Source organism: Sinohyriopsis cumingii, chromosome 1, assembly GCF_028554795.1.
Source record: "Sinohyriopsis cumingii isolate HCF-2022 chromosome 1, ASM2855479v2, whole genome shotgun sequence".
NCBI lineage: Eukaryota > Metazoa > Mollusca > Bivalvia > Unionida > Unionidae > Sinohyriopsis > Sinohyriopsis cumingii.
Window position 1 is genome coordinate 152767944 of NC_142961.1, and position 144179 is coordinate 152912122.

General features: G+C 34.3%; 1 protein-coding gene across 1 annotated transcript; it reads left to right on the forward strand.

The window, feature by feature from the left end:
- The first annotated feature begins 59130 nt into the window (after window positions 1-59130).
- Window positions 59131-60773, forward strand: LOC149808174 (uncharacterized). The gene has a single exon (XM_089974145.1). It carries the CDS (start codon window positions 59222-59224, stop codon window positions 60431-60433), a length of 1212 nt encoding a protein of 403 aa, XP_089830271.1. The 5' UTR covers window positions 59131-59221; the 3' UTR covers window positions 60434-60773.
- The last annotated feature ends 83406 nt before the right edge of the window (window positions 60774-144179 follow it).

Sequence of the window (144179 nt, forward strand, 5' to 3'; positions counted from 1 at the left end):
TCTATTATTACGTATTTATGAAAAGAGTCAGGTCAAACTGAATTATCGGAAGAAAAAAATGCCAAATCAAGTAAACAAGATTAATTACTTTCACATGTAATAATATTTTTAAAAATGTCAAACTTACAAACAGACAATTAAATTAAATCAAATATAAACTAAATCAAATATACATAACAATCTATCTATCTATTTACCTATTAATCTATCTATCTATCTATTTACCTATTAATCTATCTATCTATGTAAATATCTATCTATATATCTATTTATCTGTCTGTCTGTCTTTCTGTCTATCAATCTCTCTATCAAAAACAATATTTTAATTGTTTTATTATTTTTGGACTCGTGCTCTCCCCCACCCCCACCTCTCTCTCTCTCTCTCTCTCTCTCTCTCTCAGTCGATCGATCGATCAAGACAGTTCTAATGCTCTTCAACTTTGAAAACAAAGGAAAAGAAAATCATTCAATTGTCGAAAAATACTTTATTGTTAAATGGTTACATGGTTTGAGAAATTATCCGTTTTATTTGGATCGTTATTGTTGTTTAATCTACCTTACATCAACAACCTGACCCTTGATAATAATGTCAAATTCTATCGTAATGATAGTGTTTATAATATTGTCACTTTGAAAATAATGAATCGTTACATAATTGGTAAAGATGTGCAGTTTGTTGCTAGTAATCCCGCATATGTGCTGAGTACCGCACATGTGGTCGGTCCTCTGAAAATAACGTCACAAAACTACTGTCTAAAAAATATAACAAGTTCATTGGTATGATTTCCATAGGACATGTGGAAGGAATTCAACAATTTCATCCTTTGTCTCCAATTACGTAACAGAAAGAAGGCACATAAAATAGATAAAATAAATGCCAAACGACAGCATGGGACATAATAGAACACGTGTGACTCTGAGCATCAATAGGGGATCTAGTCAGCAAACAGTCACCATATAGAAGATAAGGAAAGTCACGCATTAACTAAAGTAAATGCGACTTAGTTTTTACAAAAACTATCAATATTATGTTTTGATGGCTTTTAAGAATAATTTTAGTGACTGAAATAAGAGCAAGATACCACCGACTTAAATATAATTCAGACTCAACATAACATTTAAAATTGTACAATATATGTTCGTTCAAATATTCATTAAGCAATATATTGCATCATTTTATCAGACGATGTTCTTTTCCGAATATTGACTAATAAATAAATAAAGAAACAAAAAAAGAAAGAAACGAAAAGAAAAGAAAAAGAAACAGAAATTAAAGAATAATTTAAAAAATAAAACAAAAATTCGGTGTAACTTATAATAACAGCTTAATGCTAGCTGTCCACGTGAATCGTACGAATTTGTATGAGGAGATTATTGATTCGGAATTTGAACAGACCAACATGGTATTTATTTTAGGCAAGGCACTTTAGTGCAATGCGTCGACCCAATATAACCTTTAATGTACTGATGCGCTGTTGCAATCAACCAGTCAAGTAAACAAATAACATTGAAGTCGTTCGTTTATTTTAGCAAAAGAAAATTGTCTTTGAAGGCCACAGCTATTTGATACAACAGCCTTTTCGATTACACCAATGAATACATCAAATAATTTCTTAATTAATTACAAATATAAATAAATAGATAACGTTTAGAAAAGTAAAATATATTACTAACATGATTTTGTTTTTTTGTTTTTTCATTTAAAGCTCTTAAATCAGCCTACCAGGTTTCTAAGATCTCACTGTGTAAATTAAGCAAACAAAACAACAACAAAACATATAGGAATGAACACATTCGATATTAAATATGGTGAATTATCTGTCAATATAATTTATACTTGAAAAATAACACAGTGTTTGTCCGTTTACGTCGAATCTCTGCATAAGATACATATTTAGAATTTATCAAACATTTTCTAGAATGGGTGGTTCGTTTAGAATCTCTTATAATACAATATTTTATATATTGAAAGGCCGAGGACATGGGAACTAAGTTCCTTTCACAATGACACGCTGAAGCAGCCAACACTTACTGACCTAAACAGGGACTGAACCGGCGACCCTTGAATTACGAATTACACTTTAAGGCGACAAAGTGAAAAGAGAAAGAAGATGAGACGGAGCAGGAGAAGAAGACATGAAGTACTTATTCGTAGTATGACAAGTGTTTACAAATGAATAGTTTCATTATGAATAAACTTTTTATCGAGTTACTATCCAAATCATTTGTAAAATTTAATATTTTTTCAAACAGTATATCGCTTACACTTGCCCAGCTTGGGTATCCTTGCTTTTCAACAGGTACACAACCATTAAAACAACTATAATTAGATACAATATAACGCAAAAAATATGTAAATTTTCATATCTATTTTTTCTGTTTGTTATTTTAATACACATTTTAAACGCGACTAATTAGGTTCCAATTTAATTTTTTCCTATCAGTTATTACAATGCATATAATACATATTATGCAGTCTCCAAAATTAGATGGAAGGAAGGATGGGTGGATTGATTGATTGATTGATTGATTGATTGATTGATTTATTGATCAACACATCAGCGCATAATGTAGGATTAATGCCATGATAAAATATTATTTAAGTGGAATACTAATCATATACATCTCGGGAGGAGTAAGAAAAAGTATAACTAGATTAAGATTAAAGATTAAATTTGTATAATGTTAAATTGTCAAGGTGTAGAAGTGCAAGAGGCATGGGGGTGTACAACATTATATACTAAGAATAAACATAAATGTATTAAGTACAAGATCAACATTTATAACTTTATATATAAACTTTTAAGTAAATCAGAAATCTACGGGTCGAATTGTTTATCTACCCAATGGCCTTTTAGGTATTTCTGTCTCATGGGTTGAAAATCAACACAATAAATAAGGATGTGGCTTATTGTGATTGGACAGTGACAGGTATCAAACTTTGGTAGGTGTTCATCCTTCAATAGGTAAAAATGAGTCAGGTGAGTGATTAACATATCACCGTATGTCATTCAAATCCTTACACGTGCCAATACCTATGGACCACGTGCCAATGCAATGACAGACATCATGTGATTTACTGACAGCTTGTCGGGCATTTGGGCTTAATGAACAGCAATAAAACATACAATATTAAATAAAAAACATACAAATTTAAATAAAAAACTTATTCAAATGTAAATCAAAAGCATATACAAATTTAAATCAAAAACATATACAAATTTAAATAAAAAACACAGAAAAATTTAAATAAAAGCATACACATTTAAACCAAAATCATACAAATTTAAATAAAAAACAAATACAAATTTAAATAAAATATACATACAAATTTAAATAAAAAAACACATTTAAATATAAAAAACACAAATTTAAATCAAAACATACAAATTCAAATAAAAAACAAATACAAATTTAAATAAAATATACATACAAATTTAAATAAAAAACATTTAAATATAAAAAACACAAATTTAAATCAAAACATACAAATTCAAATAAAAAAACAAATACAAATTTAAATAAAATATATATACAAATTTAAATTAAAAAATGCAAATTTAAATAAAAAAACATGCAAATTTAAATCATCACTACCTAAATATATTTAAATAATTATTCATACCATTTTTATTTTAAAAAATGATACTAATGAAAATGACATGGTTATCTTTTTCTCTGGCGAGGGGTCATTTGGACTGTGTCAGGCAACATATTATGGTTATTAGTTACCTTTAAAAAAGAAAGTCAAGTGGGTGTATTCTGTGCATGGCGGATACGGTACAGGACACACGATATTAGTTATATGGAAAAATGGGAACCAGACTGGAAATGGGTAAGCATAAAATAGCGTATATATGGGTTTGGCTGGCCAGGATTGGTTAATAATGTATGGTTTTTTTTCTTCTTCGGAATAAAGGATCTGTTGAGATCTTATCCTAGTTGTAAATGAAAAAAAATAGGGACATTGTTTTATTGGTGGAATTTCAGTCCTTTAACAGTTTTGAGTTTGGAAAACTCGTTACTGAAATTAGCACATAACCCTTTGATGTGGAATTGAAAGCACATGTTTCAAATACATTATGTCCAGAAAATGACGCGGCTCATATCCTTTTCTTACACAGAAGCTGTCATCGAGGATACATCTATACCGATAAATTTAGGTTTGATTATGAGCACTCAGAAATTATAAGTTATTGAATTTTTAATATCATGGTGTTTACATAGGTTTACTATGGGAACTGCCAATCACCCAGCATTGGTTAAATGTCCCGAATCTTATTAGCATTTGTTCGTTCCAGTCGGTTTGCCAGGCTTTGGTGATATGTTTATTTATGTAGAATTTAAAGTCGGAGTATGGCATTTTCCAATTAGAAATGGATAAGCAAACTAACGTAACAATCGTTTGTCTGTATTTACACTAACGTTCACGGTATGCTCAATCAAGGCATGAGTATGAGTTCAACTCCAAGACTATTTTCACTTCGTTGGTGAGGAAACATATATAGGTGCCAAATTTCTAATTAGATAATTTACATAAATATTTCCATTTCAGTTAAAATGGTCCAGTTAGTTTGACCGGTATCAGTGTCAGTATATTTGTTTATTTAGACGTCAGTATGAGAGGAGACCCCAACACGACCGGTTACATTAACAACACTGTGTAAACACCTGTTTTTGCACAGTTAAGAGACCCTGTAACCTCAGACCCAACTAGCAATCACTGGCTAATAAGAACATAAACTGTTCGTAACAGTGGCGAGCTCTGATGAATTCTTCAAATGAATTTAAAGTTGTGTAGAAATATGACAAAAGCAATCCAGAGCCGATTAAAGTTACATTTTAATAAATCTTACTTGAGGAGTAAATTAGTCTGAACATTTTAAAAATATTTTTTCTACACTAAACTGTAAGCAAATATTTCTTCTCGTCTAAAAATACATGTTCATTATTTAAATTGTATGGTATTCCTAATAATATTGTTTGCATTAGGCAATTAAACGGTTCCCTAATAATCTTGCTTGCATTATGCATTTGTACGGTACCACTAACACTATTGTTGGCTATGCGTAATTTGCATGGTATCACTAAAGATATTGCCGAATTACGTAATTACAATGTACAAATACTGTAATAAATATAAGGTTTGTGCTATTTCTATCTGCGTCTGCGTTTACAGGTTTGTTAGATTTGAGTGTTTATTTGTTGATTATTGGGTTGGTGTTGGGAAGGTGTTTCCCAATCCGATCAATTAACCAGTTTATAGGAGCAGACGTCATAATGTAGAAAATTATTTTAGTTGACAACAAATGTTGTTCTGAGGTCCTTTGAAATAAGAGATAAAATGGACTTCAAATCATAACCACCCAGAAGTTGTTTTATTCGCTCGGTAGCTAGACGTCTTGCGTATAACAATACTATTGTCTGCATTAGGTTTTGGTTCTAAAACAGAAAAACGTTTGCCTGATAACTTTGATTTTAAGTATACAGCAGAATCGACGGAAACTCATATACTAATTGGGTAAATGTTACGCCATAAATGGATAGATCAAAACTTCATATACAAGTCAGTAGGAAGTAAGTTGAACAAACAATGGCTACTGCATGACACCCACAGATGCTTTGAGAAGAAACGGGGTATACATTATATTGAAGGAAATCAAATTTTTTTCCATTTTTTTCCCCTCACATTTTGCTTAATCTTCACAATTGTGGAAAAAGTATTCTTCAAGTAGCAGGATAGAGCTGAGTGTGGTGTCTCAAGAAGTACGAATTTTTTTCTTCTATTTTTTTTGTCCCCAATGTCCTAATGCATTCGAAACGGTAGAGCTCGACAGCAAGACACAACACAACACAAATTGTCCATGTAGATCCGCTTATTGAAGTGACTCGCGCTTGAAAAAAAAAATTCACCTAGCGACTGTATAATAAATATTTTGTAGTATTAACCAATCGGTCTACAATGCTGCGTACAAAAACGAGTTGGAAGCTTGGGAAAAAAGATAATTTATATCAACGATTCTGATCATGCCAATAAAAACATAAAGGATATTTTTGGCTTTTTAAAAAGATATAAAGGAAATATTACTCGAGTGAAGTGGAGACATTGTATCGTCACAAATAGCAAAGTCAATCGTGACAATACAAAATGGTCCTACTTCACTATTAAAAAAGTATGTTTACTTAAATAAAACGTGGTCTTTGGTTTCAGAATATGTTCTTAAAGGCAACCAAAAAAAGACGTTTACTTGCACGTACATTTTTTGGCAGTAGAAAATAATTTGCTTTGCTACAATGAAACAAATTTGCACATGTTGCAAAAATGTATCGCAATGATAAATTTCTCTCATACATATAACGTTTCAAACTGGTTCTTTTTTGTGTGTGGCCAAATTAAGTTTTCATACAGAAGGTGAAACGATTTGTTTTAGTTAACTTATTTCTCCCGCAGGATGATAGAGCGAGTAATTTTGAGGGGGTGGAGATATCATCATCAGAAGTGTCAGATTTAATAGTCTCCAAAGCGTTAATTTCTACATGTAAACGTGTATTATATGGCTTTTCAAGATTGCAGCCAAGTAATGGAAGCTGCACCCATATATTGATTTTAACTTAATATCGCGATGCAATCAACACTCACCTAACCCCGTACTTACGCATTGCAATTAACTCAACTACCCTTGTTTTCTGCATCGTTTTCAGGCATGCATGATTGTGAGTGTGATTAGAGTTAATATCGTGACCTTTACTGTATAATATCTGATCCAGAGTTGGCATGAAAACGTTAACTATTTATCGTAGAATGTAACATGTATTAATGCTACTGTATCAATATTATAAGTTTAGTCTATGCCAACTTGCGTGATTCATGTATAAAACTGTTTTAAGTAATCTCCAAACTTACTTCGCTTTTTGGGGGTGGGGTGGCGTTGTGTTGTACATGCAGTGTGTTTTCAAATTATTTTTATGGTCTGGTTTGTGTGTGGAAGCGTCAACATAGCTATGGTGCAGACGAATTTTGTGATTTTATTTTATCTCAGACTCGTATTAAACATGATAATATACTTTTTAAGTAATTTAAAGAGATTTTTATTTAAGTTGGCATATTTACACCACCCCTAAAGGTCTGCAATTTTTGGTTTCTTAACAAACGGATCATAAATAAAGTTTGCTTAGTCTTAGTCTAGCATGGCTCAGTTCCCTTTTCCAAAAAGTTTTCTTTTTACCTGATTTCTCCTATGAATTCTCCCATTGTTATTTATTTGTCTTAAATGAATTCTCCCTTTGTCACGTGTCTAAATGGAGTCGAATCTGGTATTAAGAAGAAAGGGCAATAGCATTCCATCAATCGTTTGAATAAGTATTTCCTTAAAACACGATCATCGTGTCCTTGGCAGGGAAGATTAAGACCGAGCTCTTGGACGATGCAATCCTTTTGCCCTGCATCCGTACCATGATGCGTCATGGATGCCTCCCATGATTGTTTTCCAGCTGTAAGGTCTCCGGCTTAATAAAAGTGTGCTGTTTATATAAAACAATGAAAAATGACTTTGAAATTTACCCCTTTTGCCCTTGTCTTTCTTTGTGTGCGTTTTTAAATACATCATCGAAATGTATTTTTATTAACAAAGAATAAACAAATGAACTTTAGTACATTTATTGTGAAAGTTAAGCTTATATAAAACAATGAATATATATACATATATATATATATATATATATATATATATATATATATATATATATATATATATATATATATATATATATATATATATATATATATATATATATATATATATATATATATATATATATATATATATATATATATATATATATATATATATATATATATATATATATATATATGGTCCAATTAGTACGGGCTTCATACCAAGCTCCATGCCATGGTCCAATTAGTACGGGCTTCATACCAAGCTCCATGTCATGGCCCAATAAAAAGTGTTGCAGGATAATATTACACTTAAAATTACCAAGATATAAGCAATAATAAAATATTTTTTGGCTTAGTCAGACAGTAAGTGATCTGATATACAACACTCTCTAAGTGTCGAAAGGAATGCAATCACGTGACAACTCGATATCAGTTTCCTGGCAGACTAAGTCATGTTCATTTCAATGCGATACACTCGAATTATTAGCGAAAAACAAGCAAACATTTGTTCTCAGTCTTCTCATCTCTACTAATTTTCCAGCAATTTGTGTAGCCTGTAATTTCAGACTGGGTCTTCTTAATTTGCCTCGATGAGACTGACAAAGCAGGCCATAACCGATAGTTTTTTTTTCAGGATGGCATGCAAGTGAGCTCCAAGTAAATCAAAACCTTTAATATCGACAAAATGGGTATGGTAGCTATGTTACTTCATTACAACTAAGGGACACGCTTTTTGGGGGTGACATTTGTAATCACTGGAAAAGCATACTCCGATGGAAAACATGGAAACATCTGCCGTGCTTGTGCCCGTAGTATTTCGTCTAAAATGGTAAATTTCTCTCCTTTGCTCATTTGTAGACATACTTACGTATCTTGAAACTTCGATTTACACTTATGTTTGTGTCCATCCGTCCGTCCGTTCGTCCGTCCGTCCATTCGTCCGTCCATCCATCCGTCTGTCCATCCATCCATCCATCCCTCTATCTATCTATCTATCTCTCACTTTGTCTGTCTGTCTCTTTGTCTGTCTGTCTATGTCAGGAAAGAATTCAGGAATAAATTTAATATAGAAAAATGAAAGGAGAAAGGATAAATATATTTTGTAAAACTGGCCAGCTTAAATTCTTAATTCAAAATGCACGGTCATTTGCTTGCAAATTCCAATCAGTGGTAAGCGTGCAGGACTCACGACCAAAAGGGTGCCGGTTCGAATCCTACCATTTCACCAGTCAGGGTCAGCCACAGTTAAAAGTACCATGGGAAGGCACTCTACTCCAATTACCTCGGTTGTAAATAACCTACATATGTTGTTGTGCCGTAAAGCCCCAAATGAAATAAATATAGAACCTAATTTCTCCTCCCGAATCCAGGTACCGTATTGTTAACAGAGGACATGAGATAATAGTCCTATTGAATAAAATCGTTTCATAATTCAATAATTTGAAGACTCTCTTTTTTAAGTGTGGTGAATATTTTTTACTGTAGTTACGTGCAATGGATTGACACCAAGGAACATATTTGGCTTGAGTGTTATGTATATTTATGTTGTATTTTTTATTGGCTTTTCTTAATGAGTATATGTTATATATATTTGTATTTTGTACTTGACCTTGACTAAGATCAAGTTTATTGTGTATCTGACCAGGAACATTTATTTTGTAAACAGCAGAATACAAAGCTACAATTTGCTATATGAGTGTGGATTAAATATTTAGATCATTATTAATGTAAATATGTTTATAGTCTGGAGTTTTACCTTTGAAACTACTAGAACGGAAATTTCCATTAAGGGACAGAGTATTTTCAGAAAATATTAACTGCTACCTAGATCAAGTACAAGGGTTTATAATGTTGTTTACTTGAGAAATTACTCATTCTTGCCTTAATATTTTGAAGTAGAACCAGTTATATTGTTATGCTCAGTTTTGTTATCGAATGGAATTATTTTTTCAACGTATTTTTTTTACAGGAAATGCAAAGTGCTCATCAATAATATTCTTTCGACTGGAAAATTAATTTAGAATTATACAAAATTCAGTCAAGAACATTTCTGGATAATATTATTGTGATATATAAAAACACTCTTAGCACCTCATCACACTCCAGGCCATTGGCACATTATCACGCTCAAGACTACAGGTACATCAACATATTCGATATTGGAACATATTTAGAATACCACAAGAATTCAGTTGAAACTTTATACATTTGGACTTGTGATAGAACTGTTAGGACTATTTGGGATTTAATTCACAATATACTCATACGGTTTATTATCGCGGCAAACGGGATTTTCCGATTAATTTTGGATACGCGCTGTCTGTTGGTTGTTTACAGATGTAAAGTTGTAGCTAGTAAGGACGCAAGTATTTTATTGCGCAATTTTCTCTAAAATGTCAACTTTTTTATAAGTTTACAATGAAAAATAATAAAGTGTATGCAATTACGTTGATCATCATATACAAAACTCCGGTCGAACTTGCTATACCTACATTGGCTTTGATTACGAAATATATTCAGTGTATCGTCTGATGTTTGATGATTATAAGTCATATACTGATAGTGACATACATGTCCTTACAAGGTTACACTTGGAATTTCATTCCATGTTTAGCCAATATGTACCAAAATTGACAAAACGTTGCTTTTGATCCTACTTATTCTACACCAATAGGAAGGCAATAGTAGTTAAACTATTTTTAAAATCGGTAATATTCAGCATTAATAATAACATTAATAATAGATTTATTTGTACATATAGATTTCTCTGCCCACATTGCACTTAAAATTCAGACTAAGTGATATATATTTTTTCATTTTTTATGTCTGTTGTTGTTATCGTGGATTTCAACTTAACTGACTTTAATGCATTCAGTCGAGTCATTGCAGCCTTCATTTTGGCGGAAATATTCAGCCAGTGCAGGCGGGGATATTCCATCTTATCACAAAGCTGAAATTTATTTTTATTATAATATGTCCGTGTTACCATACGTTAAGTTAGGTAATACAGCGATAATATAGAGTTATTCCCCCATGGTACTGTAATCTGGGTCAGCCGCCATATTTACATTTACATGATTGGATTGACCAAGGTTTTTTTTTTTATAGGAATAGTAGAAGGAAAGTCACTGAAACTTTACAATTTGTAACAATGCAGCAATAATTAATATGCGCCGATAACAACATTAAGTACCGCGATAATACAGCGTTCCAGGCTACTGTAAGTTCTTATTAGTGTTTCACTTTTTATATTCTCGGGGAATTAATTATTTTTTTAATTTTAATAACTTATTGGTTTTCGCTCTTTTCTGTTACTTAGTTTAAGACCATAGGGTAGTAACAGTTAATGAAAACATTCCTTTTAAAAGTAAATGTTTTGGCTTATGGAATAACGAATCAACTGTTGAAAATAAATAAACACCAGCCAAATCAACAGACAAAACACCACCCTCCCACATATCCCATAATCCCCCATATATATTTATTTATTAAGTTTGGAGTTTTAAAAGTTGTGTGATTGTTGTGGCAATAATTCTTTTTCAGCAGGACTGTTTGCTTATAATATCATTATAAATTCCTGAATATCAGCAATTTTTCTCTTCTGTGCAAATTCATTATTGACGAAATGCAAATAGTTTCCTGTTATTACAAATTAACAATTACAAGTTATTTTGACTAGACAAGCACTTTTATGTGTGGTTTTCTTACTAGTTGTCTGGTTCTTACTTATATTTTATTTGGGTCCATTTTGTCAAACTCAAGTATGTAATGAGCCACTACTAACGGTACAGTCTATAATGAATAGGATAACATTATCATTATGAAACAAAGTAATTTGAATAACGAAGAGATCCACGATAAATTGCCATATGAATACACGCACATTACGTTCGTTCGATCAGTAATGTATCCTGGAAAAAGAGAAATTGTTATGGGGGGGGGGGGCGGCGTTTCAGGATACTCTAAATGCTATAAATTATCCCAATATATTGTGCTTCTAATGACTACATTTGGGTATAGAACTTTGAATGAAAATACACAGATCAAATCTAAATGAAACATACAGATGATATCAAATGTGAATGAAAAAAACACAGATCAAATTTGAATGAAAATACATCGATCAAATTAGAATGAAACAGACACGCATATATTTAGAGAGGAAAAGGGACTTGAGAGAAAACACTTTCAGGAAAAGACGGGAAAAATAAATTATTTGTCTGCAACAGAAGACCTTATTATTTTGCAGTTAATACGAAAACCATTTAGGAACGATCTAAAAAGCCCTTGTTTTTCTTTCAAAGGATATCTTATTTACGAAACTGCTGTTTTCTTTCAATTAAAGAGGCTGTTTATAAGAAGGTAAATTACGAGGCAAATCTAATTAAATTACATAAATAGTGTGTGTGTGTGTGTGTGTGTGTGTGTGCGTGCGTGTGATTTGGATTTTTAACGTAGCTTTAACAATTTTTGAGTCATAACGTTGCATATCGCAACGATGTCCGCAGTGTGGCGGTTTATAGAGATGTCTAGCACTAAGGCATCATGCCTCATACATGTGGCATCATGTCCCACCCAGTCACATTATCCTGACACCAGGCCATCAAGTCATAAAGCTAACCTCTTTTTGCTGAGCGCCAAGCGAGGCAGCTGCTAGTACTATTTTTCACACCTCTTCGGTATGACTCGACCTGGGTTCGAACCCTCGACCTCCCGCATCCGAGGCGGACGCTCTAACCACTTAGGCCAATGGAGCGGTCAATTACATAAATAAAAGGTCTTATATTGGACTATTTTTTCCCACGGTAGCGACACAAGGCATGACACAAAATATGATATGAAGTCGTCATAAGACCGCCCCGTCAATATAAATCATGTCATTTTATGAAACGAGGGACGCCTCTTTAAAATATATTTGCCTGAAACCATTCACAGCTCGAGTGCTTAGATAACTTCGATGCTGTTAGTTATTGTGTTTCGGTTGATGATAACATGTCTACTTTATCATTGACTGTAATGGTAAACAGTACACGTCATAACAAACTCATCTTATTTGCGTCAGCGATCGCTTAAACACGTCATGTAGATAGACATGAATACATTATTCAGTAAACAATTATTCACTAAACAAAAGCTAAATCAGCATAATAAGTGCATTTCTTTGGATGTTTAACGGGAACCCGAAGAAAAGAACAACACTGACAAACACGCGCGAATGAAAAGAGTGGAAATATAGGTCATACCATAACGTTAGTATATAATACGGAGAATAATAACGGAGGTACATTTTCTCCATGCCTTACACCTTTTCAATAAGGGAAAAATTGGTAAGATAATAATTTACACAGACGCGTGATTTGATATCATTATAAATACTTAATATAACATTAAAACAGTTTTCTCTGATTCCTACCAAATACAATTTATGACATTCAACTCTCTAAGCATAATAAATGGCATATTTAAAATCAACAAATGTCCCTTTTGCTTGTCAGCAGTATTATTTCTTTAAAAACAGCAAAATTCTCAATATTCCTGAGGTACCATAACCTGGGTATGTTTTTTATAATAGTCTTTCACTAGTCATCTCTCTCGTTCTGTGACAGCATGTCTGCATTGAAAAGAGTTGTAAATGTGACATTGATATACCGTTTGATGATAGACTAAGTCTTCATGTTTGAAAACACTGTACGAAACGTGTTTTGAAGATAGCCTCAAGAAGAAACAAAATATAATAGTTGAACCATTTCTCTATGTGTGAAGTTCATTAAACAATCTAGTTTTCTACAGCTGTTTCGTGTCAGCTGCATGTTGTTGAATAATAACTGAAATACTGAAAATAACGGAAATGGTCAAAATCTCTCTTCTTTGTGCAAAATTTGATTACGAGACTGAGTCTTAGTAAGGATACTCTCCATTGATTACATCTATACGGTTTTAAACTAAGTGACAGAAAACAGCGAGACAAACAAGTTTTGTACAATTCAACAAATAATTTTTTTCCCCAGAATACAAAAGTGAAGATCTAAAAGAACTTACATTATTGTGAATCAGATCCCAATTTTTCCTAAAAGTCATACCACAATTCCAAATATATAGTTCAAATTAAATTCCAGCGATATTCCAAATGCGTTTTCAATACTGAATGTGTTGATGTTCATGTAGTCTCGAACGTGCTAATGTGCCAGTGACATGGATTGTGGTGATGTACTAAGACTGTTTTTGATGTCACAATAATATAATCCCAAAATTGTATTGTCTCAATTCACTATAATTCCAAATTAATGTTCCAGTCGAAGAATAATATTGATGATCCTTTTGTATTTCCATTGAATAATACTTTGTATAAATAAATACACCCAAATGAAAAACTGAACACAACAAAAAGACTGATTTTGCGTCAGATCATAAGGAAAGAATGAATAATGTTTAGATAAACACGATTGCATAACCATCTACTTGACCTAGGTTGCAATTACAATTTTCTGGAAATACTTTCACTTAATGAAATTTTCTCTTCAATGAGGTTCGCAGGTCAGAATCAAGATTATATGTTTTAACTCAAATTCATGTAAACATGTTTACTTTAATAATGATCTGTATATTTAATCCACAATCATATATACAATTTTATCTATGTATTCTGCTTTTTACAAAATAAATGTCCCTGGTCAGGTACACAGTGAACTCGATTTTAGACAAGGTCAAGTACAAAATACAAATTTATATAATATATAATCATTAAGAAAAGCAAACAAATAATACAAATTAAATATATTTAGCGCCATGTTAAAAATGCTCTCTTGTATTATGTATTAGAATAACTTTTAAATATTACACGTTCTAAATTTCAAAATACAAAATCAGTGTGGGTCTGTTCTCAATCCAATTTTCTCATGAACTCTCAATATAAAGTGACTGTGGAATAAAACATAGCAATTATTTTTGACATTTGTGAGCGGAGCATGTAAATATTTTCTCTTAATAATAACCGTAACTTTACAACAATTTCCCAGTAGCTCAGCCTATTAATATAGAAGTTTAGGACAACATCTGCCTAATTTATAACCACATGATTGCTGGCGCAATCATTGTAATTGTGAGTAAATGCGTCATGACCAGGATATTTTGAAATTATCATATCAGTTGTCAAGAGGACCATGATTATATCGAATAACAACATTTGAATCGGGATCGGTAATGAAACGCTTTCTCTTTGAGGCTGATTACAGTTCTTAAGCATACAAGCACTATCAGGGTGATTGACATGCTTATAAAGAGATAAAATTGTAAATATCTTCGTATAAGCCTAAAATGTATCACCTAAATCATTATCAAAAACAATAAATCCCAATAACAGGAAACAGTTTGTCTTCTTTTCTGTCATCTCATAACGCTATCTGTATATATATATATATATATATATATATATATATATATATATATATATATATATATATATATATATATATATATATATATATATATATATATATATATATATATATATATATATATATATATATATATATATATATATATATATATATATATATATATATATATCCAAAACACTTTGCAAAAGCCTTTTTATGCATTACTTCACTCTTACTTTCTGGTGCTTTTATGTATCTGACTGTTTTGACAAGTACTACCATTTCTGCTGATATTTGTTAGCTATCGGAGTAACGAATGAACGAAAAAAAAAACACGGTAGTTATGAATGATTCGTTTACGAATGAACGAAAAAAAAACACGGTAATTATGAATGATTCGTTTACGAATGAACGAAAAAAAAACACGGTAATTATGAATGATTCGTTTACGAATGAACGAAAAAAAAACACGGTAATTATGAATGATTCGTTTACGAATGAACGAAAAAAAACACGGTAATTATGAATGATTCGTTTACGAATGAATTGATCTTCTTCGAATCAAACAATTTTTAAAATGAAGATAGATATTATGTATGAATCCTACTTTTTATTCAAAGATTACAATCTAATTTCTAGATAAATTTGGTAGAAATATTTCAAACATTTCTGTTTAGCGCAAAACATTCGTCAGATTATTAAATAAAAAAATAAACGAATACTGAAATGCCAACAATAATACCTATTTTTCCATTTTAAGGACCATTTTGAACACATTTTTTAAACTGACGTAACTAAACAGTGTATTCCGCAATCAATCAGCAACTTCTAGAAGTGATAAAACATAACAAAACTGTACAGAGAGGTGCGCGTTATAATTATGCAATACGGCCTTGTTTACACAATGTTTCACGTATGTAATTTTATAGCATAGGTTAGAGAAATGGTGCCGCTAGACATGAGATCTGAAACGTTCCACCTGCTAATTTTCTACAGATGTCCCAGCTGATTATGTGGGAAAATAAGACGGTTGAATAAGCCTTTAAAATTGGATTCGATTACGATAGCAATGTTTGGATCAGGAAATAAAAATATGAATCAAAACAAGGTATGTTTTGTGACAAGAACATCCAAATGTTACCGTAAGGAATACTGTACGCTGACAAAGGCTGGTTCAAAGTATTCCGCCCAAACTCTAAAACGTTTCAAACGGTAATAATGATAAAGAACTAAAAATGAAATTTCATTCCCATGCCAATTATACCGAAAACACTTTAATTGATTGAAACAAATGTTGGTTCAAATTAATGCTTTTAAGATTTTATGATATTTACCATTTTGTGGTATATGAGCCGAATAAGAGAGAATGAGACTTATACGGTTTTATTTTCAAATGATCGTTTAACAGTTTTGACTTTTTAGATTTAGTATGTCTATCTAAAATAGAACTAATATGATTATTTAAATCATTTCCTGACAGGTATGTATGTGTTATACAAATTTGGTCTCAATATTTTAATTACAGCTAGATATATAATATTTTTGTTTTCCTTTCGCCATTACGAACCATTTATTTTATTCTATTTCAATATAATGTTGGAGAAATAAAAAGAAACAATATTTTAAGGCATTTCAATCACACGTGTTTTCAACTTTACAAAATCTGATATATGTTTATGGTGTATTGGTTGTGTATTTTAACGGATTATAATGTGGCCCTAGTTTAACAGATGTTTTCGGTATTTTAGCAATTGTGGCCAATCCTTAACACCATTTGTTGCTCAATCAACATTCTATTTTGCAAGATATTGTTTACCATCACATCATCTTTCCGTATCCATTCTCTTCTTAGTGTGCATCCATTTCGCTGTTAGTCTGTACCATTTTGTTACTATACACATCGTACATATGTGTCGAGATCAGAAATCATTGAAAGATGATGAGGAACTCAGTCACTACGAATCTGATGATTACCAAACTATGCTAGATATTTCTGAATATTTCCTAAAGAATATTACTGATGAATTCAGTTCATGTCACATCATCATCGTGTTCTGCTGGTGTCTTTTGTTCATGTTAGCCCACTGCAGCAAGCGTTCTGAAATAATTATTTGTTAGCACATCAGGTGAAAGTTAAGTGTTTCTAATTCAATATCCAGCATTCATTATAGGCACACAGGTTTCATAAAAGCAAAGAGTAGGTTTTCAATTTAGCTAGGACATTAACACTTGATGATTGCCTTTAGATTTTCATTGCATAGAATGTCAACTAAGATGGCAATTATATTTTCTATGTGTGGGTGGTACGATATATTAAATTATTTGATTTTATGTTAACCCGTGAAAAAGTGAAATTGCCAATAGAAATAATTTCGATAATAATAAGTGACTCTAGTGAAATACGAAACACATTTTTCACTTCACTCAACGGACTTCGATAACAATTAGATCAAGATATTTGAACCTCCATTTTGTCACGTGCTTGCTTTAGAGGTAACAATGGATTACTATAATGCAGAAGTGCTCTATAAAGATCCCACAACATGTTTTTGTTATTATTTTTGGTTTATGGTGATTTTGGTTTGGTCTACAATTAGGAAAGAGACTTACATTGCTACATAAAATATTTTTCAGCATCAGCATCACGTTGAAGCCAGCTAGTTGAAACATCAAAACTTTCAAGCTTTTATTCTTGTAGAAATAGTCATGTAAATTTGATTGACCTCAAGGCTTTTGGTTTTCTGTTGGTCTTGCCTGTGTTTTGTATTTGCCTTTGAAAAATACTAATATATAGTCGAAAGGGCTTTGACTAGCTAAGTAGAAACTACTTTTGCACTGTTCGTTGTCAGTGTATGTATGTATGTATGTATGTATGTAGCTCTCTCTCTCTCTCTCTCTCTCTCTCTCTCTCTCTCTCTCTCTCTATATATATATATATATATATATATATATATATATATATATATATATATATATATATATATATATATATATATATATATATATATATATATATATATATATATATATATATATATATATATATATATATATATATATATATATATATATATATATATATATATATATATATTCATATAGTGTTATGTATATTTGATTTAATTTAATTCTTTGTTTGTTAGTTTTACATTTTTTCTTCCATTATATGATATTGTAATATTAATGTAACTTAATTTACTGGATTTGATATTCCAAAACAGAGTCCAGGTCTGACTGATTTTCTTTATTATTGGCGTAAACAACTTTATATAAACGTTGTATCTAATTCTGACCTAGTTCCGGACCTTCATTCAGAACCAGTGATATTTCGTAATAAAAAAAACTTTATTTTAGTTTTGTTTATTCTTTCTCAGAGTAAGATTCATAAAGTAGATTCAAGGCCATACATGGACTACGTGTTAAATAACATGTATCAGTTAGGTTTTTCCAGAGGAGTGACCCACATCCGGGCATATGTTTTGCGCTGTAGCTAGATTTATTGTTGATGTTTTGAGAAATAATAGTCATTCTTGCCTTAGTACTGGAGACTGTCATGTGTTTTATGTTGTGACCAGTTCTTGGGGCTAATTATTTCATTTTATTTTAAAGAATAGTGATTCTTTTCCTTGGTCTAAATTAATTCTTGGACAAGAACATTTATCGAAATTTATACAGAATTCAAATTGGAATATTATTTTCTGTTCTTCAACAAAGAACTATTGACACATCAGTACGATGCTGACCACATCATACGTCATCGCCTTCCATGTTGGATATCATCGGAATTCGAACTCAGTTTCATTAAGACTTTTGTTTCTAGGATTCCTATTTTTTAAATCTTGATTTATTTTTGTATATGATTCATAAAACCGTATGTTCTTTTTCCCCATTTTAACTTGTTTTTCTAGGGAAATAAGTTATTTGTTAAATCTTATAAAGCTTGTTGTCTTCACTATTTTTTTGTTACGTTTTGTAAGAACCTAAAAGGTAAGAAAGAAAATTTGGTTGCTTGTATTTGGGATATATGAATTTTCGCTCAAATATTTCAGAAAACTTTGCTTTTTTGAAATTTAAACTCCCCATATTTTTGAAAAGTTTTAAATCCCAAGCATTATGTTTCATTTTTGAAATCTTTAGCGAAATCAACAAGATTTTTTACAATGTAATCAAAAGTGGAAATCTTTCTTTCAATTCCTACCCAGGAACAGTTGGACTGTTTGAAAAAAGATGAATTGATTCAACTTGCCAGAATATATGTTCTTTCGGCTGCAAAAGCTTTCTTAACGAAGCAAGAAAAAAAATATATGGTCCAGTATTTGGTAGAGAAGAGTGCTTTGGATAAACGCACTTTGGTTTCGATCAGTAAGTCAGTATCAAAGGATTTAATATTAAAATACAATATGGAATTAGAGTTATGGAAGCGGGAACTTCAGAAAGATAAACAAGAAAAACAAATGCAGTTGCAATTGGAGAAAGAGAAAGAACAACTTTTATTAAAGAAAGAAGAAAAACAAATGCATTATAATAGGGAAGAAAGAAGAGAGAGAGAGACAAATGCAGTTACAAAAAGAAGAAATGCAGTTACAGAAAGAAGAGAAACAAATGCAGTTGCAATTGGAGAAAGAGGAGAGAGAGAGACAGATGCAAATGCAAAGAGAAAGGAAGATACGGACTATCAATTTAGAATAAAAGAAATGAAGCTGGCAAGTGAAAAGCACATTCCCACTTTGGATACAAATTCAAGTTTTGATGTTACTAAGAATATTAGGTTAGTGCCCCCTTTCAGAGAAAAAGAAATAGACAAATGTTTCCCTCGTTTGGAACAATTGTGGAAAAATTGAAATGTCCAAGGGAGCATTGGACTTTATTATTACGATGTGTACTTACTGGTAAAGCTAGTGATATTTACCATTCACTGTTACTACAGCAAAGTGGTGACTATGATCTGGTTACGGAATGCATCTTAAAGGGCAATGAGATAGTCAATGAGGCTTAACAGCAAAAATTCAGAAACTATAAAAATGAAGCTGGACAAACTCATGTCGAATTTGCAAGAGAAAAAGAACAGTTATTTGATAGGTGGTGCTTAGCCAAGAAAGTTGATATGGTTCTGAAAGTCTCAAATTGTACTTCTAGAAAAGTTTAAGAACTTGGTCCATTGTGACATTAAGACTTATCTTGATGAGGATAAGGTCGAAACCTTGGAAGATGCTGCTCGAGCTGCTGAAGAGTATCCCTTAGCTCATAAGTTTCTTTTGTAGGCAAGTCTGCCACTCAGCAGTCTTTTAGTAGATTAGTATTTCAGCCTAATATAAGCCCTTCTAAATTTCAAACTGGCACAACTTCTAGAAATCAAGATTCTGATAAACTTGATAAAACATCATTGTCTCTTCATACGCGTAACCACTGCAAGAAGAAATTAAAAGCTATTTCTGATTGCTACAAATTATTAAAAAAAACGCATCGGAATAAAGACAGACTTATTCCAAATGCTCTGATTTCTAAGAGGCCAATTCCAAATGCTCTGATTTCTAAGAGGCCAAGGGTACAGTCATGTATTGAAAGCAATACATTTGTTGGGCCTATAAAACCAGTCTGAGTTTATTATGGACATTTATGAACCATTCATGTCGAAGGGTTCTTTATCACTCATTTGTGATTCTGCCAATCCTATCACCATTAAAATCTTAAGGGACACTGGAGCTTCTGAGAGTCTTTTTATGTCAGGTACTTTGCCTTTTTCTGAGAAATCTTCTTCTAATGAGAGTGTTCTTATTCAGGGAGTAGAGTGCGGCTTTGTTAATGTTCCTTTCCATTATGTAAAGTTGTCATCAGACTTAGTCTCAGGACCCGTGAAAGTCGGAACAGTGTTTCTTTACTCGTTGAGGGCAGTCATTTATTACTAGACATCAACTTAGCTGGAGAGGAGGTTGTGGTTAATCCACTTGTAACTGACAAGCCTTGTTTGGATCAGAAAGTCATGTTGAGAAAGGATTCCCTGATTTATACCCAGCTTGTGCAGTTACCAGAACTATGGCAAAGAAAGCTCTTGAGAATGATGTTGATAAGGAAAGTATTCCTTTAGCTGACACATGTATTGGTCAGGCTTTTGATGAGGTCAATGCCACTCCTTGTTTGGAGCAATAAGAAGGTATTGGTCACAGTGGTCCTCTTTTAACTATTCATTCTCTTTATTCTAATCAGGGTGACAAACGACAATTACATGTCGTCGAACAGGAAAAAGATCATGAGATCTCATTTTTGTTTCAAAGGGCCATTAGTGAAACTGAAGCCACTGAAGTACTTGTCTGTTATTCCATTAAAAAATGGAATTCGTATAAGAAAATTAAGACCTCCCAATGTATCTGCTGGTGACGAGTTGTATGTGAACTATCAAATTGTAGTTCCAAAATCGTTCAGACAGGAAATTCTTAGTCTGGCCCATGAAACGCCTTTGGCTGGTCATTTAGGGATTAATAAGACTTACCACAAGATATTGAGAGCTTATCCTAGTTGTAAGTGAAAACAAATAGAGACATTGTTTTATTGATGGAATTTCAGTCCTTTAACAGTCTTGAGTTTGGAACACTCATTACTAAAATTAGCAGCTGACTCTTTGGTGCGGAATTGAAAGCACATGTTTCAAACACATGCAGGTCCAGAAAATGCCGCCGTTCATATCCTTTCCTCTACATAGAAGCTGACATCCAGGTTTCATCTATACTGATAAATATAGGTTTGATCATGAGCTCTCAAAAATTTTAAATTATTGAATTTTTAATATCATGATGTTTGCATAGGTTTACTGTGGGAACTGAATTAGTACCGTGAGTCCTCCATTGCATCCCAACATGAACGTTCGGACCATCTCAGCTATTTCTGCGAAACAAAAACATGCTTTTCATTAAAAAGAATCCACAATATATTTGAACCACGTCGGATATTTCTGTTATGTGATCTGGCAACTTCTCGGTCAATTCCACGCCGAAGTGGTCCGAATGCAAGAATAGATCTCTGTTTTGTCGGAATGCTTTGGGCGGAAGCTATCGGCACACACTTGAGGTAACATGAGCCAATCAAAATGTCTTTTCCAAACAAGATCACTTACCAATCGACAAGATCACTTACCAGTCGACAAAAAACGTGAACTATCACTGAAATGTAAAAGATTGTTACATTGTGTTGTTCGTTATGTATTTATGTTGATGAGCACTCGTGAAAAACGAGGACGTATTAGCACAGGCAGCGAAGGTAGATAAAGTAGACTCGCCGATGCCCCCCCCCCCCCCGCGGGCTATTTCTTGTTGCTTTTAATTCCAGTAGCAAGATATACAGCTAAAGTTTATTAATTTTGTCCAAACCAGTTCTGTAATATCTCTTTTTCCATTATGTTCTTTTATGAAGAACATTTAAACGTAACGATATCTTCACCGTTAGCAGATGACCTATAATTGAATTATTATCTATATTGATTATGTATCAGCTAGTTATATATATATATATATATATATATATATATATATATATATATATATATATATATATATATATATATATATATATATATATATATATATATATATATATATATATATATATATATATATATATATATATATATGGGTGCGCACATGTTTCTTTGCTTAAAATATAATATCAAAGGGAACAGTAATACCAAAGCAATTTCTCTTTCCACTGTGCAGATTTTTGACTGGTGAAGAATGCATTGTTATAGTCTCTATTTCCTGTTTTGTTAACTGCCCAGGTGCAACAGCGACGGGAACGTGCTCTGACAACAGCATTATATCTTTGCTATTTCAGTTCGCCAAGCATGTACTTTTCCCCTTTAGATCCTCTTTTGCCCCAATTAAATATTCGTTTTTCAAAAAAGTAAGTATCCGCTCTATTGTCCATAAAAACAGAAGGCATAATGTTATTATTAGACTGCCTCTTCCACAGTTCACCTTTACAGTATCGGAATCTACTGCTTGTAGGAAATTTTGTCTAAAACATGGTCAGCCGAACGATGTAGAGTCCAAGCGTGGAACGTGTTATTGCTACGCAAATCAGATCCCAAATCCAGATTAGATTTCCAGTATATCAAATCCCCAAACTATCTGACCCAAACCATTTTAGAAATAGACAATTATTTGTATGTTTAGTAATTTATCAGCCTTTCACCTACAAATGGTTATTAGTCATTAATAACTTGTTAAGTAGTCTATATGCTCGATTACATGACAAGACCAACTGCAAACTACACAGACCCAGATCTGCCATTGCATAATGTGCCGGCAGATCTGGGTCTTTGCAGTTTGATAGGACTAATCAGTAGAACAAACAGCATGCAATGATCCTCAGATTTTGACCTTTGCAGCAGAGATCTTCTTTCATTCTTCTATCATTGATTAGTCTCAAACACACGCCTAAAGTCGGCTTTATAAAAATGTTTCATGTTCAATTCTTCCTTAGCATTTGTATAAAATCCGTTCTTAATATAACCTTTTCTCGTTTTCCATCCTTGCCCTCCTATCTGGTTCTTTTGTCTCTTTTTATGTTGCGGTTTTTGTTTATATACGTTTAATTACATGTTTTTGATAGTTGTTTTGAAAAGCGACTGAAATATAAACAATGATGCTCTCGTTTCAGTTACATCGCCTTCCAAAGCATGCCATCCTGTCGGCTTCCCTCGGCAGTGTTCTGAATTATCTTGATATAAAAGCATGCCATCCTGTCGGCTTTCCTCGGCAATGTTCTGAATTATCTTGATATAAAATTTTGTTAGTCTTCTCAAAATAGGCACACTTATAATTTGTAGGTCACTGATTTATCGAACACATATCCATTGTTATTTTATTTACTGGACTTCATTTGCCTCAGCTTGACTTTGAATTTATATAATCGGAGTAGCATATAGCTAGATCCAAATGGATCGCTTTTATTCTGCCCGTTGTCTTGTGTCTGTATCATTGATTTGATGATGGGTAGGAACAGGAAACATGCTGCAGTCCTCGTAGCTGACTGCTCATTAGCGAGACAAACTTAAAAGAAGAAGACATGAACGCCCTTCAATAACTCAAGCAGCTCTTGTCAGAGCTGTGGCGAAGTGGTCAATTAATGAATCCGTGTTTTTAAATTAGCATGCACTCTCAATTAGAGGCGTCAATTAATTCACACATGAATGATACACAAGTTTGGATTGTTGCTACCAAATATTTTCCATCAACACAGATGACAGTAATGGCGGCCATCCAATTATCAGGGAAGTACACGTCAATTTGGATTGTCAGCTGATACTTGTTTGATTTTACTATGTTGATTTGCAATCATATAAATAAAAATATTGCTTCCTGGGCGTATCTTCTTACCTCCTTAGATACCCACTAGCTGACATTAATAATAACGTTTGATAAACATATCTGCCTCTATACGTACTGTCCCCAAGAAAGACTTATTTAATTAATATGTTCGTAAGTGTCTTGCATATTTTTTTTATAGTTCTGTGATGGTGGATGGAAATTTAATGTGCACTTTCCTTGAATTAATTCTTTAATATACTATGTAGCTAGTTTCAGACTTAGTTACACTGAAATTCAAATTTACCCCCCACCCTTTCTTTTCTACATGAAGTGTTTACTTGAGTTCTGTGGAATCGGGTCACAGTTAGTACTTCCAGTTCAGTACCAATGTAGTTCTAGTCTATTTTTAGAACATTTTTTCCTCTCTCATTTTGATGGTGATAGAACAGTTATATTTATGAATGTTTGGTAGGGATTTAAAGGTAATTGTTCATTCTTGAGAATAGGAGCTCACGGTGTGGTGTTCCATATGTATTTCGGCGACAGTGCACAGTGAGTAATAAGGCCTTGGTGATGATCCGGAAGTGAAAGCTGTATTTTGTTTATATGCTGCTCTGTTGACAGTCCAGCCTCTCAAATAAATGCAGGTCAACCTTTGACAAGAACTTCACCGTGAAGTCATCTTTGAAGGTATTTTATATTAACATATGATTTTTATTAAAAATGCTTGTCCTTAAAGTTCCATTTTCTAGATCGAGATTTTAGATTGTATCTGTTGAAATAAACATATATAACACGTGAAATTGGAATTCTGAACATATGACGTTAAGATTTCAACGGCAACGTTCTGATTTGACCAGCTTTTTGTCCGCTACGGCGCCTCATAGCTGAGTACAGTCACCATTGTTTGGCGTTAGACCAGACTTGTGTGTCTACAGAGTTACTATATCTAGACGACACAATTGTCTGGTTTGTTTTTGGCGTATAAGATGGTAAGAAATTCAGCTTGGCCCCATGTATTACATCATTTATCAGATTATTTTATACTTTCCTTATTTCCTTCCCAAGGGTAGCCTCCATCCACCTAAAACATATCCTTCATTTGTAACTGCGTATTTAACTAATTATTTACTTTAAATAAACCTTATAATTTTCATTCGAATTTTATCTTTGCTTCTTGACTGTAGTAAGTAATAATTTCACTCTAATGAAATGAGCTATCTTTCTTTTTGGTCTCTGTAGTTCTACTTTCGGAACTTTCTGTCTTACTTTTCTCTCTCTGTCTCTCTCTGTCTCTCTCTCTCTCTCTCTCCAACAACTAAATTATATCACCAAATGCCACTGTATTAGAAACGAACCTGGGTTAGAATAAATGAAATACGCGGGGACTATTTGAAGGCTTCACTCCGTCCGTTCGTTCACTAACGCATCAGCGCCCCCCCCCCCCCCCGTCCCATCAAGCGGAGAAAGCCCTATTTAGGTTTTGTAAAGAATTGCCCCAGTTACAGTTCTTTTGGTTTTTTTCTGAATGGAAATTAATACATAACCTATGGTTAACAGATAAGTAATTTGCCTATAAAATTCAATGCACTGTGTGAACTTTTGATCGCCAGGGCGTCAATATCTGAACAACGTTCTCTTTGCCAACGTAGTGTTTGGTATTAGACGAATGCATTTTCGATCTTATGAAAATTCTATCTTGCTTAATGAATTTAGTTTAACTAAGTATATTTCAGATTTAATTCAAGCTTATGAAAGAAGAACTAACAAAATTTTACTCCTTTTGGAAATTATCTCTGAAATTGGTATTATATACATTGCCTAGGTAAATAAAACACAGTATTATCCTACTACTGTACTATAACTTTGCAAATAACACATGTCCTAGCGTTCCTCGTTCACATATTTCGACTCAGACAAAGAGTGTGTCCTTGTAAATTATTTTCTTTTTGTGTATCCAGTATATGCTAACTAACGCGTAAACTTAATTATAAAGTACATTTAGCTGTTACCTTCTAGTAATAAGAAAGTAATATATTCACAATTAAATATCTTTTTGAAGCTTTAAAATAAACGATAGATGATTTACAGTTGAAAGAAATTTATTATAAAGATTGTTTGTATTTACCCATCCTCTTTTTCCCTCTTTACTGGTTTCTCTTTTAAGTTTTGCGTCTATCATTCACTAACCAACCCATATTTACAGGATGTACTTTATGAGCAACGTACATAACGATGAGAATAAACAATAGAATTAAACTGAATATACCATTTTTGTTTACTTCTGAAATTAACACTTGTGTTATGTCATGGCTTTTGTATGTATTCCTACTTGTATGATTTTAATGGTTATGCGTATTTTCCAGTTCATCACGTGATTGTATATTTTCAATGATTATAAAATGTGTGTGTGTGTGTGTGTGTGTGTGTGTGTGTGTGTGTGTGATTTGGATTTGCAACGTAACCTTAACAATTTTTCTGTCATATCGCTAAGATGTTTGCAGTGTGACAGTTTATAGTGATGTCTAGCACTGGGGCATCATGCCGCAGACATGTAGCATGATGTCCCACACAGTCACATTATCCTGACACCAGGCCGACCAGTCCTAACACTAACCTCTTAATGCTGAGCGCCAAGCGAGGCAGCTGTCAGTACCATTTTTGGAAGTCTTTGGTATGACTCAGCCGGGGATTGAACCCACGACCTCCCGTATCCGAGGCGGACGCTCTAACCACTAGGCTGCCGGAGTGGTCGATTATGAAATATAGCTATGTATGTATGTATGTATGTATGTATGTATGTATGTATGTATGTATGTATGTATGTATGTATGCATACATGTATGTATGTGTGTGTGTATGTCTGTCTATCTATCTATCTATCTATCTATCTATCTATATATATATATATATATATATATATATATATATATATATATATATATATATATATATATATATATATATATATATATATATATATATATATATATATATATATATATATATATATATATATATATATATATATATATATATATATATATATATATATATATATATTCGGTCATAACATACTATTATCTCGTATGTAATGACACATCCGATCTAGATTTCCAATGTCATTGTGACATTTATCGACGATGACTTTGCATAGGTGTAGTACTATGCATCTACTCCCCCAAGAGGCCCGACGATTTTCCAATACATTAACATGACAGAGCAGTTGTTTTTCGAAAAAGGTTAACATCTTAATGACAGCTCTAAACACAAGCACAGCACGTGATACCCACAGTAATTAAATTATAGTTGGGGAGTCAACAATCACGCTCTAATATCATCTTTGTTTTAGATTTTATTCTGTGTACTGCCATTCCGTGCGTACTCAGTACTTGCTCATTAAGAAAACATCCTGCAAACGTATTGCACGTGCCGTCGTGTTGCAACAAGCATTTCCTAACAGTAGGGAATTCCTGAATCATAATGACTCTATAATTAGATTCAGTTTTGCAATATAAGCTAATGCAGGTGTCTGATGAAAGATATTGACTGATATTTCGAAGAAATGTCGCAACAATCAAAAGCTCTTTCCAAAGTTAAATTTGTATTAAAAGTTCTATTTTCTGATTGATCCAAGTTTACATAACTAGATGTTTATTTTAACATTCTACGTTCGTAGTAGTGAATTTTATATCTCTTGTCGATGTGCTTTTTGGATGATAAATAATTGATGTTCTACCAAAATGAAAATCGCTACCCCATCTACCTACAATACGACTAATTTGAATCCAAATAGGATTTATTTGCATGAATCTGCAACTCCAAAAATAAACATATATATTAAAGGTCTGTGAGCTGTAGAGTACACTTCCAATTCCCAATTTCTTTTTAAATCGTCACTTTGTATTAGAGGGAAATTTTTTTATATTATTTGTTGAATTTTACAAAACTTCTTGGTTTTCGCTCTTTTCTGTTACCGAGCTTAAGACCATAAAGTCGTGACAATAAAACGTACAGTAGACGTCGTATATTGAAACATTAATGCGCTTGTAACGCACGTGATGCTCATATATTTAGAAGCGATAGTATCGGTCGGCGATCCATAGGTCTCCTTCAATATCGTTACGTATTAGGCTTTGAGCGACACACTGCGATACGATAATTGACTCACGCAGTAAGACAGTGATGGTTGTAGCGCTTGATCGTGGCTATTAAGGGGCTGTATCAATAATTCACATGGTCCTATCAGCTGTGCCTGGGAAACTTTATATTTGTACGAGGACCTTTAAAGCGGATTGGATATATTCCAAACTCCGGAGCTCAACTTTGGCTTATTCTCGTCAGTAAACCATCATGATAGCACTGTTTGGTAAAACTAGTATTTACTCTGATAAAAGCCTGTCACCAAACTTTAAAATGAGAACACTTTTGAGCCACTTCTACCGCGAAACAATTACCTTAAATTTTTGCCGGCACAAGGAGACATTTGATGTCTTGTCGGACTGAGACTAGTCAGAAAAATACACAGCATTTTCAGAAATAATTGACAATGAAAGATTCAATGGTATTGCTTAAGCATTTTCAATTTGTATTTTTCGTCGATTAAAGTTCCATTAATGGAAAACTGAGGGATAATGTACTAACTAATCGATTTATCTCCTTTTTATATGTTTAAATGATACTTCTTTCTCGTCATTGGCTGATCAGTAGGTGGCTTTTCAATAGTAATATTATTTTCCTTCTTTTTATTATTTCCCATTCTGATTATTTGTTTATCAAACGTTCCAAAGACCAAGATCGGGACTCTGAATTGCAATTCATGTAATTGGGGAAGGTGTATGTGTGTACGACTCTGTGCGTGCGTGAGTATGTATCTGTTGACGATAGGTAATGTCTGATTTTTATTTCCTCTTTTGATTTGTATTGTTTCTCTTTTTGTTGAATTTTTAAAACAAAAATGTGTTAGAAACGGGCAATGCCAGATATCTATATATATTGGCTACCAGAAAAGCACCTTGTGGGGGAAACAAATGCTATGATAAAGTAGAGTTTCCGCTATGTTTATCTAGCATCATAGACAATTTATTATATAAATCTCAAATTCGGATCCTTCAAGTCTTGCTACATTTTCGATATTAATACAGAAGGGTTTGGATTAGATAGGTATTCCTCACTAATTATACATCTTTTCATAAAGTTCGTCTTAACAAGAATAAAATAAGACACATGCCTTGCATAGTGCTAAAACATACTATTCCAAATAGAACATAGTTTAATATACAAAGCTGCAATCCCAAATACTTTGCCCTTTAGGGCTTTTAATTAAATATTTAGAAAGTTACTCTGCCATTGTATCGGTTCTTAAAGCTGTTATCGTTGCATTTCCCGGATTTGAGTAAACTAAACCAATATTTCACGTCAGACCCACACGCAGCTAAACAGACAATAAATGATATCTCTCAAAGCTTCTAAAACTAATTTGACGATACAACTGTTCAGCGAGATTATACACATCGCCTGGCATTTCAAACCTGTTCTGTGGTCAATATTATATTTACATTAGAACCTATTTCCTATTTAGCCTCGCCTGTTCACATACATACACATTATTTTCCCATAATATAAGAGATGTTTAGAAATGTGCGCAGAAACGGGTGGTAACAGGCACATGTCTGTTGCGAAGTAAATATCAGCGAAGAAGAGTTATTATCCAGAATGGTTTCTAAATATTTACTCAATCGCTGTATCGAGAAAGTATTGTCGGAATTGTTACATCTGGCTAACTTGATGACTCTACCAAAGCAAACACTATGGGAAACGGTATTCTCTGCCTGTTGAAGAATGCCATTCTACCATTCGTTACTGGTCTTGAAGATGTCAGCATTAAATATATAGTCTTGGGGGAGAAAAAAGAACAAATTCAGAAAATAGTTGTTCCTTCCATGCAAATACAAACTACACGTGTCCAAGACTAACTGGTTTGGCATTTTAGCACCGGAATACTTTTAAGGTTATATCGTGCCGAAGGAAATAGAGTACATTGTGTCAAGATATGTAAAGTACTGGTTTTTTTCTAGAACAGGTTTGTCGACAAAAGTTTTAATCCTAAAAATGAAAAATGAAATAAAGGCTTACCAAAAGGGCTATTTATTCAAACAAAGAAAACAACTTCTATCGTGTCACAGGATTCATTACAGTGCACTGCTGCCTGGCAGCGGCAAGAGAGACAACTCTTACATGCGATCTTATACAACTACGATAATGAAATAATGGTAAACATTCTTGCGATACAAGGATAACATCGTCCACCGTGAACATCACAACGTTCAAATTCAGCTCGCCTATTTCACGTTGATGTTAAATCTTGAATATAGATACTGTATAACATATTTTGCCTGAAATGTTCGCCTCTTTATGTTATCTATCTTTCCCTACGAATGGACATCCGAGTCCAGGTGTTAACAATTATAGACCCCCCCCCCCGCAAAAAAACCCCTACTTTAATTTCATTTGTCAAGTGAAGTAATTGTAATGAAAAGGACATTGAATACCCAATGACATTATTGTTTTTAACTAATCTCTAGCTATGAAACACGAATCTTGTTTTCCTCGTTATAGAAATATATTATTGCAAAACATATATGGCGTCATCGTTTGGCCATGTAAAACACAACATTGCAGGAGGAGGACAATTATGAAGTTTATATGGCTAAGATTTTTTTCTCCGTATAATATAATGTATACGACTTTAAACAGATATTAACAGCACAATTTATTGATACTACTCGAAATGTGGGTATAAGCAGCTAATATTTTCTTACTGAGTTTTGTATTTATCGTACAATGCCCCCAAAGTGTGTACCATTTTTTTGTATTCATCGTACAATGCCCCCAAAGTGCGTACCATTTTTTTGCATTCATCGTACAATGCCCCCACAGTGTGTAACATTTCCTTTTTATGAAAGTGGAAAACTCTTCTTTTTTGTCTTTGTTTAAATTATTTGGCTAGAAAGGCAAGACCCAAAAATCACATATATTTCGTTCCAGTTATTACGTTTGAGAATCTTTTTTGGGTATTGATAATCCCACTGAGATAAAATCAATAACAACATATTGGGACGTTCAGAGGTACATTCTAGATATCAAAACGTTTGAACAGTGATCTCCTACATATATTCTCTCTCTCTCTCTCTCTCTCTCTCTCTCTCTCTCTCTCTCTCTCTCTTTTGAAACGAATTTCAACCAAATGTGTTCTCGATAGAATGATAAATTCCCCTAAAACATCTAAAAATTATTGGTAAATGTTCACGAGTCGTTTACTTTGGATTTCTGTGCCTCATCTAGTCGAACTCACTTTTTCAACTTGCGACAGCTTCAGAAGTGACACTTACCCATAAAAGACGTATTTATTTGAATAAAACTAAAAAATTATAATTTTGTTAATATGATCTCTTGGAGCGTATTACGGATGGGCAGGATGTATCAAGTTAACTGCAGGGTGAAGATGCATATGAACGTTGCGTGGTTTGAACGTTTAGCAAGATTATATAGTATTCGCGTATCCTCTCCCACCAACTCACCACCGGCAGTTTATACCCCGCCCCAACCCCACCTATTTTAAAAGCTAAAAGTATCTGTGCTATAATAAAGCACGAAACTTAGTAATTTCGTTTATCAATTATAATTTCTAACATGATTGTCACCAGGGGTCTCTAACAAAGTCATCTTGTTCGATATTTTTCAGATGACAGGAGTGACCTAATTTATCATCTTCGATAAGCTTCCAATATTTCCGTAAATTTCCGTCATTTTTGGCATTTCACCTGTTTGAATCCATGTCTTTAAAGTTACGCCGCTTCTCTCTTTATTGTGTTCATCTTTTTACGTATTTTTTCGTAAATAGTAAAACTAGCCATTGCAACTAATGATGCATCCGACACCCTTTTACCTTCAATGTGTCAAAGAAAATGGAGATTTCCGAAAACAGCAAACAAATCAATAACAGGCTCGTTGTTTACCATCAAAACTTCTGTTTGGTCTGAAACTCGAACAAGATGACAGTGCTAGGGACCCCATGGTGACATGGAGATTAAAAATTATTCATTAATAAACAAAAATGACTCAGTCTTGTGTATTTATTATATCCTTGATGTATTCGTTGTAAAATCATAATGGGGTCGAATTGCCGAGAGCAGTGGGCTAATGTTACAGCTTGTCCTTCATTCGTGTTATCTAACTATGGCCAATCACGTCAACTTTGGCGATACACAACGTAGATTTTCTTAATATTTGTGTACTAGAATCATTTACCCGGGCAATTAATTAAAAAAAAAAAGACACAGCTTAGATTGGCTCTTAAATTTTTGCCATTACTCAGCCAGAGTCATACGTTCTTGGTAAATCGGATTTTTTTCTTCTTCGTGGAGCCTGGCAAGAGTAGTTACATTCGATGTAGCTGTCAATTAATACACTGCGGTATACTACATTGCACGTTTACAATTTGCTTTGAGACAAAATTTAGTTACAAGCATTCTTCCTAAAGTTGAAATGATACTATTTCTCCAACTAAACAAACTTAATTGACATAACCCATCATCGAGTTCTCTTCCTATCTATTCTTTCACAAGAGGTAGATTATCATTTTTCTTCTAGAAATGTCGATTTAATTTACATTTTCCTTTGTACATTTGAATTCAAATTTATTAACACATCTGAGGACGTCCTTTGTTCTTGTACATAGAAGCAAACAGACAGGCTGAGAATGGAAATGGTTAGGAGATTAAAGATAAACGCAGCTCAGATTATATAAAGTTATCAAGGACTGTTGTAGATCATAGTCTATCCAGTTTTAACAACAATGCGTACATTGATGTTGCTTAGAAACATTATAAAATTAAATACTCCATATATTTGTTCGGTTGCGGAGCTGTGGTCTCGGCCATCTCATAATGTGCAGTGCTCCGACATATCCATTTTTCTTTTGCTTTAGATTCGATATGAATTTACACATGCACTTGACTGCAGATTGATAACTGACCTGATGTTTTCTGTTTCTGACGAGCACAATTATATGTAAAGTAACGATGTAACCCACGATGGCCAAATTTACCAACACATTCTTGAATCGGATATACTTTGGCAAACAACGGAACCCCTATAGAACCAAACCATTTTGACGTGTTTAGTCTTTACTCACTTGACATAAATCTCCTGAAAGTAAAACTGTGAGAAAATCAGCGACTCGTGAGATGGATTTGGCCATCTATAACATTTCTCTTCCTACGCACACCTGTTTCAGTGAGTAATCATTGAGCAAAAACGTGGCAGCTCGCTGATGTGTACAAGATTTCTGTTTTTATTTCTTTATATTTTAAACAGCTTTTAATTAAATGTAACATATGCGGACGTGATCGTATTATCACATTTTAATTTGCCATGTTGTGCGACTATTATACTGTTGAACAGAAATGATATGTTCGACAGCATATCAGCATATCTCACAATATTACTTTTTGTAATTTGCAATCTCAAAACAAGTGTCAAGGCATATCGACCCTCTACGATTCAGTATCATCTATAAAGCGAATTCAATCCACTGGAAGGCAACGACATAATAAGTCAACCATACGTGTTTCGTTGCCTTTTTATGTTCTCTGTCCATGAGCAAATGATTCTCTGATAGTTTTGTTGGTCTCTTTAAACTTGAATTATAGTGGTTGAAATATATAAAGTCAACTACTAAGCAACCCAACTGACCCCTGAGTTTTCAATGGCCGATTGCGACTCTTATGAATATCCTTTCCCGTTATATTCGTGGGGGGTGGGGGCTTGTCCAGTTTTTTGGCAATGGTAACGCTGCAAGCGATGAGACCCTGTGAGAATCTGCATGATATATAACACCACTTACTTGACAGTATGGCTGGGCTGGACCATTTACTATAGTGATGGTTTCGCCCAACTGCAGGATTCGAACTAAGTTCGATTCCAGAAGATGGCAAATGTTAGCAACAGTAAACATACTTGCAGAAAATCTCTGATAGTAATAATAACTTTGGAGCATATCATTTCTGATTATTCTCTTATATTTTCATTTGCTTGTACCGTCTTTACAGATGTCTTTTAATATGAAGTGTTCAGCTAATAAAGACATGATTTTGAGAAATAGATAGAGTCAATGACATTCATGATCTAGGACAAGGACAATTATTTTGGTATAGTAAGTAATTTTTAGACCTAATTTAAAATATGACTCTTCAATTTTTAATGTTTCAGAGTTAAAATAAACAACATTTTAGGGGTTTGCCTTTCACAAGTTTGACCGAAATAAAACTTTCATCGTATGAGAAAAATGTAGATGATTTCTCACATCACTTTGAAAGGCGTGGAAGAAATTATTTTTCCAGTTTAAGAAGAAGAACAAAAAGGGGTAAGAGATGTTATTTGTTGAAATCAGGAATGGTCGAGGTTTTTCTTAATGAACACAGATGTGCCATCGACGTGTTGGCTTTTCAAATCAAGTATCCAGTCTTCATATAAAGAACACACTTTCTGAAGATGATACAAAAACTGATGTTATTAGTTACAGAGGACATGCGATACCTTACGTCGTGCTCTTGCCGTACCATATCGATAACTTAAGAGATGTTTTGCAACCATGTTCATCCAGTCTTGAGAGAAATTTACATTTAAACGCATCGGCGCTTTGGCCAATCCGGTTGAAACTTTCTGAAGTGGGATGATTCAAGAAAGTGAAGTAAAAACTTAATTTGCTAACAAGGTGCAATTCGCGTTTGAAATATTGTAGGCGAAATTCACTTATTCACGGAAAATTAGCAAACATCTCTCTCATAAAAACTTGTTATAGCTACTTCTAACCCAGCAATTTCTATCCCCTGTAGTTTGAGATGGACTCCTATTAATTAATTTCGACTAGGCTTGATATGTCTGACACGGTAAAGCGAGCTAGCCATTATTCCACAGGGCAGCTTTAAATGAAACATTCAACACTGTCGTAAAAAGACCGCAATAACTTTTTACTGAGTTCGATGGTAAATCACAACCAAAAGTTGCTATTACATTGTTTTTCACCAATGTATGTATGTATGTATGTGTGTGTGTGTGTGTGTGTGTGTGTGTGTGTGTGTGTGTGTGTGTGTGTGTGTGCATACAGCTTGAAGAATAAAGATGAAACGAGGGAAAAAGAACATAAGAAAAAAGTAGGAGGAAAGAAATAGATTAATAGATCCAATGAGAAATTTCTTGTCAGTTACCTGCATTTATCAACACTTCAAGGGTTATTGTTTTTATATGCAACTTGAGTATTGCCATTTGCATTCCATGTCATTTCTTAGTTTGTATACAGTTGTTAAAATACCAGCAGTAGACATCAGATAGAAGATCAAAATGTGTGACAGAATCCTTTAAAGTATATGCCGTGTTAACGTACAAGAGACCAACATTGTGGCATACCTCAGTTGTCTTGACCAAGCAACACACAACCCAATTTCAGACAATGACCTGGGTGCTGTTTTTGTTTCTATTGCTGCCAGTACTGAAAATGTTGCCATTCCTTTTGTTGAAGTTGATGTTGCTGTTGCTGAATTTGTCCAGCTACTGTTTCTCCTATTCCATCTTCTTCATTTTCGTTCCCTCTTCTTGAAAATATTTCACAATGCATTTGGCCTTTTGAAGTATATACAACGTAGCATATCAATTCTTATTTTTGGAAGCAATTTTATTTCACTACAGGGTATGGGGTGCCCCTAAGTGGACCAACGTCACGGTTAGTTCGCCACTGATGCTTCAACTCGTTGCTGTCTTATAAGAGAGTTCAGTGTTATCCCTTACACTTTACATTTCGTGTTCAGTCAGGTTTTATCATTCGGCAAGTCACTCCGAAAACTGAAAAAGGTACCGTCGGAATGTACGCAGGTCCACACTCACAAGCATTCGTTATCGATTTGTGGGTGATAGCATTCATGTCGAATAAGATCGAGATACATAGAGCTGTCTTGGATGTCACGTAAACAGCAATATTCATGTGGAAAACTCGTTAGGTTGGACAAACGACTGTCTCTTCATGACTGAGCATGATAAAGTCTTCTCTTATAATTCAGTGTTTTTGATGTTTTCCAGCTGAAAATATCGACTTCGATCTGTAAAGTGTTCGATCTTAGGTATCATCCGATGTTCTGCTTTTTTACACACAATAACTCAGCACGAATTTCTTCCTTGACTTTAATGTGTTCAAATTTGATTCCCTCCAATGAGGCTACCATAACATTAATCTCTCGTTCTGATCTTTTCTGTGACACCACGTCTGACATCCACTAGCTTTTGCTTCAATCTGAGGAACTCTTTAACGTATCCTGAAAGTAAATGCAACTGAGCTCAGTCTGACCTGTTGGTATTGTTTCGTGGTAGGGAAACGCCTGATTTCGTACACTTTTAGCAAATGGTATCTATTATCGGGAACTTGTAATAATTCCACAACTGTCACATTACTGAAACTTACTATCTTTCCAAAAACAAAGTATTCATGCGCTTTGATAATAATAATAATAGTGTTATGTGCCTATTCTGTTTCTCCTCATTCCCATTGGTGTTGTCTCTGAAGGAGATGTTTACCTTTGGTACATAGTTTATTTAATGCCAATTTTTTTGCCGATATTCGTAATTTATTTGTCTATTATGAGCAGGTGTGTGGAAACCAAACATTAAAGTCATTATACTTTGTAGATTGCATGCTATTTTAATTACAAGCAAATTAGCTATTCTTGCTCTCTATTACATCAAGTACCGATGTCTTAATTCTCTTAGAGAGATAATGTGCAATTGTTATTAAATTAACTAGCAACGTTTCAACACATATGAAAAGTACAAATATTTTAGCAAGAAGAAAAATTATTGTATGCTCATTTTTGTTTCCGTTAACTTTAGATTGTCAGAATTGGGATAAATGTATCCCAACAAAGAGCATGCAAGTGGCATGGCAGAAAACAGAGCCTTCTTTAGCTGGTAATAAGAATGGCAACACATATACTTACGTTTTGGTATCTTGAATTTCCTCAAAATGTGCTTACTTACTACATTTACAAAATATATCACATCAACTCAAAACGAAATGAATGTGATATTTCATAGCGTTTCTTTGTTTATTTAAATAAAATGAATTCATATTTTGTTTCCACATTGTGATTCAAAAGAATCAGTGACATAACAGAAACACAGAAACAAAATCCATCCATTCCAAACCAACTAGAAAAGTTGCTTCAATATGCATTCATTCACAATATGACTCTAAATTTCAATTTTAAATAAACCAAAACGATATTAAAAAATTAATAAAACACTAATGTCGAGCGCGCAATGAAGTTCAGACGTCGCTAGGCAGTGTTATGTGCGCATTAATATTTTAATGTGTATTGATGAATCTACGGTTGTGTATTTATTCTGGAACACATCATAAATTCGATTACTTTTATTTCTTGTAGTGCATTCTTTTATTAATAAACCTTGGGTAGGAAAAACGGAATGAGTGTATCAAAAAGGTTACTGCATTTGTATGGGAAAATATGATCTTATTTTTTCGGACTAATACTGCACCGAGGTCATGCATTATTAATCAGAAAAACCCGTTCATATTTTCCCATACAAATGCAGCAACCTATAAACACTATATTTGACTTAAATGTTTGCTAAAACCCATCTGCATACCCTGGTCTCGCAATCCCCGGAACATTCATCCCTGAAGTTTAGTTACCCCTGCTCACCCACAGTACCACGAGTCATCATCCGGTGAATTGGGGGGAGGGGGGAGAGAGGAGTAACTTAATTTATTTCGCCAAATCAACCAGGACGTCGCTGAATCACTTCATACTACAGGGCAGATGAAACATCTTTAGAAATGTTTTAGGTGCAACTTAACATATATAGTGTTTTTCCATGGAAATAAATTACTTGTTAAATTTTTCAAAGCTTGTTGTTTTCACTCTTTCTTTTGTTACTGTTTATTCGAGCCTAAACACGTAACATAAGACTTGGCTCCGAGTTGAGTTCACGTTCAGGACCAAGCAATACAATCCACTGGTATATTATTTTTAAAAAAAGTCTGAGAGCAACATTCAAAATGTAAATTTCCGATGTGAAATAAAAATCACTCTATCAAACATACTTAATAACACTTAAATTTCCTACGGACTAACATGATACCATACATTTTTATTCATCTTCTCTGCGCTGTGTATGCTTGATTCTTTGCATGTGGATCTGTCTGTGTTTTGGTGTCCATGCACATTAATATCAACATCTTTTGATACTATAATTAGTTCAATATAAGGAATAATGACAGTGCTAAAATTATGTGTCCGTGTGAGCATTGCTTTTTGTTTTTGTTTTTATTGCGTGTGAAAATTATATGCAAATGAATGAGTACAGTCTTAATTTACCACTGTTTGTTCAGGCTACAACGTGTTACATTAATATTAGTCAAGATTTTGTATTAGTATGCAGGAAAATATATGTATCTATCTTAGTTATTACATATTGCATGAATTGTACTGATGCATCATAAAGTGACTTTTTGTCTGATCGAGTTCCCATGACCTAGAGCTCCTCTACAACTTGGAGATGTTTATTGGTTTTCTGCAGGGCTGTATATCTCACTCTTTTTGCTCTGCCATTTAACGCCCAATCAAGAAATTATAATGTGGTCCAAAAACCTCGGAAAATTTATGCTTTAAACGAATAGAAGTAGTCCTAATACGCTATCGTATAGGGATATACTATTTTAAATTGTAAAAGGGTGAGTCCTCCACCTCTAAAATATTACTATTTTGATGGACTGGAACGTAGGTTCGTCTTGTAAGCATGTGCGCGGTCCAGAAAGGATATCATATAGGAATAAAAATATAAAGTTTGATACGATATTGGCGGTCAAGGTTTAAAGTATCACTATGGTTTAAGTACCCTTGCGTATTTTTTTGTTAAAAATATGAGTGCTCCAGAAATATTGTTGTATAGTTATGTGCACTTTTAAAAGGTAAGGTATTTAACTTTCAAAGTGGTTTAGGGTTGTAAGTGTCTATACTACTGACTATATGTATTTGTTGCCTTTCAACACTAATATATTCTTAATACAATGCCTGATTCAGAGAACACAAAGGGAAACAATCTAAATTTGACATATTTAAAAAAAAAAATTCAAATTGCTGCATTACAGCCAACATTTTAATTATCGACGCAAATAAATTATATTCTTAATGTGTAATTTCAAATCTTCGTATCTATTGTCAAATTTATCACACAACAAATTGAGAAATGTTGCTGGTTTTGATTGATATGTATGTGTTTCTGAAATATGAAATTTGTTTCACTCCCTTTTAAATATGACTCACAGACAGAATGAATCAATCGAGGAATAAATAACCTTCCATATTTGCAGTAATGGTGTTTAGCTGACTGACTATACAATTTTGGCATTTTTAGAAATGATAAATACTACGTTTTGCACTATAACCATCTCATTATATCAAATAGTGATTTAAAAAATAACTAAAATGTAAATCAGCTTGAAACAAAACCGCTTTGGGAGACTATTAAATATCCCACACAATGACAATAATGGCTAAAGACATGGGAAATATGCGTTTTACAGTATAAATGTTATTTCAGGTTTAATTTGAAGAATTTTATCATGATTGTGATTCTTCAGGACTCTTTGATGTGACTATCAATTACATATATTGAAGCAGGTTCAGCCTTACGTTGATTGGACCGATTCGGCCCAATTGCCCCGCACTATATATATATATATATATATATATATATATATATATATATATATATATATATATATATATATATATATATATATATATATATATATATATATATATATATATATATATATATATATATATATATATATATATATATAGAGAGAGAGAGAGAGAGAGAGAGAGAGAGAGAGAGAGAGACAGACAGACAGACAGACAGACAGACAGACAGACAGAGAGACAGACAGGGAGAGACAGAGAGACAGAGACAGAGAGAGAGAGAGTAATTTGAAAGCGATGGAAGAAAATTTTAAGTTCATTATCATAAAATATTTGTTCAAAAGTTTATTTCCAACTGCCGTGTTCACAGGGGCCCCCGCGCGTAAATCTAGGGGTCCCTGCTAAAATGATCCAAATCGAGCCCGCGTTTGCTAAGGCCGTTACGATATTGAAGGGTAGCTGCATAGCATGTCGATTTCATGCGATTACTATCTAGGACGTGAATCTAATTGTCGCGGAGTAACACGTTGTCTGCGATTTGATTGATCGTTCAAAATTACAATTATTATGAGATCTAATAAATGTATTATTTTCATCAATTAAAGGACACAATCCTAAAACTGAAGGTTGAAAAAAGTTCGTATGTCAATTTTTACAATAATTAAAATGCATCTAGAATAACCAGTGTGCCATATAAAAAAAAATCTCTGGAAGCGTTGTGGTCTTTTTCGGAGATGTTTTATTTTATATTAGGAAATTAATTCGAATGTGCAAAAATGGAGCAATTTAAATTTGATTTCAGTTTACCTTTTTTAAAAATGTTTATATTCACCAATAAGAAAACAATTACACATCGATTAAACATTTGTTGTGCTTTCTTAATAATAAACCCACTATCCTGACACAGGCATTTTGTTATTATGGTAATTATCGGTTCGTTCGTATTAGTATGATTTGGTACAGCAGGAAATAGAAGGTAAAAATCTGACTTTACCGTAAGACGTCTGTTACACTACTTTGGTACAAATCTAAAGTAGCCAACACGCTTGAGCATAAAATAAAAAAGAAACTTTGCTGGTATAGAGTGAATAACGTATATATTTCATCGAGTCGGTGAAAAAATCGTCGCTCCTTACGAAAATGTTGAGTTTTTCACCTACTCGATGAAATATATGCCTTATTCACTCGACAAAATATGGATTCGAAACCAGCAAATATCCCCTATCTATACGCATCACGTAAAGGAAAGTCAGCCACCATCAAGAACGATCCATTGAGCTGTCCATTATTTGGGAAAGAGTTTCATTCAAGAATAAACACAATGTCTCAGATTTGGATCGATGTTTTTCAGCATGTTACAAAATAGCTTCAACTACACACGAAGCCTAGAAACTAGATGCAATATACAAGCATTTCAATTGATCATAACATTTTAATCCTACATTCGGAAACTATAGCTTCTTTTATATTATTGAACGGATTTTATAATATAGCTATGGTTCATATAATTGTGCAATATAGATATGGTCCTTATCAATTTGGTACATATAATTGTTTAATATAACTATGGTCCTTATCAATTTGGTACATAGAATTGTTTAATATAACTATGGTAAATATCAAATGGAATATAGAAACTGTCTAACATGACTATGATACATATTAAAATTGAACATAAAATGTAAAATTTAAAAAATAGATAAACATAATACGTTTTTCCATTTAATCAGGCCTTAATAAGGTTTCCTATACTTAGATGGATTCAACCTTAAATTTAACACTGAGAACTACCAAAAAATATCTTCTTGAATACATGTGGAAAAAAATATGATTAATTTGCGATGTTTTCTTTGACAAATATTGAATCTGAGTGTCTGTCATTTAAAACATCAATCATGACAAGCTTATCTGTACATATTTTTTACATTTTATAGACATAATTACTACAGGGTGTAGTAGATGAAAGAAATGCTGATGTTTCAATCAACCTAGTTACACACACACACAAACACACACACACACACACACACACACACACACACACACACACGTTACTGGACAGGTAGAGATGTATTATTGGACAGGTAGAGATGTATAAAGAACAACGGACAACGGAATGTATGTATGTATGTATGTATGTATGTATCCTTTCTGAGCCCAGTTTCACAAGTTTTTATTTCTTTTGTACCTGTCAGAGTGATCTTCACACCTTTATATATGTATGACGTTTTCTGTTATCACATTACCTTAACTGTCTAATTTAAAGTAATATTTTCAGTGCATTGTTGCGTTTTCGTAGCTAATGGCAGTTTCTGGCCAATGATAAAAAATAAACCACTTGAAAATAAACTTTTTGATTAGGAATATACTTGTAATACCTCTTTCTACTGACATTGATTCAATCTGATTTTTTTTCACGTTTCAAAAAGCAAAGTTTAAGTTATTAAAATCCAAATTATATCTCATGTCGCTTCAATTTTCTCATGAATTATACCAATGCAAAGGTCCATTGCTATGAGAAACGCCAATTATTTTTGACATTTGCGATCTGTATATATAAATATTTTCTTCCCTTTTAATAGCGTTGAATTAACATCATTTTCCCATACGTTCAGTAGATAATGACATTTAACACTTGAGTATAGGACAAACTTTGTCTGTTTTACCATCGTGTAATTACTATGCAATCATTTATGCTTATTTTTTACTCTATTTTGATATTAGCACATCAATCATCGAAATTATTGTATGAAAATAATGACTTTTGAGTTTGGAATGGGAACCGAAATGCTTGCTCTTCGATGATTATGAGACATAAAGAGCACGTCATTTCTTTTACAGAGGATGGTCAGTTTGAATAGAAAAAAAGCAACATGTTGTCCCATCCGTACTGAAGAAGACGCTAAAAAAGACGATAATAGATCAAGACATAACATCGAATTTTCATCTTAAACTTTCACCATTTGCTTTGATGACTTTATCCTCAACACTAAAAATTATATAAAAGATGTTGTGCCTGAATCTGCATGCAGTAAATTAGAAACTAGATAAATTGGTAAATGTATAGATGAATAGTTTTACAGGTACTCATTAGATAAAGAAAGAAAGAAATGAAATGCCAATGACAACAACAATCTCTTTCTTCTTCGTTCGTATATTATTTAATCAATTCATTTATTTTCAAGCTGATTTTCAGGTGATCCTCTTTTGACCACTGTGATGCTTAAAAATAGTTTGCATTTGATAAAAAGGTCATAGAAAGGTTTCGATTACATTCGTATTATGCAAAAGGTTACTAAAAGTAACAAAAATGATGCACGATAAATACGAAACTGAGATTTACATTTTATCAAAAACTATGCAACAGTCCTCCAACTTAGAATAAAAAACAAAATATTTATTAATCAACGTGGACAAAATGTTTTAAAATCTGAAAAAGGGTCCGCGTCTAGTTCATTAATAACGCAATCATGATCTACTTTCTATAAGTTTACTTTCAAACATATTGTGCCAGCTGGTGAATCAAAATCTGGAAACATGTTTCCTGTGCGTGGGAGATCTGTTACCTGACATCTGTCGAATCTTACAGGTGCCCCGACGAGTCTTGTGGGAAAGTGAAAATACTGACTGAAGTCCATCGCAGTCTTTACCTCTGGTCGTTGTTGGATACAAGGAAAATTTTCAATAAAATGCCCACGAGAATTAAGACCAGATTTATTGCACTGCAGTGCCGATGATACATAATAATAATAATAATAATAATAATAATAATAATAGTGTTTATTTGTGATACAGGCCACTGGCCGATGATACATATCCGCACAATACGATATTTTATTGCGTAAGAAAAGAACATCATATATATTGTAAGTAATATAACTGAAAGTAATCATTATTGTACTTTTAGAATTGGATGATGCAAGTATATATCACACAAATGAATTTAAGAGGAAATCTAAAACCTGCATCGAGCAAGTTTTTTAAATTTTATATTAATCTAGAAACCTGCGAAGCAGGAGTCATTGATAAAACGGTTTCTCTAATCTTTAAGGCTTTTATAGTAAACATTACTAAATTAGTCATCATAATTTTACTAGTATCATTTTGCATAAAAGAACTAAATTTATCTAAAGTTGGATTTTATATATATACAAAGGTGGGTAAATATTTTCTTCGTATTTCTCCATATAGCGGACAAGCAGATGTACAATGGAATTGATTTTCGATGTTAAGGTTACAAATTTGACAGAATCTTTCCTCATGGCAAATACTCTCATATCTTCCCGTGTTATCTCTGATTGTCAAGCTCCCCATTCTAAGCATAGTGATTATATAACAAAATTAAATATCTCCCAACAATTCTAGGTATCTTTCACAAGTGAATTCTACCCCTAATTACCTGTAAAAGAGCAGTCTTTCCATCGACTGAATCTCATCCTGCAGCTTTTGCCTAAAAATATCTTCACATCTCCGGCTGGACAGTCTAAGAAATATATTTTCATCATTTACACCCTGAATACACCAAACATTGCCAAATCCAAATGTAAATAGAAGCATTTTAGTACTTACCAACCGCAGTTATAATTCCTTACTTATATGGTATTTACATTCCTAGACTACTGACTATCATACATTCCAATAGTTTTCATTTCAGATGGTAAAAACTGTAGTGGCGTTTTCAGAGTCTGGTTTCCAAATAATGTACTAAAACTCATGTGTAATTTTATTACTTTTTCCGTCAATTTTATATTAGTTTTAGTTTTTTGTATCATTGGTCTTTTATTTTTACTTTTATAGTTTTCTTGGTGAAGAGTAAGAAAGAATTAGCCGTTCTGCTCACAAGTTACATAATCCGCCGTTATTTCCTGACAAATTATCTCATATAAACATATCAAAATGCTAACTTTTTGGATCTTAAAATACGATAGTATATTGTCTTACAGAAATGTCACACCAAGATTACCATACGAGAGAAAAATCTAAATAAATATAACATTTACTTTTGCATGTCCAAATACCATGGTATCTTGTCTTCTAGAAATGTCACAGGGACTAAATAAAACAAACAAGCACAGCATTTGCCTGTTTGCAAGTCCAAATACCTTGTCTTACGAAAATGTCACACCCAGTCTCAAACAAGACCGTAAAAAAAGGAATCAGACACGGCATTTACCATTTGCATCTCAAAGTACGATGGTATCTTATCTTATAGAAATGTCACACTAGGCATCAAACTCGAGAGAAAACTCGAGCAAATATGGAATTTACCTTTCGCATGTCCAAACACGATGGTACCATGTCTCCTGGAAATGCCACACAAGGTATCAAACAAGAGACAAAGTCCCAAAACAAATACAGCGTTAACGTTTTGCATGTCTAGATACGCTAGTATTCTTACGAAAATATCGCGCCAGGTATCAAAGTAAAGGAACAAACCGAACATTTACTTTTTTCATGTCATATTAAGACAGTATTTTGTCGTAGGAAAATGTCACACCAGAGAAGGAAAGAAACCGAACAGAGATATTTTTGGCATATCGAAATACGATGGCATGTTGTCTTCAGAAAATGTCGCAGTAGCAGTAGCAAAAAAAAAAAGCATATACTTTTTAATGTCAAAATTAGATGGTATATTGTCTTCCAAAAATGTCTCAAAATGGACCAAACGAGAGAGAAAGAAAAACGAAACTGAACAAATAGAGAATTACTTCCAGGATCAAATAATGGTTACTATATGAAGTAGATAATAAACTTTAAAGAACGATAGTTCTTTTCAGATTTCTACATCAGAAACTAGGCTTAAGAATGATCACATGTCTTACATAAGCATTATTCGTTCTTCTTTGCCCTCGTTGCAAATTTAATTCTTCTTTGCCCCAATTATGAAATTCATTTTGTTTATGAAATTCCCTCTTATGTACCCCAAGGCTGTAGTTTATTCTTCACAAAGAAGAATGGAACATGTATAAGATAAACCCATATCTGCTAAGGCGTAACCCTGATAAAGTCTCTGAGGATGTGAGCAGTTATCCTTGGATTTGCCAGCACTTATTGCTTGCAGTGCCCATTTCCTAAATTGTCTTCCTTTAGATCTCATTTCAATATTAATATGATGTCATGCATATTTTGCACTAGTAAGTATTTCCAATTCTTCAATTTATTTTTCTTTTACCCACTTTTGCGCATGGAATAACACGGATGATGTCACATCTAAGTGTAATGATACGAACTGTATACGCGCAAAGGATATATATATATTTGTATATCAACAGGAATCATAAATGAAAAAGAAGTACCATTTTGTTTTGTAACTGGATCGCCGCAGTGGCCCAAGTGGTTGGAGCGTCCGCCTCGGATGCGGTAAGTCGCGGGTTCATATCAAACACTTCTGAAAATGGTACTAGCAGCTGCCTCGCTTGGCGCTCAGCATTAAGAGGTTATTGTTAGGACTGGTCAGCCTGGTGTCAGGATATTGTGACTGGGTGAGATATGATGTCACTTGTATGAGGCATGATGCCCCAGTGCTAGACGTCACTGTAAACTGCCAAACTGCAGACAGAGCGATATGACTGGAAAATTGTTAGTCGGGTGTTTAAGGCAGTGTGAGGTGCTATTATGACCCGTGTAATGCAAGGCTTCTTGTGAGGCCATGAAGAATGCATGAAGGATAGTCAAAGTTGTTCATAGCTGGACGATGTAAAATAAATATTCATGTTTTATGTGAACAGGAGCGCGAACATACTGACGTCCGCAATAAACCGGTTATTCTCGTTTGGGAATTCAGTAGAGAACTCGGTTATATACATTTAAAAATTACAGAGTCGATACAACACACTTAAATGAAATTTTTCCTTGTGATTTGATTTGTTCATTCATGGCCAATGTTGACTTATGGAAAGAGCAACAGGAATGTGAATAGACCAATGTATAGGGGCCACGTTGCCCTCAACCCACCTTTGAGGCCTCCCCTGCACCACCACCAAAAGGAAAACACAAGGATTAGGAGGCTCCCGCTTAGACGCCGCTTGGTCGAATGCCTCTAGAAGACCTTATAGGCTCTGCACACGTTACGAGCTGGATATTTGCCGGAACTGCCACCTAGTAATACCCAAGTGATTTGGCAAGCATAATCCAGAGCAAGATTAGGACCCTAACGTGTTGCTGAATTACATGGTAGCTGTCCGATTACTGACCAGTGTTAAAGTATGTGAGGCCATTATGACCAATGACACAGAAATAAGTCTGCATATCATATGACAAACATCAGGCCTGCTTGAATATTGGCAAGTTTACACATTGCTCAAAAGCCGGTCGTTAGCGCATGATACGAAGCTTGATGACTGACTTTAGGAAAGCTGTACCATATTTTGCCTGACAACCAATAAAGTAAAACTGTTGCTGGTGAGCCACCAAGATATCAGATTTAGCCACGCCTTGAGCTACTACGACGGCATTCAGCCGCAGTATGCACAGCTGAGAGTTGAATGAGTGGTTTCATGACTCACGGTACTAATTCAGTTCCCACAGTAGACTTATGCAAACACAACGATAATACAAATTCAATAACTTAAAATTTCTGAGTACTCATGATCAAACCTATATTTATATCAGTATAGATGAAACTTGGATGTCGCCTTCTGTGTAAAGAAAATGATATGAGTCACAGCATTTTCTGGACCTGCGTGTTTTTGAAACATGTGCTTGCAATTCCGCACCAGAGTCAGGTGCTAATTTTAGTAATGAGTGTTCCAAATTCAAGACTGTTAAAGAACTGCAATTCCATCAATAAAACAATGTCTCTAATTTTTTCACTTACAACTAGGATAAGCTCTCAAAAGATTCTTTTTCCTAAAACATAACTTACATTATTAACCAATCCTGGCCACCAAAAGCCATATATACTATATTTTATGTTCACCCATTTCCAGGCTGGTTCCCATTTTTCTATACAGTTAATACTGTGTGTCCATCAGGACTGCGTTCATTACTATGAAGAGATAGCAACAGACAAGGACGATATTTTGAATGCATAACAACGTAAGACGCGGCTACATTCTTACCAAGTTCAGTGTCAGCTCGTGCTCAGTGTTCTGCCCGCCCGTCTTAGAATGAACCGTTTCTTAGAACGGTGTTTGCTGACACAGTGGGACCCAAACACTGGCATAGCGAATAACAATTAGAGACTGGAACCATTCCAAGAATTCCAGACCAACATGATCGTATCTTGAATGACGTTATAGAAGTTAGCATCAAGACGGCCAAAGAGGCCCTTCAGACCGATGACTGGTGCCCAGGCTATACAATATCATAGTGCCCAGAGTTTCAAAGCTGAAACGCTAAAAGTCTAGATTGTGTACCGCTTTATGCAATCAAGCAATCTCGCCTGTCTCGCGGTGTTCCGAGTCGAACACTTAGCTCAGTTTGTAAGAGTGTCTCTAACCAAGCAGAGTCAACGTTAAGCCATCCAAAGAAGGCTCGATGCGTATAAATATCGAGACAAGACCAAGAATATTCCCAATAACATGAAAGTAAATAACATTTACAAGCTGACAAAGAAAAAATATAACCGCTGTACAATTTACAACAACCAGACACCTTGGGATCTTGCTCCCAGAGACACCCAACAGTTTAATGTTGACAAGATTGATGTTAAATAGGGCACTAAAAGATCGAAATGCGTTACACAGCAAACAGAGGCCACCTTGCAATCTTTTTGGTCTTGACACAGAACGTATAAATAAGATAGTGTGTGTTCGCGTTCTAATGGCTTCATATTTATTTTTTACTCGAGACCAAACAGTACCGCCGCATTTCTTCTTAGGCGTCCTGGAATGTCTGATCGGCGTGATGTTTCGACGAAGCACGTTACTGAACAAGTCCAAACACCCAGTTCTTTTGCAGGACCTTGTGCCTAGCTACCTGGAGTTGGTCTACGGTTTTATCGTGTCGTTCGCGGTATTTTTCAGCCCCTTTGCTTTGTGGCGTTGAAAATAGATAGTTTGAACATCATCTATTGTGCCGTCGATCATCATTGCCACAGCCGCCATTCTTGGAAATGTCAGATAGGAGCCCATTTCAAGATGTTTTTTGGGCTGATGCCCCGTTTCATCAGCACATACTTCGTGGTAATTACTGCCCCCACTTCTAGAATGGACACGCCCTTTTCGTAAGGAGTGAGGTCAAACGTTGGGGCTACCTCCTTGAAGATCTTCCTGGGTATTTGGAAGTAACCAGCGGCCGGATCAACAGCCACATCACCGCGGCAGGTCATATTGACGATTTATCTGTATCTCACCACTTCATGCCATTTCCTGACAGCGGAATGCAGTTAGAGCCAAGATGTTTTACATAAAGAAAATGAATTATTAAAATCAAATAAAATTTACTCTGCCGCGGAATAAAACATGACTGAGGGTACTTCTAAAATCTGTAAGAAACATTTAGACTACATTTAAAATCTCTTAGAATCATATGTGTAACCGACTCTCCAACGAAAGTGAGCATTACTGAGAATACTTTTAAAATCTCTTAGAATCATTTGTGTAACTGATCCTAACATATAAGGTCGCTAACTCATTAGCATATTCCCTACTTTATTTATTAAACTTTGTTAAACACATTTTCGGGTACGATAGTACTTATGATAGTTATATTAACCTTTAACCTCGCATACAATCCGGAGTTTTTTTCTTTATCGAAATTGATACTGAAAGTTACTGTGTAATTCAACTGAAAGATGGTCAGTCATCTAAGTGTGTAAGCCTTGTGCAGTTAATTAGGTCTTAACAGTAAACACTGCTGTTAAGCGGTTGGGTAGTTTATTCGGTGTATTGAACAGGTGGGTGCAGTGGCGGTATGGTCAATAACAATGAATAATTGGTCTTAACATTTTCATATTGTATATAAGTTAAACCATGGGAATCCATCCGCGGGGTGGGATAGGGCAACGGGGAAGTATTTGTCCCCCCCCCCCCATGTTTAACAAGTATATATTGTGTCCACTATATATATATATATATATATATATATATATATATATATATATATATATATATATATATATATATATATCCTTTTGGGTTTGCACGCTCCCTCGGATTATGGTTTGCCCCACCCCGAAAATGAGGATGTGACAATGTGCATCTAGCACAAGAGATTATTTTTAAAAACAATAATTTAAACACTAACGACCAGTTAAATAACACAGAGTAATTGGAGATTAACTAGAATAAGTAAAAGATGTAAGCTTAAGAACTTTTAGTTTTAGACATTTAAGGAGATACTGGTGCACACACAACAAAACAATTTTTCCAACGTCAAATTAACATTTATTTCATGGGTTTTCTCGGTACCAGCAATCTTGAATTTACGGTCATTTAATTGGACAAGTGCAATCAGAAACGTGACAAACTGGAAATCTCTAATAATCCGTAAACTTTAGCACGTCTTTAAAACTCTATTGTCTGGTCTCCTTTTCACCATGGGTGTAAAATAACATGGCATAGGAAACAAACGCTGGCGCTCTATTTGCCACGCCTCCCGAGGGTCAGCTAGAAGGATAAAGAGCCGAGTTTGACATGTCATTGATCCTTGTTTTTACAAGATAATTAATATTGTAAGCTGTCCGGACAGAAAGCTACTGGTCATCCGATCAACCCTGCAATCAAAAAAGTGCATAACTAGTACCACAGGCTGACCAAAATGACCATCATTATTGTAGCCACCTGCATTTTTTTTTTATCCTGGTTTGACATAAATGACTTGGAGACAAAACAATTTAAGAATGTCCTTGGAGTGAATCTTAAGTCGAATTAAGAGACAAATAAAGAGTGTGCAATTTAAAATAACGCCGTATTTACCAATTTGAAAGAACGTTGTATTTAACTTCAGAGAATCAGCCATATTTGAACCACCTCTCCGTTTCTCAGGCTTTGTTTGCGTTTTCATACTTTCATCATTTGGTGTTTAAGGGATAGACAGGCTGTTTGCGTTCTCATACTTTCATTCATCATTTTGGTGTTTAAGGGATAGACAGCAGGCTGTTCGCGTTCTCATACTTTCATTCATCATTTGGTGTTTAAGGGATAGACAGGCTGTTTAAGTATTCTATGCAAGCAATCATGACTCGGCAACAATGAATATCACGTTCAGGAAGGTGTGCATTAACAATGAATATCGCGTTCAGTACATCCGCTGTATGCACAATAACTTGCACAGATACAAAATTGGGAGTAATTTTATCTTTGCTGATGCCAAAACTAAACTGCCCTGAAAGAAAAGCAAATCGGTGAACAATTATGTTAAAATATTGTTTTTAAAAAACATCCCTGAAAGTTTTCATTAACAAATAGTGTTCTGAGACAAAGAGTAAAATTTGTGAGCCAATACAAATGGTTTGAGAACAGCAACAACATGCGTCTCTGTCATGTAACAAACAGAAAATATGTGTAGAAATACAAACATCGTGGTCCACTGGCTGTCCTTTCAGTCATCCTTTAATACCTTCTCACCACATATTCAATGATTGTCGCGTAGAACGTTGATAAATGCAATTACTGCTGAAGTCTAAAATGATAATGTTTAAAAAATACATGACGACGGTGACGTAATGAGTGTCATTACAATGCTAATTGATCCCTGTCTTAAAAAGAGTAAACATGCTTTAATTTATTAATTTATTTCACTGATGATGTCTGTTATACAATAGTGTCCAGATAGAAGGCAAACAAAAGTGTGGGGATACTTCTATGAAATGTGCAGAAGAGAGTATGCAAATAGATTAATCTTGCCATGTGGCTAATTCTGATGCGCTGTCTAGGTTCGAGCTCTCAACACCATTGTCTCTAGTCTGAAATGACATCTTCCAAGAAAAATTCAACATACTTTTCTCGAGTCAAATTTTGAAATGTTTATGATTCTCTACTTAGAAAATAGATGTCGAGTTTAAATGTTGAACTTCTTTGTCCTTAACTGTATTATAAAATTAAAAAATAAACTAAACCGAAATCGTGTTATGTTATTCCTATAGATGCCCATCTTTCCATTATCATAAGTATTGCATTTAAGATCACAACATTTTTTGTTCAAGTTTTTTCCTTGACTAAGGCGTGTATCTTATCTGCGGTAGTAGTCTGTATGCGCCTCGTCATTATCAACTCATTTAACCTGATCATCATCATCGCCGTATGTGTGTCATCACTGCCATCTATTTGACGATCGTAATAATCCTCACCATTGCAAATCACATGGTCTACATATTCATGTGTGTCAAGATGTGCGCGTTGCCTCTACTTGGTGTGTCGTGAATTTTCCAACATTATTAGAAATGTATGGCTCTAAAAGCCCCACAAAATCCTTGGAAAGAAAGAAAAATACGAGTAAAATAACCAAAGAGAATTTCCGATAAAATTTGGGGTAAAATTAAATCGGCGCATCCTTACACTGTGCTGCGCTCTGCTCGTGTTTTTATGTAAACCGTGTTCTGCTTTTCTCTGTTTATTAACAAGAATTATCTATGCTGGTTTTGTCCTTTCACAGAGTAACTTTCAACACTTTGAAAATTGAATTAGTAGAAGCAACAGATGTATTACAAGTATTCATAATAGTTAGTAGTGGTTACTGTTGTTGTTGTTGTTATAGCAGTAGTAGTATTAGTACATAATATTCCGCCAATTTTAATCACGAAATGAGTTTTTATACTAATTTTGAAAACGTTTAAAGTTACCGTTTTATTCAAAAGGAAAGAAGGAAGCCAGATAGATACAACTTTAACGAATAACAAACCCGGCATAGGGAATGCGCATTTTTTTACATATAAAAACTACATGCATGAACTTCAAGTCATGCACGGATTTTATGTTATATTTTATATACTGTCGAGATGAAGCTTCAAAATAATCAGACAAAATTGTTTGCGGTTCTTTTTTCGCTAATAGAGGTCTACATGATCGCACTTTGTACCATCATACCAAGGCAAGGGCGACAATCCCGTTTGCTGTCAGTACCCTATGACAATGGCTTCCTTTAAGGAAGAGTGTGTCAAAGGGAGCTGTCTACAAATTTCTACCGACATTCGATATGCTGAGGAAAATACTGCAGCCTGAGTTCGATCTTGTTCGCTCTCAGGAAAACTACGTTGTGACGTGAAGAGAAACATTGTATCAACATGATGAGTGTCTCCAACAGCACTGAAGTACCCAGTTACGGCGGCAGGCATCTTGTCTTGGTTATTCATTCCTAATGCGACAGGAATTTTATCTTGTGATTAAATGATCAGTACTTCTTTTGTAAAATAATACATACTGTCCAATCGACTTTTTAAACGTCTTATGTGTGATATGTAACGAGTATTATGTCTCGCCACTGATGGTATGAATTACTTGTTTTGTAAAAACCATATGACCAGTTAAAGGGTTCTTCCTTCGATTTTTACTTATTTTAGAAAATTCTGTGTTGTTACATATTCATTTTAGACATTTTGTTCTTTTTGTTTTCAGGCACATTTTGAAACCTTTTCCTCCATATATCAACAATGTTATGGGTAACATTTTATTCCAAGGATAGGTAATTTCATATATCAATAACGTTATGGGTAAAATTTGTTTCAGTAATAGATCCAGTGGATGGATAAATGTTGTTTCAAGAATATGTCCTTTGGATGGCTAAAAGTTGTTTCAAGAATATGTCATTTGGATGGGTAACAATTGTTTCAAGAATATGTCATTTGGATGGGTAACAGTTGTTTCAAGAATATGTCCTTTGGATGGGTAACAGTTGTTTCAAGAATATGTCCCTTGGATGGGTAAAAGTTGTTTCAAGAATATGTCCGTTGGATGGATAAGAGTTGTTTCAAGAATATGTCCTTTGGATGGGTAAAAGTTGTTTCAAGAATATATCCGTTGGATGGGTAAAAGTTGTTTCAAGAATATATCCTTTGGATGGGTAAAAGTTGTTTCAAGAATATGTCTGTTGGATGGGTGACAGTTGTTTCAAGAATATGTCCTTTGGATGGGTAACAGTTGTTTCAAGAATATGTCATTTGGATGGGTAACAATTGTTTCAAGAATATGTCCTTTGGATAGATAACAGTTGTTTCAAGAATATGTCCTTTTGCTGGGTAGCAGTTGCTTCAATAATAGGTTCTTTGGAATTAATGCCAGTTTCACATCTTTGCTGTTAAAGCTTTTAAACAATACATTTTATGATTATACACATAATATTGTATGAAAAAGAAAGGCTTTCTAAAGATACGTCAAATAATAGTATTATCCTTGTTGATCTATCTGCATAACTTACTACTGTCTGTACTCGCTTATAAGTAGTGTTTAGCTGCCAGCAGCACAGATCTTGATCTGCTGTCTTTTAATACACCGGCAGTTCAGGATATATGCATTTGTTCTACTGATTACTCCTAACGAACTACAGAGACCCATATCTGCCGACGTATTACACATTTGATCAGTCTAAGTGTGTGCAATTATATCTATAAAGGAGTATATACGGTAAGTCGATTTTTAAATGTCACTCTGACCTATACGGATTGCATATCCGCTTTGTGTCATTAAACTGATTATTTCAGTTAACCCATGAAAATCAAGTACTTCCAGAGAATATACCAACAAGAATACTTTAGCAAAGAATAAAAATCCGAATGACGGGCTTCTAAACACCTGCTCACTGTTTGATACCCATAGTTACTAAATAATTGTCGTATAGCCAACAACCCCGCTCTCGTGTCACTTTTGTTTTAGATTTGTAATGAACTTTGTCGTTCCGCACCTCTCTTTACTTCTCATTGTCATACTGTCTTGCATGTGCATGGCACGTGTCGTCATGATGTAGCAGCCATTTTCTAACAGCGGGGGATTTTCAAAATTATGCTGTCTAAACAAATTAGGTTATTTGTGCAGTGCATATGCTAGTCGGTGCTGAGTGATAATGGTTAACATTTCGTAACGTTCCCACTAATCTAATAAAAATGTAAACCCTAAAGTACGTACAATCCTTTCTTCGCATTTCAGAGTTTCAGGGGGAGACGTTTTGTAAAGCTCTGAGATTTTTCTAATTTTCTCCTTTCATAGTAAAAGATTCTTTAATACCGAAATTTAACTTTTCGTTAACAACCAATCATGTCCATCCAAATCTCTATATACTCTATTTATACTATATTTTATATTCATCCATTTGAAGACTGGTTCTCATTTGCCCTTTTAACTTTGGCATCTTGAGTCTTGAAATGGACAAGTGCTGCTTCGGGTACTTGCCTGGTTCTGTCGTGGCAATCAACTGTTAATGCATTTCTAAAAAGAATCATTAATACATTTTCTGTTGTTTTTTTTCCATCTTGGAGATCAGTTGACCATTTAGAAATATTCTTTATATTCAATAGAAACCATAATTACTGCTCAAACAGGCACAACGGCTTAAACGTAAGCTGGTTGTAACTAAATTATCCAATCATTTACGTAAACGCAACTATTTTCAGAAAATACGACGCAATTTACACTGATTTTTATATGTATTCAAGTTAGTCTCTAGTATACATAAGTCTGATTTAGTGTTTATTAATTAGTTAATTAACTTAGCTGTGTTAAGATATATAAGTATAGACTTTGATTACTTTTCCATCATCCCAGAATCAGCTTACTAAATTCATAATAACGTTTGGTCAAATATTTGATGGTAAGGTCTACTACTAATGCATAGAATTGGTTGCTGAATATATAATAAGAGAATTGTCATTTTCAAAAGTATATTGTGTCAGAAATGCATAGTATCCATTGTAATGTTTTATAAATAATATAGTGTCACCCGAAGCATATTAAATATTGCATTATCTTTGGTGTTATAACTCTTTCTCGCTTATGGAGTCTACTCGTATTTTGCTGAGTGCCTTGAAAACAACATCACAAAACCTTTAACCAAACAAAACAACGAAACTATTGTTGCGGACCATGCTGGAAATATCGCCGCCATTCAACGAAACTGTAACATTATCTTAACCTATCTCAGTGAAATAGGTATATTGCTTTAGGAAATCACAAATGAGTGAATAAAATAAATGTCAAACAAGACCAGTGGTCGAGGCTCAAGAATGGATATTGTAACTGTCGATAGGGGTCCTACTCGATAAACAAGTTGCGGCTATCAGAAGTTATTTATTAGCTAAAGTGATTGTGTTTATTCACACTGGAATTTATCACACGTGTTATTTATTTAATGTTTTTCACAGTTGCATGGAATAATGTTAGAAGGTGTCAAATGTTGGAGAAAGTTATATAAAAAATCTCACACGTTTATGTTCCGAATGACAAGCGCTTGTACACAAGTTAAAAATTAGTGATGATAAGTGATATTTCATACAAGTTAAAAATTAGCAATGAAAAGTGATTTGATACAGATTAAAAATGTATGATGTCAAGCGGTTTAATACACGTTAAAAAGTAGTGATGATAAAAGATTTCATACAAGGTAAAATTTAATAATGAAAGTGATTTCATGCAAGCTAAAAATTTAGTAATTACAAAAAGTAAAGTAAAGCGATCTTTCCTGACCGAAAATGAAATTAATGGCCCATTAAATCACACGGCTAATCTAAACTGGATCGAAATAAGGTAAAATATTCACTGCTTGTAAGCCAAAACGAATATAAGATAGAAATAATAAAGAAACAAACAAATAACGCCATCAATTGAAGATAAGGAATGATAGAAAGAATAAATAAAACATACAAAATTAAAATAAATGAATATTAGTAATAATTTGTTACGTCCAAATAATTTAATGTATATACTTATGTGATTTCAGTCTACCTATGTATGAAATTGAGTTTCATTTACTAATACTTTATTACCATAGAACCAATGCAAATATTTTAACCCGTGTCGTTTACTAGCATATATATATATATATATATATATATATATATATATATATATATATATATATATATATATATATATATATATATATATATATATATATATATATATATATATATATATATATATATATATATATATATATATATATATATATATATATATATATATATATATATATATATATATATATATATATATATATATATATATATATATATATATATATATATATATATATATATATATATATATATATATATATATATATATATATATATATATATATATATATATATATATATATATATATATATATATATATATATATATATATATATATATGAGCAGTAAAGCGATGAAGTAAAGTCATTTTCCCCAAGGTATTGATTTATTTTTTGGTACTTGATTTCTATTCTACCTAGCGTTGTATCCGTTTTGTTTTGTGCTGGTTTATTTATTCACTTTTTTTTATTCGTTTCCATGTATCAGGTGGTACAGCGTCAGACTAGTAACCCAGTGACAGAGGATTCGATTTCCGTCAACGTGAGCTTGGGTTTGCTGATGAAGAGGTGGAAATAAACATTCTAACACGAATCTGATGTTGAAAAGTTCTGTAAAATAATCAATGTACGTTGCCAGTCGATACCTTCGTTATTGCATAATAATGTCCCATTAAAAATAAGATAGATCAGTACTTCGATGCTGACACAATACAAAACCATTAACAATGAAATCGATCCATACTTTGATAACAATGCAAAACCATTATTAATAGAAACGATTCATACTTTTATACTGACACAATACAAAACCATTAAGAAAATCGAGCCGTACTTTGAATTGACACATTACAAAACCATTAATAATGAAATCAATCCATACTTCAATCCATACTTTCATACTGACACAATACCAAACCATTAATAATGAAATCGATCTATGCTTTGACACAATACAAAACTTTAATAATGAAATTGATCCATACATTGATACTGACAATACAAAATAATTAATAATGGAACCGATCCATACTTTGACACAATACAAAACCATTACTTATGAAATCCATCGATGCCTTTGATGCTGACGCATTGCTGCATCACACACGTTGAAATCCGTAGAATCTTTTAATATCGAGATTATACAAAACCATTAATACTGAAATCTATGAATACCTTTATATTGTCAAATATCCACACTTTTAATATTGAACTCCACTAACACTTGTAAACTTTACTCAACACTGCAACCATTAATATTGAAATCAATCGATACCTTGGACGTTGACTCAATGATACACGTTGAAATCCATCGGTACCTTTGATATGGATACAAAATTACTCCTTTAATATTGAAATCAAAACAGTTTGATGACCTTATGCTGAAGTAAATTTTTAGCTCCTTTTAGCAATAAATTAAGTATCGATTATACCGGAATTTGCATACACTAAATCCGTGACGAGTATTTTATAAAAATCGCTGTTAATACAATATCTTTCAATTGCTAGTACAACACATACAAATCTAATGTGAATTCCATGGATATAACGTAAGAACAGAAATTTAATCCTCGTTGAAAAATGCCATCAGGATACACGTGTTAATTCCATAAAATATAACAGAAGGCTACAAATTCTTATTTTCTACGGATTCACAACAAATGAACATAAACACAGTTTTGAAATAGGCATGTGATGTAGATTGATGATATAATGATTCGTATTTCCTTCACAAGTTAGGATTTCTGCTGCAGTTTACCTGGTAGTGAAATATTAAGCAGAACTAATTGTATCACTGGCAATCAATCATACAACGTTAATTTTTATAGTAATACGTATGTAGTCTTGTTTACATTTCTGGTGTTCCTGTGGATGAGAATCTTTAATTTATTAGAAAATCGTTAGGATGATTTACTCATGTAGAAGGTGTGAAAAGAACTGGTTGCAGTCAAATAACACCCAATTATCATCTAAAAACCAGTCAAGCCAGGATTGGCCGCAAGGCTTAAGAATGAATAATACAAGGGCGGAGCTGTGTTAGCGGTGGTTTTGATTGGTCGCAGGTGTTTGTAAAGCAACCAGCTCGACTGTATCAGTCTGATCTTATCAGTATAAAGAATATGAGTCTTTAAAAATCGACACATTTACAAAACCGTTACTGAAGAATACACTGCCCAAAGTTCTATCATATTTAAATATAATACAGTGGTATGGTACAGTCCCTGGAGAACGCTTCTAATAAGAGAATGCATCCCTTCAGCATACGCTGTGTTCTTGGAGACCACAGTGATGACGAGAAACATACTTCAGACGAGAAACAAGTGAGTAGATTCCTCGATTCAGCTGGATTTGAAAATGAGACAGTGAGAGATTGTGACTCGGTTTATTCCAAAGAAATGGACAGTGACGACGAAGAAATCAGTGTTATTGACAATGTTGATAAATATTCCGATGCTGAAAGAGAACAAGAAGAAAGTGCAAACTCAGTGCAGAAGGACGATGTAGGAGAAAACGATGAAGTTACAGATGCAGATGATAAGAGATTTTTTGATAAAGCAAGTTCTGAGAATGAAAGTGCCAAAAAGCCAGAGAAGCCACCATTTAGTTACAATGCCTTAATCATGATGGCGATCCGAAGTAGCCCCGAGAAAAGACTGACACTGAACGGGATTTATGAGTTTATCATGAAGAACTTCCCATACTACAAGGAGAATAAACAGGGCTGGCAAAATTCAATAAGACACAATCTCAGCTTAAACAAATGTTTTGTGAAAGTCCCCAGGCATTATGACGACCCAGGGAAGGGTAATTATTGGATGTTGGACCCATCTGCAGATGACGTCTTCATTGGGGGCACGACTGGAAAACTACGTCGGCGTTCCACCACGGCCTCGCGCAGCCGGCTAGCAGCGTTTAAAAGAATGGGCTTTCCTCATATGTCTCCAATCAGTTATCCTTCGATTCCAGAGCGCTCTGGCAGTTACCCTTGGTCCTTGTCACAGTTGTACCCCATCACCGGACCTACGTCATCCCTGCATCTTGGTTCTATGCCTACAATGTACCCGTATTACTCTCGAGTCTTGTCATCAGCTGCGAGCTTTGGTCGGACCAATAATTCCAGTCAGCTGAATTTCTCGATGGACAGAATTCTAGGAAACGAACCAGTCAACCTAAGTACCTCTGCTAATCTGCCAAATATTTTCACTTCGAGGACTTTAGGTCACCAGACTTCTTCGGGAGCTTTGCTTCCCTCTCTGCCGGGTCTGTTGTGTAGACAAGGATATGGGGATTTAAGTTCCAGGAACATTACAGGACTCGATCTTAGTTTGGGAAATATAAGGGACTTCAATTCTTCAGTGACATCAGCGTTCACAGCGACTTTGAAGTCGATGGCAGGAACTCTTGGTAATGTACGGATTTGACAATAGAATAATAACCATTGACAGCTGTCTCGTTGTTTTCCCAGGAAATGACCATAATATATTTTAACTACATAATTACGTAAAAAACTCGAATGGCAAAATTGAACGAATAAAATTAAAAAGTTTCGATAACTCTTTTACATAACGATGTCAGGAGAATATGTTTCGGATCGTTAATGGATAATAGTGTAAAGCAATATTTGTTTATTCGTTAGTGCTATTTGACTTGCAGTATGCAAGTATTTCATTTAGTTAGTAGTCAAGAGACAGGAAAGTATGAGTAAATGTAACGAATGATTGAGTTGAAAACTTTATTACCATTAAACACTCATAATCGCTAGTTTCAAAGTCTTCTTTTCATTTTAAATATGCATAGTTATAGATCCTTTTCTTCACTAATTTTGTGGCACCTATTTATCCATTCGGCTACGGAAACAAATGTTGCTATCGTATAAGGTAAACTTGTACTATTGAATTTAGCTATCGTCATTGTCATCAACATTATAGTATAGTTGTCGTTGTTTTCGTTCCTCTTCTTTTTTATTTCATCTAATGCTACTACTACTACTACTACTACTACTACCACTACTACTATTAACACAACAATAACAGCTTTCCTCATGGCTGCCATCGTTTACATTACATTTTTTCAAGAGGGCTATTTTAGCTTTTTAATCTGTTAACAATATATATATATAACTTTCATTTAAAACAATTTTAAAATCTTGTTACGTAATATTGTTGCTTCTTAAAACTGTGATCAGATATTCTTAAACTTCGGCATAATGAAACATGTTAAAAATAAAAGTCAGAATCTAAAATATATCTAGAAATATACCCAAATTTATTTGAAATATATAATTATATAATTATATTTCTGTGAATGACCAAAACTATTCTTTTGACTATATATATATATATATATATATATATATATATATATATATATATATATATATATATATATATATATATATATATATATATATATATATATATATATATATATATATATATATATATGGTAATTTCTAATAATGCAAGGTATCGATTATTACATGAGAAAACTTTTTCATTTTAGTTTTGCAAATAATTGTTTTGAAATAAAATAAGTACTTTTAAAACAAATCTACCTGTATCAGTACATCTGCGTCTTTGTCTGGTGATAATTTTTTATGTCACTTGGGTTGCAACATGATGTAGAGTACTATCAGTATTGACTGCATATTTTTCAAAGATATATAATGATTGTGTATAAAATTCCTGATTTATATAATTTCTTTATCAGTTTTTCGTTCTTTTCTGTCTTACATTTTCTTATATGCCATAAAAGCACTTGATGCTTTGAATTGGTATTATTTTAAAAGTTTTCATCTCTGTCTATCAACTCATTATATGAAGAAATTACTGTCCTGTTGCAGAAAAGTGTAACTTGTTTACCACTCTGTAGCAAAAAGTGTAATGGGTTGACCATTCTATTGCTAACAGTGTAATTTGTTTACTGTCCTATCGTACAAAAGTAATTTGTTAACCATTCTATCGCTAACAGTGTAATTTGTTTACTGTTCTATCGCACAAAAGTGTAATTTGTTAACCATTCTATCGCTAACAGTGTAATTTGTTTACCGTCATATCGTGCAAAAGTGTAATGTGTTGACCATTCTATTGCTAACAGTGTAATTTGTTTATTGTCCTATCGTACAAAAGTGTAATGTGTTGACCATTCTATTGCTAATAGTGTAATTTGTTTACTGTCCTATCGTACAAAAGTGTATTTTGTTTCCAGAAATGCTGTATTTGGTGCTTATCAAGTGCTTTTATCTTAAGACGTTTAAAAACCAATTCTTTTGGCTACATATAATACTACTGCCAATGCAGAGAGAAAGAAGAAAAACCATCTTAAGGTTTGATTTGAAATCACGAAAAGAAAGGACAATCAGAACTATTTTAAAGATGAGTGTACATAAAAGAATTATGTAAAGTATGCAAATGTAATATATATCTAAATAATTTCTAATTTGTAAGCAATTTATTATATTTTAGTTTAGTATTTACCTTCAACAAAACCTGTTTGATCTTCATTTATTAAATAAATTAAAGAATTCTTTAGTCGAAATTTATTTTGCAGCTATCTTGAAGTTAGAGTACAACAGTGGAAGAGGTGTCCCATTTTTTTCATTCAACAAGTGTCATTATGTTTCATTATGTTTCTTTGGAATTAGATTTACTAATCATTTTCGGGGCCCCGAGTGGCCGAGTGGTCTAAAGCGCTCTCCGTTACGGATCACTGCCATCTCACCTCTGTCTGCGTGGGTTCGAGTCTCGGATTCGGCTAATGTAGGTATGTGAGAAAGCTTGCCAGTAGCTTCTCGTGGGTCGGTGGTTCTTTCCGGGGTTTTCCTGGGTTCTTCCTCCACCATTAATACTGGCCGCCATGTATAGCCTATCGTGTGCTGAAAAATGGCGTTAAACCCTACAACAACAACAACAACAACTAATCATTTTCAGATTCCGGAAAAGATCGACAAAAGTGGATGAAGCATCAGTAATAAGCATTTTTTAACTTTCAATCCGAAAACCGTTATCACCAAAGACAAATTATTATTCAGTGACTGCTTTTAAACAATGGTCCGCATCACACCATCAATAGCATAAATTACTTTTGTCAGCAATACTGGTGGTTGTCTAGAAAGAAAGCTATAAATCAGTTATACCTTTTGGGCAACATAGATTTTAGTTTTAAAATATCTCTTTACGCAAAGTACATGACCCACTAATCTAGATTTTCACTTAATAACTTTTAAATTGTTTTAGAAGCAAATTCAGTTTATCGAGGTTATGAAGTCGTGTAAGATATTTTTTCTTGAATTGGCATAAGAAAGTCATTTACATAAAGTCACCTGTATCTTTAAGAAATTAAATATCATATTCCAAAACATATTGATAAAGGATGCAGTTACATAGAGTTTATATTATTCGTATTCGATATTTAAAAGATTAGCAACAAATAAGGTCTGAACCTAATCACCGCCCCACGCACCCCCCCCCCCCCCCCGGGATTGGGTGTTCTATCATAAATTTGCCCTTAAACAAAAACAACTCTCAAATTATATAAATATGTTAATGAATGACGGTTTTGCTGATGAGTTCATATTAGCCAAAATTGATAAGTTATGTAGGGTATATAAAACTTTTCTCAACATTTCGGTGTCTTAGTGGTTAGAGTGCCAGACTGACAACTTAAAGGGTGCATGTTCGAATCCTGGCATTGGACCGACCTGGAACAACTACTGTAGTGTGTCCTTGCGCTAGTCAACTTTCCAACTGTTCTGACACTGAATAACCTGGTACGGCTGTGCTGTAAATAACTAAATTCTACATGAAATGCGCATGTCACTCCCTTCATCGTCGGTATACGGATGTTATATATTTTGCATGGATGCACCAGAAATCAAAACAACAGTCGTTGTTGCAAATAAAGAGAGTACATGACGAGTTTCAGAATCAGAAAATGTTAGCGTAACTTTTTATGTGAAGTCATTTATCTCTTTAGATGATTTTCAGTGACAAATGAGTGAAAAGATTGCTTGTTGTGGCAAAATAATGATAACACACTGTTTATGTCCAGTTGTTACGGTTCTTAAAGAATTGAACAAATATGGAATTCATTTATGTTATGTAGAGTTGCTTGGCTGACGACTCTCTCTCTCTCTCTCTCCGTTGGATGCACATACATTAGGCTGCCTTTGAGCCACTGACAGGTCAAGCGGCAGACCGGATAGGGAGGGTGTGCGCGCTTGTCATCTTCGGTATATTATCTTGTCATTGTTGATGGTGTTTACCATTGTTATCCGACACTTTGCGAGTATTATTGTAGCACGGATCGTCGCATCTTTTAATCGTGTGTAATTGTTTTCCTTCTGGGGGCAAAGTGGTAAGCTCACGCGCCATTGCTGGCTTATCTGTTGTGTTTGCAAACTATACCGTATCTCCCTGTTCAAATAATTATCTTACAGCAGAAATTAGAAACATACGATACCACCATGTTCGCAGCATTTTTTTATGTTTTAAGATGTTGTTTAATGTTGTAAAGCGCTTATAGCTTCTAAGGAATATGCGCTATACAAAGTCTTCATTATTATTATTATTATTATTATTATTATTATTATTATTATTATTATTATCATTATTATTATTATTAAATCCGCCCTGATCAGTGCACAAATTCTTAAATGTTTTTTTTTTCTTTTTTAAAATCAATATTTTATTTTGAAATATAAACGCAGTCTCAAAGGCCGTCCTTTACCGAAAGTACATTTCAAATACAATGTTCACAGTAAGGGCAAGGTTAGATACGGTAAAATCACCCTAAGGGTACTCTAGCATCTTGTCGTTTCGGATAACACGCCTTTATGATTCCATTCAAAATCAAATGTTCAATGTAAACATTAGCAACTTTATGGCCCTTTGAGGCATTAACCACCCAAACAATGACAGTATATGATTAATTCCTCCCCGCCAGATGGCGATCAGATTCAAAACGAAACAAAACGAAATCCTGTTCATGACAATTATCATTTTCTTTGCAATAATACATCGAGATTTGATGGACCAATGTATTCGTGCAATTTGAATGTAATTTCAGCATACCTATAAATTTTATCGTGATATTTTCGCCATGATTTCATGTAAATTGAAACAGTATTCTAAGGACAGTGTAATCTATAGCGAATGATATCATATGCAAAAAATTAGGAATATAAATTATTATTTTTTTAAAAATTTACCAGTGTCTAATTTGCATGAACTTTGATTGTCAGGAATGAAAAAGTATTGACTTTGATTTGATGCCAAAGAATGGCAACCTTTACTGACAACAGCTTGCCAAAATTATTATTATTATTATTATTATTATTATTATTATTATTATTATTATTATTATTATCAAAATTATTATTATTATTATTATTATTATTATTATTATTATTATTATTATTATTATTATTAAGAAGTAATATTACTGAATGACGTTTTTCGTGTCATAAAAGCATCTTATGAATTAGGAATAAATATATTGAAACTGAGACTATTCCCATTCTCGCTTATGTCACTGAGTATGGCCATTAATTATGATTATGCATCATTCACCTTTTTAGAAATTGTTTTGACTTTTAAATGGTCCAATACGTTCACTCCACAACCAACGACAAGTAACATGACTTAATGGTCCAAAGTGATCACTCCACAACCTGCCACAAACAAGCTGACTAAATGGTCCAAAGATTTCACTCCATAACCATCCACAAACAATCTGACTGAATGGTCCAAAGTGTCCACTCCATAACCATCCACAAACAATCTGACTGAATGGTCCAAAGTGTTCACTCCATAACCATCCACAAACAATCTGACTGAATGGTCCAAAGTGTTCACTCCATAACCATACACAAATAATCTGACTGAATGGTCCAAAGTGTCCACTTAATAACCATACACAAACAATCTGACTGAATGGTCCAAAGTGTCCACTCCATAACCATCCACAAACAATCTCACTAAACGGTCCAAAGTGTTCACTCCATAACCATACACAAATAATCGGACTGAATGGTCCAGAGTGTTCACTCCACAACCATCCACAAAAACCTGACTTAATAGTCCAAAGTGTTCACTCCTCAACCAACCACAGTCGGAAAAACAGTTAATGGTCGGGTGCCACAATATACTCTATGAAGTGCTACTTTACCAAAACATTTATGCCTTACCGACTGATTTCTAGAGTACAGATGTTTGTCTGATAGCCCTGATTTGCTGTATACAAATGTTTATGCTCGATCATCCTTTTTTGCACTCTATAATCTTGAGATCTAGTACACAAACGTTTATGCTCTGTCGCCACCTATCTTTCATCTTCTGTCATCCTGATTTCTAGCATAAAAGTGTCTAAGTAATTGGTAAAGCTGAACGACTGCTTGAAATTCCGGAATCGAGGATGGCTTGCAAATTCTCAACAACAATTCATCCAAGCGTCCCGATCTTTCACCTAATTAATATGTGAGAAAACAAAGAAACGTACATGCACGCACGCACGCACAAACATAGATGGATGGATGGATGGATGGATGGATGGATGGACGGACGGACGGATGGATGGATTGATGGATGTGCGAGGCCCACAACCGTTTCATGAATTTACATTTCATCACCGTTTTACCGTCAGGTGATTGCATCAAGTGGGTATAGACTAAGTACATTATAAAAGACTGATGGGATAATGGTTTCGATATTGTTCTAGAATACTGAGTAGAATTTATTGGGCACGCTACACTTGAACTACAAATATAATGAATATTATTCCTTCACTGTCTGTCTGCCTGCCTCTCTCTCTCTCTCTCTCTCTCTCCGTCTATTTTTCTGTCTATACGTCAGGCAAGTTAATATTAAATTCTTCCTAACGTCATTTAAAACGTATGGACGATCCTAACGTCATTTAAAACGTATGGCCGATCCTACCGTCGATTGAAAAAATGTTTCTTCATCGTCGAAATTTTACAATTTTAAGAAAAAAGAACTTAGTGATACATTACTTCTTCATACGTTGCTAGCCAGACGTCCATAAGATGTTCAGCTTTGTTGTTTTCAAAAGATCATTGATTTACGACAACAAAAAATAAGCTGCTATGTTATTTACATTACATTATTTGGAAGTAGGTTTTTATCGCAATAATTAACCTGTTTTGGCTGTTTTAAAGGGTAAAGACCTGAGTCATTCACTTTGCTGATCCATACATGTATTTCCCTTTCCGCATTCCTGGTACGTTAATATTGTCTTCATTTAGGTAACGCGATACAATATTTGAATCACAGTTATAGGATAATTATATATCGTCTAAGTTTCTACTGATACTTCAACATCAACCAAATGTAAATTTGTCCAATATACGTTGCTTTTAAACTTCCTTGTAAAGGCAATTTAATCTGACGTTTATCATACAAAAAGTAAAAACGTTTTAGATTACATCTTTCTGTATAACATGTGATGGCAGCATCAACCAGAAACGATAGTTTTTCAAATTTCTGTAGCTTCCAGACTTCCTAAAGTTAAGATATACTCTGAGATTTATCATGAAAACATATACAATCTTTTGAGCGCATAACTTCTCACACAACATTTTCCAAACAGCGTCAGTAAGAAACACTTGACTGCAAATCACTTCCACATCAAAGACTAGTTTGTATACCTATCTGTCAAAACAAAGATCAATCAGATGTATTGTATGTTTTACTAGACCCTAACCAGATACGTGCAAATTTCAAGTACATGGGATAAGCTCATGCATTCCCAGCTAATTCCGTGAAGAACAAATTTGAACACTTATGTCTTTCTTTAGTTTGACCGAAATAGGAGCGAGGGGTCTCTTCATTCACTGCTAACTTTTATCAGATAACGCACATTAGAAGAAGAAAGTAAATAATGATCATGATGATAATGACGACAATAATGAAGATGGCGGTAGTGCTGTTGCTGATATTGTAAATTATACTAATGAGAAAGAAAGAAAAATAATAATCACAAAAGGAAGAAACATATACTAACGAAAGAAAAAAAAACATACCCACATCTACATGAGTAACACCATTGTTATCAGTAGTTATAGGACAAAATCTGTGGATATTTGAGCCATTTTAGGGGAAACGGAAAATTAACTTTTCTACCATCTTGAAATGACCACTGTGTAGGAAAAAGAAATTTAATGTTAAAAGCGCCCATAGCTTTAATGCAGTGGAACACTTTGGCCAGCATGGAAAAATTATGTTAAAAACACCAAAGGTTTATCTCAGTGTGCGTCACTTTGGGGCGTTAGAAGAATTTGACAGTATGGACAACTCTAAATTTGGCCTAAATGATATTTACAGGATTGTAGCACAGTCTTACATTTTATGAATAAATGGGACGGTATAGAATCTAATGTGAATTTAACTATTTGGGTCCTTCTAGGGCTCAAATACATTTAATGACATTCCATTACTACTAACTGGATGGTATATATTAATTAGGGCCCCTAAAGAGTTAACGTGGAAACATCACTTGTCAAGGTTCAATTCAAAAATGGCAGCTGTAGTGAGGTTTATATAGGAATCGTAACATCCTCAGCATTTTCCCAAACAAACTTCGGATTTAAATAGATCACTGCATGCTATACGTAAGCAAGCGATTGTTGTTGCGTCCTACATACTTGCGTCCTACAGACTCGATGACATTACCATTAATGATAGAGACTTTTGACACCAAATTTGTCTACTTAAAGGATACATGAACAATATTCAAAATTAAAAATATAGGTATTTAATTGATGATTGAAACGTCGTCTAATGTTATTTTTAAGAAGAGTCATTTTCAAATATTTTATTCAGGATATTCATCCATCAAAAACGTATCACTATTGGAAGTATCATTACGATTACCCTCGAGTTTCTTTGGATTAGATTCGCATAGGAACAAAGATGTCCCGATTATTATACATATGGAGAAGTACGTTGAACATGTTGGCGCCCCCGTATGCTACTTGGCTGCTAATAGATCGAGAGTAAATTCCCCGAAACAAATGGAATTTTGGAGAGAATAAAAAGAGAAATCAAAACCCACAACTCTCACATACACCCCAAGAGAACAAAACAACTACCCACCCACCCCCAAAAAAAACATCACAACACCCCCCTCCCCCCAAAAAAACCTCAAAACAATTCCCACAAAATCCCAAGACTGAAAGTAGTACTAAAAAGAGAAAACTGATACGAAGACTATAAAAACCCACATCGAGCATTTTATTAAAGTTGTTGAAATAAAAAATATAAAAATATTGCTAAATTTAGGAAAGTGGTACGGTATTTAGCAGACGTGGTAAAAATGTAGAAAAAATAAATTACGGAATTGCAAAAGTATGAAATAATAGTAACCAAATTATATGTGGTAATATTCTTTGTTGTACAAACCATTAGACATTCGGAAAATTTCAAAAGCTATTACAAATATTTATGATTATAAAAACAATTAAACTTTTAACAAATTTATCATGTGAAAATTTTAAACAATTAAAAAATATAATCAAATATCTACAAAATTTGAAACAAAATATAAGTAGCAAAAATAATTAGAAATACGTTTAAATTAACATTTATAGAAGCGAATAGTAGAAATCATTTTAAGAAACTTTTTAAAAGAAATATAACATTCAAATGAAGAAAGAAAAAAAAACTAAAATACTTAGCTTCAATTATTACACTAAGGACAAAATTTCAAAGAAATATTAAAACAAAATAAAATTTAAAAGGAACCAGGATAAGTTACGCTAAGGTGGATAAAGACAGCCTTCGAGCAACCAGAAAAGTGTTGAAAGAGCATCTGAGAATGAAATAAACACGATTCTTTCAAAAACCTACAAATAATAATGCAGACAAAAGGAGGTAGCTGATATATTTATAGTTTCTATCCAACATACCATTTAATATGCAAAGTGAGTGTGAGGTATTTAATTATTTAATACACAAACGATAACACAAAATGTGTAGACTCTACGGAAATGGAACTTGGGTAGCTCATAAACTTAGACTTACTGTCCAATATACCAATACTCTTTCCTGAGAAAGGGGTTTTAATTCACGGTTATATTTAATATCCAATATATCACTACTCATACAAGAGGTAGTGGTAACTCATATGATGATATGTTATATCCAACGTACCATCATAAATACAAGGGGAAGGGGGTAACTTAGATGCTTACATTTTATATCCTACGTGCCATCACACATTCAACGGGACGGCGTAACTTACAGGCTTATATTTTATATCCAACATACCATCATAAATACAAGGGAAGGGTATTTTTATCCACAAAAATTTAATGCAGACATGCATATTCACAAACATGTATAAATAGGTAATGTAAGTATGGATGGACAAATAGATGGAGGAACTGACAAAGTCACAAATAATTGCAGCCAATGACTTCTCTTTCACAATCCAGGCCCTAGTATACAAGGAAACCGATGAGAGATGGTAGGAGCTACAAAATAGTTACTAAAATATATTTGTAAAAACTAATATCCATACGGACAAGAAAACAAGGATAGGAAAGGTGGCAGGTGAGGATCCTTAACAACGTCAAGGACAAACACGTAGAATTCATAAGAAAACAAACATGGTACTGGATTATATTTTGGGTTAATGCACACATACATACATACATACATACATACATACATACATACATACATACATACATACATACATACGTACATGCATACATACATACATACATACATACATACATACATACATACATACATACATACATACATGCATGCATGCATGCATACATACATACATACATACATACATACATACATACATACATACATGCATACATACATACATACATGCATGCATGCATACATACATACATACATACATGCATACATGCATACATACATACATACATACATACATGCATGCATGCATGCATACATACATACATGCATACATACATACATACATACATGCATGCATGCATGCATACATACATACATACATACATACATACATACATACATACATACATACATACATACATACATACATGCATGCATGCATGCATGCATACATACATACATACATGCATACATACATACATACATACATGCATACATACATGCATACATACATACATACATACATACATACATGCATGCATACATACATGCATGCATACATGCATACATACATACATACATACATGCATACATGCATACATGCATACATACATGCATACATGCATACATACATACATACATACATACATACGCACGCACGCACGCACACACACACATACATAAATACATACATACATACATACATACATACATACATACATACATACATACATACATACATGCATACATGCATGCATACATACATACATACATACATACATACATACATACATACATACATACATACATACATACATGCATGCATGCATGCATGCATGCATGCATGCATACATACATACATACATACATACATACATGCATACATACGCACGCACGCACGCACGCACACACACACACACATACATACATACATACATACATACATACATACATACATACATACATACATACATACATACATACATACATACATACATACATACAGGAGGGAGGGAGGGAGGGAGGGAGGGAGGGAGGGAATCAACAGTATGAGCAGATGGACAAAACATGCCCAACAACAGACAATAACTTATTTATACATTGCCAGAAAAGTTTGTTTGTGTGATTTGGATTTTTAACGTAGCTTTAACAATTTTTCACTCACATTGCTACGATGTCTGCAGTGTGACAGTTTATAGTGATGTCTAGCACTGGGGCATCATGCCGCAGAGATGTAGCATGATGTCCCACCCAGTCACATTATCCTGACACCAGGCGACCAGTCCAAACACTAATCTCTTAATGCGAGGCAACTGTAAGTACCATTTTTGTAAGTCTTTGGTATGACTCGGCTGGGGATCGAATCCACGACCTTCGGAGGCGGGCGCTCTAACCACTAGGCCACCGAAGTGATTAAACAGAAAATAACTTGTTTATATAATAACAGACAATTCAACACATCTTACTCACCAGCACCGCATATACGCACAAACAAAGAGGGGAAATGGTTTAAGGTGGTGACTGTCATACACTTCTTTGTGCAATCCAACACACGTCATTACTTACCAGCACCTCACCGTCATACAAACAATCAAAGGGTATGGAATGTATTTCCTTTTCAATACGCATTGTTATGAATCTATGGTCTTAAAGGAAGAAACAGAGGAGAGCAAAAACCAACAAGTTTGGTCAATTTCAACAAATAAGTTTTCCTTAGAATACAAAGTGAAAACTTAGTCAAAAATATCAAACCTAGAACATTATTATTTAAAACCCAAATAGTCCCAAATGTTCTATCACAAGTAAAAAATTGTATAACGATCCAACTGAAATCCTGTGGTGTTCCAAATAAGTTTAAATATTGAATGTGTACATGTGCATATAGTCTCGAACGTGCTAATGTGTCAATGGCCTGGAAGATTGTGATGTGTTAAAAAAAAATTATGTATCACAATTTTATCCAAAATATCATTTTCTCAATTAAATATAAATCCAAATTATTGTTTAATTCCAAGAATAATACTGAGCACTTTGTAATTCCAGTAAATACTAATCTGAATAAATAAATAAATCCACCGAACTGAAAAACTGAATATAATTATAAGACTGATTCTACTTCAAGATTTTAAGGCACGAATGAATAATTCTTATGTAAACAAGACTGTATATCCCTCCAACTGACCTAGGATGAAAATACTCAACTTAATGGAAAAACTATATTCTGGAATCTTTTAAGGTCAGAATCCAAGACTATGATTTATTTCGAATTAAAGTAAACATAATTACAATTAATAATGCTCTGAATATCTAATCCTCCACACTCACAGTGAAATATTAGCTATATAATCATAATAAATGTCACTGGTGAGGTACATCATTAACTTTATTTTGGACAAAGGTCAATGAAAAAATACAAATATACATAACATGGAGAAAAAGCAAACAAACAATAAAAATTAATGTACATAACAAGACATGAACACATAAAATCAACCAAACCAAACATGATAATTGAATGGGGATGAGCACTGAAACAGACGTACACGTTCCCACATATTACACATATAGAAATATACATATATTAGCTTTTGATGGGAACTGAGCCATGAATGAAAATTGGAAAACATAACAATTCATAACATATTTAACAACAAACGATTATTGTTTTTCTGAAATAACAAAATGTTAACCAGTTGAAAACGTTGCAAGTTAATAAAAGAAAGTCAAAACTTAAAAAAGTTTAACAAAAACAAATCAAATTAAAAAAAGAAACATGATACTTGATTACAGTCCAGCATCTAATCTTACTGTCACGTTATAAGTAAGGAACAATAGCCAGATTGCAACATGTATATGCTAGACCCTGAGGTTAATTATTCGCTTCATAAATGTTGCGAGTGTAAGCCAACATAAAAAGACGGGTGGGAAGCCATTTGTATATAACATGGCCATATGACTTGTTACTGGCGCCTTATTCTGCTGCGTGCGATTCACAGGTAAGTGGCATGAATTGCCGGTGTTGGCTCAAAGGAATATCAAGTGGGGGTAGTAAATCCACCCTTGACAGACTGCCGGGGAGGGGGAAATGTCTGCTAATTATGTAGACCATGGGTGAATCGACATCCACTCAGAATTGTGCAAGGCATGGCCACCATTGGAATCCCAAGCTTAAATCTAGTGGAATTATATAAGGAAGTTATAATCTACTCCGACGTCATTCGAAATTGGCGGGAAACATTGTTATTCTAGGAATTACAAAGGAGCTTCGCTGTATGAGACAGAGAAGGGAAATACCCTGGTACAGTTGGTCCCGAGTCTCTGGGAGACAAGAAAAGGAGAGAACGGAAGTGGAGGAAGTGGAAGGGTGAAGGACGTGGTTGTTGGACTGAAGGGGTACTGGGTACCAGTCAAGAAATACTACAGATGAGTAGAAACACAGGACAGGAGGAAAATCTATCACACTAAGTCAGATGATGAAATAGACCGTCACTTGGTCGAGTGAAATATTTTGAATATTGAATTTTATTTGAGGAAGGACTATCTGTAATTGATTGGCATTAAATTTGTTGTTTATTTGAATTTCACCTTTGTGTATTCAGTAATTTAACTGTCGGCATCGCTGACTGGGGGCTCGGAGCTTTGCATCTCTATCACTACTTCAATTTCTAACAAAAACGAGCCAAGGTGGGTCTTCTGTAATAATCAAAAATAATACTGGGAGCACCCCACCCCAACCTAAGGTAGTCTACGACGAGACCCTTTACACTTACAAAGCAAAGCGGGTGAGGTCAGGTAGTGGATAGCTAAGGGGCATTAGCAGGCCTATTTAACACACACACACACACACACCGGAAAGGAAAAATAGGAGATGTATGATAGTTACTATAACACATCTTTTCTCTGCAATGGCTTTAGTGCAAAACGAAGAGTTTGTTAAATACATAGAAATATATAGTCAGGAATTCGGTGATTGAGCAAAGAGCTTACGATGTTTCAAGGTAGCACGTTCCATATGTAAAAAATATACACAAAAAACAACAATGAAAAGCGCCCGAGCTTCTATACACAGACTGGTTCTATTATCCGTGTTATATTTGGGGTACATGATGTGCTGGACAATATTATACAGGATCCAGTCAACGTGCTCATGTGTAACTATAAGATGTACTAAAGTTTAGATGACTCACAGGTTGAACAACCTTACAACAGCGATATTTTCTGAAAAAAATATGATCTGTGAGGAGCTTGATGTAATCTCTTTGCAGTCGACATTTTTAGTTTCGCCTGGTTACAAACTTTACTTGTTAACCCCTAATTGTTCTATATTATTGGTTTAGCAGGGAGGTGTGTTAGATTGTTATTAAGTGTGTTATATCACCGTTATGACCCACAACGTTAACTTACCATTAGACCACATACCATCATATTTATTCCAAATATGGGTACCTATATAAAATTCCCGTAACCGTCTTACTGACCCTGTTCATTCCTCACACTGCCATCCCATGTTAAATTTCTGTTAGATTCCACATTAATGTTAAATTCTCGAAGAGCCAAAAAAGGGACTCAACTGGACAAGTCTCCTTTCCTTTTATTTAAAACTTTAAACATATCGTGGTATATCAATAATACAGCGTGCATATTATATACATACATACATACATACATACATACATACATACATACATACATACATACATACATACATACATACATACATACATACATACATCCATCCATACATACATAAATACATAAATACATACATACATACATACATACATACCTATGTTCATCTCACTGAGGACGTCTTATTGGATATGAGATATGTAAATTCCTATTCATTTATAAACAATTTTTATGTTCAAGAGTGAAGACGAACTTAAGAAATTCGCTAGAGATTTCATTTAAATATTGCGTATTGCATGACGATCTTAGAGCTGTAATGAAGTGTTAGAGTATATCAGACTTCATAAAGGCTGTAATGAAGTGTTAGAGTATATCAGACTTCATAAAGGCTGTAATGAAGTGTTAGAGTTCATTAAATTTAACAAAGGCTTTAATTAAATGTTAAAGTATATTAAACCTAAGAGAGGCTGTAATGAAGTGTTAGAGTATATTAGACTTAATAAAGAGTGTAATTAAGTGTAAGGTATATTATATTTAATAATTACATTAACGAAGTGTTAGAGTACATTAGACGTAATAAAGGGTTTTATGAAGTGTTAGAGTATATTAGAATTAAAAAAGGCATTAACGAAGTGTTAGAGTAGATTAGACTTAATAAAGGTTGTAAATATTTGTTAGGTTATATTAGACTTAATGAAGGGTGTAATGAAGTGTTAGAGTGTTTAGGACATAATAAAGGGTTTAATTAAGTGGTAGAGTATATTAGACTTAATAAAGGCATTAACGAAGTGTTAGAGTATATTAAACTTAATAAAGGCATTAACGAAGTGTTAGAGTATATTAGACTTAATAAATGGTTTAATGAAGAATTGGGGGCCCCGGGTGGTCTAAAGCGCTCACCGTTTCGGATTACCGCCGTTTCACCTCTGTCTGCGTGGGTTCGAGTCTCAGGCTCAGCTAACGTGGGTACGTGAGAAAAGCTTGCCAGTAGCTTCTAGTGGGTGGGTGGGTGGTTCTTCCTGGGTTCTTCCTCCACCAGTTATACTGGCCACCATGTATAGCATATCTTGTGCTGAAAAATTGAGTTAAACGCTACAACAAAACGAAAACAAACAATGAAGAATTGGAGTATATAAAGACCTAATTTTTCCTAGCACATCTGCTCTCGATATTTCGTTGAACTTATACTAACAGTCTTAAAATAAACATGCTCTACACAAAAATCAGCAAGACATTCATAAATACTTACCTTACTTTTATTATTTTGATCCTATTTGTTTTGCGATAAGATTTTATTACAACATAGAAGTAGAATATATCATGAAAATGCGTTTTATTAAGTGGCATGAAGGAAAGAATGGGTCTCATTAAGTGGCATAAAGGAAAGAATGCGTCTTATTAAGTGACATGAAGGAAAGAATGCGTCTTATTAAGTGGCATGAAGGAAAGAATGCGTCTTATTAAGTGGCATGAAATAAAGATGCGTCTTATTAAATGGCATGAAGGAAAGAATGCGTCTTATTAAGTGGCATGAAGGAAAGAATGCGTCTTATTAAGTGGCATGAAGGAAAGAATGCGTCTTATTAAGTGGCAAGAAATAAAGATGCGTCTTATTAAGTGGCATGAAGGAAAGAATGCGTCTTATTAAGTGGCATGAAATAAAGATGCGTCTTATTAAATGACGTGAAGGAAAGAATGCATCTTATTAAATGCAGGAAAAAAGAGAATGTGTCTTATTAAATGGAATGAAAGAGAGAATTGGAAAGATGTACATGAAAATAACTTAGGAATTTGTTGGTTCTGAATGTATTTGTAGTGTCAAAATATTTTCTAGGGATAGAGTAACTTCAAAAGTTATTGACTTTGTGAAACAAAGTGATCATACCCTCTGATGACTTGATCTGCCTACCTTTGATCAAAACGTACGTGAAAAATCTGAATGCTAAGCCCTTATAACAGTGATTTATGGACAACATTTTCAGTTATTTCATGAAATCCTAAGATTTACCGTTAGATGGAGAATTCCGTGAGTTAATGAACAAAAATTTACTGAAGGCTCGAATTCATGGTCTCAGAATCTTACTGTAATAATGTAATGTATCCGAGCAAAAGAAATAGAACGAGTGTCGCTACAACAACATTTATCGCGTAACTCATGCACCAGGGTCCTAGCTCACTCAGACGGAGCTCACCCTCAAACAAGAAGGGAACAATGTCTCTTATTGCTTGATCGGCAAACCATGCTTATTTCTTCTGTCTGTTCAGCAGCTATCGAGAGCTGAGAAGATCATCTTTTATTCCCAGATGGAGTCTTCTTGCATATCTAATAATAATAATAATAATAATAATAATAATAATAATAATGATGATGATGATGATGATGATAATAATAATAATAACAACAACAACAATAACAATAATAACAATAATATTACTACTACTACTACTACTAACACTAATAATAATGATAATAAAAACAATAACAACAATAATACTAACATAATAATAATAATAATAATAATAATAATAATAATAATAATAATAATAATAATAATAATAATAATAATAATAATGTGGACTTAGTACAGCACCTAATCATTATAAGTTCTAGGCTCTTTTCAATATTAGATAACACATAAAAACATATACAACGACAAGATTACAAAAACAAACAAGTTGAAATTACAAAACAAAAAGAGGCTAACAATAATTAAGAAATTAAAACTATTTAGTCTTTAAGTCTGTTCTTGTAGTCGATAAAGGCGAGTTTTAAGATCACTCTTGAACGAGATCGCAGCGTCCTTGTGTGTAAGATCTCTGGACAATTCGTTCCACGTAGATGCCCTTGGACGCAAAATAACGTTGTCCGTATGACTTTGTTTTAATAGTGGGAACAATGGAATGCGAGTCAGCGTAAGTTTTTATATGGGGAATACGCATGGGTGAGGATAGATAGGTATATAGATTCTTCCCGATAAGGTCACTAGCAGACGATCTTCTGTCAATTTTTCCTGGAAGACGGGCAACTTGGCTGATTTTTCTATATGCGACCACCAAAACTGGCCATTTTGAACAGGCACATTGAGGCAAAATCAAGTTATAAATTACATATATAAATACTAACATAAAGCTTGATTTGCTTTCTTTTTATGTGTGTATGTTTTGTAGCGGTTCCTCGAGATTTAATGAATGTATTTCAGATCCAAGCACCATATAAACTCAACAGTCAATCTTCCAGCATGGCGATAACGTCATTGCAAATCTATCTACTGGACTGGTGCCTGTCAAACGATATTTACTATTGTGAGCAGAGTTTGTGTTTGACTCTGGATGGAACGGGTTGTTGGTTAAGGTTGCAGAGTAAGGTGTGGTTTGCATAGCACTTCAATATAAAGATTTCCAGATATTCGAATTACAATCTAAGAAAAATGTTCCTTATCCTTTCTGCTATTTTACCTTGCGATAAAAATGTCAACATTTGTGAGAAAGCATAGTACGTGATATAATATACAATTTCGCTTTGAATACAAATAAATGGCACATTTAGTGAAATCCTGGTTCGACGAACATTGGACCTACTGTAGTCAAGTACACAGCTTATAAGCTGTCGGTAAAGATTTGAAGATTACAAGTTACATGTCGGTAAAAATTGCATGGTTATTTGATAATACCATATATTTATATTTAGCGTATCTAACATGATTCTCTCTGTTAGTTGAAACCTTAAAAATAATTTCTTAAAATTATATAAACCTAAAGATAAAGAAAGTACTTTAAAGCATGGTCTCATTTCCGGTTTTGAAATCAGATGCAAAGATGCTTCATCTGGTTTTGAAATGGAATAAATAACATTTCTTCAACTTTCATCACTAAATTCTTCATTAAGCCATACCCATGTAAGACATTTTAGGGTGAACATTTGTATATCAAGATCTGTAAATGAAATTATGCTTCTCAGATTAGAATCAAGTATGAATGAAAATTCTTAATTGCAACTATACCTCGTAAAACAACTTCGCTCCTACCGCTTACAGGCAAAACAAAGCGAAGACTTCGTGCAGGCGGTTGAACTTTTGTATAGCTTTTTATAGCCCCAGAAATAAGCGGCTTTCTGGAAATGATGATTGCTTCTGCTAAAATGATAACACTGAGGTGGAGTTCAATCTTGTAATCTATTTATATTATTGCATGACATTTATATATACAGATCTATAATGACAGTAAAGCACTAGCATATGGATTCAAGTTTTTCTTAATATGGTTACAAAATCAATTACAAATATGTATTGTTTGCACAAAATGTTGGCAAAAGCAAATATTGCGGTTTTGTGATAGCAAACAAGGCTATTGTCGTCATCAGACTGTTATCAAAGCGGATCTTCGTACATTTGGGCGTTTTTAGGATTATACGCAAACCACTAAAGCGGAGTTTTGGGTAGGAAAATAATGAATGTACTATTTGGTCAACGATATATGTGAGTAGAATATTTGTGTACTATTTGGTCAACGAGAGAGATGTGAGTAGAATAAATTGTACAGGATACTGTTTGGTCAACGATAGATGTGAGTAGAATATTTGTGTAATATTTGGATAACGATAGATGTGAGTAGAATATATGTACATGATAATATTTGGTCAATGATAGGTGTGAGTAGAATATTTGTGTAATATTTGGACAACGATAGATGTGAGTAGAATATGTGTGTACTATTTGGATAACGAAAGATGTGAGTAGAATATTTGTGTACTATTTGTATAACGTTAGATGTGAGTAGAATATTTGTGTACTATTTGTATAACGATAGATGTGAGTAGAACATTTGTGTACTATTTGGTCAACGATAGATGTGAGTAGAATATTAATACATGACATATTAGAAAAACTAGGTTTTAGTAAATAACATTATTAAAGTAAAGATTGTAAATAAGAGGAAATTCAGAACGTCAGAAAATTGTTGGGATGATTTAACTCAATAAAAAAAATCGTTTTCAATTGACAAAATATCTCACGACTTTCTATAAATGGAAAGTACCCTTATCACAAAAGACGAACTAGAATAAAAAGAAGTATCCCCAATTTTTTGTCAGATTTGTTTCAGGTGCTTGCGATCTGTTTCTAATATCAGACTGCCAACACTGTCAATGTCATGTATAGCTAACAAAACTTGAGGCTAATGATTTCATGGTAGAATTCACATAATGACCATTTCGCTCTAAAACGTGATGACAGGCTATCATAAGAGTAACTAGTAGCGGCACCTCAGAATTCGATCATTGACAATTCATGGCTGTAGTTTACCCTCGGGGTGTCAGTACGTCAGCCAACTTTGAAACGAAGGCTATAGAACCGCTTCATCAGGCAACTTGTTCCAGCTTATGTTCTGTCAAATGTCGTCTCCACTTTAACACCGGAGTCATCATGTATGCAGATAATTATTCAATACGCATTAAATAGACGATAAAAAGGAATATAAAATTAAGTGGATTCAAAAAGAATTAACGCGCTATATTGAAAAAGAAATGTACAAAACAGCAAAACCAAAAGGGCCCAAGCGGATAAATGATTATTTACGAGATGGCTAGTTGAATAATGTAAACACGCCACGGACAAAAATGGCTCCGAAATATATATAAGATGAGAATGCTGATCTTGTTTCAATTCTTTTTACTGTTCGTGTTATTTAAATTCAAACATCATTATTCGTTCGTAACAATCTTGCTATTATTTGTTTGTACATCAATTATATCAATAGTTATACAAACCAACAAAGAGTCTAGGCACGAATTTCTCAACTGATGCATGAAACAAACGCTGATTCATTTATAGAATTGCTGAAAAGGTCTCAGTAAGGCATCAGCATCTGTGTTTCAAAAAACATCTTACCGCATTGCTAATGTGCATTTTAATTTCAATATGGCTTGATTCAAGAACACTGCTGGTCTTGCCGTGAGAGTGTACCTATAGTGATGAAATCAAAACGTAATCTATCTATCTATCTATCTATCTATCTATCTATCTATCTATCTATCTATCTATCTATCTATCTATCTATCTATCTATCTATCTATCTATCTATCTATCTACCTACCTACCTACCTACCTATCTACCTACCTATATATCTATCTATCTATCTTTCTATCTATCTTTCTATCTATCTATCTATCTATTTACCTATCTATCTATATATCTATCTATCTACCTATCTATCTATCTATATCTATCTATCTATCTATCTATCTACCTATCTATCTATCTATCTATCTATCTATCTATCTATCTATCTATCTATCTATCTATCTATCTCTCTCTCTATCTATCTCTATCTATCTATCTACCTACCTATCTATCTATCTATCTATCTCTATGTATCTATCTATCTATGTATCTATGTATCTACCTACATACCTACCTACCTACCTACCTATCTATCTATCTATCTATCTATCTATCTATCTATCTATCTATCTGTCTGTCTGTCTGTCTGTCTGTCTGTCTATCTATCTATCTACCTATCTGTCTGTCTGTCTGTCTGTCTATCTTTTTGTGTCTTTATTTGAAATATAAATGGTATACACAGTGATACTACTCAATGGTCTTAAACTAAGAAACAGAAAAGAGAGAAACCAGCAAATTTTGCAAAATTCAAGAGATAATTTATTTCCTTAGAAAACAAAGCGAATACTTAATATGAACTTTCAGTATTTTTACTTAAATCCCAAATAGTTCTAAAAGTTATATCACAAGTCCAAATGTATAAAATTGAATGTAAGTGTTGTTCCAAATAAAGTCAGATAATGAATGTGTTGATATGCATGTAGTCTCAGATGCAGTCTCAGATGTGCTAACGTGTCCGAGGTTGAGAGTGTGGCGATGTGCTAAGACACTTCTGATGTATTACAATAATATAATCCAAAAATGTTATTGTGTTTTACAAAATAAATGTCCCTGGTCAGGTACACAATGAACTGGATTTTGGACAAGGTTAAGTACAAAATACAAATATGTATAACATATAATCATTAGGAAAAGCCAAGAAATAATACAAATTATATATGCATAATAATAGATCCAAATAAAAAGCAAATTATATAAATCCCTTTACTAAGGAAAACCGCAAAGAACAAAATGGAGCGAATATACTTTTAAAATTTGTAAAAGATGTATGCACTCAGACTATTCGAGAAAGAAATGTTCTCAAGCTGTAACTTAAAATAAAAATAGTTTCATCAGTTCATGTTGTAAATCAAAGTAGCTTGATGGGTAATTTTATTTGTCAATATGATGTCTGGTGTTTGGGAAATGAAATGCGAACTATTTGTCCACAAGTAAAATAATGAAGCAGAAATGTATACACACTAATGAGACAATAACCGTCTATTTTCGAGTTTGTTGCCTTCACAAAGCTATCATGCTGATTTTACCTGTCAAGATCTCTACTATTAAGTTGCCACCGACTCCGTTACCCATCAACCGGACCTTAATTTGTCGTTGATAAAGAAAATTAATTTCTATAGGGATTGGAGATCCAGAGTATTACCAAATACAACCGCATACACAAATCCGACGTTGATACATGGAATCTGCTGATTAAAGCCTTACAGCAATATCACGTGTGATAGACTTTATTTTGCCTGTGATTGGAACCATAATCGCGTGTGATATATTTTATTTTTCCTTAGATTGAAGCAATACAGCGGTATCACGTGTGATAGATTTTATTTTGACTTTGATTGTAGCCATACAGTGGTATCACGTGTGATAGACTTTATCTTGACTTTGATTGTAGCCATACAGTGGTATCACGTGTGATAGACTTTATCTTGACTTAGATTGTAGCCATACAGTGGTATCACTTGTGATACACTTTATTTTGCCATTGGTTTGTATGCAAGAGCTGAAAGTAAGACTAAAATGTTCTATCTGTTTCTTACGAATTAATTGCCTCTTTTCATTTTGTGGTTGTTCCCTTTGTTGAATAAATGGTACTTTTTATATATTGTTATATTAAAGCTTGACTACGTTGCTCTTTACAAGATAAGATTACATCTGAAAGAAATAATTGTGAACCATATTTGTAAATAATTTATAAGTTCTGATTTTAAAGTAGATTAAGTAGATATTTTCTAGGCAGATTGTTACTTTTTGATGTAACAAGGCATTACATACATATATTGCCGAAGAAAAAATTATCTAACGATATTAACAGAGCTAATTATCGCTTTTATTATTTAAAGCATGCAATAGGCTTCTTGCTTATTTTGACTCGATTTCGACCAATCACGATTGCTTTAAAATCTTTATAACTTCGACATATATATTAAATCGTGCAAGTTCAAACCTGTGCGCAGTCCAGTGCTATCAGTGACACAAGTTCAGCATTTTCATGCATGACTGAGTTTTTATTTCTCTTACAATTGGCGTATGCTCAGTGCTCATGTAGAAAATGTTACATGTCAGTAAGGAAGTCACAACATGGTCTTTATGCTTACCTATACATATTCATTTATGCTTACCTCTACATATTTATTTATGTTTACCTCTACATATTCATTTATATTTACCTCCACATATTCATTTATGTTTACCTCTCCATATTCATTTATATTTACCTCCACATATTCATTTATGCTTACCTCTACATATTCATTTATGCTTACCTCTACATATTCATTTATGTTTACCTCTCCATATTCATTTATATTTACCTCCACATATTCATTTATGCTTACCTCCACATATTCATTTATGCTTACCTCTACATATTCATTTATGTTTACCTCTACATATTCATTTATGCTTACCTCTACATATTCATTTATGCTTACCTCTACATATTCATTTCTTCCTCTACATATTCATTTATGTTTACCTCTGCATATTTATTCATGTTTACCTCTACATATAGATTTATGCTTACCTAAATTCTTTTTTCAAAACTGTTTAGAATGGTCACTTGCACTATCAAGCTGTGTTTGATTCTACCATACTGTCGTCAGTGATAATATATATATATATATATATATATATATATATATATATATATATATATATATATATATATATATATATATATATATATATATATATATATATATATATATATATATATATATATATATATATATATATATATATATATATATATATATATATATATATATATATATATATATATATATATACCACATACATTTAAAATAAAATGGCTTTAAAAGTGTTGGTATAAAGCGATTAGATATACAAGTACTATAGGTATATCAAATTGTGATCCGCCCATAGCGCAATAATACGCATATATAAACATTCTTGCAAATGTGTGCTGATGATTATAGATCAATGATGAATTTCCACTAATTAGTTATTAGTGACGTATGAAAATAACGATAAAAAGTAGTATTAATCCCCATTTTCTAAACGAATTTAATATTGCAAACAATTTCATCGCAATCATTTCGGCTAACTGTACCCCCTCTTAATTCATGCATTCGTGCATACGGAACAAAATACGCAGAAATCTGGAGTGAGAGAGAAAAAGAATTTGGGCTGGATGTAAACAATGAAACTGAACTTACAACAAGTAACCTACAAGAATATGGTTCGTCGTAACGGTATGTGTACACTTTCCTTGGGATTTATCTGCAGTGTTTATATAATCAATGATACAAAGTTGCAATAGACTGTCGACATAATACGGTATATTTCTTGGTTACAAGGCACACATACTGCCGTGTATGAAATGTTTTATTGTTGTTGTTGGTATTGTTTCTTAAACCTATTATAATGTCCAAAAACTCGATCAGTATGAATTAAATATGAAAATGTCCAAAGGCGAAAATACGGACGAAAATCCATAAAAAGACGAGCTTTGAAGATTTTTAGCTTGTGTCATCCCGCGATGTCTCTGGAATATTTAATGATGGCAGTCGTTACATCAAACTGACCTAGGGATGAGAGAGAGAGAGAGAGAGAGAGAGAGAGAGAGAGAGAGAGAGAGAGAGAGAGAGAGAGAGAGGAGGGGGGGGGGGTTGTAATGGTTGAATTGGGGTGGAGTGCTTCCAAGATTTTATCTGAACTGTTATGGAAGTCCCACCCAGGCTCGATTTTGGTTGTAAGTTAAATTAGTGAAGATAGATGTACAGCTCCGAGCCTCCAGTCAGCAATGCCGACTGTTAAATGACTGAATATACAAAAAAGTGAAATTAAATGAATAACAATTTAATAACAATTCAATAGCCAAATGATTCAAATTTCCCAAGTACTCTCCTTCCGCTCGACTCTGTAATAGCCTATTGCATCACTTGGTTAGTAGTGTGAGATAGATTTCCACCTGTCCTTGTATTCTACTAATTTGTAAGGAGAAAAATAATTAATGAATGAATCAATCTATCTATATATATATATATATATATATATATATATATATATATATATATATATATATATATATATATATATATATATATATATATATATATATATATATATATATATATATATATATATATATATATATATATATATATATATATATATGTCGTCTTCTATATATGTCTAAGAATTTTTTGTGCATGTCTGTTGTTGATTGATTTATTGGTTTCTTTTTCTCTTTACTAATGGTTTTGGTATTTGATTTTCTTTTTTCGATATATGAATTGTTTGTGGTGTTCAATTAATATTCAGTTTTCCAACAGTACCGCAAGACCTTATGTCGTAACGAATCATCCTAACATGGCCAAATTTTATAGATGGCTTGAATCAACTTCGGCAACAATTTTCTGGTTCTTTAACGGTTTTCAAAATGCAGATCTAATTATACGCTTTTTTTCTTCTATAATTGACAACTTCAACCAACATTTTTGCAACACACTTATTAAATACCGATGGAGGATATAGCCATTATTCCCCATAAATAATAGATAAAGGATCGTTCTACAAGTAGAACGTTTTTGAGATGGTCTTTTCTTCTTTTTTTTCACTGATCAACAATATTTGTTCTTGAGATGGCAAGTCCTGCATTCAGATAAATAATTGAATCTTGTTCCGGAGGGTGGGGGGGGGGGAGAGGGGGTGAGAGAGAGAGAGAGAGAAGGGAGGAGGAGAGTCAGAGTTAGATACAGACAGACAGACAAACAGACATACAGACAGACAAAGACAGAGAGAATAACGTACTCACATAATTGTTTAGGAAAAAAAATCAAAATATGTGACAAGATTACGAAGTACAAGAGAATACGTGAAGCCCAATTGACCGCGGAATCTAAACGAAAGGAAAAGCAAATACATGTATTTGGATGATTCAGTCTGCAGCATAGTTCAATATCTTTTTATTCAGCCGTCAATGGAGCAGAAATCCACTAATGTTTAAAGAACGTTCTTTTTAAACAAGCTGTTTCACTACAGTGCTAAAAGTGATATTTGTAATTAATATGTTAATTTTGTTTTCATACCTCACCGGTGTCAGTAACAGCTGCTTGTTATTATTTCATTCAAGTTTGAAAAGGTTTTCTTCTCAATAACACGAGCAAGTACTTTCTAAGGGAATGTTGTCAAACAGGCACCATATTTGCATCAATATCACGTGTTCTATACTACGGTATTATCCAAATTACGTGTGAAAAGTCTGCATGGAAATTACATCAATATATAACATGTGTTTGTTCATTTTTTCCCTAGTGTTACTTGCCGATGCCTTACCCCCAAAAGGGTGAATGACAGTTATTAAATAAAGTAATTTTTATATATGAAACAGATGGCAATTTTTATATAACACTGAGCCAAGCTCGATTTGCAGTATCATACTTTCGTTATAAAACATTAAACATCATTCCTTTGTTGAGCAGTTAATATCGTTCATACGTGAACTATTTTTTAGATGCGCTTGCTTTTCTTTTTCTACCTGTAAAGTCTTGACTACTTCTATTGTAGCGAGCATTCTTTGACGGTGCCAGTATGAACAAAATATGCAGGTATACTTGTAGTTTTATATCCATTTAAGAGAGAAACTGAAAAGTTTGCTGCGGAAAGTAATTTATACATAGTTCGCCTAATGTACACTGATTTGATGAATCACAGAATTGTCTTAATTTCCTAAAATATGTCTTACATAGTTCAAATATGGATTTTTATTTTTGTCGTTGTTTACGGAGTATGATTTTATTCTGTCAAATATAGACATTAGAAATTAGTATGTTCCTTCTATATTGGGGTATCATTTTATACTGGTTATTTATACAATCAAACGAAATTAGATTGTAAATTGTTACGTTTATGTTCTTGAAATACTCGGCAGGAACAGAATTGGAAAACGAGTCTCTGCTGTTGGGTCGACACTATTGCTTTTCTACCCTGTTAAGGAATGACTGGGACCATTCATAGCCTGATAATGCAGGAAGAGATAGGTCCGTACAGGATCTTAAGAAGCATGGTAAAAAAATGCACAAATATCTCTTATTGTTCTAGTTGTGCATATTGGGAGCTGTTCCGTCACGTTCTTTTGTAAAGGGGGAAATATGGAACTATGTCAGAGAGAGGCCAGTTCAAATTAGGCGAAACTGTTATATATGAAATAGTTTAGAGTACTTTTTATTGGCAGGGGTTGCGGGTGTTTGTTAATCGAAGACGATTCTTTAAGCTATTTCATGCCGTTTTTCAAGTTTGTTTGAGACTCTAGAAATGTCATGTTAGAGAGCTGTAGTTGACATTTTGATTAATGAGTGATACACTGACAATTTTTGTCTTTTATTTTTAAGACATTTTCCAGCATGAGCATATTTAGTTGCTTATCGACAGATCTCGTTGATATGCAGCATAGAATTTAACATCCTAAAGTGACTTCCAGGAGTTTAACCTAACCATTACATGAGATAATTGTCTATTTGACATAAAAAGTCCCCATGCATTCTTTATTTGTATTCTGAAAGGTAACAGTCTGGAAAAGGTCAGATTTAGCTAATATTTCAATCGTATTCATTCATTCAGGGTAGATTCATAACAATCAAGTCGTGGTTGGCATACGACAGCGTGTTGTCATCGTCATCGGCATACTTGCAAAGATTAGATTTATATATGCAACAACAAGTGTCATTTTTTAAAATATTGAAGAGTATGCGTCCAAAAACTGACCCCTAAGGCATCCCTTTGTATATGTATATACAGTACATATATATATATATATATATATATATATATATATATATATATATATATATATATATATATATATATATACTGACACATGCCATTATGCCATATCCAACTAATGATTGTGCTTGTGTTCATTCGTTTGTAGTGTGTTTATAGACTTGCAGCGATTCAGTTACACTCTTTTTATTGAAAATGTGTCAACTTTGTATGGTTAATATAGATGCATGTCAATTTGAGATAGTATTATTATTATTATTAATAGTAGTAGTAGCAGCAGCAGCGGTAATAGCAGTAATAGTAGCAGTATTAAAATATCGCAACCTGAGTGAAATAAAGATTTGTTTATTGTCTTTTGATACCTTGATTTTGGCATATTAAGTTAAAGGGAAATTATAATAATTGCTCTGAATATGTCTGATCAGTACAACTCGTTTTCTTGATGCAATTGAAATTTCATTAACACAAATACGTTGTCTGATTACACAAAATAATGCCGACACGATGTCTGATTACACAAAATATTGCTGACACGATGTCTGATTACACAAGATAATCCCGACACAATAAAAACAAGAATAGTTGATATGAATCGTTGAAGAATAGAAGAATTCCACACTACGATCAGAATTTTGCAGCAAACGGGAAAGTCGAAGTCAAAATGATGTATTGTGAGTAATGAAACAACTTTATAACTTTATTACCTCGATACAGAGCATGCAATATTAGATTTGCACTGAAATTTTGAAATAATCATTGTATCAGATGAGTCAGTCAGCTATAAATTCATTCATATTTATTTGTTTTTTTCTTCCTGAAGAATTGTTATTTAAAATATTGAGAACCACAATATATATTTCATTACTTTTATCTGAATATGATATATTAAATTATATTAATTGTGTGCATGACACGAATATTGTTAGATAGTTCACATGGTCTCAGACTTTAATTCAATTGTTAGACATTTCACATGGTCTCAGACTTAAATTCAGTTGTTAGATATTTCACATACTCTCAGACTTAAATACTTACTGTTAGATATTTCATAAATGTCAGTTAATCACTGATTTTCGTCACCTTCTTTTGTTTTTGTTCTGATGATGATGATGATGATGATGATGATGATGATGATGATGATGATGATGAAAACTATTACTATTATTATTAATATTAGTATTATTATAGAAGAGACATAATTTGGTAAGCAAGGTTAATTCTTTCTAACTTGTGTACTTTCAGGTCCTCACTGAAAAAAGAACATGCGCAAACACTCACGTCCGTTATCATGACCGAACTTGATCATTTAACTAGTAAAATAAATTTTTAACTAATGTCATTATTATCAGCCATCTTTTAGATTCACACGCAACTCGTAGATTTTGGATATATTTTGTAAAGTCGAAAATTTCACACTTTAGTTCCAATATTGATTATCGTTTAACCAAACACTGTATTTCAGATACGCATGACCAAAATTTTGTTCCACAAACCAATCTAATTAAAATCACATTTCACAGTCCTGTGTGAAGATCTGGTTGCGACCACTTAGTGGTCATATTATGGTGATCTTTGAATTAGCCAATGGAAACGCAGCTTTCAGAAATTTGAAAGTTTACCCAGATCGTTTGCAAACATAGATGCTCTTCAGCCATACTGCTCAGTCTCCCAAACGCGAAGGTATAAGATTTCATCTGATTGGCTGATACAATTAGCGATTATGGTAATAACATAGGTAACCAGAACATGACCCCTAAGCGGTCGCAGTCAGATCTTCAGGTAGGACCGTAGAGATTTGATTCCTGCTATGATAAAAAGGTGAGTTTCAATGATTTATAAAAATCGATTTTAGGAGTAAAGCCATGAATTGGTTGAATAATGTACTATGTTTCGGTCACTTTTCAAGAGCAGATACTTAGCTCACTTAGTTTCTATATTTTCGAGGATACACTTTGCATGATAGTATTACCACACTGTGAGAAATGGTTTTGGGGAAAATTGTATCCATTGGTTAAATTGTGTTCATTTACCAAGTCTGACGTTAGATGCAAATATACAAAGAATTTGTAGTGAGAAACCCGATGCTAATAATCAACATTAAATGGGGTTTGTTGAAAATGTCATTTCAGACTGCAAGAAAGAAAAACATATATTCGTGTCATCTTGAAAGACTAGTTATGTGAATGAGTATTCCGAGATGACAGTTCTCAATGACTATGGTTTATCATTTAATTCCAAAACATGCGCTGTCAGTAATGTTTTCACTGATGACGTTGCGAACATTCTTATCTCCATATTAAGTAAATCATCGAGTTATTTTTGTTCCAACTGACTGTCAACGTGTTAGTTTTCTTTAAGATATCAAATCCATGTGTACTTCATCCTTGGAGATAAGCCAGATTTCATTGACCTTTTCGATACCTCAGCTGTTACCTGTTACCAAAAACGTGCAAGTAATGCACAAATAGTTCTTCCCAAGTCTAGACAAAATATCTTTTGCAATCTATATCTTCCGCACATGCTTTCAATATACCGATCCACTATCGATAGATATGCTCCGCCCACCCGGAACGACGGACATTGTAGATACAAGATGGCGGCCTGATACAATACTGATTCAGAATTTATCTCCACTAACAAGACGAACATGTTTAAAAAGAAGAGCAAATTATCGTGGAAACGGCTATTTATAAAACAATTTATTTAAATGCTACAATTTTAAGAAGAAAACTTGTGCATAATACCAAATATATTGATCGATTGTAAGACATGCAGCGTCTCGTAACATTGTTGGACGGGGACGAAACCAGCTAGATTGGAGACATCATCATACCAGCATAGCGTGTAAATCGACAAAACATTACTTGGATGTATTGCTTTCACTTGTATTTCGATGGTCAAAAGTTTCTATCTCGGAGGAAAAGACTATTTTAGTTTCACAAATGATCGGTACAGCTGATGAGGCACTGCAGTAAAATATGTAACGGTTTGTTTAAACAATCATTTTATAATATTTAACTTATCTTGTACTTAAAATGAAAAGACATCGCTGACTATAACGAACTTTTGAATTATGAAACGCACGTTCTTTATGAAGAAAATGTGGGATGTGAGATTGGAATACAAATAAGTCAGTGAAGTAATCATGGGGTTGGTTGCGGGATAGAGTGGTCTAATGCACTCACCTTTATTGATATCTTACCCCTGTTTGCGTGGGTTCGAGTCTCGTTTCGGCCAACGTTGGTATGCGAGAAAACTTGCCAGTAGCTTCCAGTGGGTCGGGATTTTTCCCGAGGTTTTTCTGGGTTCCTCCTCCACCAAAACTTAGAATGAACGCCTTGTATAACTTATAAGTGCTGAAAAGTGGCGTCACAAGACCAAACCAAATCATTTAGCAATATATTTTTCAAAAATAGCATTTTGCTCACATTTATTACCCTATATACAGTGTTTTTAATTCTTCTGTATATTTTGACAAGATTTCCATTATCTTCCTTTCGTCTCGGCTCCCTGATCGGCCTCAAATTGTCCTTGCACGTGATGGAATAAACGCGAGAAATTTATTTTGAGTAAGCTGCATCATTTCTTTATAGAGCTACTTTTTACTTTGCAGCTGCGGTTGGTAGATTTAGGAGGAAAAGGTTTGTAAACTCATCTTGCTAAATCCAGTACATAATGTTAGGGTGATGAGAGACTTGTTCAATATTTCCCCTTGCATTTCGCTTTCACTTATAACAGCTCTCACCTTGTTGTTTTTGGCTCTTCTGAGAAATAGCGAAGCTCACAGTTACGCATGTGGCAGTGGTGCTAATGATTCAGTGTCGGAAAATTGATTAGAACTGAGAAATAAAATACTAGTAATAAGAACACTAAAGATCATGGGTTGAGGCAAAATTAAATTGTTACCTATGAACCGTTACTGACATAAATAAAGGTGGTCGCTGAAACAAGAGAATATCTTCACTGTCTCACGCACTATTTAGAATGACTTTTCTAGATATCACTGCACTAACGAAGCTGGACAGCTGTTATCGAGTTTTATTGAAGTCCATAAGAAGAAGTATTAATATATATTTTTGGTTTTATTTATCCTGGAGATTTGCTAACTAATTCAAGGATATTATCTGCATTAAATAAAAAACATAATTCAAGTCTGAACAGAAAGTAAGATGTTTGTTGATTTCAGACTATTTGATTCTGAGTATGATGACGAAGAAACATGTGTAATTCGGCTGCTCTGAATATATAACTAATGCATCTGGATTCCGTAAATAATGTTAAAAAATGAAGGAATATATAAGTAACTGAATTTGTGTTAAAATACAAGGAATGGCATAAAGGGAAACATCAAGTGTAAATATTCAGTGTAAATAGAAGGATTCATAGCCAATTACTTTCTGTATGTAACCAAAAAAGAAATTAAATAAATAATTTTGTTCACATCTGAAGAATTTAATGTTGAAAAACAAAGCTTTTCTATTTAAAACATTATATGTTTGCAAAGTTTGAATTGCTCTGAAATGTCGTTTTGATTGAGTTTTATTAACCCTTATGGTGATGTTTAATTCCGGACTTGTTAACACAGATATTGCTGATTTTCGCAATATGGTTATTGTCATGACCGAAGTACCAACAACAACTCCCAGAAATGTACATATCGTTGCTTTAAGTACTTTAACCAGGAAAACTTCAACGCTAACCTTCGCTATAGCCCTGCTCATACATCCGTGACATTTCTCCTACTACATACTCCTCTCAAACAAATATTCCAAAGAAGGCAATAAGCTTCCTCTATCGAAAGTAACGGATAAACATATCCATGGATGAACACGCATAAAACATCAGCAAGGTCTCTCTGTTAATAGTGAACCATGGATGGACATTCACAAAAAATCAGCAAGGTCCCTCTATTAACAGTGAACCATGGATGGACATGCACACAAAATCAGCAAGGTCCCTCTATTAACAGTAAACCATGGGTGGACATGCACAAAAAATCAGCAAGGTACCTTTATTAACAGTGAATCATTGATGGACATGCACAAAAAATCAGCAAGGTTCCTTTATGTGTATATTTGTGTGTATGTATGTATGTATGTATGTATGTATGTATGTATATATATATATATATATATATATATATATATATATATATATATATATATATATATATATATATATATATATATATATATATATATATATATATATATATATATATATATATATACATACATACATACATACATACATACATACATACATACACATGCGCATATATACATATACACATATACATACACTTATATACGCTTCCTGGACATATCCTTGTCCACTTAAAATTATCTACATGTGTTCAAAGTGAGAGAGAACATGACAATCCATTTAAATTGTTATACACATATATACACATACACACATGCATGCATGCACATACATACACATATACATATATATACACACACATACACATATATATAACAAATATCAAGAAACGTAAAGAAAACTCATTGCAAACGAGATATATACGCAACATAGATAAAGAGAGGAAAATAAAGAAATTGGAATTATTTACATTCGACTGTAACAATTTAAATGGATTGTCATATTCTCTCTCACTTTGAACACATGTAGATAATTTTAAGTGGACAAAGATATGTCCAGGAAGCGTCTAAAAAGATTCAAAAGTGCATGTAACGGTAAAATACTGGTTCCTAAATTGACAATTTGTATAAAGCACGGTTTTTGACGATAAGGATGTTCACTTTTCAATGCGGATTAATCATTTAAAAGGTGGGTATCACTGCCGACTTCCTGCAATAGTTATATTTCTTTTAAAATAATAATAACTGTCTCTCAAGTCACATTTCATATTCACCAAATAACGGTTGTAATACGTGACATATATAAATGGTAGTTCTAAATAGTTAGCACCAGGACAACTAGTACATTATATTAATATTTGATTAATCCTATTCGTTACAAATTTTCGGACAGAAGATCATATTTTTGTGTTACAGTGCATTCGGTGCAGTTTAACCACAATGTAACACATCAGAGTGGCTGCAGTCTACCGTACAGTGTAATCATATCAGAGTGGTGTTATCCCAATGTAACCACATCAGAGTGGCTGCAATCTACCCAGCACTTTACCACACCAAAGTGGCCACAGTCTACCCCACACTGTATCATATCAGAGTGGTTGCAGTCTGCTCCATAGTGTAATCATATCAGAGTAGCTGCAGTCCACCACACACCGTAACTCATCAGAGTGGCTGAAGTCTACCCATAGTGTAATCACATCAGAGTGGCTGCAATCTATTTCACAGTTTAATCACATCAGAGTGGATGCAATCTATCCCACACTTTAACACACCAGAGTGGCTGCAGTCTACCCCACACATTATCACATCAGAGTGGTTGCAGGACTCACGGTACTAATTCAGTTCCAATAGTAAACCTATGCAAACACCATGATATTAAAAATTCAATAACTTAAAATTGTTGAGTGCTCATGATCAAACCCATATTATCAGCATAGACAAAACCTGGATGTCGGCTTCTGTGTTAAGGAAAGGATATGAACCGCGGCATTTTCTGGACTTGCGTGTGTTTCAAAAATGTGCTTTCAGTTGCGCACCAATGAGTCAGGTGCTAATTTTAGTAATGACTGTTCCAAACTCAAGACTGTTAAATGACTGAAATTCCACCAATAAAACAATGCCTCTATTTTGTTTCACTTACAACTAGGATAAGCTCTGAAAAGATTCTTTTTCCTAAAACATAACTTACATTATTAACCAATCCTGGTTAGCCCAACCCATATATACTCTATTTTGTGTTCACCCATTTCCAGGCTGGATCCCATTTTTGCATATAATTAGTACCGTGTGTCCTACAATATACCTACACTTGATTTTCTTGACAGCCCTATGAATGGTAAATAGTTCAATACACAAGTATATAATGTGCGTAGTTCTGTTTGTCAAAGATTACATTAGTGAATATTAAATTATATTGGAAGTTCATCTTCACCTAAAGACCAATGGTGCATTTCAGGCAATATTTAAATATTTGAGCTTTATTTAAGAAAATCATTAAAAATATTAAAATAAAGCTGTCTAATACGAGTCATCTTTTTAATATCACCATTTATCTCTCTTCAATTTAATACTGAAATATATTACCAGTCTTGTCATATTATGTAATTAATGAGTAAAAGGTCAAGGTGACCATCTACATGTACATGTATTATTACAGAAAAAGAGATTTAAATGACAAAAATTACCTAAATTTCCTCCCAGAAGACATATAATTTAAAATTAAAGTAAGGTAGACATAAATCCATTAAAATGCAAAATATGAACTTTCAAAACATTCGCGGGAAGAAATTAGTGGGATGCAAAGCCATGAGAGGTCATCACTAATAAACATGATGGAAAAGACCTTAGTGATCATAACTGAAGCATTATGTTTCAAAACACATTTGGGAAATATCATATTGCTTAATATAATTATTCTGTAAATGGTACATTATATAAGGATTATATATGTATTGCTTAGATATAAACCAAAGTGCAAAACACTCCACCTAACAGAGTTATATCTACAGACTGCTCCCCTTCCCCCTTCTTGACAACGGTTTATATATCCGAATATGTGTTTAATATCCCACTGAAAGTCACTCTGTGGTTTACAAAAGGTATTCGTTTTTCTTCATATCCACAAATTGCATTTATAGTAAAATAAATTGCACTTGCATATGTGGAGTCATTGTATTGCTGTGGCTGTCTATATGACTCACGGTACTAATTCAGTTCCCATAGTAAACCTATGCAAACACCATGAAATTAAAAATATAATAACTTAACATTTCTTTAATCCATAACTCGGAATTAGAATTTAATTTCAGCCACGTGTACATATCGTCCATTTTTGTGTTTTTTTTAAAGCTATATATTCAGAGATAGGTGTCTTCTTTATAAAGGGCAAACGTATCCATAAGTATGATCCAACTACTTATCCTGGATGTTTTTGTGTGAATACTCGCTTGTTTTCCTTTGTTTAGCTTAAACTCGACCAGAGGCAACTGATGTTTTACGAGCCATTCCCAACTTCTTACTTTCCCACACAATTCCATTAAACACCTGTAAGATTCAGCAGGTGGAGGGTCACATATCTTCAGCACAGATCAATCATGTTTCCTTGTTTTGCTTCGTCAGCTGGTATAATATTCTTGCAAAATAAGTTCTGTAAATCGGGCCAAGATTGCATGATTCCAGAATGCTATATTATGCTTGCTTGTAAATTGCTGGACAAGGTTTGACCAGAGGTCTTATGCGCTGAACGAACGGGACAGAATTGACAATGAGAGGAAAGAATCTATAGAAGAAGAATATTGATTTTCTTTGGTACTTTACAGCACATTTATACGATTACTTTATTTAGTTTTGACGCAGTTTGAGTGAAAGGGCCTTGGTAATGTACATACCACGGTAGCCGATTCGGGCTGATCCTTTGGCAGGATTCGACACCACCATGCAAGACACAAAGCTTCCGCGGCTCTTGATGATGATAAGGAGGAGGACGAGGGCGAGGATGATGTGACTATGACGACGACGACGATGAAAAGACGAAGGAGCAGATGAAAAACTTGCTTGGAAATTGTCAACTTTAGACCAAATTGTCAAACGTTCGGTAATTCTTTTTTAAAATAATATGTTTTTTGAACGCAATGTATTTTAGCGATTCTTCTATTAGACATTTTAAAAAATCTGAAATGTATAAAAATCAAAACTCAGTAGGAAATGACAACTCTTGGACATTGAATATGATTTTAAATAAAAAGTTGTGAAGCTAAGATTAAAATTACGAATAACAATAATAAAAATAAAAACGAATAAAACTAAACTGTTAAAGACCTTAAAATCTTCGCAGTGTTGTGTCGGTAATGTTTTGTTTGTTTGTTTTGCTTGTCGATTTTCATAAGTTTTCAAGGTCTAAAAGAAGAGAGCTTTGTGATGTTCTGACCAGGTCATTGAAATTATGACTAATATCACTGGACAACAAATTTTTACAAAAGTCATGTTACTGAAATAAAATTAGTCAATTCTTATCAATTTTTATGTGCTGAACACGAATATGACAGTCAAATTGCAAAATTGGCTCTAGTTTTTTTGTAATCTGCAAGAAATTAATGTTTACATAACGAAATGCATTCCAATAGTAAAAGGTCAACTGTAATAGCCTACCTATAAAAAATCAAGTCACTGACTACATCTTAGATTTCTTCGCCTGTCTCTTGTACAGCTGTTCGGGAGCATCTCTGAGGAGTGTCCAGCAGTAGTCAGCCAGCATTGTAGTGGACCATTTTCCCTGGTATCTTTGTTCCATTGTTGCGATATCTTGATGAAAACGTTCGCCGTGTTCATCACTAACAATACCACAGTTGCTAGGAAAGAAATCCAAATGGGAATGAAGGAAGTGAATCTTTAGAGACATATTGCAGCCAAGTTTATTATACTTCATCAACATGTCTTCTACTAGTTCCTTATAGTTTTCTGCCCTAACATTTCCGAGGAAGTTTGTAGAAACTAGGCGAAAAGCATTCCATGCTTGTTTCGCGTCACCTTCCAGCAAGTTGTTGAACCGGTCATCTTTGAAAAGCTCTCGAATCTGAGGACCCACAAAAACTCCCTCTTTAATCTTTGCTTCGCTGAGTCGAGGGAATTTTTCATGCAGGTATCGGAATGCTGGCAAAGTCCGGTCAATGGCTTTCACGAAGTTCTTCATCAAACCTAGTTTGATGTGAAGGGGTGGTAGCAAGATTTTCTGAGCCTCAACCAGAGCTGGGTGTTGGATATTCTTCTCTCCAATGGCTACATTCTGCCTGTGAGTCCATTCCTTCCTCATGTAGTGCATTTCCCTTGCTCGGCTATCCCACTCGCATAAGAAACACATGTATTTTGTATATCCTTGCTGCAGTCCCATTAAAAGGGCAACTACCTTCAAATCACCACAGAGGTGCCAGCTGTACTTGTTATACTCAATGGAATTCAGTAGCTGCCTTAAGTTATCGTATGTCTCTTTCATGTGGACAGCATACGCTACTGGAATAGATGGAAGAATGTTTCCATTGTGCAAAAGCACAGCCTTGAGACTCAGTTTCGAAGAGTCCACAAATAGTCTCCATTCTTGTGGGTCATGAGTGATTTTTAAAGCATTCATGAGGCCCTCAATATCGGAACAGAATATCAGATTACTTTCCTTTCTGAAGAAAGGCTCCAATTGCTGGTGGCGCTTTCGATATGCAGTAATTGTGACATCTTCTTCTAGAAGATTCCATTGTTGGAGTCTTGATCCTAGCAATTCTGCCTTGTTCTTTGATAAGTCCAAATCACGAATCAGGTCATTTAGTTCTTCCTGTGTTATTCTGTGTGGGGTTGATGATGCACCACAGTGAAAATCTGGATCACTGCATGCTGATGGACCAGGAGAAGAACAGGTCGACTCACCTTTGTCTTCGTCAGATGAATCAAGAGAATATTCTGCTGGAGGTTCTGGAATAGGAAGTCCCTCACCATGTGGAACTGGTCTCAATGCAGACGGAATGTTTGGGTAGACTATTCTCGACTTCTTTCGCTTCGTTATTCCGCCGGAAAGAGGAGGAACCAAGCAGAAGTAACAGTCATTTAGGTGGTTGCTTGGCTCTCTCCACACCATTGGGACTGCAAACGGCATTGATGACCTTTTGCAATTCAACCACTGTGAAAGCTGTGTTGTACATGTAGCACAGCATATATGCGGAGCCCAAGGCTTGTCTTGGTCACCAACCTTGCATCCGAAGTAAAGATGATATGCCTTCTTCACTTGAGAATTGATACTTTTCTTCTGGTTGGCAAATGTCACTTCCCCACAAATATAGCAAAAATTGTCCGCGGTATTAACACACTTTCGAGGCATTACTGTTCTTTATTGTACGTAAATGGATAAAATAATAAGTTTTATGTAACAGTAGCTTGAACTGTCTCGCACAACGTCTAAAATATTTTAAATGCTGAACCTATCTGATTGGGCTTTATATAGTACACTGCTTACGTCAGCTTCAGCAGCCGCCTGGCATTAGTATAATAGGCCTACACATGTATAGTACACTGCTGACGTCAACTTACTTCAGCAGCCGCATGGCATTAGTATTGCATTGCATCAGAAAATGATGCAATCAACTGTGGATGATGTGAGCATGATGGTATTATGCAATGTTACATCATTATTCCGGATGTTGCTGCAGTCCTACTGGAGAAATTTACACAGTGCAACATAGAAAATGAGGTATATGAATATCTTCAAAACGAGAGCCAATACAAATTTTTCACGGTTATATTCGTGTTCGGCACACCAAAATACTACAGATTAGGGCCTTTTCAAGTCAGTAATGATTTCACTGTTGACTGAATATATTCAGTAGGTTGATGTTTGGGGTATTAAGGTTAATTATATATGCTGTCATATATAAATCATCAAGAATATAATTAACAATTTATACAATTTAAACTATTAAGCAGGTATTCAATACTTTTCTTATCATTTGTGGCGGCTGCTCGCCTCCATGTATCAGCGAGATTGTTTTCTTTCTTCCACTTCCAATCAAAACAATAAACGACAAGGGTATGGACTACATTACCGTTTATACTCTCCTATAAGTCGAGTCAAACTGCAAACTGCACCGACCCAGAGCTGTCGTCGCATACGGTGTCGGCAATCTGGATCTGTGCAGTTTGTAAGGAGTAATCAGTAAAATAAACAACATAGACCCTGATCTGCATGCGCATTATGCTACGACAGATCGGGATTGTCGTCGTTGTGTACAATTTGACTCGACCTATAAGTGAGTATATACGGTATCTATCTCAGTCCTTGGTACAAAGTAGCGTATCTGTGCTTTTATCCGATTGTCAAACAAAACCCTGGCTTACACCGTTCTTTGTCGCAAATTACCTCTAGGCTAAATGATTTGCCCGTCTCGATATGTTAGACATCTCAAGTGAAATCGAAACAAATTAACGATATTCCATCTCAAATTACAGGGGATAGAAATCGCTGGATAATAGGTAGAGATGACAGACTTTAGGTGGAATGTTTCCCAATTTATCACGCATAATTGACCCATTCTACAGCAAAAGAACGCAACTTGTGCTTAATAACCTAATTAATAGCAAAACCGTTTTTAAATTTATACTTCAAGGTCATTTAAACATCACGTTCCACGATTTTATCTGACTGATTTTACTTGACGTGTATAAAATAGAAGAAAAAAAGATCAGGCCCGATATTCATGGCAATAGCATCAGATCCGGTATTCTTGGCAATGACATCAGTACCGGTCTTCTTGGCAATGACAACAGTACCGGTCTTCTTGGCAATGACATCAGTCACGATATTCTTGGCAATGACATCAGTCCCGGTATTCTTGGCAATGACATCAGTCCCGGCATTATTGGCAATGACATCAGTCCCGGTATTCTTGGCAAACAAGGTCAGGGATTCTTGGCAGTAATAGCGAGCCCGATATTCTTGGCAATGACATCATGTCCAGTATCTTTGGCAATAACAGCTGGACCGGTATTCAACAAACTTTATCAGCTTGAAACTCATGCTTCAACTCAACTCAGACTCAGATTGTGAATTAAGAATTTAAATTAAAATAGAAAAAGTAAAAATAAACTTCTGTATGACTCTTGACTTCATCTTAATTGAAACTAGAAACTTGAGGTTTTTGATGCTTTGAATTTGACTCTTGCTTAAATAGCTGCGAAAACACTGCTCGTGGATTTTTCAGACCAAGTCCGGCTTGTGATTTATCTGCAGCCACGTGTTCAAAACTTCAATTCAAACTAATTTTTTCCTCCGTCCACGTAATGAACATAAATGCAGAAAGCATTTTGAAAGAATCAAAATATCTGTAGATTTATACATACCCGTTTGCTTACCAAGTGTGTTATGACAAAAACTGTTGCCTTTTTGTCCTTTGAATCAAATAAACTTTACACTTTAAACAAATCTCATTTTTTCTATCTGTTTTTCATTTAAGATTGAATATTAACAAGGAAAGTAAGATGGGCATCCATCTGTCTAATTCTAACTGGGTGGTCTACTTTGTCAGATACGCGATGCGATTTTCGACACAATGCTTTTCGTTTAGATATACCCCGTATCTTAACACATAACAACAAAGGTGAAGTGATTCCTGTATATAAACCAGCTGAAAACAAATAAAATACTAAGCATCGTTGTATTACATTTCGTACCCAGTACTCATCAAGACCTACTATCAATGCCACAAGACTATGGAATCAGTACCTGAACGCTGAAGTAACCAATGGGAAACACAAGGCGTCAGTTACAAATGGGATACACAAGGCGTCAGAAGATGCACTCTAATTTAATGAACATATAGTTGTAAAAAAAAAATCTATATTGCAAGCAGCTCGATTCAACTTCCGGTACCCAAATGTGAAAACAATATTCATATAATTAATGCGTTCTCATTAATTTGATGAACCAGTCTTAAATATTTGTTTTACAAGCTATTTGAGAATAGGCGCATTTATCAAATGCATACATGTCCGTTCCTGTGGCCTAGTGGTTAGAGCGTCCGCCTCTGATGCGTAGGTCGTGGGTTAGATCCTCGGCCGAGTCATAGCAAAGACTTAAAAAAATGGTACTAACAGCTGCCTCGCTTGGCGCTCAGCTATGTTAGTGTTAGGACTGTCGGCTTGGTGTCAGGATAATGATGCCCCAGTGCTAGACATCACTATAAACTGCGACACTGCAGACATCGTAGAGATATGACTGAAAAATTGTTAAAGCTACGTTAAAAATCCGAACCACACACACACACACACACACACACACACACACACACACACACACTCAAATACATTTTATATATTTCATCAGAGTCCGTAAAACATTTGACATACGTTTTAACAATATAGACGTTTCTTTTTTTGTTGCTTTATATCGTCACCTTCAATTTATTCCTGGTTATATCAGGCAGAAGAATTGGTAATTAAATGACTTTCCAAAGGACGCTCTGAGAAAACATAACCCTGCTGTTCTAGATTACGATGTGAAAAAAAAATAGAACAGTTTGTGTCAGTCCGATATCCATTCAATCGTTATGAAAGTACAATGGAAAATAAACGGGAGAAAATGTATATTTGTTTTCATCAATAAAAGATAGTTAATCTTGATATTTATGCACTTATATATACTTAAGACAAAGTAAGTACGCTCGAGCCGCTGACCGACCATGAGTTTTACCAGGTATCAACAGTATGGATGTGTGTCCTGCTCTCCAGGGTGTGTTATCTTGTCAGCGGCACTGCTATTTTGTATTGTCATTCGACACTCTTTGAGTGTTATTGTAACTCTTACCGCGGGATCTTTTCATTGGTAAAATTGTTTCTCATCTTTGGATAAAGAGGGTGCTCTCGTGCGTATTCGAATTATATGTTGTGTTTGCAAACTCCCTTCTACATTGTGACAGCCTTGTTGTACCGTAGCACCTCATGTACTGGTTCCCTAGCATCGGAGCTCCAAAATTCTGACGGCCATCATCATATCAGTTGAACATTCTTCACTGTGTCATCAAAGTTATGTTTCTCATGTAAATGCTACGTTACCGACTATGGCTGCTTTATAAAGCTTATTTCACGAACTTTATTTTTACTTAAAAATTATCCTATGGTAAGATACAGTTGCTGTGACTTAATGGAAGCTAGGCATCCAGTTAATGTCAGTTTAAATAGCACGGTTTTATGATTCTTTTGAAAATCAAACGTTTGGTCTAAACATTAGCAACTTTATGACCCTCGGAGGTATCAATCACCCAAACAATAACAAATGTGAGGTGCAATTCTCCACGCCACCTCAGGGTTAACAAAGTGCTGCGAGTCTCCATTCTATTTAGGTTGATAATCACCGCTTTGTAGAATGGCGCCTTATAATGACAAATTTAATAAATCGACTTTATTTAATATATTCTGCCTGCAATGATATCAATAATTATCAGAAAATGATCACATATTTTGCAATTTTTTTAATCAACGTACTGAATTGGATCCTCATATATTTTATTTTAAAAATGCAATATTATATTCGGAATGTCGGCTTTTACGAGCCTTTGATTTAAAATTTCACCTGGTTTTTAAATTGAAAATGATATGAAATTTTTCAAAATTGGAATCTTGCAAATTTGTCCTGTCGTTACAAAGGACTATGTTGTTAAATCGTGTATCAAAACGAGGTTTTGTATAAATCTTTATTTAAGGATAGTTTTCATATCTTTTATCGTGAAATTCATTCCGCTTATTGCGTGATAACAAACTAAAACTATTTAAACAAATATTTATCATTAATTAAGATAGTATTGCAAGGGTTTTCAATGTAATGTACTAAATTTAAGATTTCAATATTTTCTCATTTTTGGCTGGAATAAAAAGAGATTCAGTTAGGTAAATAGACTAGACTCCAAAAACGGGCAAGAAACAAGCAAATGTACAAATGCACAGATTTTCTTCATATAAACCTGAAAATTGGAGAATCAGTTTCAAGTTAGGCATGACAATGCCCGTGTTAGTCATGATTGACAAAACTCAAAACTGATACTGTTTTGGCAGCACAATTAATTGTCAACTAATAAAACAATTAAGCGGAAAATATTCATTCACTAATGAGACGGACGATGTCAAATTTCTCGAGTGATTTCAGGAAGCATTCATGGTGGCTGTGCTTGTCAACACCGCTGTTATTATATTGTCATCTGCTCCGGTACCAATCGAGACTTAATTTATCACATACGATATGAACTATGCTACTATGGTCTTTGGGAAGCGGCAATTTTGCTGCCTGTGAGTCGGGCTAGGCTGTCGACAGTTTCGTTTGGAACCTTCTGATAGTGACCATGCTAGGATAACATGGCATTAGTTGCTTATCTGTTATTTCAAATAAGCCTTGTTCGATATACTTTGAAAACAGATCTAAGTGATAACAGGCAGTACTTGTTTTGGTTGTCTGAGCCAATATCCGTTAAATTATACTGCAAATAAATATTAAAATATGGTCATATGCGAGGATTAAAATTAAGTTCCATTTTTTATGTACAACCAATGGATCTTATTTCATACATTGTTAATATATTCATTCTTAAAGATTTACGGGATAAAATTCGACATCTGTTAGAATAAATATGTTAATATCATACGGGCAAAACTTGAAAAGACTCGACTGCAATTTTCATGTTGCTCATTCTTACACAGACATGTCACGTTCAAAAGAGTCAAACACACCCTGGTTTAACCCATCATACCATGGCAGGTTGCAGTGGAGTTTTAGAAATTTCAGCCACCATGTTGATCAATCCACCGGCTGATTATGGCAGAATAATTCTTCTTCTCGATTAAGTATAGCTTTGTAAGCCCCCATTATTTGTAAACACTAAATATCTACAATAAAACACGTGTCGTACGTGTGCGGGACATACTCATGACTAGCGAGAAAAGGGCAAGGCGCGAGACATTATTATTTTATACTAATAAGACACTAATCTTCCATAAAGGGCAGACTGCTGACTGTATGACAGATATTTAATCACCGTGAGCATCCAGGGGTGCGCAGATGATGTCAGCTGTCATCCGGGTTTTATTGTTTTCAGAGAATGGCTGGTCATAGTTGTTTATCCTTGAAACAGTTTCCGCTAAAATAAGGCCCTGGGCAATGCTTTTATCGGAACTTCAGACAAAGAAAATATATTGCAAACCGGAATGGTCCTATTGACACAATGTTCAGAAAGTAATATTTTAATATAATCGTTATGTGCTTTAATTGTACTGGATATGCCTTTTTGATAATCAAATCTTCTCAACAATTTTCAATCAAGAATAATATTTGCAAATCTAGAAAATAAAATATTCGATTATGATCATTTTCAGAACTAACAAGGAACAAATAAATAACAGACAGGTTGGATTTTACAATAAGAGTGTACTGAGTAGAGTTTGGCCATGGAAACGGCTTCGAATATGAACAGTGTAAGAATAGTTTATTCCCCCCCCCCCCATCTCTCTCTCTCTCTCTCTCTCTAGTTATAACCGAATCATATATATATATATGATTCGGTTATAGCTAATAACTATGAATCGGTTATAAATATGGACAGTTTAATGAAATTGACGTACCAGAGATAATCAAATAAGTTTTGGTACTGTATGTTAATGTTTATTGCATTCAGTAACAGAAGGTGGTAAAGTTTCGAAGGAATACATTTTAACGTTATTCTCTTCTCTATGAGAAAATAGCTTAGTCATCTTTATCGCTATGAAGTGTCGTTTCAGCTTCTCAATGTCTATGCCAAGTTGCATTCTAAATCTCGCTGCATTCGTGCTGGACAAATATGCATGCTTGTGTAGTTTCCGTGTCCAAAGGTGGTATAAATTTGACTTATGTATTCGATTAAAACAAATAGGTTTTTGTAATATAGCAAGTTTCAGTAGGCTTTAATCGAAATTGCTTTTCTTTCATAGCGCCTATAAAACAAAACAAAATGTTGGACGGAATCAAAATGAGACACCAAATAAAAAAGAAAATGATGCAAAGGTGCTTGATACGTGGAATTAACAACTACACGAAGGAAAAAAGAGCTACACATATTATATTTTTTTTGTTTAATTCTGTTTAAAGAACTGACCCAATCATTTAAACAAACTATCAAAAATGAGCAGTAAAATGCATTTAAAAAAATCTCTGTAATTCGATACATCACCCACTAATCTTGAGAATAATATTCCATTGTTTCTGCGCAAACATGCAGGCATTTTAGAAGACAGAAAAATAGAGTAATCCTTCCAGAAATTTGTTTTTCCTATATTCACTCACATCTCAGCAGGGATTACATTCCGTTTCTGTTAAAATCCTTTTTTATTATTCTGCCGCGTTTGCGTGGTCACATCTAACGTCAACAGTATTGCCAAAAAGCGATAAGTTTGCTATCCACCAACGAAAATCAAAATCATGGATGTTAAAGTCAAGTGTTTGATACAATGCTATATAGTAAGGGGAGTGTGACGGTAAAGGGACCCATGGGAAAAATGTATAACCTAGTCTGAAACGGTATGGGGGCCTTTATAAATTTAACATTACAGTAAACTTTGGAGCGGTGGGTGGGTGGATGGTCGTAATGGTGGGTCTCTATGAATTTAACATTACGATAAAATTTGGTACGGTATGAAGACGTATGATAATTTAATATTAGAACGACACTTGTACGAAATAGTGATTTAACATTAGGACCTCATATGGAGCCTGTTGGAATCGACCATTGGACAGCCTATATACTTATATTTCCTACCCATAGTCCATTACACATACTCAGGGCAAGTGGACGGTATTACGTCATCCATAGTCCATCACACATACTCAGGGCAAGTGGACGGTACTACGTCATGTACTTATATTAACTATCAACATACTTTACGCACACAAGAAGGAAAGGTGGTAACACATACATTTAGACTTGCTATCCTGAAGGAAAGGTGGTAACACATACATTTAGACTTGCTATCCTGAAGGAAAGGTGGTGACACATACATTTAGACTTGCTATCTTGAAGGAAAGGTGGTGACACATACATTTAGACTTGCTATCCTGACGGAAAGGTGGTAACACATACATTTAGACTTGCTATCCTGAAGGAAAGGTGGTCACACATACATTTAGACTTGCTATCTTGAAGGAAAGGTGGTGACACATACATTTAGACTTGCTATCCTGAAGGAAAGGTGGTAACACATACATTTAGACTTGCTATCCTGAAGGAAAGGTGGTAACACATACATTTAGAATTGCTATCCTGACGGAAAGGTGGTAACACATACATTTAGACTTGCTATCCTGAAGGAAAGGTGGTAGCACATACATTTAGACTTGCTATCTTGAAGGAAAGGTGGTGACACATACATTTAGACTTGCTATCCTGACGGAAAGGTGGTAACACATACATTTAGACTTGCTATCCCGCACATCATTATGTCTCATATATTTAGACTCATTTTCCAGTGTACCATCTCACATAAAAAGAGAAGGGGGGTATAGTTTTAGTTTTTCATGCAACTTGTATACATACAATTACATATACACACATATATAAACACAAACAAAGAGAAATTATGAATGAATGGTCAGTATCACTTTTCTGGAATACTAGTGTGGTCCTGGAAAGGCGTATTGGATTATAACAGAGGTAGTTAAGGGCTATTGGTAATGCCAACAGGTTACGTTTGGTGGGTGGGTGTGAGTAGTTGTATGAGGAAGTATGTGGATAAACCAGAATTAACATTAGCCCATACGTTAACATTAAAAGGCACTCTGGAAACAAATGAGAATGTAACATTGGATGATGCATTCTGGGGACAAACGCGACGAAGCAGTCTGGTGACAATTGGGAATTTATCGTACGGCTTATGTTGACCCCAGACCGCCCTATACCTTGAGGGTCCGATGAGGCAGTCTGGGGACAAGGGGAAATATAATAGCAATACGTTTTTCTACAATTCAACAGACCACATACACTATCCCGCGTTCACTTCCTGGTTACAATTCACACACACTTACACAAACACACACTTACACACACACTTACACAAACACACACTTACACACACACACACACACACACACACACACACAGAGCTATCCAGCTAGCGCTTTGATTACAACCTAATATACAGCCCTTTTATCCACACGACTATTAACCAGCAACCATCTTTCTGATTACTATTCACACTTCCCCATCCACTATCTTGCAACCGCTTTTGATTACTATCCAAGCACTCCCTCATACCGTTACACAAACACACCACTCTACTCTCTCACAAATGCTATCGAAAGTTTTAGTTTTTGTGAGTAAAGACAATGAAATACGCACAAACACGTACACACACACTCATATTTGTGATAACTGATTAGGTATTGCGTAATCTTTTCCTAGAGATTTGAGTGACCCTTAAAAGGGCCACTGAAGTTGTGTGCCACCACTCTCCTTAGTGGTTGCATCTCCCAATGCAGGCTGCACATTTCTGAAGTCGTGATCTTGACGTGGATAAAACTAGGTTCATTAGTGTCCTTCCCACGGTCTTCCTTTTTGTTTTTCTCCTCCACATCTGTCATCTAGTCTAGATGACCCAGTCTTCTAATTTTCTCTTGGTTATTTTTCTGACTGCCAAATTCCATCTCTCTTCTGGTTTTTTTTTCGTCATCTTTCATATCCTTCTTCAACCTCAGCTCGTCCCTCCTCCCTGTCTTTATCTGATGGACTTCCGCCACCATGATATTACTGGAAGGTCTCTTGCAGATGTAATGAGCTCGTCTCCGTCTTTTGATGGCGCTTCTGAGGGGGTATGTCTAGTTCTTGTTCCCGGTCCAAGTGGTGTTACACTCGCTCCAATAAACTGAGAACTTCTTCCAATTTGCCCACCTTGCACTGTTCTGCCATTTTTCTTTCTTGTCTAGTCCACGATTAATTACAAGTCTGACTTGACTTGACTTCGATTTAAGTCGCGTTCGGCCATTTCCCCATACGCGACTTGTTAATGTACGCACCGTGTACTCATTAATTACTCGTCGAATGGAAAAGTGCCTTCTGGACGCTTTCATGCATGTAAAGTATAATGTTTTAATATAAATGTCTGGAAGAGGGGAAGGAGATGTCCGGTTGAGTCCCCAAGTGGCAGCGGAATCCTTCTGAATCGTCATGGAAGAACAATCGATCATATTGTAATAATGTTGGAGTATGCGTATTTGTTTATAGTTTTCCATTTTAAGGATTTCTTAGAATTTTGTGATTACTTATTTGATTATGGCAGGTTGGTGCTCGGGAAATAGTCCTCAGACCAAACAAATAACTAATTACTAGGAGCAAACGCCAAGTGAAGTGTTAGTGAGACTTCAAGATGTCATGATTTACTTTTGGGGAATTCGGGTCTGAGCCACATGAGTGTCCCAGTCGCTCAGTAGTCCCTATTAAAATCAAATTGTGTGAATTGATTGTGTGACTCCGTGTGTAGTATTTATGATTGGAGACTGGCACATCATACAATGGAATAAACGAGATGGGACGGTTCCATCGAGGGCAGGTGCCGTTTATTGTTGCTATGGTAGTAAAAATGTTGTAGAGTAACAGGAGAAATGGACCTTAAAACCATTTTTTGACTGGTCTAAGGTGGCGTAGTAAAAATAGTTCCGTGTATTAGGTGATTGAGTTGTATAGTTTCACGGTGTGAAATACTGGCGGTACGTTACGTTACAATATTCTGCTCAGTTTTCTAACTCTAGTTGTTTCCTACAACTGGTTGTATGTAAGCCACATATTGTAATTAGGAGCAAGCCTACTTTGTCTGCTTTAGAATGTAGTGTACGTAATTTGCATTCATTTATCCGAAAAAGAATAAAACAAACGAAGGTCAGTGTGACTCATTGAGTTTCGTGGTCTTAATATGTATTATTCGAGTAACTGTATAGAAATATATCGTCTTTGCGTATTAAATGAGACTTATATATATATATATATATATATATATATATATATATATATATATATATATATATATATATATATATATATATATATATATATATATATATATATATATATCGAACTTGGTTTTCGAGTCAAAGTGAAAACTCTTTGGCAGTAAGAGGAAGTGTGAGAAGATAACCGGTAAATTTATGCCCTTGTTTTAACCGAATGTGGCTGCGGCTACAAAGTAAAAAACAGAACTGGTGTGTTGCAAAGTTGGATCGATCATGTCACATTTCGTCTGTTCAACACTTCTTCGTTGTCTCGTCCAATATAAAGCTCACATAAAGAAGTGGACACAAGTCCCAGTATATAAAGACATGGCGCTTGGACACGGGGTGCCTTGGCAAGATGTCATCTTCAAAAGATCACACGGCATTGTCGTCATAATCATCATTCTCGTCGCCGTAGTACTCATAAAATTTGGAACAATTCATACGCATGCAGACCATTTGGATTTGCCAAACATTGTGATGTGTAGCTGGTGCTAACCAAAAATACTCAATTAAAAAAAAACAAAAAAAAAAAACAAACACGCTATTCATGGATCTCCACCATTGGTACGAGCTAAAAAAAACATCACATGCCACCGATTCTAACTTGAATGAGGCTGCTTACTGACAACAAGCGATATAATCTTTAATGGATTAAACAGACAATGATTGCAAACATTTCACCAGAAAGCTGTAGACATCAACACCCACTGTAAGTGGCCTCAAGCAGTTGATGATGACCGAAGAAAAACAGCCTCTACGGCGGAGATTTGAAAGCCATATACACGGTCAATTCTACTGTTACTGCCACACATTCGTCTTTAACGGACGAATCATAAGGAAGGCAAGTAGAAGATAGCGTTTACATAGAAATGCTAAGTAGATATCATTTGCTTCTCTTGCTTGCTTGTTCAGATTAAATGTGACAGATATTATCATCGATCTTCTTCAGTGCAGAAAACAACTTTTACTTATGGTATTGTAACAGTCCTCCAGAGGGCTGAACGAAAGCAGTGTGCTTCATGATCCAAAAAGCAAACACCAACGCTGGCGATGGATTCAACGTCTTAAATTACAAACTAGACCATGGAAAATACCCACGACATCGAGTCTTGCCGCTGTGTTGACATCTACAAGAAATAAAATGCAGAGATAAAAAGGATGATATCAATGCCATCCCAATCAAATCTAGTAAACAAAATGAAGTGAAAAAGCATTGAAAAAAGAACTGACTATATCCGTTTTGAGCATTATCGTCTACTAGTACAAGCAAAGCTAGTATTACCACAAGAACAGAATAGCACAGGAAGTTGGTTGACTTATTGATCAGTATGATTACACCTCTGACCAGCATTTACTACAACCTTGCGCATGCCGCTGATTTTGAAGGAATTAAACGACTTTACCGTACTGCCAGTGCTAAACTCAAACGCCTATATCTCCATGACACACGACAATGGTGATTGCAAGAACAATCGAAGTTGCACGAACCGATCCGACGGAAAGCTTCTACACGTAAAACAGTAAAACATGGTATTAATAGCAGGTTGATGCGGATGATCCTTTCTACTTGAATTACTACAAATGATGTTGCAAGTATTATTTAATGTGATTGATGTGGTTTCAAAATCTGCTCGGTTTCTACCTCTGGACAAAAATATATCGTCAAAATTAGCTCCAGCTTTGAAAATCGTGTTGAAACAAAGTATTCGTCACTCTCTGCGACGGATCCATACACGCAGATTTGCAATCAATAGTTTCAAACCAATCTGAAGAAACCACACATTAATGCGTTTACAGCTTAATATCCTGAAAACAGAGCGATGTTTGAAGCAACATATGTGTAAGCCTTTTGCACATCAGCATACAATCCAATTGATCAACATATTATCACGTTATGTTAAAGTATACAATAAACCATACCATCTTAGTTCCTAATGTGTACCATAATAAATGACAACCCGAAAAATTGAAAGTATTTTATTTGTTTTTCTGAAATCTCTGAGAAATTCGAGAAGAAAGAATTTTATCGCAGCAGCGCTTAGTATCGTCATTATCATCTTATTGTGGTGTAAACAGACAAAAATGGGTTCGCATCGGGCAAACGAAACATACTTTTTACAAAAGATGCGTACACAATCGGACAACGGGGTTGTTTTATGTGACGTTAGGCATCCAAAGAAGTCACCAACCCACTTAAAAATTAGTACGTTTGAATGGAGAGATTTTAAGAGGAACATTTTACTTGCTCCAGTTACAACGAGTGATCAAAGAGACGAACACATCACCAATATTGAAATCATCCTTGACCAAAGATCAACATAAAGTGGATGAAATGGCACCAAAAAGTTGTAAAAGTTATCCACCTAATTTGTATAATTGTAGTACAGTCTCATAAGTCATCGATTATAAAAGAAAATGAAAATGACGAGATCAAACAAATTCACCAACATCGGCAACAATAACGCAACAGTCAGAGAAACAAAAGCAGCGATGTTGAGTGTGTTGAGGAAAATGCGTTCAAGGAAATTATATGTACTTTTTTTGTCTCAGATGCCTTTGGTGTATTTTATGACTAAAGATGATGCCAAAACAAGAAGGAAATACACAGTCGTGGACCATTTTACTGAACAGTTGCATCTGCTTTTTTTCGTCTTCCCAATCCACAGTTGAAATATTATAACGGTTGCAGTAGGAACTGCGACAGCCCAGTATAAGTCATCGTTGTGCAACTATCGCGGTGAGAGTAACTTCTTGGAACAGCTGGAAAGTAATCCTCTGAAATTTCTGGACTCCTCAGAGACAAAAACTGTTGCAATATGAATAATTACTTTCATCTGACTTTACTAAGAACGTTTTGTATGAGTTGTTTTTCTTCCAACAGGGTAAGTAGTTTGAAGGAACCGGTCATTGGTGAACGAAAGGTTTCGCGATCGATGCCACGGTTTGAACGGTTTCCCAAAACTATGTCCTCGTTTTCGAGCTCCTTTTTGGTACACTTAATACTTGAGAAACAAGTCACCTAAGAATCATTTGTAAAATGAGGTTAAAGTCTCTTCCCTTAAACAATATAATATTTTGTTAAGTTCTCCCTTTGTACCAATTTAAACTATTGCAATACAAATTACTTACGGGAATAACGCCGATGAACATATTCTCAAGGAACGAGATTCGTGTTTTTTTCCATCTTGGTCATCAGTGTTAAAAGAGACAGAATCTAAGTTAAGGTAATCACTCCCAGCAAAGGAGCGGATGTTTCCCGCTATATTGTATTATACTTAACTGGAGTACAAAAACCGAGTCCTTCAGTCAGATTGATGAGGTATCGAAAATATTTGACGAACCCGTTGCTTTTTATATATTTGAAGTAACCAGCTAGGTTGGTGTTTCCACTCAGAATATAACAATTTATGAACTATTGTATTATGTTTTGTAGACGATATGCCAGTGAAATTATGTAAATAATAAATAGAATAATAAATGCTTACGTAGTGTAAAAGTCTGGAAATGGTACTCACTCGTTCTCTCAGCTCACTCGTAGGTTCGATGATTCTGACACTCGTAAAATGCTAAACACAGTCGCTATGCAAACACACAAACACGCATTATCCTCTATATATGTTCTGCTGTTAAGGCCAATAATCCTTCTATTTTGTCCTGTACTTTTCAGCAATATCATGCACAAAATGTGCTCGGCATACTGAAATTAACCTTAGTGCGAGTCAGCTCTTGACAAAAAAATAACTCTGGGCACAAATGCCCGTGCTGTAAAATAAAGGTTTAACATTATAAAGGATATTGGCTGGTAATAAAATCATATTTTGTTCAGCTAGAACATACCCAATAACTACATTTAAACGTCATCGTTATGACGTCACTTGCTACTTAAATGAACGTAGCAAAGTGAACTCTAGTAGAGGCTGAACGTGAGGCAGTAACACCTTCTGTAACAGTTCTTCAATTTAGGTGTGTACTTTCGCTTTTCTTATTTCGTGTCTATATTTCCAGTATCGATGATATAGAATATTTAACACTGTAGGTAATAGTTTCTGATGCAACTAAAGGCAAAATTATAATTGTAGAATTTGTCCATTTGATCTCTGTGGTGTTGCATTAAGTATTATCTTAAACCGTACTTAATTAACTGTGGAGTTAAACTCATCCAGTGTGATATTTGCTCCAAGATTATATCACTCAACCCATTTCAAAGATATATATTTAATTAACGCTCATGAAGGAGTCTATATTAAGAAAAGAAAAGTTCTTTTCCCAACGGTCATTTATTAGAAATTGTGTTCTTAGGGAAGTTCCACTGGCCTAAAATGGTATCTCATGAAAGTGCATGTGAAGGTCCGTTAAGATCCGTTATAAGAGATATACTCTTTTTCTGTCTGGAACGCAGAGATATTCCCAAGTCATGAAAAAAAAATAATATCCAAACATCATTCGGGTACGCTCTGGTCTTATCCTCTTTACTTATAACAGATGAATGATGTTTGATGGATCGTGTCTAACTTATAGCTTTCCCACACAGTTTGCACGGACACCTGTAAGGAGCAACATGTGGAAGGTCACGTATCTTTAACACAGACAAAACATGTTTCCAGTTTGTGCTTCGCCAGCTGGTACGATATTATTGGGTTATAAACATATGTCAACAAAGCCCGGATTGCATAATTTCGGAATGCAACGAGTACATATGTGCAAACTACTGGACAATGTTTGGACACAGGTTCTAGGTGTGGACTGAATGTGTCTAAATGGGCCAAGGGGAGATAACTGACAACAGTAATTCATCCATCTACAACCTTTTGAACAGCTTTATAGGGAAGATAATCCAGATCCGATTTGTTTCCTGAAGTTCGCGTCCATGTATCTTGTGTGAATAGTATTTTTAGGGAAAATGACTAATGTTATCCAGAAACAAGGATTTTTAAAAACGAATGTTTTAGATCGCCCTGTAAAGGCTAATGTCAAACACCACTAGAAATGAAAACTAAACATTGATGTCAAACACCACTAGAAATAAAAATTAAAGATTGTTGTTAAACACCACTAGAAATAAAAATTAAACATTGTTGTCAAAGACCACTAGAAATAAAAAGTTTACATTGTTGTCAAACACCACTAGAAATAAAAACTAAACAATGATGTCAAACACCACTAGAAACAAAAAATAAACATTGATGTTAATGACTATTGTGTTACTGTAGAATGGAAGACTGACAAGTATAGAACGTGGAGAATTTTATGTTGAGTTAAATTTTGTTTCTAAATTATAATTGACGTTCAGGATATATATATATATATATATATATATATATATATATATATATATATATATATATATATATATATATATATATATATATATATATATATATATATATATATATATATATATATATATATATATATATACATACAAGTATCTTATCGTTTCCAGTCATTAATTTATATCATAAAGAAATCATACTTTTGCAATTTGATTCTAATTTCATGGATGAGTCAGTCCAAATTTCATCATTAATTGCACTTGCAAATTTAGCATTGTTCTTCTGAAAATTTTTGAAGAAAGACACAAATCCTTTTAAACGTTTTTATTACATATTAAAATTTGATTTGTTTTCTTATTATCAAAATTGAATAATAATAATCCCATTAAAAGAATATATCTAAATATTTGCAGCGATTCACTTCTTTTATCTTCGTTTCGTCGCTTTTGTTTGCCTAAATCAGTAGATTACAACTGTAATGACGAAATCTCGGTATTCCTCTCTCTCTCTCTCTCTCTCTCTCTCCATTTCTGAAATTAAAATTTCAAGCCTGGGGCGACTGGGCCACTCATCACTGATGTTGGAGGTGTCGGCTTGTCATCCGGGGTATATTATCTTGTCAGTGCTAATGTTGTTTACCATTGTCCTTCACTCGGAGAGATATCTTGTTGCACAAATCGTCGCTTTTTAAATTGTATGTAATTGTTTCCCGTCTTCGATCAAAGACCAACACTCTTGCACGCTAACAGGCTTATCGGTACTGTTTGCAGACTCTCATAAGTTTCGATAGTATATATCGTAGCGCTTCTCATACTGGTCACCAGAGACTAAAGAATCTCCTTCTTCTTATTATTATTATTTATTATTAATAATATTATCCATGATATTATTTTTAGAATCATGAAATGTTAGCTTAATACTGTTTTTTTCTTCATTTCTGTCATTGACAGCCAAGTCCAATGTTTATGAATGTAAAGTCAAGCAAAAGGTATTATACGACGAGGATGCCTTTTTAAAGTAAGACATCTTGTAATTACTGTCAGTTTAAATTGCATTTTGTATCCCATGATGACTTAAACATTTAACGTAAACATCAACAAATTTATAGCCCTGTGAAATATCAAACAACTACAAACTGGTACTTAATTCCACTCAGCCAGGTAACCTTATGATTCAAAAGAATGCACTCTTAATTATAAAACCATCTTTTGAATGTCATATTTCATCCATTTGTAATATTTGGCTTCTTGATTAGATGCAAGTATTATATTGGAGGAATTTAAGATTTATTAGATTTCATCCATGTGAACCAACACTAGACGGTGGTCAAGCCGGGCTGCCGAGCTAGGTCGAAAAATTTCGTTAAAGTGTCCTAAAAATGTAATATTTACATTTCACATTCGTGAAACGTTAGTTATGATGGAATCCTCCAGTAACTGTGCAGTTACTAAAAGCAAAAAACTTCGGGAGCCGAGGCTCAACGGTTAGCGTACATGACTGAAAGGGTGCTAAGGTAAATAAAAAAGAAGACCAATTTCTTCAAAAATGAACCTCAGTAATGAATATGTAGCCTGTATCTAATTTGATGGTAAACAGGAACAAAATACTGTACTATCACAAAGTCCATTGCACCTAGATTGTGTGCCATATGCACGTGTGCATGCGTGTGTGTGTGTGTTTTTTTTCTTTTTCTGTAGTTTATATTTAATATCCCTAGATTATCTGATAACCAGAAATGTTTAATTATAAGGTGACCTTGGGATGGTTCCCCGACCCAGTGGTCAACCTATTACTGGCTTAATAATTTTTTTTAAAAAAATCACCTTAGAACCCTTCTTAGATATTGCAAGCGCCATTCGTCTTGTTACAGTGACATACATTACTTGTTTATATGTCCATTTCACAATAGTATGCGAGAGACATTAGCTCTTGTTGGGTATTTCGTCACTTATGGCGTAGGGCATTGCATTTCTTTTAAACACTGGAATATCATAATTAATAACAATGGACACTGAGAACATAAGAGTGTTTCTATATTTATGGTTTGAGAATTAATAATGCTTGGTTGCGGCTGAGATAATTCCAGAATGTTGGCATGGTCCTTACGGACCTCTTTTGCCTTTTCATCTCCATTCAATTGAAGGTCTTTCACTTTCTGTTTACTGAGACCCTGGATTATTTTCCTGTTCTAACTTACACATTTAATCATTATTTCGAATACTAATTTGTGTAGGTCGTCTGTGTCACTTTTAAGATTGTCAAAAAGTGATATTGTTTAGTTTGAATATGCATTTTGAACTCCTTCTAAGGTGATTTGAGGTTGTTCAGTTACTTACGGCACCCAAAGGTAAGCGAATTGCATTATTTTCTCTCTGTGGTCGGTCAATCCTTGTGGGCAGCCATAACCGAAAGTGTCCCCAGTGACAGGATTCAAACAATTGGGATGGTTCTTAAAGGTCTACTAGTGTACTCACTCAACTTTCGTTTATCTTCTGGATGTGATTTGTAAAGCTATTATGTAAAATACATCATCATTAATGAACATAATGACTACAAAACTACAAAACATCGATTTTTGTATCGCTGGTGGCAGCACGCTTCTAGCCGATTTCGCTCACGGCAATTTCCGTAAGACAAAGCGGAAGTGACGTGTTGTAGAAAACGGTGCATTTCTACTTTCGTTGTTAGTTGCATTCAGTAGTTGGTACCGTGCGTTATCTGACCAGTGACAGGCGAGATAGTCTGCAGTGACCATTTGAGAGACGATGATTATGATACCGTCTAAAACAAAAGGAGGCACTTGTTATTAAGACCATAAGACAACTCCTGCCAAATGCAGTACCAAGTGTATTTTACCGCCAGGTAACGGAGTCCGTGAATACCAGATCAACAAAAACCAAGGGTTACAGCAGGGCTAACAACATGTAGACCGAGAGAATCTTTTACAGCAGCGAGAGCTAGCGAGAGTAAAATATTTATACATTTTTATATTGCTATATTATTGGTTATCAGCATCTACCCCTCGCCACAAATATACCTAGCAACAATAAAAAAAAAACACAACAAAAACAGTCAATTGGAGAGGGCGATTATGTGAATAATAATACTATACTTTCCATTGTGAGAGTCCGTTCAATGTGGAAAGTATAGTATTATTATTCACAATATGTACAGAACCATAGTTAAAAGGATTTTTAAAAAAAATAGTTTAGTGCTGTCGGTGTAAAGATTTTACCTTCTAAAGCTGCTCTAACTAACTAACTATATATATATATATATATATATATATATATATATATATATATATATATATATATATATATATATATATGTGTGTGTGTGTGTGTGTGTGTGTGTGTGTGTGTGTGTGATGTTTGAGAACCGGCACCTGGAACATAATACACTAGAGAGAACCGAAGACAGTAGATTGGGTGACATATCCTATGGTGCATTTTGATGTCACAGTGAACTTTCCATTCATTCCCCGTGTTTAACATGGTTTGTATAGCTTCATAGTTGATATGGATTCCTAAGTTATATCAGCATACGAGTCAATCATTAAGTTATGTAATTTTTATTGCGGAAAAACTGCAATGTATTGGTAATATGTCAAACTTTATGATCAATCCTTAGTTGTAAAAGCTGACAAAAAGTTTGGTGTCTTTGTCAGTTATTGTTCAGACATGCAAAAGACTTTATGTGTGACAACCATAAATTTGTATACACCTAGACCCACAGAGAAAATATATGCTTGCTAAACAGCTGGATACACCAGACCTATGAATACCTTTTCTTTTTAATAAAATTCTTCCATTTTACTATCTATGGAGGGTAGTAATTAATCATACCCAAAGTAAATTCGTGGTCTGCATTTCATCACGGTTTAAAAGAACAAACTTGAGTCATAAAGTTAATAAAGTATTTATTTCTACACCTCTCACAGTCTGAGTCTTAAGTGTTTAACTTTCAACACAGTTATTTACTGATGAACCAAGCCCACGTGAAAATCTCTGAAGACATCTAACATTCGCACAAAATTCGTGCCCTACTCTTTTCGTTATGAAATTGAAATAACATTAACGAAAGAATAATAATAATAATTACCATAATGATAATAGTAATTACCAGAATGATTAGTCCAAGCACTGTTCAGCCTTATTATACCATATATATACTTATTTAGAGTACCACGATCAGAGCACACCTTCCCTCTGCTCTGTACCCTACACTGGCTATACATTCGATCCAGAATCAAACGGAAAATTTGTTCTCTGTGCTACGTTTCACCGATGGACTCTAGTCCAACATACCTATCCGACCTCACCCATGTGTATACACCAGCAAGATACTTACGCTCCTCTTCTGACAATCGTATACTCATTATTCCCACTATGAAAACGAAGTGATATGGACAACGTTCTTTTGCATACCAGGGCCCAGCAACGTGGAATGAATTGCCCACTGAACTTAGACGCAAAGACACAGTGATCACATTCAAGAGGGCTTTAAAAACTCACTTATTTCGACCACAAGAACAAACTTAAAGACCTAATAATGTTTCCTACCTGAAATATTCTCAGCATGTTTTTTATTTTTTAATGTTTTTCTAATTTCATGGTGTTTGTTTTTGTAATAATATTATTATATGTTTTTTTTATCTTATAGGTGTTGTATAATGTTGTAAAGCGCTTAGAGCTTCTAAAGATTAGGCGCTATACAAAGTCCTCATTATTATTATTATTATTATTATTGTTATTGTGGAAAGAAGTTTATAGAATGGTATGGTGTGATTATGGTCATTGTGGAAAGAAGTTTATAGAATGGTGTGGCGTGATCATAGTTTTTGTGGAAAGTTTATAGAATTAAGTTCGATAATTATATTCATTGTGGAAAGACGCATATAGAATGGTGTGGTGTGATCATGGTCATTGTGGAAGGAGGTTTATAGACTTGAGTGGTGTGATTACGCTTATTGTGGAAGGAGGTTTATAGACTAGAGTGGTGTCATTATGGTTATTGTTGAAGGTTATTTATAGACTTGAGTGGTTTGATTACGGTTATTGTGGAAGGTTGTTTATAGACTTGAGTGGTGTGATTACGCTTATTGTGGAAGGAGGTTTATAGACTTGAGTGGTGTGATTACGGTTATTGTGGAAGGAGGTTTATAGACTTGAGTGGTTTGTTTATGATTATTGTGGAAGGAGATTTATAGACATGAGTGGTGAGATTATGATGATTGTCATGGGATGTTTATAGACTGGTGTGTTCGATAATTATATTCATTGTGGAAAAACGTTTATAGACTGGTGTGGGTTGATTATGGTTAGCGTGGACACATTTTTCTTTCATCCGTGAGGTGCTATTACAGACGTTATGGAATGAAGTTTATGCACTTGTTTGTGTGATTTGTACTCATTGTGAAAATAGGGTTATACAATGATGACTCGTGATTATAGCTATTGTGAAAATCTAGTGGAGTGGGATTGTTAGTGTGTATTTTTGTGTTTGTGTGTGTGTGTGTGTGTGTAAATAGCTTAACTGACTAGTACGGTATGAATATCTTTGTAGTGTGGTTATGGGTATCCTGGTGTGAGTATATTTTTTGGACGGAAAAGGTTTATTGGCTGCTGAGGTGTAATAATGTTTATTGTGCAAAGAGGTTTGTACACTTATGTGTTGCGTTTATTGTTATTGTGGAAAGAGGTTTGTGCGCCTGTGTGTTATTTTTATGGTTATCGCGAAAGAGGTTTGTGCACTAATGGTTGGTTTTTCTGGTTATTGTAGGAAGAGGTTTGTGCACTAATGGTTTGTTTTTCTGGTTATTGTGAAAGAGGTTTGTGCACTAATGGTTTGTTTTTCTGGTTATTGTGGAAAGAGGTTTGTGCACTAATGTGTTGTGTTTACGGTTACTGTGGAAGGAGGTTTATACACTAATATGTTGTGTTTATGGTTATTGTAGAAGAGGTTCGTTCACTAATGTATTGTGGTTATTGCTATTGTGGAAAGATGTTTGTGCCCTGATGTACTGGGAACATTGTTGTTGTAGAAAGTAGTTTATACACTGCTGTGGAAAGCCTATGGTTTTTCTTGAAAGAGGTTTATAAAGCTATGTGGTATGATTATTTTTTTGTTGTTGTGCAAAGATGTTTATAGACCGATGTGGTATGATTCTGGTTATTGTGGAAAAGGGTTGTTATATTGGTGTAGTGTGATTATCCCTGTTGTGGAAAAAGGTTATACATATATGTTTGGTGTGGCTGTGTTTATTGTGGAAAGAGAAATATACACTAGCGTGATGTAATTATGGTTATTTTAGAAAGACGTTTATATCCTATTGCAGTGGGATTATTGATATTGTGGATTGAGGTTTACATACAGGTAAGCTCTGGCTATGATTACTATGAGATGTTTAGACCTTGGTGTGGTGTGATTTTAATTTATTGTGGGAAGTATTTTTAGATACTTTTGTAGTACGATTATGCATAATGTTGAAAGAAATGTACACATTCGTGTGCTATAAATGTTTTTATCGTGGAAAAAAAGTTCACACACTCGTGTGGAATTCGTGTGGAAAAATTGTTTAAAATTGCGGAAGGAGGTTTAGAGGCTGTTGTGGAATAAATGTTTTTATTATGAAAAGTTGTTTATAATAAACCAGCTACTCACGGACTCCATTATTATTGAGAATATAAATATGAATAGAGTGTTGGGATTTAGATGGTTACACTTTGTTGTTTCAGAGTTCTATATCTATGATTTTGTACATATCAGTGACTTTGTCTAATAAACACACGAATGTTGCAGTGTTTTCTAATCGAAAGCCTTTGCTTGCGGGCAAAGTACCGTCAATACGCAGGTGGTACAGAAAATAAAACTTTTAAAGTTGATACATACTTGTTCATAAATTAGCAAGCTGTGCTACACATCACTACTACAATATTTTCTATACTTCATTTGCTTTATTCTTTATGCAAAAAGATATCAGCAAATCACTTTGAGAAAAATACGAAACGTAGCATTTTTGAGGCAAAGTTAATTATCACGGCAACATCCTACGTGTTATTTTCTTTGATAGCTGTAATGACAAACACATAACATAATTAAAATATCGATACCTGTTTGAAGAAAATATTGCTTGAAACTTAGAGTTGAGTCAAAGAATAAAGAACAGCTGTCGCAATTGCCACAGCGATATAAACATGAAAAATGACAAGGATAGAAATTAAAATTTAACTTCAAACATTAATACAGAGTAGACGTTTGCTCAAGATTTTCATTAAAATTACATCTTTGAGAACAAAAACCAGCGTCTATCAATTAATTTAGTCTAAGTAATCATAAAATAAGTACTCCGTTAGTACTCGCTTACAAGTCGAGTCACAATGAAAATAACACAGATCCTGATCTGCCGTTGCATAATCCGCCTGTAGATCGGGGTCGATGTTGTTTGTGTTACTGATTACTCCCTGATCTAGACTAAATAGAGACTGTTTTAAATGTATATAAGAAAAATATATGGTTGATGTTTGGAGAAACTAATATGACAGTGAAAGGCAATATACAAGGAGAAGATAGGATACTAAACAGCAGGCAAAATTAGGCTATATTTTTTAAATATGGCAACCTTATCCACAGCTTCTGGAACACATTCATTGTACCTGGCTGTAGAAGTGATCATTCGGGAAATTTTTAAACTTAAATTACACGCGCAACAAATGGGCAGAGGTGACTGAAAATTTAGCAATTCGCATTTAGAAGACATATAAAATCTATGCTGGGTTTTGGACCGAGACAATTATATCCTAGTCAAGGGATTACATTATTTGTCTCCACACGAGGCTTGCCACAGCGATATAACTCGTCAACAACTATTATAATAATGTATTTGCTGTGTTATTAATAATACATGTCCCCACTGCATAATGTATTTGCTGTGTTATTAATAATACATGTCCCCACTGCATAATGCATTTGCTGTGTTATTAATAATACATGTCCCCACTGCATAATGCATTTGCTGTGTAATTAATAATACATGTCCCCACTGCATAATGCATTTGCTGTGTAATTAATAATACATGTCCCCACTGCATAATGCATTTGCTGTGTTATTAATAATACATGTCCCCACTGCATAATGCATTTGCTGTGTTATTAATAATACATGTCCCCACTGCATAATGCATTTGCTGTGTTATTAATAATACATGTCCCCACTGCATAATGCATTTGCTGTGTTATTAATAATACATGTCCCCACTGCATAATGCATTTGCTGTGTTATTTGTAATTAAATAGTGTAGGTATATTTTTGATTTAACTGGGAAACAATGGAGATGCTTGACAAAATTGGAATAAAGCATGTATGACATAACACATTTCTGGCGGTTACTTAGTTTTCTGTAGTTGTTAAGAGAGTTGGGAGGCTATGAAGTGTATAGGTCTATAGTCTATGTGCATGGATAATGTTTTCTGTTATAGTTCATTTCACACAGCATTGAGAAGTTTCTCCTATCTGTAGCACAGCCAATTTTCATGTCAGCGTCATTAAATGTAGCTAAAAGTATATAATTTCTTTCACACGAAGTATTTAAATTTAGTTAGGTAGCCTTGGCTGCATTTAATGACGTGAAAATGTACTGAGCTAGGCCTGCATATAGGATAAAATTGACCATGCTGTGTGGAACGAACTCGCATAATATCAAAAAGCTCGACATCGTGCGCGTGTGTCTTTGTTTCTCTCGAAACGATTTTGTATGGTGTGTTCTCAGAGATCGATTGGCCTTACGTTAGTATGTTTTTGTTATATATTTGTTGTTATTGTTGTTGTTTGATTTTAGAACAACTGCGTCAGGCACAGCAGAAGACACCAAGGGTTTCTTTTTTTAAAAGTAGTTCTGAGCGCGTGAACACCTTGACTGAGACGACTGGTCTGAGATGACTAGAATGAGATAGGAAAAGTAAGGTTAGAAAAATAGCTAGATTTCTCTGTTGCATGGGTGAGAAAAAGTCTATATCAGCCCAGTCAACAAATTAAAAGCAGATGAGATTATCACACACACACACACACACACACACACACACACACCAGGAGGATAATAAAAATGCCAGAGATATTTACAATTTTCAAAATAATGGTCAACCAAAACAGTGTTGAGCAAATAATAAGAGAATATCAAATCATAAAAAAAAAATAGATTGAAATTGAAACTAGTTTATTTAAAACTGAAATAAATGAAAATATCAATTATCATGTAGTAAGACGGATGGAAATTAAAACAGACGAGTTACGTGAATTGCGTAATAAAATGATTGAGCAGATGATGACAAAATCTAAAAGTGGTTTCTATGATCAAGGAGAAAAACCGAAACAAATATTTTGATTTGGAGAAGAGAATTTTTATAAAGAAAGCAAGGTATATACTAATAGATGTATATGGTACTAAAATTCATCACCACTAAAGATGTTTCCAAAGATCCAAAAAACTGTATGATAAGTTTTATCCTGAAAATTAAGAACTAGACGATATTACAATTTAAATTAAAATAGGAACAAATACGGACAAATTAAATCATAATATATCTTAGCAGTTAGACGACGAAGTATCCTCCTACCAACTCGTTAACGCTGTCCTAAGTATGGAAAATTCGAAAAGACTTGGAGTGGATGGCGTTACTTGCTGAAGTTTTAATGGGGGGGGGGGGGGTAAAATGGATGCAGGACTGGTTCATTCATTTTCTATACACAAAACCTGCATCCTTAAACCCTTAAACCACGCAAAAATAGGATATGTTGAAAAACTGAACGTCTATCTCTCCTTAAATAAATAAATATAAAAGTATATATATATATATATATATATATATATATATATATATATATATATATATATATATATATATATATATATATATATATATATATATATATATATATATATATATATATATATATATATATATATATATATATATATATATATATAGTTACTGATATCTGTATCTTAATCATTATCTGTATATAAAAGTTTCAAATCGTACCAATAGTCCATCACCAGTTCCAATATTTATTGGATAATGTATTAAATCTTTGTGCAAGGCATTGTCAAAGACATGACTAATATAACAAAACACTACTCCAATTTCTTTATCTTCTTCAACCACCTCCCAAAGCGTATTCTGAATATCACAAAGTCGCAAGCGAACAACAACTGCGAGATGATATCGTGAAGACAAGCGCGGTAGTCTCGAAATATAAATGCGCGTGTGTTATCATGGATGCAGTTTGTGGACTCGCCACGACAACAAACGCTGATCTTTGGGTGGCAGGAATCGCAACCACGGCAAGTATCATAGACATTGTTGTCGGAGGCGAATCAATAGCAACAGGTGTCGCAGGTGGTAATGGCAAAATAATATTGCTATGTTTACAGTTCGAAATGGTGCTGGTGGAAATGGAAATCCATCGATACCTCCGAGCACAGATAAGGATCAAGATCTTAGAGCCCCAAAATAGGTAGCTGATTAACAGGCAGCGAAAATTGAGTAAATGGTTGCCAGTATGCTTTGATCTGACTACAGTTGGGCGATTTGTGGGAAGTTCGCTTGGGAGACGAACGCAGTTAACAATCGCGTCCAACTTTGAGCATAAATACTCATTTTGGGAAATATCTTGGAGGTAGCCGAAGGACATTAGGGATCTGGAGAGAAGGTAGTTGGAAGTGGTGTTGATTTGTTCCTTGACATTAGCTTGTTAGTAATCTTGAAGAGCTCTATGCAGCTGGAACTTTCCATGATCTTAGTAGTGTAGTGGGCTGATTTCGCTGCATGGACTATAATCACACTACACATTCTATGAACTTTTTTCCACAATGACCATGATTACACCACATCATTCTATAAGCTTCTTTCCACAATGACCATGATCACACCACACCATTCTATAAACTTTTTTCCACAATGACCATGATCACACCACACCATTCTATAAACTTCTTTCCACAATGACCATGATCACACCACACCATTCTATAAACTTTCCAGAATGACCATGGTCACACCACACCATTCTATAAACTTCATTCCATAATGACCATAATCACACCACACAAATGTGATCGTAATAGATACATTTTTAAAACATATCTTTGGCAATGCAGATATTTCCACAATATCAATGATCCCACCATGCCAGTCTATCAGCTTCTTTCCACAATAACCATAATCACGCCATAGAGGTATGTAAATTGTAATAAGATGCATTTGTAGAAAAACATATCCTATATATATTAGCATTACACAAGGGAGACGCTTATATTGACCATAAAATGTCATACAAATTCCTTAATTTTTCTTTCATTAAAGGCCAGAAAACAACATTTGGAAGGCACTAAATAATTTTGTATCAATTAAGTCCACACAACTTCACTACATTTTGAAATGTTATATGTTTTCTAATGATATTTAGGCATATGTTGACTCTTCAATTCATTATAACTAGGACATATTGCGATAAAGTGGATTCAGCCCCTAAAATATTGCAGTTGCAATGTAAACAGATTGTGTTTCAAAAAGGAATTCATGTCGGATTTGCCTCTCTACCGCTTTAATATTCTAATTGGTAAGATGAAGTGTGATGTCTAGATAAGGAATTCTAAACTTATTTAATTAACAGTATCAAAATATGATGTTAAACCAATATCATGGAAAATACGGAAAAAACCAAGCCCTTCTAGAACGGTGAATTTTGCCGACCATTTTGGTATGAAATTGTCGTATAATCTTTGCTTAAATAAGGACCAAATATCATTAACTTTCCCAAACCCTTGTGCAACTCATGTATAGTAAAATCTCAGTGCAAAACAGTAACACCCTTAAAATTCGTCAGTGTATCGTTGCATAGAATATTATAAATGATTCTGATTTACATTTTAGGTTATAATTATGCAGCTTATGAAAATATATAAAGATTTTAAAATACTTAATAAGCATTAACGAACTACAACCATGCTCCCCCTACATCAAATCTTTTGTGTAGTTTGCTTCACGCCTAAAACAAAATTTTATACAAAATTGCAGCTAGATTCTCTCAGTTGGGATAGCAACATTAACACTCGAAGGCTCGGCAGCATAATTTAAAATCGGCAAGACTAAAGCATCAAACAGTTCCAGCATGTGCCTTACATGTATATTTACAAATTTATGGAAGTATTTAATCCTCCAAAATATTGCTTTGTCAGCTTCACCATCTAAGGTTGCTAATCCTTGCTGAAACGGATATCAAAAGACAATGCCTATATTATAAAATATTTGGCATGCATCACAGCTTACGTATGACAATTTCTGCACGCATAACAGCTTACGCATGACAATGTCTGTACGCATTACAGCTTATGTATGACAATTTATGCACGTATTACAGCTTACTTATTACAATTTATACACGCATTACAGCTTACGCACGACAATTTCTGCACGAATTACAGCTAACGTATGACAATTTCTGCACGTAGTACAGCTAACGTATGATAATTTATGCACGCATTACAGCTTACGTAAGACGATTTCTCGACACATTACAGCTTACATATGACAATTTATGCACGCATAACAGCTTACATATGACATTTTTTGACACATTACAGCTTACGTATGACAATGTCTGCACGCATTGCAGGTAATGTACGACAATTTATGCACTTTTTACAGCTTACGTACGACAAATTCTGCACGCATTACAGCTTACGCATGACAATTTCTGCACGCATTACTGCTAACGTATGACAATTTCTGCACGCATCACAGCTTACGTATGACAATTTATGCACGCATTACAGCTTACGTATGACAATTTCTGCACACATTACAGCTTACGCGTGACCATTTGTACCTTTTCTAAACATCCAGATATTTCCTGGCATTATTAGCTAATTAACTCAATCTTTGGCAAATATCTATCAATGCAATATCTACCAAAATATCCGTCTTGACTTATTTCAGTCTAAGTAGTAATATTGTCTGCATACAGGATTAAGAATAATTGTATAAACACCCATATCACCCATATGTCTGACTGTCTGTCTGTATATATATATATATATATATATATATATATATATATATATATATATATATATATATATATATATATATATATATATATATATATATATATATATATATATATATATATATATATATATATATATGTCTGTGTTCAGAAAAATCCCGTTATTAAAGATTCTGTTTTGGAATGTGCATGCTTGACACCAGTATAAGTATGCCATAGTCCGAGCTCATAGTAAAACCTTATCTTATTATAGCTAGTATATAGTTTAATAGTATTTATATCAACTGTATTTTTTAATAATTTTATTTTGTGAATACCCACCTATGCATCCATTAAAACAAGTTTGTTCTGTCACATTAAATGATGATGTTATGTCGTGTTGATACTTCTAAAATGAGTCTTCATTTTGATTTTTACGGCAAGGATTGGGACCATAAATGACCATTTACTGAATTACAAAGAGCGCTTTTCGTCTTATGAAACTGAATCTGGCCATTTTGTTTTAATCTGAGATAAATTACTATGTTAGCAACTGTGTATGCGCAATGTCTAAAGGCACACATGGGTTTTGAATGAGGTCAATCATGTTGTTGGATCATTTAAAAAAATTACAAAGCTTGTGTAACTCCGCCCTCTGATGATAAGCAGCCAATCCTGTGTGACTAATGTACAGATAATTATTGGACTCGGTTGACTAGAGTTAACTAATATTTATGCAGTTTACCTGTCATTTCCTCGCCTACCTGATCCTGGGTCAAAATAGACACGTCATCCAACCGTTCTGAACAGTTCTTATCTCATGACCTACAACCAATAGGATAATAATAATAATAATAATAATAATAATAATAATAATAATAATAATAAACAACTGAAACCAGGTGTGAGTTACAGAGAACAGAATGGCCTATTGAAACAAACTATAGGAAATATACAATAATTTTCAAGCAATATCTACTGTTTTCATTCTGCATATATTTGAACTTTATCTTACTATTAATTAAAATGATAGGTCTGAAACATTTCATAATTTTTTATACATAAGAAAAAAAATTCTTATGAAAATTAGTGTGGGCGGAGCTACATGTAAACATAACTCAAGAGGAAGGCGTGTAATATAATGTGTTCATACGATATATTGTGTGTATTACTCAACACATAAAGCAGAAAATCCAGTGTATGCACAATGAACAATGATTACTCATGATAATTTTATTACCGCCACAGTAGTCATAACATTGTTACTTATTGTCAATATTGGCCTTCTGTACTTTTGTAATTGGTTATCTATAATGAGCATTTTATAGCATTTTAAAGCAACTTGTCATATTGAGGAAAAATATTTGAAATTTATTTAAAAAAGAGAAAAACGTTGGATTATCTAATAGCGAATTTGATTGAGGAGGGTTTTAAGGTGGTTAGCTACATAATCGTGTCGCAAAATCCGCGATGCAATAAAGTAAAATATGTTCGTTTAATATTAAGGAGATTAACATTGAAATTTTGTTTTTCATAAACATGTTTAACTTTATTATCCGAATTGTGTAAAAACAATATTTATAGAATACATTCCATACCTTATCATTATCGATCATTGATTAAACGAATGTTGATTCTTTTCAAATAACTCAGAATAAAAAAAAATAAAACCTTTAATATACACAAGTGTATAAAAATAGATTCATTATTATGTAGGTTTGATAAATGGTAGATAAATGCATATATAATTATGATCACATTTAGATTGTCTCTCTGCTAATCATTGAACAAATGTTAACTCGTATTTATCCAGCACTGTATGGCTTTTTTGTACAACTGCTTTCTTTGTTTGTGTACGACTTCGCTACAACTGGCAGTAACTGCAATCAGTAATGATGTAAATCGAAACTGGTCAGGCGCTCAAACATTACCTCATTGTCCGAAAAAATAGTACACACTTCTATACGTTGATTCTTGTCAGACGCTTAAACATGATCACGGTGTCTGAAAAAAATAGCATACATCTTTACGATATAAATTGATTCTTGTCCGGCACTAACACATTTCCACGGTGTCTGAAAAAATAGCATATTCTTCTATCATATATATTCATTCTTGTCAGGCGCTCAAACATAACCACGGTGGCTGAAGGAATAGCAAACAAAACTCTTCTTAAAGATCTCCATAATCATTCAAACCGTGTTACTACTAAGAAAACTAAGAAGGCAACAGGTAATTACAACAATCGACAAAGCATTAAGAAATAAAATTCAGTTACCTGGCCCTTTACTTTAGGCTAATTTGTTGTTGTTAGTTTAACGCTATTTTTCAGCACACGATAGGTTATGCATGGCGGCCAGAATAACTGGTAGAGGTGGAACCCGGGAAAACCCAAGATAAGAACAACAACCTACTGGAATCTATTTGGAATCTATTGGTAGGCTTTCTCACATACCCACATAAAACTAGTCCGTGACGCGGACAAGAGGTGAGATGGCAGTGATCGGTAAAAGCGAGCGCTTCAGATCACTCGTCTACTCGGGCCACTTTAGGCTAATTTGTAATTCTAATTCTCATTTTAGTAATGGTGAATTGTTTCTGAGGTCTTAGATCCCCTTCCGACCACTATAATACCCAATCAACAGGTAAGGTCGTTTATGCTTTCTTTCTATTTTGCCTTTTTCCTCGTCAGCAGGAATATACTCTTTAGACGCCCGTATTGAAGCTGTGATTGTGTTTACTTTATTGGCACCACAGAGACACTCTCTGCTGCGTTCGCGACAATATAGTTGTAATTTTGTTTGAGTGAAGTCAACATTTGGATTTACCCGACTTAGTTACCATTAATTCTTGGTGAAGCAGACTACCTATTAGGTTAGTTTCGTAATCATGAAGAAATGGTATTGGTGTTGTGTGGTTTAACGCCATTTTTCAGCACACTTTTTAAAACATTTACTTGTAACAAAACATTGTTTTGAAAATAATTGGATGTTACAAGGTATTGGTTATGTCCTAAGGGCATCATAATCTTTATAGCGAAATTCGCGTACTAACTTAATGTTACCTATTTGACCACGCCCTTTTGACTTTCCTGACTAAATGCCCGGTTACATCAGTTTCTGACGCTTTTCCTTTCATGTTTACAATTGTTCATTCCAGGTGAATTCTAAGAGCTGATCTTGGTCAAAATTGGAAAGTCTCGCTGTTTATTTTACATCCAAAATTATGGACTCTACTTGCAATTCAAGGGAGATGTTAATAAGAAAAGTTTACAGTTGTTTTTATTTCGAACTATTCAGTGCCAACAAAATTAAGTGAGTAATATCTACGTTTTGTCATAATACATCTAGTCGCAAATTGATCCAATAGGTCAGGAGGTATCATTAAAATTAAAACCTTTGATCCTCATTATCAGAATTCATAATGTATGTGCCTGATATCGTGGTTTCGTTGTTGAATCGTTAATATGAACACTGCAATATTATATATAATGAATGCACCATTATGACCACCTCTACATTAAATATAACGAATGCAGCATTCTAAAGTACGATACAAAAATATAATGAATAAAAACAATCTGAGTTCCATAACTGCTGGTTAAAAATGCAATATAGCGAAACCTACCATTCCTATGCCAAACTTGTGAATAATATACAATTATAAGTGCGATTCAGATAACAGCTACGTTTTACAGGCCTAAACAAAACTTGGATTTTAGATGGATTGATAACTATTTGACAGTTATTAATGGCAATGACAATGTCGATGATAGTGGCAATGACAGTAGTTTAATCAAGCTGTAAGTTACATAACAATATGTAAATAATCTAAAGAAGTATATTAAAATAAAATTAATTCCGAACAAAAGAAAAAAGAAATACTAAATATCTAACACCAACAGTAGAAATACATATCAAGATGAAACGGAAATAACGTCAGATAGTTATCATTTTCCGTATGGGTGGAAGAAGTATTGATTGAAAAATTATTATTTATTTATGTTAATAATCTAGTTATATTTCCACTTGCTTCTATCGAATGCTGAAACAAAAATATGCAAGTTGAGATATTACGACTGGATTCTTAAGCTTCGTTAAAGAATAAAGACTGTCTCACATGGGGATCTTTCGCTAAAGAAATCACGAATCTGTTTCAATGATTCGTGTAAAACTGTTAAACTAAATGACAATCTTCTTCAGTGTCGCTTTTGTCAAATAGCTTACATAAATGCTGTTTATGAGTGATACCACTATGCCGTCCATTCTCTAAAACTGTATTATGTCTGTGTCGGTGACTGGGTAATAATAGATGGTTAGGTAAATCAGCGGTTATATACAACTGACCTAAATATGTCACATAAAATGACATAATAGTGATATGTATTATATGACTGTATGCAGCTGAATTTCAATCCTGAATTAAATTGTTGTTGTTGTTGTTGTTGTTGTAGGCTTTAACGCCATTTTTCAGCACAAGATAAGCTCTACATGCGGTCAGTACAACTGGTGGAGAAAGAGCCCTGAAAAAACACGGAAGGAACCACCGACCAACGAGAAGCTACGATTTGATGTATTCATAACATTGAGTACATAATATAGTGTCGTTATTGCGTGCCTTAATTACATTTGATTCTTTAATTGCTTTTTTTTTTAAATCTGAGACATCTGTATATGATTATATTAATTCCCTTTTTCTCGTTACGCTTATATGTCTCTTTTGTTTTTCAAGTGAATCACATTTTTAAACCTATTTCTACTTATTTTGTAATTTGTCTAAATTTCAGTTGAACTATCAGTTCTAATTTATGTAGAGAATACATTTAATTAATTTGATATGTTTTTCCTTTTAAGAGATCACATTAATTATCCCATCAACAACGCTTTAATTTCCTATCTTTGCCATAATGTTACAATTGGTTGACGTTTGGTAAATAGCAACATTACAATTTTATTGATACATAACAATGATACAACGTGTGGAACCAAGACATGATTAATTGTACATCTTCATCCATCTCACGACGCAAAGAATGATTAAAACTCAGATAGCATATCAGAAGCTCACAATGAAATTAATTTATTAATTCGCCTTTCTTTTACTTTCACTCAGGTTGTACCATTCAAAGATTTTACCAGTAAATATTTCAGGTGTATGTAATATGGAGAAATGGAAAAGTGAACTAACATATAATACAAAGCTCGAATGATTTATTCATAGAAGGAATTACAAAATTATTAAATCACAGAGAACATCAAACAGTGCGATAGGATGAAAGCTGTATTCCTATTTTATTGTTTTTGTAGGTTTTGTAGGGCTAGCAGTCGGTTCTGTTTTATTTCTTTTATTTTTTGGCTGCTTTCGCAACTGTGTAACAGACGCTAAATCACAGCCAAACTTAAAGTTTTACTCTATGAGAAAGATTAAAACTTTAAACACTACCTAAGCAACCCGAATAATAAACGTATCTGAAAATGATACAAATCGCAAGTTATTAAAATTAAAACGATAACTTTTTGAGTACAATTATTTAAAAATGCAAACGTACCAGGAATATAGTAGTTGGAACCAATCATTTGAGGATCATACCTTTCCATCTCAAGAAAAAGCTTACTTGTGTATGAAAAGTGTCATCTGTTGTGATAGTAACACTATTATGTTTATTAATTCGAATTTGGATTTACATTATGGTCGTGCATTTTAAAAAATAACTACCGTCTGTACTTGCTTATAAGTGAAGGTAAATGCAAACACGAAGATCCTGATCTGCGGTAGCATAATGCGCATGCAGATCAGGGTCTGTGTTGTTTATTCTACTGATTAACCAAAACAAACTGCACATACCCAGATCTGCTGGCGCTTAATGCGCCAGCAGATCTGGGCATGTGCGGTTTGCAGTTAGACACGACCCATGAGCGAGTATAGACGGTATGTATTACTGTGCTGTTAAAGCATATGAAAAAATATGAACCTGTACGAATACATTGTCGCATATAAAGCTTTCTTTATATATCAAAGAAATCAAATTCTGTCCAAAAACCCGAGAAACAGGAGCGTGTCTTTTCATTTATTTGGATAAGCACAGATGAATTACACACAAATAACCTTAACATATGGTCGCCATAGTTTATCATTTAGAATAAATGGGTATCTAGTTCCGTTAAATCATTCATCAGCACTGAAAAGAGGCAGAACATTTCGCGGTAGTTACAATACATTTCGACTGATCCTAATTGCATTCAAATGGTCGGGAAACTGGCTTTTCCAATATCCGGAAGGAAATTGTCGGATCACATATTTTATTTCCCAGATTGGTTTCAGATCACTGATGGTATTGTAAATAATTACCGTCTCATAAGAATGTCCACTGGCAATGCGCATTTCTCATATTCATGTCTCTTCTAGTGCTGCTACTATTCGTACGGTGCTTCCGAGTCTTTAATTTGCAATCTGTAAAAAGTATTTTTTATGTAGAAGTGCACTTTACGCACAGGCTGAAGATGAATTAACCCTGGTGATGATTATGAAGAGAGATTTTCTTAAAGGCCAAATATTCCAGAAATTCTAAAGGACTTAATTTTGTTGCAAATTCTTTAAATTCGATCCATCGAACACGAAACGCGTGATACTTGTGACAAATAAATGCACACTCTGGGCAGTTCTAAGCGGTATTTAAGGCCCAGTTTGACAATATCTGAAATAACGCTCTCGCTGTATCTCGCAATTCCAAAACGAGGCGATCACTGCTGTCAGATTTACAAACAATTAAAATGTCAGAACGTGGAAAGTATATCGATTATAGCCTTGAGGATTTATAGTGTATTAGCGTGAAAAGATTAAAAGAAATCTTAAATGTGATCAATGATAGTATCAGTGGACAAATGGTCATTCTGATATCGCGTACGTACGCCCTAATTTGCATGACAAATGGTCATGCTGATATCGCGTACGTACGCCCTAATTTGCATGACAAACGACGCCTCGGAGTTAAAAAAATAAATGTTAGTGCGATGTTGACATCCAACATTGCACAGTCTGTTGTTGCCCTCAGAAAACGCTAAATGGACTGAAGATTTAAAATAAAATTATCAGAAATGAATTTCCATAAGATTTATGACAATTTACGACTATTTAGTTGAGACAATACAAAAAAGTGACGAAAGAAACAAATTTTCAAGGAAAAAAATGCATCTGCATTTTTCGCAGAAAGCCATGTCATTGAGATCAAAATCTCAAGGGAGAGAAATCTTAATGTTGTATTTGAAAAGTAACTATACCGATGAAAAATAAAATACTAGATCTATATAATAATGTCATTTTAAATTAAAATACCTAAATTAGAGAATAATATTATGTAAAATACAATACAAAAACTATAGAATAATGTATTCAAAATTAAAATACTTTACAAAATACCAAAATTATAGAATAATGTAATTTTAATTTTAAAAAAAAGCAATCGAATAATGTTCTTTTAAATTAAAATAACAAAACGATAGAATAATGATATTTTAAAAATAAAATTGTTAAGATAAGTGTCAGACGTAGATCCAAGATTCCAAAAATTGGTTATGTAGAATAATTGTTTTTCCACTGAGCAAATATACATTGTGATTATTATTATTATTATTATTATTATTATTATTGCTATTATTATCTGTCAACGCTTTGGGCCCGCGTAGTACATTTAGGTGAAGCTCCTTCAAGGGAAAATGAAATGTTTGTATTTTTCACTGTCCTGAGAGTGGTCGCGTATTCAACCTCTTCGATCGATATTCATCTCACAAATTTTCGAAAGAGCGTGAGTGATAGACTGATGAAAATGAAACTCCAACTGTCTGGGAAAAGACCAGTAAATATAATCATCCCCTATGCACCAACAATGAGCGATACAGATGAGATCAAAGACAGATATTATGAAGACCTGAAATCTCTCATCACAGAAGTACCGAAGGCAAACAAGCTCAACGTCCTTGGTAACTTCAATGCTAGAGATGGCGCAGATCACCGTAGAAGTCCAGGCGTCATTGGCAAAAATGACTTTGACAAATGCAACGAGAACGGACTCTTTTACTGAGGAAATGCACCGAACACATCCCTCTATTCATCAACACATTCTCCCGCCTGCCAAATCCCCAACATACCATGCTGGATACCGGGGACCTTAAAGAGCGATCACGGGCCCTGGGGTAAGAAACCCCCAGGTCCTCTCCTAGTTCTTGTTCAAACAAAATTTATCTTTGATAAAATTAACATGTATTGTTCAGCCCAGGCCCCCTTACTGGCCCGGGCCCCAGGGATATATCCTTCGTTGCCCTCCTCCCCCCCCCCCTTGTCGGCCCTGTGGATACAAGCTCTGGTATCTCAGTGACTACATCATTATCGGGAGAAGAGACAGGCAGGGTGTCCGAGTGACTAAGACCATCAGAAGTGCTAATGCTGGAATGACTATAGGCTCATAGTCTTCAAGTTCGATATCGATTTAGCCTAACCGAGCACCACAAGGCAAATACGTGCCCAAAAGATCAATGTCTCTAAATTGAAAAAAGAGAATGTGAAACAGAATCTTGCTGTAGAACTGTACAGCTAGTTAGTAACGATTTATAAGAACTCCAAGAACATCTAGAAAAATTGGGCATCCTACAGAGACTATAAGTACACCGTTGCATCCAAAAACCCTCTATCCTATCGCAACACACGTAATCCTCAGTATTGGTGTAATGAGAACGATGCTGACATAAGGACACTATGGACTGAGAAACTCAAGCTCTAAAAGGCCTATTTAGAAGAGAACCTTCAAAAACATCGATAGGAATGCGCAGTGCAAACCTCGAGAGCTGCACAACTCATAGCTGAACAACAAGGCAGACGAAAGTCAGTCCTATGCAGATATGATTGACACGAGGAACATATTTAATGCCTTAAAGACTATCTACGTGCCACATTCAAAAGCAAGATTTCAACTTCTCACTGACAAAGAAAATACACTGTATAGATGGGGAGAATACTGCAACAGTATCCTCAATCAGCATGTGACAACTAATCTGCCGCCTTGCAGATTTTAACTAAGAAAGCAAACTACCTTATGCAATTGGCAAGCACATGTAGCAACTGCTATACCAGCAGAAGTCTATAAAGCCGAAGGCTCACACATGGCTCAGGAACTGACAGAAATCTTCCAGTCAATGTGGACGCAGTGAACTAAAACCTATGAGTACAAGGATGCATCAATCGTTCACGTGTACAAGCAAAAAGGCAACATACAATCATGCGACGAACATTGGGTATCTCTTCTGTAAATAGCATGCACAATTCTTACCAGAATTCTGCTGAATCGCATTGTGCATCACATCGATCAAAGGCTCCTGGCTGAGAGCAAGTGTGGCTTTAAGAAAGGCCAAGGGATCACACAAATGGTATTTGCAATGTCTACCAATATAAATGCTAGGAAGAGTTCTCAAATCTGTACCTACTTTCGTTGGCAATATTTGGTTGCCTAAAACATGTATCGCAATGGTGGGCAAGTTCTTGATGACATGTTTACTGGAATATTGGATTAGGACGATTCATCAGCACCTTTCCCATTAGCAAATAGATTAAGCAAAGGCTGTTTCATGGCTCCAATTATTTTCAGCATCATGCTCTCTGCCATGCATAAAGACGCCTTCCTGACTATGAAGCTAGGATCGACATCAGATACTAGACTGACGGCAAGCTGTTTAATCTGAGGAGAATATAGGAAGTGACGTACGTAAACTCCTATTTTGTGACAACTGTTCCATAGATGATAAATCCGAGTCTGTTATTCTACATAGTATAGGCAGTTACTTTTCAGCTTGTGACAATGATGGTCCCACAGTTTAGTATAAACAGCAGAAGTGATACACCAGTCTGTAACAGGAAAGCTTAACGTTTCGACATCAATCACAATGAGAGACCAAACCAAATATGCAGAAGAAATATTTACCTACCTCTGCAGTACATTGTCACATGCAGTCAACATCGATGACGAACCAATGCCAAAAAGCAAGCGTTGCCAGCGACAGATTACATTAGGTTAGATTGGTACTATCGCAAGTTGACTGCTCTGGTGGCCTAGTGGTTAGAGCGTCTGCTTCGAATGCGGGAGGTCGTGGGTTCGATCCCTGGGTGAGTCATACCAAAGACTTTAAAAACTGGTACTAACAGCTGCCCCGCTTAGCGCTCAGCATTAAGAGGCTAGTATTAGGACTGGTCGGCCTGGTGTCTGGATAATGTGACTGGGTGGGACATCATTCTACATATCTGCGACATGATGCCCCAGTGCTAGATATCACTAAATTGCCACACTACAGACATCATAGCGATATGACTAAAATATTGTTAAAGCTACGTTAAAAATCCAAATCAAACACACACACTAACGCAAGTTGCCTCCCTTACACGTCTAATTCAACGTGGTATTATTAGCCGATCAGGTGTTATTGCATCCAACTGTAGTCCCTATGCAAATCATTAATATAATTTTCTCCGATTTGTCGTGAAGATTTATTAAACAGTATTCTTTTTTATTCAGCTACTGGACCTCCGTATTAAATAATAAATGAAGCAAGCACTATTCAGCCGGCTCTCGAATGGTTACGTGCACTATTCAACCGGCTCTCGAATGGTCACGTGCACGATTCAGCCGGCTCTAGAATGGTCACGTGCACGATTCAGCCGGCTCTCGAATGATCACGTGCACTAAAGTTTCTATGTGTTTTGAATTCAGCGACTTGACCTCCATTTATATCATTCAAATGTAACTATTTTCAGAAAATAAAAATTAACCTATGCTGATTTTTCATAATATTAATCATGTTACTTATCAATGATATTAAAATTTCTGATTTCAGCACAGAATGGCATCACATGAACTAATGCATTTGCATACAAACATACATGCTTTAGCGGTGTGGACAATATATACACGTGTAACAATAATTTTATGTTGCACTGGTATGTCAATTTCTCACGTCGGCCAATCATGTATGCTTTCTTAAATGGATTCTCGATACATTTACATTAGAATTAGTTTCCGAAAACAATTTACTCGATCCTTGATCAGGAACATCCTACCCAAAACAAACCAACCAAACAAAAGAAATAAAAAGAAAAGCTAATGATTAGCACGTACAAAACTGCGTGTTAGACTCCTCTTATAATTCAATGCCAAAAGCTATTTATTATCACAACCGGAATTGGCATACCTTGTTCTACTTACATTTATTACATGTCATAATTATGAATTTACCCGTTGAATTTTGTACCATGATGTAATATGCAACCTGCGAGGATGAGGCGAAGTGAGAGAGGGGGGCCGGACGAGTTCACAATTTGTCTGTTTTTCAACTACAGATAAAAAATTCATATTTTATGCTTTGTTTATATGTTGTGTTTCCGTTTACCGACATTTTCTGTGACGCATCATGGTATGGTAAGGAATAATGCAACTGCTGACTCCATCGAGTGAGAAACTGTTATTAATCCTATTGAGCTTTCGTTCTATATTGTGTGATATATTTGTACCATATAGCTCTGTACCTTTTATTATATCTCAACAAGTAAGATTTACAATATGCTAAAATCCCTCCCTCTCTCTCTCTCTTTCATGTATTTCCTTTCATGTTGTCTGATTGATATTTACAATAATAAACTCAATCTCTTAAAAGTAATACTCTGCGCCACCTTATATGTAAATTTGAATGCCATATTTGAATAAAGTTGTATTCTGCTCCGTTTGGGTCTATATATATGTGTGTGTGGGTGTGTGGGTGTGGGTGTGGGTGGGTGGGTGGGTGTGTGTATTTAATTTGCATTGTTTGTTAGTTCTTTTTTATTCTTTTATTTCATCATGTGCTATTGTAATATGACATTGTATTTTGGACTTAACCTTGGACTTTTTTTTCAACATTGCGCGTTGAAAATGTCAAATTCAATCAACACTTTCGAGTTCTGACCACTTACTGCATCATTTTAATCCATGTCCATCCATTCCAAAATTAATTAAATTATTTCAGACCGGGGTAATATTATACACTATTTTACCTACTGATTACAAAAGAGTTAAACCAATGTTATATCATTACATTTCTTATTTAGTTACTTTATGTGTACCAGAAACAATGAAGTCGCAAACATTCGTAGATCATTCTAGCAAGATGACGAGTTTATATTTGACGTGTTTCATTTCTATATGATTTTAAAAAATCAAGTCCACGCCTTGAAAAAGAACACAATAGATAATCTCACGTGTGTGTGTGTGTGTGTGTGTGTGTGTGTGTGTGTGTGTGTGTGTGTGTGTGTGTGATTAGAACATAATCACAATCAATTGCTTGATATTTGCTTTGCTACACTTTGAAGTGTGTATTAGTTCAGCTCACTTGCTTCATTAACTACCTATAGTATTATGTTGAAAAAGGGGTAGGGTGGATTTGCATTTGAATTCGCAAGTGTAAAATGGTCCTCTGATATTGTTTCAGACATGTGGTGGATGGGGAGAGTGGAGTGAGGATGACCGACCGAAATATGTTTCTATGCTGCAGATATCTTTTGGAAAAATATATGGAAGTTTGATAGTCACACAATTTAAGACCATAGTTTTCAAAATCAAATTGAGACCTAAGAAAGAAGGTACTGTTGTGGTATAAGCAGTTGATTGTGATTCTCATGTTTATGGAATGAAAAAAAGTTGTTTTTACTAGAGCAAACGGAAAATGTCGTTAAATTATTATATTTGACCTACTGTGTTTGATATTATCCTTTTGAAATATGACTTTCCACTCTAATATAATTTATACTGTATAGCAGTGCTGTCCTTCCTTTAAGACACCATAGGCCACTGAAAAACGTTTTTCTTGAAGCCGAGGACCGCAGCAGAAAACTGAAAAGCAACGATTTTGTAGCTGCTCGAGCTCTGGCGGGGCATTTAAAACCGGCTTGCGGGACGTGGGTTGGACAGCACTGCATTACGGCAAGTCTTGTCTTTGAGCGGTTTACTTTACTTTATTGCTGGACAGCACTGCTGTATATGATTCCAATGGTTATCATGTATACTGTTTAAGATTGTAAAGGTTATCTTGTATACTGTATCGTATTCTAAAGATGGTCTTCAGGCAGTCGCAGATCTTTTCCACCAGACCAGACTTTCTGTTGATGCTTCTACACATCCAGCAGACTTAAATTTGTCAAATTTATGTGTTTTTAGGCCTCTTCTGGTGGTGATATCATCTCATGTTTATCACATAGAGAGATAAAGTAGTTCCAGTTTATACCATCCTACACAACACTTCCTTGCAGCCTCTACCAGAACCGCTTTGATACAAATTATTTCCACATCAAAAAATGGTTTGTATATACATCTGTCAAAGCAAGGATCCAACGGATTCACCATGTGTGCTCCTGACAGAAAACACATTAATACAATAGTATTGGCGGTACTGAATAATGCCTTCTCAAATGTGTCATTCACAATCGTCACGATCATCATGTGTGTGTGTGTGTGTATGCGCGCGTGTGTGTGTGTGTGTGTGTGTGTGTGTGTGTGAGAGAGAGAGAGAGAGAGAGAGAGAGAGAGAGAGAGAGAGAGTTATCAGAGAGAGAGAGAGAGAGAGTTATCAAGGTCTTCCGCGAATACAGTATTAATTTTCGGGAATCTATGTTTTGTTCAGTTCATAAATATAAAATTTTATCACTTCCTGCTTTCTGTTTAAAGGGTAAAAAATGAAACTGGACATCGAAGAAAAAGAAAAATGACTAAAATGGTCTGGAATGAAGATTAGATTCTGCCCCCATCAATTTAAATCAAATATTTACAGTCTTATTCTGCGACAGGCAGGTTGTTTGTGTACCCTTTGTAATACGTTTTAATCCAGTTGTTTTTTTTAAATATCGTTGAGTGTTGTTTTATTTTATGACTGTAAACAAAGCGACGTGATTACATTTTCATACCAATATACGTCTTCAAAACGAATGGTCCATGTAGTGAAATATAAACAACATCAAAGACATATATTTAAAGTATAAAATAGAAACGTGTGATTCAAATGAAATAACTACATATACCAGTATCATTGTCGTTATGGATTCTACAGCTATAGCTCACATTTTTACATGTGGTACAACCATGTACCCTTTATAAATGATGGATATCACACATACCCTTCCTAAACGTTTGGTATCACACGTACCCTTCCTAACCGTTTTGTATTACACGTACCCTTCCTAAACGTTTGGTATCACACGTACCCTTCCTAAACGTTTGGTATCACCTTGTACCCTTCATAAACGTTTGGTATCACCATGTACCTTTTATAAACGTTTCTTATCACCATGTACCCTTCATAAACGTTGGTTATCACCATGTACCCTTTAAAAAGTGTGGTATCATCATGTACCTTTTATAAACGTTTGGTACCACCATGTACCCTTTATAAATGATACACAACAGTATTCAGTACCATGCTTCAAGGAATTATAAGTAAGTCCCGCTAAACACATGATAAGTCCCACTAAACAGCTTGAAAAGTCCCGCTAAATAGCATGCAAAGTTCCACTAAACTGCATGAAAAGTATTGCCAAACAACATTATTTTGTTTTGTACGCTTGTTTAATTTTTTTAATATTTTTTTTTTTTTTGTATTGTGCCGAAATAACTGTGACATATATAACTCTTCCCATGAGGCAGTGAGGCAGGGAAACGTTTGACAAACTTTGATCTGCCGTGATCTGTATTAATGAAATGAATTAGACCAGAAGGATATGTCACTGTTAATATATATACCTAGGCTGGGTTTGATGGTAATACACTCAAAGGAATCTGTTTACAAATCAAACTTGAAAGATGTTGCCAGCATTCCATCTTTGCCATGTTAGGTAGAGAAATATCATGTCATAACAGTCTCAAAAGTTTGTTTATATCTGTTTACATTAGACGCTGTACAGTATTTGTTTCTAATCGCTCTTGAGACAAAGGGACATAACCATTTTTAAATGAAAATAAGATTATTTTAAGTCATTATTCCTATTAAAAAAATATGATCTACTCTAATTTTGTTTCTTATTTTGAGAATTTCCTATTTCCACTTTGTCAGTATTCAAGACAATTAATTTGAATACAAGGGAAGTGAACTACTTACTGATCGATTGCTTTGAAAGGAATCCTTTTTATATAGAAAAGTGGAGGAGGAGCTGGGTATCAGATTAAATATTTTTAAACTCAGGATGTTGTAAGACTGATTCTAAATTTGAAAGAGTTTGATTGGGTTTGACATGTATCGTCCCAGGGTTATTGCGTTCACATTCTGAAGTAAACATAAGACTCTTTGAAATGGCCATATATAACTCAGCACTGCGAAGTACCACTGACTCTAGCACTGGTTAGCCTGTATAGTCCGAGAAGCTGTATGGTATGTTGTTTTGTCTCAAAAAATGATTGCTGTTGTTACTGATACAGATGTAGTCTCGTCTCATCCAGACACCTGGATAAACAAAGTTACTGAAAACGATGCAATTTATATTAGCTAGGTGGCTTTATATTAATTGGAAGCAATTATGTTTGTTAACTTTCTCATGGGAAACATGACACATAACCGAGTTACATTTTAAGCAAAATACAGACACACTTGGATTTGTCCAGCTAATTTGTTTACATTAGATAGAAAGTAATACTACTGTAATTTTTAAAACAAATATGTTTAATTAGGTTGAGGTTACCTTTAGGCTACTAAAATCGTGTCTTTTAGAACCCGTACGTTGCTACTGTTAATTGTTATATCAACTGATTGATTGATTG

What these genes read in the sequence shown, in the direction of transcription:
- LOC149808174 (XM_089974145.1), top strand. Translation starts at nt 59,222, where the DNA reads ATGGTACAGTCCCTGGAGAACGCTTCTAATAAGAGAATGCATCCCTTC.